This window comes from Dipodomys merriami, unplaced genomic scaffold (genome assembly GCF_024711535.1).
Source record: "Dipodomys merriami isolate MVZ:Mamm:240054 unplaced genomic scaffold, mDipMer1.0.p SCAF_16, whole genome shotgun sequence".
NCBI lineage: Eukaryota > Metazoa > Chordata > Mammalia > Rodentia > Heteromyidae > Dipodomys > Dipodomys merriami.
The window spans coordinates 12,835,537-12,979,715 of record NW_027202937.1 but is presented as its reverse complement, the minus strand read 5'-3'; the positions used below and the strand labels follow the sequence as shown (position 1 = coordinate 12,979,715).

General features: G+C 36.3%; 10 protein-coding genes and 7 pseudogenes across 10 annotated transcripts; 15 read left to right on the top strand and 2 right to left on the bottom strand.

The window, feature by feature from the left end:
• Positions 1-1,206: 1,206 nt before the first annotated feature.
• Positions 1,207-2,160, top strand: LOC138827793 (olfactory receptor 2B2-like). The gene has a single exon (XM_070023408.1). It carries the CDS (start codon positions 1,216-1,218, stop codon positions 2,158-2,160), a length of 945 nt encoding a protein of 314 aa, XP_069879509.1. The 5' UTR covers positions 1,207-1,215.
• Positions 2,161-10,753: 8,593 nt separating this feature from the next.
• LOC138827792 (olfactory receptor 14J1) lies at positions 10,754-11,719 on the top strand. The gene has a single exon (XM_070023407.1). It carries the CDS (start codon positions 10,754-10,756, stop codon positions 11,717-11,719), a length of 966 nt encoding a protein of 321 aa, XP_069879508.1.
• Positions 11,720-19,412: 7,693 nt separating this feature from the next.
• On the top strand, positions 19,413-21,379 carry LOC138827966 (olfactory receptor 14J1-like). Its single transcript, XM_070023539.1, has 2 exons — positions 19,413-20,346; positions 21,324-21,379. Exons 1-2 carry the CDS (start codon positions 19,413-19,415, stop codon positions 21,377-21,379), a joined length of 990 nt encoding a protein of 329 aa, XP_069879640.1.
• A 9,053-nt stretch (positions 21,380-30,432) lies between these two features.
• On the top strand, positions 30,433-31,345 carry LOC138827965 (olfactory receptor 14J1-like; annotated as a pseudogene).
• Positions 31,346-36,378: 5,033 nt separating this feature from the next.
• On the top strand, positions 36,379-37,320 carry LOC138827964 (olfactory receptor 14J1-like). The gene has a single exon (XM_070023537.1). The coding sequence runs from the start codon at positions 36,379-36,381 to the stop codon at positions 37,318-37,320; it is 942 nt and encodes a 313-aa protein (XP_069879638.1).
• Positions 37,321-43,988: 6,668 nt separating this feature from the next.
• Positions 43,989-44,878, top strand: LOC138827963 (olfactory receptor 14J1-like; annotated as a pseudogene).
• A 4,230-nt stretch (positions 44,879-49,108) lies between these two features.
• On the bottom strand, positions 49,109-49,468 carry LOC138827961 (10 kDa heat shock protein, mitochondrial pseudogene; annotated as a pseudogene).
• Positions 49,469-57,248: 7,780 nt separating this feature from the next.
• LOC138827960 (olfactory receptor 14J1-like) lies at positions 57,249-58,211 on the top strand. Its single transcript, XM_070023536.1, has one exon. The coding sequence runs from the start codon at positions 57,249-57,251 to the stop codon at positions 58,209-58,211; it is 963 nt and encodes a 320-aa protein (XP_069879637.1).
• A 9,127-nt stretch (positions 58,212-67,338) lies between these two features.
• Positions 67,339-68,379, top strand: LOC138827959 (olfactory receptor 14J1-like; annotated as a pseudogene).
• A 7,091-nt stretch (positions 68,380-75,470) lies between these two features.
• Positions 75,471-76,412, top strand: LOC138827791 (olfactory receptor 14J1-like). Its single transcript, XM_070023406.1, has one exon. It carries the CDS (start codon positions 75,471-75,473, stop codon positions 76,410-76,412), a length of 942 nt encoding a protein of 313 aa, XP_069879507.1.
• A 6,635-nt stretch (positions 76,413-83,047) lies between these two features.
• On the top strand, positions 83,048-83,980 carry LOC138827958 (olfactory receptor 14J1-like; annotated as a pseudogene).
• A 4,242-nt stretch (positions 83,981-88,222) lies between these two features.
• On the bottom strand, positions 88,223-88,582 carry LOC138827957 (10 kDa heat shock protein, mitochondrial pseudogene; annotated as a pseudogene).
• A 7,608-nt stretch (positions 88,583-96,190) lies between these two features.
• Positions 96,191-98,180, top strand: LOC138827956 (olfactory receptor 14J1-like). The gene is made up of 2 exons (XM_070023535.1): positions 96,191-97,124; positions 98,125-98,180. The coding sequence occupies exons 1-2, from the start codon at positions 96,191-96,193 to the stop codon at positions 98,178-98,180; spliced, it is 990 nt and encodes a 329-aa protein (XP_069879636.1).
• Positions 98,181-106,175: 7,995 nt separating this feature from the next.
• LOC138827955 (olfactory receptor 14J1-like) lies at positions 106,176-109,258 on the top strand. The gene is made up of 2 exons (XM_070023534.1): positions 106,176-107,089; positions 109,234-109,258. The coding sequence occupies exons 1-2, from the start codon at positions 106,176-106,178 to the stop codon at positions 109,256-109,258; spliced, it is 939 nt and encodes a 312-aa protein (XP_069879635.1).
• A 6,699-nt stretch (positions 109,259-115,957) lies between these two features.
• On the top strand, positions 115,958-116,899 carry LOC138827954 (olfactory receptor 14J1-like). Its single transcript, XM_070023532.1, has one exon. The coding sequence runs from the start codon at positions 115,958-115,960 to the stop codon at positions 116,897-116,899; it is 942 nt and encodes a 313-aa protein (XP_069879633.1).
• Positions 116,900-123,306: 6,407 nt separating this feature from the next.
• Positions 123,307-124,269, top strand: LOC138827953 (olfactory receptor 14J1-like; annotated as a pseudogene).
• A 10,131-nt stretch (positions 124,270-134,400) lies between these two features.
• On the top strand, positions 134,401-135,339 carry LOC138827952 (olfactory receptor 14J1-like). Its single transcript, XM_070023531.1, has one exon. It carries the CDS (start codon positions 134,401-134,403, stop codon positions 135,337-135,339), a length of 939 nt encoding a protein of 312 aa, XP_069879632.1.
• Positions 135,340-144,179: the final 8,840 nt, after the last annotated feature.

Below are 144,179 nucleotides of genomic sequence, written 5' to 3'. Positions count from 1 at the left end.
TGCATAAGACCCAAAAGAAATGAGTTAGGGAATATTTTCTTATGTGCTTATGAAAATTTTATGGGATTAGAAATTCAATACAGCTTTAGATTTCAAAGAAATACATATAGTTGGAACTCTATCCAGTGATTTATATCAGAGATTAAATTTTCATCAACTTTATCCAGATCTTTTTAAAAAGCTTTTTTTTAGCAAGCAAATTTCTAAAGCCTGACTGTTCTCTTATCCTGTTGGAATGTTTTGCTTTCTTTGCTTTGCTCTCTCCTTCTCTCCCTCTTCCTTCCCTTTCTCTCTATTTTAGTGTTATTTTAATGGTATTTTTATTATCTTTAATTAGTTGTACAAATGAATTGCCATTTAACAAAGCAGCTTATGAATACAATGTATCTTGATCAACCTCACCCCTTCGAACATTCTCACCCATCTCTTCCAACCCACCCCCCTTCCCTCACTTTTCTTAATTTTGTAGGCTATATATTGGATTCATGACTACATTCTCCCTGTTCCTTCTCCTCTTCTTTCATCTATCTTTCTCCTAGGTTTTTTTTGGACAACAACAAACATTAATGCTTGGAAGGGGTAAAAAAAATATCCTGACACACCATCTTCTCATCATGCAGGTTTTATGAAATTCTCCAGTTGTGTCCAGTTGTGTTTATGAAATTCTCCAATGTGTCTGGACAAGATCAGTGTGATAAAGATGAACATGTGTCTTGGCTGTGGCTCTTCTGCAGACTCCTCTGCCTTCTTCCTCCTATCCTTTCTTAAAGCTGTTTATAAGGAAGCTCTATCATTTCCCCATTGTTTTAATCCACACTGTGTTGTCAACCACTGACTACATATCCCGCACAGTACTGATACAGCACTACTGAAGTTTTATAGGAAAAAAATGGATACCAAAATCCAAAGAGAGGGAGTAGTTAACCAGAAGCCACGGTTAAATAAGCAACATTTCTGAGCTACATTGCTGGTGCTTTATTTGTTCTTTTCTCAGAAACCTTCCATACTTCATGGACAATACTAACCTCATTTTACCATAATCTGGAACAATAGCATTTTATCATTGAGATATAGGTACAAATGGCAGAGATAATGAGGATTTTATCTCAGCATCTCTGGGCTCGAATCCTCAGTGGCTTCTTCTTAGCACTAATACCCATCCCCAAAAGCAGATATTTAGAAGTCACAGCTGTAATTTCACCTACGAATGCCACCATGTGGACTAGTAATCAGAGCTCACAAGATGATTTTATCTTATTGGGATTTTCTGACCGCCCTTGGCTAGAGACACCACTTTTTGTAATCTTTCTGATAGCTTACATCTTTGCCCTATTTGGAAATATCTCTATTATCCTAGTTTCCCGCCTAGATCCTCAGCTTGACAGTCCCATGTACTTTTTTGTATCAAATCTATCCCTTTTGGACCTCTGTTATACAACCAGCACTGTCCCACAGATGCTGGTCAATCTTAAAGGACCAGAAAAGACCATCAGCTATGGGGGCTGTGTTGCCCAACTCTACATTTTTTTGGCCTTGGGTTCCACTGAATGCCTCCTTCTGGCGATCATGGCCTTCGATCGTTACGCAGCCATTTGCAAGCCCCTTCACTACCCAGTCATCATGAACCAGAGACGATGTGTCCACATGGCCTCTGGTACCTGGATTAGTGGTTTTGCTAACTCTCTTGTCCAGTCCACGCTCACAGTGATGGTCCCAAGATGTGGACAGAGGGTGATAGACCACTTCTTCTGTGAAGTTCCTGCCCTTTTGAAACTCGCATGTACGGATACGAGTGTGAATGAGGCTGAGCTCAATGTTCTTGGGGCTCTGTTACTCTTGGTACCACTCGCTCTCATCCTGGGCACTTACGTGTTTATTGCTCAGGCAGTGATGAAAATCCGCTCTGCTGAGAGCCGCTGGAAGGCCTTTAATACCTGTGCTTCACATTTACTTGTGGTCTTCCTGTTCTACTTTACAGCCATCAGTATGTATGTCCAGCCTCCCTCTAGCTATTCTCGTGACAGGGGTAAGATCATGGCTCTCTTCTACGGCATTGTCACACCTACCCTCAACCCATTTATCTACACATTGAGAAACAAAGATGTGAAGGCTGCCCTGAGAAGAGCACTGACCAAGGAGTTTTGGGTGAAGACACGATGACAACTGTAAAGATGGATGGATGCCTTCACCTTTCAAATAAAATGTTAGATATGGAACTGGTGTGGAAACGATGCATTCATTGGCACAAAATCCTAAAGGGACCAAGAAAGAAGCAAGCAACTCAGTGAATCCGAGACACCACTTTTCCACTTAAGAGAATGCCATATCCCTTCCTCCTCAGTGGAATGTTTTATAGCCCTTTGCCATAAACCAATGAAAAAATATCCATATTAGTCTGTTTCTAGACAAAAGAAAATCAGTTTAGTTAAAGTCAATATCATTGTCTGAAGCAAAATTTAAACATCAAACTCATCATAAATATCCCATCTACATAGAGTCCAGACTGATGTATAAGTTGTATGTCTTCATGGAATAATCATTTGTTACCTTTGATTATAGTTGTCTTGCTGCCAAATGTACATATTGATATTTGCCTTAATTAAAAGTTTGTGTGTATGTGTGTGTGTGTGTGTGTGTGTGTGTGTGTGAGAGAGAGAGAGAGAGAGAGAGAGAGAGAGAGAGAGAGAGAGAGAGAGAGAGGGTGGGGAGAAATTAGATTATATTTGAATGGGCTTTAGATTATTTCTCTGTTAGTAGTGAATTTAATAATTAAAACTGCACCTGTGTCCAAAAAGGAAAATATCAATAAAAATATTAGTTCTCAGTATAGTTCTTAATAATTTTTGATAGTTTATAAAACCACAAATAAGCACTAGCTATGAGTTATTGTCATACTTTAATATGCATCCCTAAGATTTCTTTTAGAAATATAACTTTCCAGAATTTAAATGGACTGTAACTATGTCTAATCAGTTTTATTTATTTTAGTTCCTTGTAGTTATTCCAAAATAATAGATTAAGATCTCTTTATAACATATGCCTGGAAGTCTTAAAAATTATCAAAATTTTGAATATCCTACAAGTGTCTTTTATTTGAATTTTTAACTTGGGGAAACAAATAAATATGTTAGTGGTGTGAATTCTGAGATCTAAATCTAATGAGTATGTCAGTGAAATATTGATTATCTACCTGAGTCCAACACTACCAAAACTTATGAAACATTGGGATTTTAAATATTGAACATATGATCTAGTGCAAAAGATGTATAAAATCTCTCCCCCAAGGAAGTACTTTATCAAATTGTAATTGATGTACAATGTATTTCAAATAAACTTCTCTGTTTCTCCCCAGATATAAATGGGACTTGTGCTTTTCCTTAAGGTTCACTCTTTTTCATGACGCTAATTAACCCAACCATGTGAGCTTTTATTTCCTCAAATAGATCCTGTTTTGAATATCTCGCCAGAATAACACTTCCTTCAAGCCATAGAGTATCTGTGTCTGTATCTTCTCAGTACTGAGTTGTGGACATGCTAAGTGTTTGATAAATAGGCCCAATATAACTGGACCTGGAGCTGCAAAAGTTTTTCCTAAAGGTTCTTGTAACAATTTCCTATCTGTCATCCAATAATTGCAAGGCTTACTTTCCATCAATGAAGTCCACAGAGTCTTAATACTTCTCTGGTGGCGGTGGCTCCAAATGGTAAAACAGATGTAGCTGAACTATCAAGAAAAGGCCTTTGGAAATACTTTTGTAAATCCTGGGTTATAAGGAGCCCCAGTATTGTGATTTTTTTAAATCACATTGTGTCTCCTAATACATGCCTCATTCTCTCTTGGAACTCATATCTATATGCAATAAAATGTATCTTAAATGCATGAATAAAAAAATTCTGTACCGATTTATTTTAGTCAAGCAGTGCAGTTCTCAATGGCCGTGTGTTTTAGATATTTGGCAACACTAAATAAAAATGCTGCATGTTCTTGTATTGACCTTATTTAGAAGCCTAGGCCAAATTCAAAGGAAGTGAATATTGAAACTATTTTTTATATTGGAATAAACATGGGATAAACATTAGTGGCATTTCACAGTCTTCTCAATTTGTATTTCTCTGGTTGATTTATTATCTCGAACATTTTTGTGTGTACTTGTTGACCATTTAATGTGGTCTTTCTGAATTGTCCATTCAGATCCTTTGACCGTTTCAAACTATAGTATTTATTTTTTGTTATTAAATTCTTCCCACTTCATTATACAATCTACATATTAGCCCTGTGTCCAGTGAAGTTTTCCGATAGGTTTCTGACTTTGTAGTTTATCTCTTCATTTTGCTGATTGCTTTCTCTGCTGTGCATAAGTTTTGAGTTTTATGTCCAAAAGTACTAGCTTTATGTAATATCATTTGCATATTTTTGCTTTCTTTACCAGTATGTCTTGTAATCTTATTAAAAAATTCCTTGCCCAAGTCAATGTGAGGAAACATTTCTACATGTAAATAAAAGAAAGGAGAAATAGAGCATTCAATTAGATAGAAGGAAGTCAAATTATACATGCTTGCTGATGAAATTGTCATATTTATTGTAAATCCTATACAATCCTCCAAAAACTGTTAGAACTGATGAATAATTCAATGAAGTTGCAAAGCTAACAAAATAATCAATAGCTTTCCTATTCAATATACAGCTGTTTTGAAAAGATAAAAAGTAACCCCATTCTTAATAGCATATATAGTGTATATAATAGTTATATAATATGTAATATATTTATAAATAAATAATTTTTTGTCAGTCATGAGGCTTGAACTCTGGGCCTGGGCACTGTCCCTGCACTCTTCATCTCAAGGCAAGTACTCTACCACTTGAGCCACAGCACCACTTCCAGTTTTCTAGTAGTTTATTGGAGATAAGAGTTTCATGGACTTTCCTGCCCAGGCTGGCTTTGAACCATGATCCTTAGATCACAGCCTTCTGAGTAACCAGGATTACAGGCATGAGCCACCCATGCCTGGCTTATAAATAAATAAAAATTTAATTAATATATAAATATATCTCAGAATAAACTTAACAAAAGGGATGTGAGAATTTCTCAATGAATACTACAAAATATTGGTCAAAGAAAATAAATATTGCTAAATGCCTATACTACCCAAAACAACCTATAGAGTCAATACAATTCCAGTCAAAATATCAGTAACATTCTCTACACAAAAAGAAAAAATACTAAAATTTATAATGAACCAAATAGAACCTTAAATAGCCAGAACAATCCTCAGCAAAAAGAATAAAGCTGAGGGCATTGCACTCCCTGACTTTCAAATATACTACAAAATAACAGTGACTAAAACTACATGACACTGGCTTTAAAAAAAAAAAAAAGGCTCAATGCTAGCCTTGAGCTGAAGAGCCAAGGGACAGTGCCCACACCCAGAGTTCAGGCCCCTCGACCGGACTCAAAAAAAAAATGGCTCAATGGAACAGAATTAAGGACCCAGAAAATCATTCCATGCCTTTATAATCCTCTGTCTCTGTCTCTGTCTCTGTCTCTCTCTCTCTTTCAAGGGATCAAACGCAGGACTCTTGCTGCAGGCATTCTCTACCACTGAGCCTTATTTTAAAAACTATTTTTAAACGTAAATGTTAACTAATGCATAAAAACAAAAATTTAGGTAATGTTTGATGTATGTACAGATTTTGATGTTTAAATAAATACCTTCTCAAATACTTACCATTTCTTTTGGTGGTAAGACTTAAGCTCGGGGTCTCAGGTTTATTAAGCAAGTATTCTACCACTTATGAACCCTACACTGCATTTTTTGTGGAAAAATAAGTTGTTACATATTTGCCTGTTACTAATGTCAGATTGAAATCCTCCTACCAGTGCTTCCCACCTATTTAGGATTACAAGCATACATCATGCTCAGCTTTGGGAATGGGAGGTTTGTGATCTCACTGACTTTTTTGCTAATTTGGCCTCAAATTATCATCTTCCCTACCTCTGCCTCTTGAGTAGCTGGGATTACAAATGTTACCATTTCTTTATGATGATAACTAATGTTCAGAATATTATAACTCCTGAGCTATACCGTAATTGTTATTTATAGTCACCCTACTGCGCAATAGCCTACAATGAATTCTTTCTTCCAACTATAACTTAGTACCCATTGGCTAATCTTTTCTCATCTACTCTTTGTACCCGCTAGCAACCAAAACTCTACTCCTCTCATCATCAGATAAGATTTTTGAGGTTCCACAAGTGTGAAACCATATGTGTCTTTCTGTATCTGGCTTACCTGACTTAACACTATGATCTGCAAATCTAGACTTGTCTCCCATTGCTTATAATAAAAACTCAAAATGGATTAAACCAAGTGTAAAGGCTGAAATATAAAGGGTCTATATATAATTTTTTATAATCAAGTGTCTAGATGATTTTTAACATTTTAATTGCTTTCATTACTAAGAGAGTTGATCTATTGAGGGTTTCTTTTTTTGTACTTTTTTTTAATTGTAAAAATACTGTACAGAGAGGTTACAGTTACATGAGCAAGGTAATGAGTACATTTCCTCTTGAGCATTGTTGTCTCCTCCTTTGTTTCTCCCATACCATCCCTTCCCTCCCACCTCCACAACTACCCCCCACCCCACCCCCACCCTGCAGAAGTTGTAAAGTTCATTTTCAACATAGTGGTTTGTATATCTCATTGTTACAATGGGTCAACCTGTATCTATAGAGTTCTTATTATAATATAATAATGCCTTTTCTGTAAGCATAGACTAAGCTTTGAATCCATCTGTCTTTTAATAATACTCATAAAGGGAATTTTCTTCCAACTTTAGGGTTTTTTAGAAGCACAGTGTTTCAATACAGCTTATATCCCTGTGTTTAATTCTAAGCTTCTTTGATTCTGTAATTGCATATGCATTCCAGTAAACAAATAATTTCATCAAATATCATCTCTTGTTACATAGGCATGCATTCTTTTATTTATGACCAATTAAACTGAAATGGCAAAGTGAAATAACACAGGCTGGATTATGACTCCAGTGGTAGAGTACTATTATGAAGCTTGCAACACCCTGGGTTCTATCAAAAAACTTTCCTCCACAGTAAACTTTAAAAAATACAACTCATTACAGAAATCTGTGAATTTATACTACAAAAACAAGTTATAAATAACATTCATTTTTCCGTACTTGAAACACATAACTGTAAGAATTTGTAAAACCAAGATGATAATTAGTTACTTTCCACTGAGGCCATTCCTTGAGGGAGAGCCCCATAAAATCACATGCTTAGAACTTACAATGTTTACCTGAAATACCAGCCTTGCTTAACAAGTTGTTCCCTAGTGCCTGGGCAGCACTGGCTTCACTGTAGGTGTCATGGGCTTAATAGGAAGTTAAAATGTCCCTGATCTATGCTCCCTGTGAAAACACCTTGGCCCTATTCTTACATGAAAATTTGACTGCTAGTTTCTAGGACAAACACACTCAATCTCAAGCATTGAGATCTGTTTCTGCTAAGATCACTATTGGTGAGTTAAACTTCTTCAGATTTTATGGATTTCACCTAATATTTAAATAGTGCCTGTTTAATGTCAGTGTCTATGCCAATCAGCATAGATAAAATTCTAAGTGAGATATGGAATTTCTCTTTATGAAATTAAGAATAGTTTAAGAAGGCTGGAAAGTATATGCAAAAATTGAGAATAATAAAGTTAAATAAATTATGAGGAATCTTAAGGATACAATCTGAGTCCAGTTCTATTTGAGTTGGCAGTTTACCATAGGAAAGTTTAAGTGAGAAGAAATCATATAACTGTTGAAAGACAATGAAATATTTGGCAAGAAAATGAGTAGGATATCTAATGGGAAAAATTCCAAGCAGAAAAAAATAGAATGATTTTCAAAATCAAATGACAAATTTATAATGTTATTTATTCATTGAGATTATTCTCAGTAATTCATCATTATTAAATATGACCTATCCCATACAATAGAAGTCACAATGAGAGTCCTGGAGAGATAGTTTTATAACTGCTTGTAGAAGATTCTGTTTGCTATCCTCAGATTTATTTTGGACATCATTTTCTATTTTTTTATTTTATTTTATTTTATTTTATTTGAAAACATACTGTACAGAGGGGTTACAATTACATGGGCAGGATAATGCATACATTTCTTACCAAGCATTGCAACCTCCTCCTTTGTTTACCCTTCACCTCCCTTCCCAGCCTCCCTAATAAAATCAACAGGAAGTTAAAAATAAAATAAATGGTTTTCTAAGATGTGACTTTTGTCATTAATCATTCTAGTATCAGCATGGAAGTTGGATTGGAGTTACATAAAGCTGAAGAATGAAATGTTGTCCGAGATGAGGGTTTGAGCTAATCTACAAGGATGATAAAAGGTAATAACAGTAAGACATAGTGAGCATTTAGAAGGTTGACATTTGATTGGGTAGACAGAAGAGAGACATATTGTGCTATCTTAGGAATAGATAACTGTGACACGGAGATGGTTGGGAGAAGAGATAAGTTATGATGAAACAAAAAACATTTCATGTGCCTACTGGCCATCTTCACTTCTGAAAAGCCTGTCTAAATCAGTAGCCAATTTATCAATTGAATTGTTGTTTCTTTAAGGATTTACTTTTTGAGATTTTAAATTTTTGAGCTATAAATATAACTGAAGTATACTAAGCTTTATGGAGATCTCAAACATATAACTGTTTAGAAAGACTAGGTTGAACCCCAACAAAATCAGGAATTGGTACAGCAATAGGGGAACCAAGGGGAGAGCTGTAGATGAATGAAGGGGGGAAGAGGAGCAGAATTCAGTCAAGATTCATTGTATAGTCCATAAAATTAAGAAAAGTAGGAGAAAAGAAAGCGTGATCTCTCTCTCAACACTGGTGCCATATTAAGTTAGCTGGAGACAAGGGCTGGAGGGTATGAATTTAGGCCTCATCTGGTCCTAACATTGTTCTTTGTGGTAAAATGTATCTCCTTAAATTTGTTTCAGTGATTTCTCAAATTATAGTCAAAATGATAAAATATCTGTTCAAGTGATTTTTTAAAACTTTTCTCTCTGCTTAAGGACTAGGAAATAAAATAGACTATAGTAGCTGATGGACTAACCCATGTAACTTGATCACTTAATTTCTGTCAGCATAGATTTGGAACCAAACTTATCAGTAACTATTATTTAGTTTCTATATGTTAGATTTCTTTCAAGATTGGAGAAAAGATGACGTTCTAGAAATGAAGAAATAGTCTTCACCAACTTTGAGAAAATTGGTGACAGTAATATTAATTTACCTCTCAAAAAGTCCACATATTGTTTTTTTCAAAAAATGCTGTAGACATGACTCAAGTAGTAGAGTACTTACCTGGAAAATAGGAGGTTCTGAGTTCAAACCTCAGTATCATCAACAAATAAATAAGCAAAAATCACCAGAATGATTCTAACACTCAGTTACACTAGCATTCAACAATAAACGCACATTTCAAAAATAATTTAACAATAAAGTTATATCTAATGTATAGGTTTGTTTTTATCTAGTAGGTAGTTATTTTTAAGAAATGGGATCACACTATTTAACGTATCTCAAAACCGTTGAGAAAGACACAGTGAGAGATAGCATTGCAAAGGCATATACTCTACCACCTTTCACTCTACCCATCCGAAAAGGTTTTTTTTATTGAAATGAATTTAATGAAAATGTAACTCTAAGCACCTCCTAAGGATTCTGAAAATTAAGAGGTATTTTCGAGATAATCTTACAAGATCTCTCAAAGATCACAGGTCAGGAGTAAGTGCTTGGTGTCATGTTATAATTTTTTAAATTTATTTGTATTTGATTTGTAACACACACCTAATAATTATACATCTTTGGGGAGTACAGTGTGATCTTACAATTTTCAGACATATTTCACTCTTCAAGGTTGCTCTGGAAAGTTCATCCCAACCAAACATAACATTTGTTTTAAAATTTCTATTGTAAAAGTGATGTACAGAGGGGTTAGAGTTATAGAAGTCAGGTAATGACAACATTGCCTTTGGAACAGTGTGACCCTCTCCTTCATTCTCTCTCAGTTTTCCCCTCCCCCACAAGTGCATAATTCATTTCCAAAATAATATCTACTGGGTTTCACTGTTGAATTGACTCACCCTGATCCCACCGTTTCTGTGCTTCCCCTTCTCTTCCTGAAATCTGATAAAATGATATACAAGACAAAGGGTACTAAAAAATGAGAAATATAACTGTGCTTCCATAAGATGACATCTCTTCTATATTGGCCTGTACGTTGTTCCTAAATCTACTTCTGAGATCATATGAGTAACTTCTTTTGAGACACTTAATGTATGAGGCTTGGCACATCATTCCAAGACTAAGGTATCTTATATATGATGATGACTATGTATCAGTATCATTTTCAGAGATTTATTGAAGGCAAAGTCACTTCTAGTATTACAATCAAGTTTTCTAGCTCTGACAACTATGCTTCAAAAAAAAAAAAGCTAAAGACTTGTTGGCTACATTTTAACTTTTGATTTCTGAAGTATTGCTAATACTTTTTTTCTAGAATTGAAGATTAACCACAATAGTGACAATTTTGTTCCAATTTCAGTAACTCTGTGCTAAGGAAACTGTGATAATTAACAAATAGTTATCAGAAATACCATACATTATTTTCTTGTTCTTCTTTGGCTTCTTACAGAGAAATAAGCTTTGAGTCTTCAATAACCATGATCAACTTGACCTCAGAGACTGGATTCCTCCTCATGGGGTTTTCTGATGATCGAAGGCTTCAGATTTTATATGCATTGCTCTTCTTGGTGATATACCTGCTGGCTTTAACAGGCAACCTCCTCATCATCACCATAATTACGTTGGATCACCGTTTGCATTCTCCCATGTATTACTTCCTGAAGCATCTTTCTCTTCTGGACCTCTGCTTCATCTCTGTCACAGTCCCCCAGTCCATTGCAAACTCATTTATGGGCAATGGTTATATTTCCCTTGGTCAATGTATTCTTCAGGTTTTCTTCTTCATTGCCCTGGCATCATCAGAAGTGGCCATCCTCACAGTGATGTCATACGACCGGTATGCAGCCATCTGCCAACCACTGCAATACGAGACCATTATGAACCCAAAGGCTTGCAGCCGGGCCGTGATAGCTGTATGGAGTGCTGGAGGGCTCTCGGGGCTAGCACATACCGCTGTGAACTTCTCTGTTCCTCTTTGTGGGGAGCGGGTGATCCACCAGTTCTTCTGTGATGTTCCTCAAATGTTGAAGCTAGCTTGTTCTTATGAATTCGTTCGCGAGCTTGCCATGGCTGCATTCACAACCTCCATGGCGTTTCTCTGTCTGATCTCCATCCTGCTCTCCTATGTTCGCATATTCTCAACCGTGCTGAAAATCCCATCGGCCGAGGGCCGCACCAAGGTCTTCGCCACTTGCCTGCCACACTTGTTTGTAGTCACCTTCTTCCTCTCAACGGCAGGCTTTGAGTTTCTCAGGCCCCCTTCTGACTCCCCATCCGCTATGGACCTCATGTTCTCCATATTCTACACTGTGATTCCTCCCACACTCAATCCAGTCATCTATAGTTTGCGAAACGAAGCTATGAAGGCAGCTCTGAGAAAGGTGCTGTCTAAAGAAGAATTTTCTCAGAGAATGGTGTATTTAAAATCCCTGTTTAAACTTTAAACAGCCATCCTGATCAAATGGCATTGTTACTATGTTCCAGATTGGAAAGCGTTTGAGTCTTATTTCTTTCCCGGACTCCAACCCAAGTTTACTATGATCTTTTTGAGTGGGGGAGGGGTGTCGGTTGTGAGGCTTGAATACAGTGCCTGGGCTTTTGTGCTCAAAGCTGGTGTGCTATCACTTGAGCCACAGCTCCACCTCAGATAAAAGTCTTGTGGACTTCCCTGTCCTGGCTGGCTTCGAATTGTGATCCTCAAATCTCAGCCTCCTGAGTAGCTACAATTACAGGTGTGAGCCACCAGTGTCCAGCTATCTTTTCTAAGTTTTATGTTCCCAAGATACAAGTTTTCAAAAATGTACGATACCTTGCGTCTAAAAATAATGGCTTTTTTCCTTTTCTTCAATCCAGGTGTTTTTTTGTTTTGTTTTTCTTTTTGGGGGGGGTCTGGTTGTGGGGCCTGAACTCTGGGCCTGGGCACTGTCCCTCAGCTCTTCAGCTCAAGGCTAGCGCTATACCACTTGAGCCACAATGCCACTTCTGGCTTTTTTCTTTTTGCTCATGTGGTGCTGAGGAATCGAACCCAGGGCCTCATACATGCAAAGCAAGTGCTCTACCACTGAGCCACCTTCCCAGCCCAAGCCAGGTGTTACTTTTTAAAAATGTTTGTGAAATAAAGGAAAGATAATTGGCTTGTGACATGGCCAACATAATTTATAGTTGATTTTAACAAATGAATCACAAACTGACATCAGTTAAGCCAACTTCATGCGATAGTATATCAGTAATATAAATATATCAAAGATTTTTATATATGGTAAATGTACATTATTTCTCCCTTCTTATTAAATATTATAATAGCTGCTTGCATAATGTATTCTGCCCATAATAAATGGACAGGTGCTTTATATTCATTATTTTCTAAAGCCCAGTAAACAAGTCTTTGGCTATATTGTCCCCTTTCTAATGAAGACACTAAATTAAGAGGAAATTGATTTTCATTAAGTTTTTTAAAAATAAAGTGGTTCTGGTTCAAAGTAGGTTTTCCCTACCCTTCTCTTCCTTCCTCCTCCTTCTTCCTTTTGAATGTAGTCTTTGACCTGTATTAAGGAAGTCCAGCAACTATTATACAGATGATAACAATAGCTAACTGTGAATGTTATGTCATGTTAATTTACTAATTACAGAGCTTTGATGCAAGTATTATAATCATTACTTTAGGAAATTAAGACTCTAGAAGAGTAAAAAGATTTCTACAGTTAGTAAAATTACATCAGAATTTACATCTATATTTAATTGCAGTTTTATCTCTTAAAGTAGTTGTACAATGAGGTTACCATTCAACAAATCAGTTTATAAGTATAATACATCTTCATTGATATCACTACTTTCATCATTATCCCTATTCCCCACAACCCAAACTTTTCCCCTTAATTTGCCTAGTTTTACAGGGTATTCATTAAATGTTATGACTGCATTCTCCCACCCTACTTCCTCTCTTCCTTCACCTAAACCCTTCCCCTGACCCAACCCCATACCTTTCAAGCACTAGTTTCTTGGTATTCATTTTGTTTAAGCGTTGGTTCATTTTTGAATTCTCCTTTGCAAATACCATACTTTGGTTAACATGTTTATGTATACTTCCATACAGTCCTGTATGTGTTTGCTTGATATTCATAAATTAGATCTAGCTGTCACATATGAGAGAAAATATTCATCCTTTGTATCTCTGGGCCTGACTTCATTTAATATTATTTTGAGCACTGAAATCAAACAATTGCTAATCGAGAATACTGTATCCAGTCAAGCTTTTATTCATAACCTAAGTGAAAATAACAACATTCCATGACAAACAACTAAAACTACAGAAGATAACTAAAGACATCCCTCATACAGAAAATCAACATGAACATGAATAGGTAGAGAAAATAAACCCTACAAGATAAGCAGATGAACATGGAGGAAAAGAAGAGACAAATCACCAAATCTAGGGGGGGTGGGTAATGTGATACCACATACTCTGAATCTTAACATCCAATATTAAGGGACTTGATTCTCCCATCAAAAGACATAGATTGGGTAGTTGGATCAAAAGACAACACTCAACCATCTGTTGTCTACATCAAACTAGTGGGTTGTTTGTTTGTTTGGTTTTTTCCTGAGTCACAGATCCTTTATATATCTCCCTTAGAAAATGCTTTGTCTCCAGAATCTGGAGTTTTATATATGTATATCAACTATAAAATAGTACTATTTTATTACTGGCTGAGATAACCATCCAGCATCTTCTTTCACCTTACTAAAAACGTTGTATTAGTTAATTCCACCCATTGATGTGTAAAGGCTTCTGGAAAGAATATATATAGTGGACATACCACTGAACTAAAAATTTGTGTTGCTCTACTAATTAATGAGTGTGATTCTTCTTTCATGGATTTTTTTATTCATTCATGTAATTTTACTTGTAAAGTGTTTGTTCAAAGATTCTGCTTTTTTTTTTTTTTTTTTTTTTAGTTTCTGGGGCTTGAACTCATGGCCTAGACACAGTCCCTGAGATTTTTTTTGCTCAAGGCTAGTGCTCTACCACTTTGAGCCATACCTTCACTTCCAGTTTAATTTAATTTTTAATTGGAGATAAGAGTCTCATACATTTTCCTACCCAGGATAGCTTTGTGTCATGATCCTCAGATCTCAGCCTCCTGAGCCACTAAGATTACAGGCATGAGCCACCAGCACCTGGTGATTTTGCTTATTGTTTTTTTTTTTGGAGGGGGGGGTCCAGTCGTGGGGCCTGAACTCTGGGCCTGGATGCTGTCCCTCAGCTCAAGGCTAGCACTCTACCACTTGAGCCACAGTGCCACTTCATGTTTTTTTTTGTCTGCTTATGTGGTGCTGAGGCTTCAAAGCCAGGGCCTCGTGCATGCAAGGCAAGCACTCTACCACTGAGCCACCTTCGCAGACCAGATTTTGCTTATTTTTTTTTATTGTGAAAATACTGTACAGAGGGGTTACAATTACATGGGCAAGATAATGAGTACATTTCTTATCAAGCATTGTAGCGTCCTCCTTTGTTTCCCCTTCCCATCCCATCCTATCTCCTACCCACTTAACCTTCCTCCCTCCCCCACCAAAGTTGTAAAGTTCATTTTTGACATAACGAAATGGAAAGACTTGGAAAAAATTATATTAAGTGAATTAAACCAGGCCCAAAGAAACATAGGTCCCAAGGTTGCTTATTTTTAAGTGAGGGTTTTATAGATATTCACTAATGCACATATATCATAATATTTGTGTAAGTATGTATAGTGGAATTGATTCATTAGTCTGATATTTATCAATCAAAATGACTTCCTTTTTGATGCACTCTAAATTATTGACTTTTTCTAATATGATTGTTTTAATGTCTACACACACACACACACACACACACACACACACACACACACACACACACACCCTTCCTTAAACTTACAAAGCTACTTTTACTCTTGCTTTAAAAAATTTGTAATTTCAACTTTTTATTCTTTCTAACCCCCTATTGAGTTAAGTTCCCTTTATACAATATCCACAATGAATTCACTTGTAATTGGTGAAAAATATTGAATTGTGTGCATCCACAGTGTGTTTGTCTATTCATTGTTTTGTGTGTCTCCATTTTGCTCCTGCGGTTTCTCTCTGAAGAGTGACCATAAACTCAAGCCTTATCCCATCAAGTCTGAGGTGATTGTAATGTGTGAGTGGTATTTTTTGTCTCGTTGGAAAGTCTTAGGACTACATACAAGTCCCAGCCTTTACTATCTGCTCCTTTCACTGGAAATGTATTTGTATTTGCAGACATTCTTATATCTGCAAATAAAAATAAAGGTTTATTCCTGTCAAGTTATCTTCTCTTTAGGAAAGCCTTAATGAGAAAGAAAACCAAGCTGGTCTATATCAGTCAAAGACTGAATTCTCGATTTAAAAAAAAAAAACCCTCTACCTCTGCAGCCTTCCATGCCAAGATCCATTTGTGTGGAAATTTTAATGGTTCCAAGTCCATAGAGAGGCAGAATATTTTCATCATTCAATTTAAAATCTTGCATCAGAGCCTTCTCTCTTAAAAAAAAAAAAAAAGAAACAGCTCTTCCTCAAGGGAAGCAGTGTGTTTAAAAAAAAAAACAAAAAATCCTGTGATTATAGAAAAGATACATCTGAAACTGGTATCAGCTTCTCACACGACTACCCAGACCTCAAGAACTCTATGGTATGTTTTCCAATTTGGGATCAAGGAAGAGCTAAAAGATTATGGCAATTCTGACTAAATATTATATCCTTCAAGTTGAATTAACAAAAGCAAAAGTATTCATTCCCACAAGAAAGAGCTGGCCTTAAGAAAATGTGGCCATGTCTACATGGTTAGTTCATACAAATAGATTACAATTAGGCACCCTTGGAGGAAAACCAGGAAATTGGAAAAGGTTAACATCTCTTGTTTTTCTGTAACTAAAGAGTAGCACTTCTGCAGACAATCACTGGTATCAGTAGGAAAGACGAAGTTTTACATAGATGTTTGTTAATGTTACTGTGGCTTTCCCCTAAAGTTCTAAAGTGCCCTTTGTGAGTGTTCATAGATTTTAGGAAAAAGGAAGTGGTATGAATTATTGAAGCCAAGGATTGGAATGTATGTCCCAATTTTGTATATAAATGTTCTGAAATTCATATTTCCTATGAAAAGAAGACTAAGGAGGCTTTACTTAAAGAAGAGTAAACTAGTTTTGTGAATTGAAGTCCATATTTTGATGAAATCTATCACACTGCCTATCACAAAAAATGGTCAAAATAGTCAATGTTCAATATTTTTATTTGTAATTTCTTGAAAACCATTTATATCAATTCTTCACATTCAAATATTAAGTGAATAAAAATTGATGACAATGATGCTTTGTATGATTGAAACATTTTAAAGAACAGTGTCACAAAAATTCAGAACATGGAAAGTAAGTTCTTGTATGCGGAAATATTGTCTCATGATACTCAAGTTAGATTCAACTTGTGATTCATATTTATGGAATAACTATCAAGAGGCTTTCAGATATGGCAGCTAAAGCAACATTTAGAAACTTCTGAAGTTAATTTAGGGGCAACATGCATTGCAATGTGAAACCACTGATGTATGACAGGCTGGATAATATAGAAAAGGAAAGTTTATATGTCAATGTCATTCTTCACAAAAGAGAAGTTGTGAGAAAGACAACAAGAGATGGGAAAGAGATGGCAAAAGTATCTCGAATACTGATAAGTAATGGGGAAGCACAGGAACTTCAATGTTTACAATTCTCCTATGTATCTTTCTCAGAATAAGATACGTTTTAACACACACACACACACACACACACACACACACACACACACACACACACACACACACACACACACACACGCTCAACCTAAAATCTCACTTATAGCATTTTACATCTCCTGGAAAGTTGGAAAGTTTCATGCTACTATCACAGCAGTTTTTTTTTTCAGTTGTTGACTTAATTCTTAGATGGCAGTAAAAATATACAACAATATGGGATTCATTATTAATGACTACACACATATACATGTCTACATTGCACTGAGGGATGATTTCTTCCAATTTCCATCCCACAATGGTCAAAATTCTGGATCATAAAGGGAAAAATATTTCCTCTCTTTGTCAGAAATATCAGTCAAGTATATCTGCAATCTCTTTCTGAAGTTATATAGTGGGTATGTGAATGCTTTTCTTACACTTGAACACCATTTCCAAGTAATTCATTGTATTTCTTTACTGTAGTAAGTGATCAAAATTATTTTATTATATCATTTGATAACAAATCATATTAAGATCTGTGAAATAAAGCAAAGAATCAAATGGAAGTTACTGTATACCAAAAATATTTCACACAATAAAATTAGACATCAAATGTTTTTAATTTTTTTGTAATGTTTTTGGTAGGGGGTTTCATCTGCATGTGTGTGTGTGTGTGTGACAGAGAGAGACAGAGACAGAGAGAGACAGAGACAGAGAGAAAGAGACAGAGAAAGAGAGTGAGTGCATGCACAAATACGTATATACTCATTTAATAATTCTGGGTCTCAAACTCAGTGCGTGGGTTGGAACTGAGCTCTGAGAATTTTTTTCAAGGCTGGTACTCTACCACTTGAGCCATAGTTCCACTTCTGCCTTTTTTTGTGTGTGTGTGAAAATGCTATACAGAGGGGCTACAATTACATGGGCAAAGTAATGAGTACATTTCTTATCAAGCATTGTTGCCTCCTCCTTTGTTTCCCCTTACCATCCTTTCCCATCTTCTCCCACCCTATCCCCCCTCCCCTGCCAAAGTTGTAAAGTTCGTTTTTTGACATAACAACTTGTACATCTCATGTTGCAATGGATCCACCTTCCCCTCCACAAATTATATCAATATCAAATACAACAAAAACAGGTGTTATACCATGGGGGAGGGACATACAAAGCAACAGATAAATAGCAAGAAAGAAAAAAAGCATTTGAGTCCTTATCTTGGGATTCATTTCACCTAACATCAACTTATCTCAACATTTCTGCTTTTCTCAGACATATACTAGTTATTGCAAAAAAGGGAAACCATGGGACTTATGTTTCTTTGGGCCTGGCTTACTTCACTTAATATAATTTTTTCCAAGTCTTTCCATTTCCTAAGAAAGAATGACATTGCCCCACTTCTGGCTTTTTTTGGTGGTTAACTGGAGTTAAGAATCTCACAGACTTTCCTGCCCAGGCTGGCTTCAAACCACAATTATCAGATCTTAGCCTCCTGAGTTGCTAGGATTACAGGCATAAGCCACAATGAGCACCTAGTTCTCAATGTAGTTGTAATGTTGATTTCAGTAGCACATCAATTAAATAAAATAGTAATAGGAACAGTATTGACTCTATATATTTGTACCCTGGATCTAAAATAAGCCTTTCAAAATGATGACCATAATCATAATAGCTTATTAGCTATGTACATATGACCTTATAAAATGATGCTAATCAAAATGAACTACAAGATATGGAAACAAGAGTTCTTTTTCTTTTTTCTTTTTTTAGTGTGCTGTGTGAAGTTATTTTTTTCTTTCATTTTCCAAACTTTGGTTTACCACCTGCTATCATTGTTTTTCGTTTTGGTACCATTGTTTTTTATGTAAGTTTATCTGAGTTGGAAATGGGAAGGGGAATCAGAAATGATGATACAAAGGACAAAGGGTGAACCAATGCAACAGTGATACTCACAAGAAACTGTGTTGGAAATTAACTTTACAACTTGGGGAAGAGAGGAGTTGATGGGGGAAAGAGGAAGAAAGCCAGGGAAGGGTTAACTATATTTGATGCAAATTGTATTCATTTCCTTTCTTATTTGACTGTAACTCCTCTGTATATCACCTTTACAATACAAAATAATAAATAAGCATGTTACCTCCACCCCCCAAAATGACAAATGTATTGCTGTCTAGGAAGGATTCAGGAATGAAGAATATTCAAACAACTCAAGCTTTAATACTAAATATCACAGTCTCTCAAAAATCTAGCTGAGAAATACCAATTCATTAACCATTAATTATTGAAATACATAATGATAAATAAATGAATAACTGTTTTTAGTGTTTTTTTTAATTTACCATAACCTTTTATTTTCCAGTTGCTGCCACATTTGTATTTTCAAAATGATTACAACAAATGAAACCAAAATGAATGGGTTCCTCCTCATGGGGTTTTCTGAGAATCACAATCTGCAGATTTTACAAGCTTGCCTGTTCTTGGTGATGTACCTTTTGGACTTGACAAGCAATTTCATCATCATCACCATCACAACCCTGGACGAGCATCTCCAGTCTCCCATGTATTACTTCCTGAAGCAACTTTCCCTCATGGACCTCTCCTTCATCTCTGTCACAGTCCCCCAGTCCATTCACAATTCCCTCACAGGCAATGGCTATATTTCCTATGCGCAGTGCATGCTCCAAGTGTTCTTCTTTACGTCTTTGGCCTGGGCTGAAATGGCCATTCTCACAGTGATGTCTTATGACCGCTATGTAGCCATTTGCTTCCCACTGCACTATGAACTCATCATGGATGCCAGAAAATGTAAGAGTGCTGTGACAGCTGTATGGGTAAGTGGCGGCATCTCAGGAATCTTGTATACAGCTGCTACATTTTCTATCACATTCTGTAGAGCCAAAATAATCCACCAGTTCTTCTGTGATATCCCCCAGTTGATCAAGCTCTCCTGCTCCAATGATTACCTTGCACTCATTGGAGTGGTTGCATTCGTGGCTGTGGTAGCTTTAGCCTGTTTTGTCTCCATTGCTCTCTCCTATATCCACATATTCTCCACGGTTCTAAGAATACCCTCTGCTGAAGGCCGGTCTAAGGTCTTCTCCACCTGCCTGCCCCACCTTTTTGTTGTCTCATTTTTCCTCTCCACAAGCATCTGTGCATATCTCAAACCAACTTCAGACTCTCCAACTGCTCTGGACCTTATGTTATCCATCTTTTACACAGTAATACCTCCAACATTCAACCCTATAATCTACAGCCTGAAGAATCAGTCCCTAAAGAAAGCTTTAGGGAAGTTACTGCTGGGTAGCTATTTCACTGGGGAAAAAGCTTATCTCCAGCGTTGTTAGTGTGTTTACAATGGTATGCATATGTGCTCCTTTAGTAACTGCAATTTCTTCATCATTTAATGACAATGGACAGCAGTAATGTCTCTTTTATAGATTAGTGATATAATATATGTGTGTGTTCATTATATAAACTCTCCATTCCATTTTTTAAGTCACTGAAGCAATTTTGTTCTTTTAAAATAAAAAAGTTAACAACTGTGACTTTATCATTTAGGTCCAATACTTTCTGATATCCCCAATGTAAAAACACCCAAATATCCACATGTGAACACAACAACAGCCAAGGTACATTGAGAAAACGCAAAATTACAATGACAACTAGAAAATAAAGTCATAATATCTACCAACATACCAACTCATAATTTTTACAAAAATCTTCTAATTTCAAATGGCCATTTAAAAACTATTGTGTTTTACAGATCACTTTTACATACCAGTACAAATATGTATTTTATTACTAAGTTCATCAGCAAAATTTACCTACTGTATTTCTCTTGAATCCATAAGATTCAATATAATTTATAAGAGAATAATTTAAGTCTTTAACAATTTGACATATAGTAGTTATTTTCAATAATTCATGGTAAAACTTAACAGCTTACCTCTTCTGAAGTCCAACAAACAATATAAATTCTCAAACTCTTCAACTTGACCATATTGTTTCCAAATCTGTGAAACCATTTATGTATATATCAGCAAAAGTATGGCCATGCCACTCTATAACTTACATGATTTTATCATTTTGTGATTCAAGTATTTCAAAATATTGTGCCTGAAACACAAATACTTGCACAAGCTAACATCAATAGAAAGTGGTCAGTATATTTTATAGTTACAATACTTTACCATTCCTAATATTTTCAAATGTTTAATGACTAACAAAAAATCATTTTCTAGATTATTTATCATAGTTTAAACATTTCATTTTTCATTTTATAGAAGTCTTCATAAAGATATTATGCCCAGTTTTGAATAACCAACAATTTTTTCATATTTCTTTTTAAAATTTTTACTGTGAAGATGATGTACAGAGGGTTACAATTACATAAGTCAGGTATTGAATACATTACTTTATGAACAATGTCACCTCTTCTCTTGTTTCCTCTCAGTTTTTTCCCTCCTGATCTGACACTCCCACACATTTCAAAGTTCATTTCCAAAGTAGTGTCTAGTGAATATCATTGCTAAGTTGATTTACTGTTTGTCCCATTTCTATGTTTCCCCTTACCCTCCCCAAATATTAGGTGGCTGTAGGTCCATGTGCTCATTTCTGGGTCTTCTATTCTATTCTTTTAGTCCTCAAGTCTATTCTTGTGCCAGTACTAAACAGTGTTTATTACCATGGCCTTGAAATAGAGTTTGAAGTTTGGTATTGATATTCCTCCAGCACTGTTCTTCCTGCTAAGGATTGTTTTTGCTAATCAAGGTCTTCTATTATTCCATATGTAATTTTGGATTGCTTCTTCTATATCATTGAAGAATATTGTTAGGATTTTTGATGAGTATTGTATTAAATTTATGGATAGCTATGCATAAATGGATATCCACAAATAGCTATTGCCAGTTTCATAATATTAATGTTTCCAGTCCAAGAGCATGGAAGATTTTTCTATTTCCTTTCTCAAGTTTTAAAGTTTTCATCATAGAGTCCTTCACATGTTTTGTTAATTCCTAAGTATTTTGGAGATTATTACAAATGTAGTTTGCTTTCCTGACTTCAATCTTGCTCTTTTCATTGTTGGCATACAGAAAAGCTGCTGAGTTTTTGTGGGTTAATTTTATACCCTGCTATTTTGGCAGTTTCAAATCAGCTCAAATAACTTGAGAGAGCAATCTATAGGATTCTTTTTCTTCTGTCAGCCATAGGGCTTGAACTCTGGGCCTGGGTGCTGACCCTGAACTCTTCAGCTCAAGGTGAGCACTCTACTACTTGAGCCACAGTGCCATTTCCAGTTTTCTGGTGATTAATGGAAATAAGATTTTCAAAGACTTTCCTGCCCAGGCTGGCTTTGAACTTCAGTACTCAGATCTCAGCTTCCTGAGTAGCTAGGATTACAGGCTTTAGCCACTGGCACCCAGTTTATACAGTTCTTGACAGAATCATGCATCTGCAAAGAGAGATAGTTTTACTTCTTCTTTCTCTATTTGGATCCCATTTATGTTTATTTCTTGCCTTATTGCTTTTGCTAGAAATTCCTGTACTGTGCTATGTTGAATAGCAATGGAGAGAATAGACTCATTGTTGATTTTAGAAGAAATGGTTTTAACTTTTCACCATTAAGGACAATGCTGGCTTTAAGTTTGCCATATACTGCCTTTATTATATTGAAGAATGTTCCATGGATTGCTAGCTTCTCCAGATTTTTAATCATAAAGTGGTCTTGCATCTTGTCATCTTTTCTGCATCTATTGAGATGGTTCTTGTCCTTGCTCATGTTGATATGTTGAATTACATCAATTGAACTGCATATATTTAATCCTGTTTGATCATAGTGTATGATTTTGTGGTTAGTTTTTGAATTCAGTTGGTCAGAACTTTATTGAGAAGTTTTGTATCTATGTTCAGCAAAGGGATGAGTCTATAGTCCTCTTCCTTTGATGAGTCCCTGTATGGTTTTGGAATGTGTATTATGCTGGCTTTCATAGAATGAGTTTGGTAGTGATCTTTCCCTTTCAATTTCATTTAAGAGTTGTAGGAGTATTGGAGTTCTCCTTTGAAGACCTTGTATAATTCAGCTGTGAATACATGTGGTCCTGGGCTTTTCTTGGATGGGAGGTCTTTCATTGCCATTTCTACTTCATTTCCATATCTCTTAATGTTGATTATTTTTATATCTTTTATTTTTATGCCAGCTCTATAAAATCAGTTGAGGGACTGGGAAAGTGGCTCAGTGGTAGAGTGCTTTCCTTGCATGCATGAGGCCCTGGGTTCAATTCCTCAGTGCTACATAAGCAGAAAACGCTGGAAGTGGTTCTGTGGTTCAAGGTGTAGAGGTCTAGCCTTGGGCTGAAGAGCTGAGGGACAGCACCCAGGCCCAGAGTTCAGGACCCAAAACCAAAAATAAATAAATAAATAAAGTCAGTTGAGCTGGCCTGGATCATGATCCTATTTTACACTCTCATAGCTGAAGTAACATACATGAACTACTGTGCTCAGGTTCTATTGGTTAAAGTAAGGTATGGAGAACTTTTGTCTGAGCTAGTAAAATAAGTCAGGTTAAGAAAAACAAAGGTGGATTAATTTCCCTCCTATGTGGACACTAAAGCTAAAATACAAACATATATGAACATATAGGACACAATGTATTTCAGAGAGAAGGCATGTTGGAATAAAAAAAAGAGGTGACAGGACATCAATCAAGCCAAGAGAAACAGAACAGTGAAAAGGAGGCTGAAAAATAATCCCAGATCCTTGATCAAGAGGGAGATGCAAACACAAAAGAGAAAAAAGAAAGAAAGGGCAGCACTTCTGGAAAAAGAACAGCAATCTTGCTACAAAATAAGCCAATATATCCCACACACTTTAAACTCATATTGGAGATTAGGTGTGATAATGACTTGTCCTATAAGACAAGCAGGACAAAGATAGTTTATGGCTTCTAATATCTCAGAGAGGTATAGAGTGAGGCACTGTAATGAAAGGTAGCATTTTGTTCCATATTGAATCACACTGGGGAATTACATTGGATTACAATTAGGACAAATTAGTAGGTCAGAGAGCATATGAACACATGGTCATAATGTCAGGGTTGGAGATGACCATAGAGAAAAGGGAGAGATCTGATGTATAACTACTGAGAAGATTAAACTGTGGATAACTTGTCCAGTGAAGGGCATGGTCCCACCTGATATGGACTCAGTCTATCCCTTAGATGTAACTGTGGGAATAGAGTACAGCTCACATGGCCTCAGAAAAGTAAACACTACAAGTGTTTCTGGTAGGTATGATTTACAGCTATCTAGATCTTTCAAATCATTCAAATTCCCTGGTCTCGGGCTGGGAAGGTGGCTCAGTGGTAGAGCACTTGCCTTGCATGCTCGAGGCCCTCAGTTCGATTCCTCAGCACCACATAAGCAAACAGAAAAAAGCCGGAAGTGGCGCTGTGGCTCAAGTGGTAGAGCACTAGCCTTGAGCTGAAGAACTGAGGGACAGTGCCCAGGCCCAGAGTTCAGGCCCCAAGACCGGACCCAAAAAAAAAAAAAAAAAAAGTCAAATTCCTTACTCTCTTCTTTCTGATAGAGTCTTGATGGATGTCTGGGCATGTTAGGAAAGTTTTTTTTTTTTTAATTTTATTTGTGAACATACTGTACAGAGGGTTTACAATTACATGGGCAGGATAATACATACATTTCTTCCCAAGAATTGCAGCCTCCTCCTTTGTTTACCCTTCACCTCCCTTCCCAGCCTCCCCCCTCCCCCCACCCAAACCTTCCCCCCTCACCCCTCCACCGATATTGTAAAGCTCGTTTTTGACATGACAATTTGTACTTCTCATTGTTGCAACAGGTCCACCTGAATCCTTAAAAGACTTGTTTTTCCCCATCTCCTCCACAAGTTATACTGACATCAAATATATTGAAAGCGGGGGTTATACTGTGGGGGAGGGACATACAAAGCAACAAAGAAATAATCTTATAAATGCGTTAGAAACACATGCATGAAAGAAAAAAAACATTAAAATACCTATCTAAGGGTTCATTTTCCTAATATTACATTATCTGACTTTTTCCGCTTGACTCATACATATACTAGATATTGCAAATAAGGGTAATCATGGGACCTGTGTTTCTTTGTGCCTGGTTTACTTCAATTAATATAATTTTTTCCAAGTTTTTCCATTTCCTGACAAATGGGACAATGTCATTCTTTCTGATGGAGGCATAGAATTCCATTGTGTACATATACCACATTTTCTTGATTCATTCATCTATTGAAGGGCATCTGGGTTGGTTCCATATCTTAGCTATGGTAAATAATGCTGCAATAAACATAGTTGTACTGGTAGCTTTAGTGTGGTCGTTAGGAAAGTCTTAAGAGCAGCTTTGTGGTAGATTCTTGTATTTATTTCCAGGCAGGAATAAGAGCTTCATACCTTAAGCTGAAGTAGATCTAAGTATATTATAAAATTTTTTAAAGTGCACTTGGTGATTGTATAGAAATACCATAAGTAACCATCACCACCCACATATTAAAAAAACATGCCAGTTCAAAAATAGAGTAATAAAATATTCACAAGTATTGTTTGCACCATTCCATGTATGTAAGAATAGTTCAAATTATACCAATTCAAAAATGTAACATGACACATAAATAGAACAAAAATCATATGATCAACTCAATAGATACAACCAAATCTTTAACAAAATTCAATATCCGTTTAGGATAAAATCCATTGAGAAACTAAGAACACAAAGAATGTCCCTTTAAATAACAAGGGTTATATATGCACAACCTAACCTTGTGCTAAATGAAAAAATTGAAATCATTGCCTCTGAAGTCTGAACGGAGACAAACATGTCTACCTCTGCATTCTTATTGAATAGTGTTTGAATTCTGAGCTAGATCAATAAAGCAAGAGAAAAAAAGAAGTGGGATACAAGCAAGAAATAAAGACATCAAGTTATTCCTATTTACGGATGATAGGATCTTGTACAGAAGAAAACAATGCCTATAAAAGTAGGAGGAGTACTCAGAAATCACCAAGAGAATGTGGAGTTACATTTATTTCCAATAACTTAGAAAGCTGCTGCAAATATTTTAGTAAATTTCAATGTATCTTCCCAGGTGTGATCTTCCCAGGTGACAATGTTCCTTTAACAGGATTTCACTATTCTTTTAATCACTATGTCACATATTTGCATTCACTATATCACATATCATTCCCTATCACATTTTCGCTATCCTTAGCCATCATAATGGATCACCAACCTAACCACTCCAAATCTCAGGTTCAACATATAAATCCAGTTTCATAGATGAATATAAGCATTAATTTCTAGTTTTACAAGAGGCCTGAAAATTCAGATTCATGTATGTAGGGGAAAATAAGTGTATTTATCTTTAGAAATACATGAGTTAATCATGTGTTCTCCACATGTGGTGCTCAGACCATTTACAGCAGCATCTAGGTTTCTGGCAGACATTGAACTTCCTGGGTGTCCCCAGAGACCTTTTGTGTCCAAATTTCTGAATATGGATCACGGATTCCTGAGTTTTAACAAGCTCTCCTGGCAATTTACATATCATGGGCACAGTGGGAGCCACTGAAGTGGGACAAATATTACAGCCTACCAAACCATTCCTCACTAGTGTGGAGACCTTAATCTCTCAGGTGATAGTGTTGCAGAATATTTTTGTCATTTAGTTCAAAGTCCCAGTTCCAAAAATATTCTAGTCCTCAAACAAAGAAAACTTGAACAAACTTTTTCTCTAGGGAAATAAAAACATGGTTTAAAATATGTGGGATTAGAGAGGAGAAATGTTAGAAGCTCATGATGATCTTGGATATCTACTAGCAGACTAAGGACACTTGTGAGTTTTTCCAGTTTGGGGCTAAGAAAAGAGGGAAAGGTTTTATGAAAAACCTAATATGCTTCATAGTGTATTTAGAAATAAGACCATAAATTTAAACAAGGAAAGAAGCTTACCTCCCTAATGAGCAGATTAATAAAGTCTGCATATTTTGTTCAAATAAATGTATTTAAAGTAATGGGCTACATATGAGAAACCTGTAAATGGGAAAAAGCTTATGATTATGTGTTTATATATGTAAAACATCTATAAAAACTTCTTTATCATCTCTAATGTTATTTGGAGGGCAAAACTTTAGATGTACATACATGGAAGTTAATTGTGGCTGTCCTGTGTTCTTTCATGCTTTTTATTAGTATTGATAAATTATACATATAAGTAATCAGTTAAATAAGCAAAGGCCAAGGCCTAGAGTTTACATCTCAATTCTTTTATGTAAGAATTCTGACACATAAATGTTTAACCTGTTAAAATACAGATTCAAATATTAAATGATGGGGTCTGTTTTGGGGGTTGAACTCAGTCTGGGCACTGTCCGTGAGCTTTATGTTTTTGTACTCAAGGCTAGCACTCTACCACTTGAGCCACTTCTCCACTTTCAGCTTTAACTGGAAATAAAAGTCTCATAGACATTCCTGCCCAGGCTGTCTTTGAACCATGGTCCTCAGATTTCAGCCTTCTGAGTAGCTAGAACTACTGGCATGAGCCACCAGCACCTCGGCATTCAAATACTGAATTTATATGGTAGCAATCAGATGAAAATACATTGTCATAGATTCAACCTGGCATGGTTACCTGACCTAGAAAAACAAACACTCAAATTTTCTGTTTAATTACTTCTTTATTGAGACTGCTTGTATAAATTTGGCAGCTTAAAATTCAAAATAAAACAAAATTACATATGAAAAAGAATTCTGTTTATCCTCTTATAAACTTGAAGGAAAGATGGTAGGAAAGAAGCAGAACATGGAGCAAGGTACAATGGTCCTTGATCTGTTTATCTACCTAGTTGGGTGGCAGAAACAGCAGGACTATCAGTTCTAGTCCATCCTGGGCAAAGTGAGCAAGATCTTGTTGCAAAACCAAAAACCAAAATGGAAAGGAAAGTGCTCAAAGTTAATCTCAACCATAGTGCCCTTGATTAAAAATCACATGAATCTGGGTTCAAGGCCCATTGTTATAACAAAAAATAAAATAAAGTTTAGAACCTAGAAACAAAACAGTTATGTTAAAATGCTAACCTGATCTCTAATGCTTCATATTTTCTCACATGGTTTGATATTTGAGTGGAAATCAGTAAATTTGAGAACACTCTAGGTAAAATAAATCTGTTTCATAGTCATAGGATAAGAGTCATGAGATCTTCAAGTGTGGCAGTTAAAACAAAAATTGAAATCTTTTAATAAACTTAACAACCAGCTGGGTGCAAGTGGCTCACGCCTGTAATCCTCAGGAGGCTGAGATCTGAGGATCACAGTTCAAAGCCAGCCCAGGCAGGTAAGTCCAAGAGACTCTTTCTCCAATTAATGACCAGGAAACAGGAAGTGGAGCTGTGGCTCAAGTGGTAGAGAGCTAGCCTTGAGTTGTAGAGCTCAGGGACAGTTTCCAGGCCCAGAGTTCAAGCCCCATGACAGACAACAACAACAACAACTTAACAACAATTTGTATTGCAATCTGAAGCTAGTGAAGTGTCTCAGTCAATAAAATCAAAATGCTAAGTTCATTCTCCAACAGAGCAAATATGAGGAGGAGCCACAATGATTCTGCACTGTTAATAGAAAAGGCAGGAATAAGATGACAAAAAAATGCTCTTTCAGTTTGGTCAGTAATCAAAGTAGAGTCTTCACCTTATAGTTTAATAGTCTGTAGATATCATTTCTAAAAGGATGATTTGTTGAGCCACAAAAAGCTATCAGGTGAGATTTGACATGGTTTAGAACAAACACTATTAAAGACTGATATAGAAAATTTTGCATTTGTTACTTAGAATGGAAGAGTATATAATAACATTAGATCAATTACTAATTAATCCTTAAATGCTAATATAGAAGCTAGTATTGGGTGGGGTGGGGGAGGATGGGAAGGGATGGGAAAGGGAAACAAAGGAGGAGGCTACAATGCTGGATAAGAAATATACTGATTATCTTGCCCATGTAATTGTAACCCTTCTTTACAGTATTTTCACAATAAAAATAAATAAAAATTAAATTAAAAAAATAAGTTAGTGACAGAAGAACAAATGGGTATTTCCATTCTATAAAGTACAAAATCCTGCCTAAGGAACTAGAAAGCCTCCCTTCTCTGAAATGTTGATTACTATCTATGTCTAGCCTCTTCCTAAAAATTTTTAGTAGATATATTTTCTGTTGACTTTAAAATTATACCAGAGCAAATGAGATAAAAGTTATATTTAAAGATAAAAAGAAATTTAAAGAAAGAACTGTCTTTTTGTAAAGGTCCTTCGTAGTATACAATGAACACCAATTTGATTGTCTCACCTGAAGTGTAAATAAAGAGCAGTTAAAGCAACTCAAGGACAGCGATGGGAGGGAGGGAATGAGAGGGAAAGAGGAAACAGCAAAGGGAAAGAAAAGGAAAAGGAAAGAAATGTACATATCACCCAATGTGGAAGAAATAGTGGTATTGTCAATGTTCATAGAATTCACAAACTTTATAGACCATGATAATGACAATTTGCCTTGTGAAGGTTAAAATGTGTTTGTGACTTTCAGTATTATTAACCCACAATTCTGTGAAATTTGTGAAATTTATGTAATCACTTAATCTCAATAAAAAATTATTTTAAAAAGTGTTGAAAGAGTGCTTACTAGATATGTCATACAATCAAATGAGATACCAAATTGAGAGTAGAATGCAGCTCTATTCTCTTGTTTTTTTTTCTAAATAAAATATCAAGCTAATTATAGTGTAATTAAAAGGGCAATTATATTACCTATTTTAGCCTTTGGTTCCAAAATAATGGAACCTCTCAAGGAAATGATCCTATTGTTATCCAGGAAGTAAAGAAGTATTAGTTAATCATAGCTAATACATAAGTAATACAAATAGTAAGTAATACAAAACAAATAAGCTAATAACACAAACATAACCCACCGAATGTTTAGAAATCTGTCACCAAGCACTCATAGAAGTATCTGTGTTGATCACTTTTGACCAAACCAATGGATTTCTTCTGTAAAGGGAGTACTGTTTCTCAAGTAGCACACACACACATTTTTCCCTTGAATGCAATTTACACCCATTTACACATCTACACACATTTACACTCAAAAGTTACTCCTTGTTTACGACTGTAAATTGAATACTCCACATAGACTAGAAATATATATTTTTCACCTTTGTATTATCAACATCAAATAAATAACAATCTAGTACATAACAAGTACTTACAACATTAATCACTGGAATAAAGAATAATGAATATATAATTTATTTTATTATAATTCTACCACATTTCTCTCTCTTTTGTTATTCCAGCTGCTGCCACAATTTTTTATTTTCAAAATGACAAAGACAAATGGAACCACAGTGCCTGGATTCCTCCTCGTGGGGTTTTCTGACCTTCGTGAACTGCAGCTCTTACATGCTTTCTTGTTCTTAGTGATGTACCTAATGGCATTAGTAGGTAACTTCATCATTGTCACCATCACCACACGGGACCCTCATCTCCAATCTCCAATGTATTTCTTTCTGAAGCAACTTTCCCTTCTGGACTTCTCTTTTATTTCTGTCACAGTCCCACAGTCCATTAGCAATTCCCTCACAGGCAATAACTATATTTCCTATGCTCAATGTGGACTGCAGGTTTTTTTCTTCACGTCTTTGGCCTGAGATGAAATGGCCATTCTCACAGTGATGTCTTATGACCGCTATGTAGCCATTTGCTTCCCACTGCACTATGAGCTCATCATGGATCCTAGAAACTGTACAAGAGCTGTGATAGCTGTATGGGTCAAGTACCACACTTTCTATCACATTCTGTAGAGACAAAGTAATTCACCAGTTCTTCTGTGATATCCCCCAACTGATCAAGCTCTCCTGCTCCAATGATTACCTTGCAGTCATTGGAGTGGTTGTGTTCATGTCTATGGTATCCTTAGTCTGTTTCATCTTCATTGCCCTCTCCTACTTCCACATATTCTCCACAGTTCTAAGAATACCCTCTGCTGAAGGCCGGTCTAAGGTCTTCTCCACCTGCCTGCCCCACCTTTGTGTTGTGTCATTTTTCCTCTCCACAGGCATCTGTGCATATCTCAAACCAACCTCAGACTCCTCAACTGACTTAGATATTTTACTTTCTATCGTTTACACATTAATTTCCCCAACACTCAACCCTGTTATCTACAGTCTGAGGAATGATGCCATGAAGAGAGCCATACAGAAGTTAGTGTTGGATAGAAAATTCACTGAGAAATAAATGTTTTGTGGTGCCATTAGTGGTTCTCCAATATCATGTATAAGAAAAAATCTTATCAGCTAAATTCCTACAACATGTAGTGTTACCAAAAAGCATTTGAGCGATTTTTTTTGTCCCTTCAGGATACAGGTGGACCCATTCCAACAATGAGATATACAAGTCATTATGTTGAAAATTGAACTTAACATCTTTGGGGGGGGGATGGGAAAGGGAAACAAACGAGGAGGCAACAATGCTGGATATGAAGTGTACTCAATACCTTGCCCATGTAATGTAACCCCTCTCTATGGTATTTTCACAATAAAAAAAAAATAGAATAGAATAAAAATAAAAAGCATTTGAAATACATTCTATTCATAAACTCTTCTGTTGAATGGCAACTCCTTTCTACAATTACTTAAAGACCAATAAAAAATATTTAATAAAGTAATATTTTGTAGTATATGCTCTTTCTTCCTAGTACAGGTATGGTTCTTCTTTTGTGTTAGAGATAGTTGTATGTAAAAATGAATATGAACATTCACCAGCCTAATACACCAGATATAAGCACAAATGACTTTATGTCATATCTTTTATCCAATCAGTTATTATCTAACCCATCTACAATAACATAAATATATCAGTTTCCTATCATATCTTTCCACATAATTTTTTGGTCCGTCGTGGGGCCTGAACTCTAGGCCTGGGACTCAGCTCTTCAGCTCAAGGCTAGTGCTCTACCACTTGAGCCATAGCACCACTTCCTGCTTTTTTCTGCTTATTTGGTGCTGATGAATCGAACCCAGGGCCTCATGCAAGGCAAGGCAAGCACTCTACCACTGAGCCACCTTCCCAGCCCTCTACATAATTTTTATTGTGCTAGTTCTAGGACTTGAACTCTGTCATAGCCTGGGAGTTCTCTTTGAGCTTTTTTGTTCAAGGCTAGTGCTCTATCACTTTGAGCCACAGCACCAGTTTTCTGGTGGTAAATGGAGATAAGAGTCTCATGGACTTTCTTGCCTGGGTTGGCTTTGAATCAGGATCCTCAGATTTCAGCCTCTTGAGCAACTAGGCAACCCAGCTGTACACAATTTTTGAAATATTGCTTTCATTGATCTGTTATTTTACTAGGTCTATTGAATTAGATAACAAACAAATTAATTCTTATACCTGTTTTTATTTTTATTATTTTTTATGTAGGTATTAATTTTTTGGTGATACTGAGGGTTTAAGTCAGGGATTCACACTTGCCAGAAAAGCTCCCTGCAACTTGAACTGCGCCCCAACTGGTTTTGCTTTAGTTAAATTTAAAACAGGGTCTGACATTTTAAATGAGTCCGTCTCAGATTGTGATCCTCCCAGCTAAGCCTCCTACATAATTAGGATTACAGTAGCATGCCATTACATCCATATCGAAGTGGGGTCCAATCTGTCCTTAACCCATGCAAATGTGTTTTTAACCTCCAAAATAACTAAAATTTCAGGGGAAAACCTCAAGGATTGGCTCTATTTAGACTGTTTTCTTCTTAAATAATATTATGTGGTTGATTCTTGCATGATTTAAGTAGAAGGCCAATCTTTGGTTCATAAAGTAACTTTCTTTTTTTATATTTTATTTTATTTTATCTTTTATTGTGAGAATACCGTACAAAGGAGTTACAATTACATGGACAAGATAACGAGTTCCATAAAGTAACTTTCTTAATCTTCTGTTACTCTCATAGATACAATTCAAATGTCCTCATTTGCTTTAATAAATATCAAATCATTCTTTGACATCAGTAAGCATTCAAAATTTAAAAGTCAGTGGAAATCTCAAAATGATTAGTTAGGGGGTTTTCTGCATGAGAAAAGCAGCTGAAGAAGCAGAAAAAAGTTTAAGCAAAACAAGGCAAGCCCAAAGAAATGTGGGTTGCATGGCTTCCCACATTTGTAATCACTAGAATATATATGTCCATGGTATTCTTAGCAGAGGATCACAATTGCCCAACTGCTAGGTGCATGTGACCATATATAAAGCAACATATGAAAATGAACTCGAAGAATCAGAAACAAGAGGCTTTTATTATATACTGTTTGCAGTTATTTGAATGTTTTTTTTCTTTTAGTTTTCTGAACCCTTTTTCTTGTGTGTATGTTTATCTGATCAGGGGAAGGGGAAGGGAATCACAGAAACAAGAGGACTAAGGATGAATTAATGCAATAAGGATACTCTCTAGACTCTGGGTTGGAAATGAACTTTACAACTTGAGGTGGGGAGTGGAGTTGGGAAAGTGGGAGAAAATGAGGGAGGGGTTAGCAATATTCAAAATGAAATGTACTCATTACCTTAATTATGTAACTGGAATCCCCCATACATCACCTTTACAACAAATAATTTTAAAAAAGAATGGACCTAATCCATCCATAGGTAGAAGCCTCCCTAGAATGTGTAACCCAAAATATGGAGCTCATGTATTCTCAATTTATTCTGGACACTTAACTGGCTTTTATCAATTAATTTTTAAAATATGCTGGCACTAGGCACACGTGGTTCTTGTTTGTAGCCCTAGCTACTCAGGAGACTGAGAACATCCAATCTGAAGCCAACAAGGGTAGAATAGTTAGTTAGTGAGGTCTTATCACCAATGAATCAGCAAAAATCTGGAAGTGGAAATGTGGTTGAAGAGGTACCAGAAAAAAACAAACTAAAACATACCGGCCTAAAGTTTCACAATGTATTTTGTTCATTGTTACCTGTACTTTTGATCTATTTGCATTCAAAAAATAAATAAATAAAACCTTAGAAACAAAGTATATGTCTGAGTCAAGCAGAAAAGTTCAGATAAGGTGATGTTAGGGAAATGAACCATAAGATATGTATTCAAATGTTTTTTTTTCTTTCATGTGATTGTTTCTAACACATTTATAAGATTATTTCTTTGTTGCTTTGTATGTCCCTCCCCCACACTATAACACCTGCTGTCACTGTAAAAAGAAATGGATGATGTATAGCTTTTTTAAGGCTATTGAAATATTTAAAATATTTTTAAATAGCTTTGTTGAGCTATGCCTCAAACATTTCCTGGGCAAGAACAAATGTTTTTGCCAAAATATAACCATCTATAGAACCAAGATTTAAACTTGGCAACGAGAGTTTAATGCCTTCATAATAAATACAAGTCCATGTACCTTCTGTAATTTAGTTTTTAATGATAACAAGTGAGAAATTCCTTATCTCTGTAACATTTTAACAAATAAGATTAACAGCAATAAAAGTATCATAGTATTTTAGAAAGAAATTTCTGAAAACTTGAAATCTGTCTCATTTTCCCTACTAATCATATCTCTTCTGATTATAAGCATTGTTTATTGTTATTGTTTTGTTTGTTTGGGAGATTTTTTGTTGGTCCTGAGGCTTGAACTCTGGGCCTGAGCACGGTTCATGAGCTCTTCAGCTTAAGGTTAGGGCTCTACTATTTGAGCCACAGTGCTAATTCTACATGATAAGTTTAATAGCCAGGAACATCCTTGTAAGTTTTTTAAGCAGTACTTTTACATGTTTTCTTAGGAACTCTGATGAAACATATTCACTACCTTCAAAATCATAATGAATGACTGAAATAGCTGACCAAAATCTGAGATTCAATATCGCAAAGTTATACATTAAGATGACAACTGGCATTTAAGTATCTAGGAAGCCCATTTAAAGGCTCAGTTACTTCAAAACTCATTTTAACTTTCCCGTGAGACTTTCAGAAGTACACGACTTAGCTAGCAAAGTGCTTCTTCCCAGGTGGAGCTCAGACCAGCAGCCCAGGCAGCACCTGAGAGCCTGGCAGGTGTTCAGCTACTTACCAAATCTCGCCTGAGACCTTCTGCATCAGAACTTTTCCATATAGAGCATGCGGCACCGAATTTTCATGATTCTCTGGACAATTCATATGTCCTTTAAATTTTCACAACCTTGAGCTACAGACAACAAAATCTTCTTTGAAAACACACTCTGTCTTATATGGAAACTTCAGTAATCCCAAATTTAAGTACCAGAGGGATAAAGAACAAGATTTATATTCCTCATTTGGAATGTAGTGTTTTCAAAGATGCCACACTATACCTCCTCCCAAAAGTCTCAACCAACCATGTTTTCTTAGGAAACAATGCTTTTAAAGTCTGCATGATTCTAGAAGAAATGCCAGATGTTGTGATGACCTTTAACGGCCACCTGCACACCTAGAAGATAAGCGGTGAGTTTTCAAATCTTGAATGAGGAAGAGGGAAAGACTATGGATATTCTGACAAGACTAAGTCTTCAAATTTGTTTGGGGAACCGACATTTTTAACTTTAAATAGAGAGGAAGTATAGCTCACTGTAAAATGAGCACATTTTACAACCTATTATGTAATTTATGAATACTTATTATACTTAAGGGTAACAAACTGGAAACCTTTGAATTAGGAACATTAGTATTTATGTGTTTCTCTAAGTAAAGAATCTTCCAAGCTCTTCAAAGAATCCTTGACCCAGATGGGTAATAGAGAAAAAACTTCTCTGAATACAAGTTCAGTTTAATTATAGCTTTTGTCAAAAGTACCTTTGTGTATTTTAAACTACATATTCAAAGCCAGGAAACTATGGCTCACATCGGTAATCCTAGCTACAAAGGGGCCTGAGATCTGAGGATCATGATTCCAAGCAAGCTCAGGCAGGAAATTCCATGAGATTCTTATCTCCAATTATACACCACAAAATTGGAAGTAGAACTGTGGCTTAAGTGGTAAAACACTGGTCTTGAGCATACTAGTTTTGTGGCAGTGCCTAGGTCTTGACTTCATGCCCAGAATGAACCCCCCAAAAAGAAAAACTAGTAGTAGTAGTAGCAATATATATATATATATATATATATATATATGTATATATATATATGTATACATGATTTCCAATATGGCCAGTTAATTATTAGGAACTGCAGAAATAAACAGTAATTAACACATGGGTAGCTTATTTACATTTGTTTGACTGAATTTCAAAATGATTTCATTTTCCAGGTGTTGATACAATTTCTATTTTCAGAATGATTACAACAAATGAAACCAAAATGAATGGATTCCTCCTCTTGGGGTTTTCTGAGAATCACAATCTACAGCTGTTACACGCTTGCCTGTTCTTGGTGATATACCTTTTGGCCTTGACAAGCAACTTCATCATCATCACCATCACAACCCTGGACCAGCATCTCCAGTCACCCATGTATTACTTCCTGAAGCAACTTTCCCTTCTGGACCTCTCCTTCATCTCTGTCACAGTCCCCCAGTCCATTGGCAATTCCCTCACAGGCAATGGCTATATTTCCTATGCTCAGTGCATGCTCCAAGTGTTCTTCTTCACATATTTGGCCTGGGCTGAGGTGGCCATTCTCACGGTGATGTCTTATGACCGCTATGTAGCCATTTGCTTCCCACTGCACTATGAGCTCATCATGGATGCCAGAAGATGTAACAGTGCTGTGACAGCTGTATGGGTAAGTGGAGGCATCACAGGAACTTTGTACATAGCGGTCATGTTTTCTATCACATTCTGTAGAGCCAAAGTAATTCACCACTTCTTCTGTGATGTCCCTCAAATAGTGAAGCTCTCCTGCTCCAATGATTATCTTGCAGTCATTGGAGTGGATAGTCTCATGGCTGTGGCAGCCTTACTCTGCTTCAGCTTCATTGCCGTCTCCTACTTCCACATAGTCTCCACAGTTCTAAGAATACCCTCTGCTGAGGGACGGTCTAAGGTCTTCTCTACCTGCCTGCCCCACCTTTTTGTTGTCTCAATTTTCTTCTCCACAGGCATCTGTGCATATCTGAAACCAACTTCAGACTCTCCAACTGCCTTTGATCTTTTTCTCTCTATCTTTTACACAGTAATTCCCCCAACACTCAACCCTGTTATCTACAGCCTAAGGAATGAGGCCATGAAGAGAGCTATACACAAGTTAATGTTGGACAGAGAATTCACTGAGAAATAAATGGTTTTATTCAGGCCTTTGATAGATCTCAATATTATACACCTGGAAATTTTTATTAGCAGGACTCCTTCAGTATGTGGTGTCAATAAAAAGCAACCAAGATGCACTGTGTTCATAAACTCCTTTGTTGAGTGTCAACTCCTCTATACAATTACGCAGATATTTTAAAATACATTTTTAAAAAACAATATTTTATGTTATATACTATCTCTTCCTAATGTATGTGTTCATCTCTTATGTTAGAGGAATTTTTCCTTAAGAATTAATATGAGTTTTAACAAGTGTGGTAAGTAATATTAACCAGCCTAATATACCAGACATAAGCACAAATGACTATCATATCTTTTACAGACTCAATTACTATTTAACCCATCTAGAGATACCTATAAATATATGTTTCCTTTTTGAATTGTGTACCAATGATAGCTTTCTACAGGATTTTTGTTGTTCCAGCACTGGGGCTTGAACTCAGATCCTGGGCACTGTCCCTGAGCTCCTTTGCTCATGACTAGTGCTCTATCACTTTGAGCCACAGCACCACTTCTGGTTTTCTCATGGTTATTTGGAGATAAGTCTCTCCTGGATTTCTTTGCCTAGGCTACCTTTAAGCTGCAGTCCTTAGATCTCAGTAAAGTAATTTTCTTCTGTTACTCTCCTAGATGTAATCTGAATGGCCTCACTCATTTTAGTAAATATCATATCATTCCTGGAGATTAATCATCACTGTAAATGTGTATGTAAATTGAAAGCTCCAAGGGATTAGTTAAGTGGTTTTCTGAGTAAAGAAGGAGCTGAAGAAGCAAAACCAGCAGAAAGGACGACATCCATACAGAGGTGGGAGCCTCCTGAGAATGTGTAACCCATAAAACAGAGCCGGTGTGTGCTCCATTTATTCTGGAAACTCACTGGGTTTTTTTATACATACGCTGGAACTGGGCTCTGGTGGCACATGCCTATAGTCCTAGCTACTCAGGAGGTTAAGAGGGGATCATTCAATCTGAAGACATCAATGTTAGAAAAGTTAGTTACTGAAGCTCTTATAGCTAATTAATCAGTAAAAAACTGGAAGTGGAGGTGTGGCTGCGTAGTACCAGGAACAAAAATAAAGCTGGCCAAACTTTCACACACTCTTAGGTGTACTTTTGATCCATTCACATTTACTGTGTCATTAATTTAGACAATTATTCATTGACAGTTTTAATTCCTTCTTTTGCATGATGTTTTTATACTGAATATAGTATGATAATATAATTTAAATTTTTTATCCCATGTGGAACATTTTACACCCCCTCTATTCTGCTTGGTTTTCACTTTCAATAACTTCTGCTCTTATCATATCTCAACATTTCTTTCATTTATGTAGAAATTTCCTAATTTGTTTCCTTATTTTATATTACCTATATGTCTTGGCAATACTTAAATCTTGTGTCTCTCATGCAATTTTAGCAGTATTGGTTATCATCAAAATATCAAATAGATCCTGCTCACACCTTGATATTCAAAATATACATTTGTGATTAAATTTATTTCATGCCAATCTCTATGCATTTAAAAATCCAAGAATTTGTAACTATTCCTTAGTTTACGTCATCCTTATTTGTGTCAATGTTTTATAAGATGGCCTAATGTAACCCATTTAAAGCTATTGAATAATAGTAGGTTATGTAAGGGGTAGTGGGCCTAGAAAGTAATAAAGCAGGTTAATCTTATTAAAATACAAGATATGAGAGTGTGGGATACTATGGTAAAAGCCCTGTGAGAACTTAACGTGAATAAGGAAGGTTATCTTATGAATGAACGATATGAATGAAAGATAGGTCTTCCTTAGGATGAGTACTATTGGGAAGGAAAAGTGAATGGAGGTGGTAAAAAGAAGGAAGTTGAACATGGTGCTAGTATTTTATGTACATGTATAGAATGGTGAAATCTGTTGCAATTGCTTTTTGAAGGAGGAAGTGGGGAAAGAGAGTGATGGAGAGAAGTCTGATCAAGCATGTTGTAAGCAAGTATGAAATGTCCCAATGAAAGCCCCTGTACTTTAATTAATCTGTGCTAATAAAATATTTTAAAGGAAACTTTTAAAATATTTAATGGAGCCAGGTCACCAGGGCTCACACCTGTAATCCGAACTAGTCAAGAAGCTGAGATCTGAGGATCACGGTTCAAAGCCAGCCAGAGCAGGAATAGCTACGAGACTCTTATCCAAATAACCACCCGAAAACTGAAAATGGCTCTGTGGCTCAAGGGGTAGAACACTAGGCTTGAGCTGAAGAGTTCAGGGACAGCACCCTGTCCCAGAAATCAGAGTTCAAGACCCATGACCAACAAAAAAAATTAAAAATATTTAATGGAAATCAATATTAATTTAGGAAAGATTTTACTGTTTTTGGCAGTACTGTGGTTTAAATTCTTGACTTTGTGCTTTTCAGGCAGACAATGTACTACTTGCGACAGACCCTCAGCACATTTTGCTCTGTTTATTTTTGAGATAGTTCTCAATGAGTTGTTTGGTTTTTTGTTTCTACTAGGGCTTGAACTCAGAACCTCGTGCTCTTGCTAAGCTTTTTTGTTCACAGATGGCTGTCTAGCACTTCAGTCCGGATCCACTGTCTGCTTTCTTCTGGTTAACTAGAGATTAGAGTCGTGGATTTGTCTGTCTAGCCTTACTTCTAACTGTGATTTTCAGATCTCAACCTTCGTGATAGATAAAATTACAGTCATGAGCCATCAGTACCCAGCTCAATAACTGTTTTCCCCCAGCCCAGTAGTTCTATAATTCAAAAAATATTCAAACTGTACTCAAAAATATACTCAAAATATATTCTAAAGTATTCAAAACTCAACAAATACTTTGAATCATAAAGATGTCAACTTTAATAAAATTTTATTCACTGATCTTCACCTCGCTAGTAATGTATTATTTCTCTAAACAAATCAATCTTTGCTTATTCTATAGTTATTCATGTGTTCATCTACATATTTTCAGGAAGTTTTATTATTGAACATTTCACACTTAGCTCTGAATATACCTGGAATCATTTGAATGAATAGTAGAAGGGAAAGAACAAGTCCCATATCAAAGAACTATTTTCCACAGTTCCAGAACATTTCACTGAAAGACCATGGGAGAGCACCACATTATTGCAGTGTCTCAATTATCATAAATCTCATGCTGGTGTACATATGTGTCTTAATTTACATACTCTGTTCTATGTCAATATCCTACTTAAGCATCAGAGATATTGGTGATGGATGCATTCTCTAGCTTTCTTCTTCAGGTTGTGACTTGTGGTCATATATATTTTGTATTATTATTCAATCATTTTAGCAATTCCACAACACCAAGACCTATTTGAATTTTAATAGCCATCAAATTGAATTTGCAGATCTATTTGAGGAGAATAGATGTTTTAAAAAATATCAAAACTGGGCCTGGGAAGGTGGCTCAGTGGTAGAGCACTTGCCTTGCATGCCTGAGGCCCTGGGTTTGATTCCTCAGCACCACATATGCAAAAACAAAAAGCCGGAAGAGGCGCTGTGGCTCAAGTGGTAGGGCAATAGCCTTGAGCTAAAGAGCTGAGGGGCAGCGCCTAGGGCCAGAGTTCAGGCCCCATGCACAACCATACCCCCTCCCAAAAAAAAATCAAAACTTCCATTCCATTCTATGTCTCGTGCAGTGATTTCAGATCTGTGGTCCTACCTGATTGGGATGTGGAAAAGAGGAAAACAGAAGTTCAAGTCCAGCCCAGGCAAAACATTCATAAAAATCACATCTCCATCAATAAAATCAAAACATAGTAGAGTGTACTTACCATTCAACTATGGAAAAATATAAATAGGCAACTCATGGTACAGTTCAAGCCAGGCATAAACATAAACATAAACTATATGTCAAAAAAAAAAACTAAAGCAAAAGGGTTGTGGATAAGTATCTGTCTAGAATGTACAAGACCTTGAGTTCAAACCTCGATACAACCAAAAATACATTAGCACTTCCAATTTATGAAAATGTTAAAACTCCCAAATTATTTAAGTGCATTGTTCATTTTACCAGCAAAAAATGCTGTGGATATCAATACAGTGATATTGAAAATATTTTATTACACTGTCTGAAGCATTAAGAGCCTTTTTCAGATGATAAAAATGTATGAACTCACATTTTCCCTTGTTTTAGGTAGTAGGCAGCTCAAACTGGGCAACTGTTTCCTTATTATACTTTTAAGTACAAAACTAGTTATACATTGTTTTGTCATGCATTTTCTAGAAAATGTTGTATGGTAGTATTTTAAATAAAACATCAATAATCATAACTTACTAGTAAGTATCTAATTTTATTAGTTGTTCTGTAAATCTATTTACTTGAATACTTCCATTTTTTCAGATAAATCAGAGATACCTAAGGATGATGTAAGTATTAAAATCTCTTCCATAACTGGGCACCAGTTTCCCACACCAGTAAGGCTAGCTATTTGGGAAGCTAAGATCTGAGAAACAGAGTTCAAAGCCATCTCAAGCAGGAAAGCCAGTCAGATTCTTATCTCCAATTAACCAGAAGTGAGGCTGTGTCTAACCCTCAGCAAAAAGGCTCAGAGACAGAGACCAGACCCTGAGTTCAAGCACCATGACTGGCACACATAGACCAAAAAAGTCCCTTCCAAAAAGACATTGGTGGTACATACCTCCAATCTAACCTACTTGGGAGGTTGAGGAAAAGTTTTGCAAGTCTTTTTCTCAACAACAAAAACAAACAAACAATAAAAAGAAAATGATTGAGGCACAGCTTTGTTGAGGCTATTGATATCTTAAAAATATTGTTTAGATACTTTTGCTGACGTATGCCTCAAACACTTTCTAGGCAGGAATCAAAGTTTTTACCAAAGAATAAAAAGTAAAATGTACAACCAGGATTCAAACTTTGGCCAACTGAGTTTGATGCCTACACAGTACCAATATACTACAAAATGATAACAGGTGAGACATCATTCTCTGTGTAACACTTTAACAAATAATATTCAGAGCAATAAAAAGTTCACAATAATTTTAAAAAGAAATGTGTGAAAACTTGAAATCAACAACATTTCCCCCTACTAATCCTATTTCTCCTGATTGCATTTAAGGAAAAACCCCAAGTATAGAAAATCCAAGATATAAGCATTGTTACAGAATATCAAGGTAAAATTTAATAATCAGGACTATCTTGTGAGTTGTTTAAGAGTACTGTTACATGTTTTCTTAGGAATAGCATACTGAATGACTGAAATAGCTGACCAAAATCTGAGATTCAATACCCAGGACTCAAGGTGAAACATGAAGATGACCACTAACATCTAAGTTTCTAGGAGGCCCACCCTTCAGCGACTTTAAAACTCCTTTTAACTTTCTTATGAGACTTTCAGAAGTACATGACTTAGCTAACAAAGTGCTTCTTCCCGTGTGGAGCTCAGACCAGCAGCCCAGGCAGCACCTGAGAGCCTGGCAGGTGTTCAGCTTCCTTCCCAGCTCTCACCTGAGACATTCTGAATCAGAACTTTTCCATATAGAGCATGCGCCCTGAATTTTCAAAATTCTCTAGGCAATCCATAAGTCCTTCAAAGTTGGCAATCATGAAACCACAGGCAACAAAATCTTATATTTGCCACCACACTCTGTCTTTTTATGGAAATCCTAATGATCCCAAATCCAGGTGCCAGAGGGAGAAAGAAAATGCTTTATTTTCCTTCTTTGGAATGTATGTGTTTTCAAAGACACAACTCCATACCTCTGACCAAAAGCTTCAACCAATCCTGTTCTCCAGGAAAGCAATGGTGTTAAAATCTGTGTGATTCTAGAAGAAATGTCAGATATTGTGATATACTTTCATAGCTACCTGTACACCTAGAAGATAAGTGGTAGGTTTTCAAATCTTGAATGAGGAAGAGGGAAAGACTATGAATATGCTGATAAAACTAAGTCTACAAATTAGTTTGGGAAATCAAGATTTTTAATTTTGAAAAAAAAAAGGAAACATAGCTCTCTGAAAAATGAGCACATTTTGCAGCTCACTCTTTATGTGTATTTATTATACTAATGAGCAATGAATTTAAAACCTTTAAATTCAGTTTATTGATATGTTGTCATTTAAATAAAGAATTTCCAAGCTCTTCAAAGAATCTCTGACACAGGTAGGTAATAAAGAAAAACCTTCATGAGCATTAGTTTGATTTAATTACAGTTTTTTGCCAATTGACCCTTTCTGTCTTTTTAAATATATATTCAAGGCCAGGAAACTATGGCTCAAGCCTGGAATCCTAGCTACTCAGAAGCCTGAGATTTGAGGATCATGGTTACAAGCTAGCTCAGGCAGGAATTTCCATGAGATTCTTATCTCCAATTAAACACCACAAAGTTGGAAATGGAACTGTGGCTCAAGTGGTTAAACATTAGTCTTGAATACAGTAACAGTGACAGTGCCCAGGAATTGAGTTCATGGACATACATACACGCACATACACACATACACACACAATAAGTTCATAGTAGTAGTATTAATATATATTATAGTTTTGATATCACAGGTTTATTATCAGCAACTGCAGAAATGAACAGTGCTTAACACATAGGTAGCTTATTTAAGCTTCTTTCACATATGATTTCATTTTCCAGGTGCTAATACAATTTGTATTCTCAGAATGATTTTAGAAAATGAAACTAAAATGAATGGCTTCCTCCTCATGGGGTTTTCAGAGAATCACAATCTGCAGATTTTACAAGCTTGCCTGTTCTTGGTGATGTACCTTTTGGCCTTGACAAGCAACTCCATCATTATCACCATCACAACCCTGGATGAGCACCTCCAGTCTCCCATGTATTACTTCCTGAAGCAACTTTCCCTTCTGGACCTCTCCTTCATCTCTGTCACAGTCCCCCAGTCCATTGGCAATTCCCTCACAGGCAATGGCTATATTTCCTATGCAAAGTGCATGCTCCAGGTGTTCTTCTTCACATCTTTGGCCTGGGCTGAGGTGGCCATTCTCATGGTGATGTCTTATGACCGCTATGTAGCCATTTGCTTCCCACTGCACTATGAGCTCATCATGGATGCCAGAAGATGTAACAGTGCTGTGACAGCTGTATGGGTAAGTGGAGAGCCAAAGTAATTCACCACTTCTTCTGTGATGTCCCTCAAATAGTGAAGCTCTCCTGCTCCAATGATTACCTTGCAGTCATTGGAGTGGATAGTCTCATAGCTGTGGCAGCTATAGCCTGTTTCATCTCCATTGCTCTCTCCTACATCCACATAGTCTCCACAGTTCTAAGAATACCCTCTGCTGAGGGCCGGTCTAAGGTCTTTTCTACCTGTCTGCCCCACCTTTTTGTTGTCTCATTTTTCCTCTCCACAGGCATGTGTGCATATCTCAAACCAACTTCAGACTCTCCAACTGCCTTAGATCTTTTTCTCTCTATCTTTTACACAGTAATTCCCCCAACACTCAACCCTGTTATCTACAGTCTGAGGAATGAGGCCATGAAGAGAGCTGTACAGAAGTTAGTGTTGGACAGACAATGCACTAAGAAATAAATGTTTTTTTTCATGTAATTGATCCATCTTTGATCTTGTACACCAGGAAATTTTTATTAGCAGAATTCCTTAAACATGTAGTGTCAGTGAAAAGCAAGTATTCATAAAGTCCTTTGTGGAATGGCAATTCCTTTGAACACTTACTTAGAGATTATAAAAATATATTTTTAAAAAGTGATATTTTGCCAGGCACCAGTGGCTCATGCCCATAATCCTAGCTACTCAGGAGGCTGACCTCTGACTATTGCACTTCAAAGCCAGCCCAGGCAGGAAAGCTGTGAGACTTTTAATTCCATGAAGCCACCAGAAAATCAGAAGTGGTGCTGAGGCTTAAGTGTTAGCCTTGTGGTGATGAGCTGAGGGACAGCACCCAGACCTAGAGTTCAAGCCCATGACCAACAAAAAAAGTGATTTTTTTCTAGTATATACTATCTCTTCCTAATACATTTGTCTCTTAGAGTGAGTATTCCAGTTTTCCTTAAGAATGAAGATGAGTTTTAACAATCATGGCAAGAAACATTGACCATAAATAAATTTATATCATACCTTTAATCCACTAGCTCATTAACTATTTAACCCCTTTACAATAACATATGAACACATTATTTACTCTTTGAATTGTGTACCAATGATAGCTTTCTAAACAATTTTTATGTATCAGGCCTTGGGCTTGAACTTAGAGCCTAGGAGCTGTGCCTGAGCTTTTTTGATCAATGGTTAAAACTCCATCACTGTGAGTCACCAGTTTTCTGGTGGTTAATTGGAGATAACAGTTTCAGGGACTTTCTTTTGAGCCATAATCCTCAGATCTCAATCTCCTGAGCAGCTACCATCTCAGGATTAAGAGAATGGCACCCGCTCTACCCAATTTTTGAAATATTGTTTTCATTGATTTATTGGGGTTTTTTATCCTACTGAATTACATGGAAGGTACATTAACTCCTATGCCTGTTTTTATTTTGAATATTTTATGTAGCTATTAATAATTTTTTGGTGATACTGAGGTTTTAACTCATGGATTCTTATTTGCAAGGAAAGATCTCTACAACTTGAACTGTGCCCCAACTGGTTAAATTTACAACAGGGTCTGCCATATGACTGTGATCCTCGTACCTATACTGCCTATATACTTAGGATGACAGTAGCATGCTGCCAGACCATGATGAAACGGGGAAGCTCTCACTAGCTCTGTCCTTAAAACATTTTTTAAAAATCTGGTATTTACCTGCAAAGTAGCTGGAATGCAGGGGTACACCTTCTTCATTAGATCTAGGTGGTTTTTTTCTAATTAAATAATATGATGTTGATTCTTGCATGATTTACATTAAAGGTCCATAACGTAATTTTCTCATCTTCTGTTACTCTCCTGCATGCTATTTGAATGTCCTCACTCATTTTGGTAAATATCAGTTCATTCCTGAGATCAATAATCATTCAAAATATATAAGTAATTGGAAAGCTCAAAAGGATTAGCTAGAAGGTTTTCTGAGTAAGAAAAGGAACAGAAGAAACAGAAGAAGCAGGTCATAGAGCCTCCTGAGAGTGTGTAACCCGTAATGCAGAGCCAATGTTTTCTCTATCTATTCTGGAAGCATATTGGGTTTTATCAATTGACTTTTAAAAAGTACCAGGCACTGGTGTCTCATGTCCATAGTCCTAGCTACTCAGGAGAGAGGGGGACCATGCAGTCTGAAGCCAACAAGGGTAGAAAAGTTAGTTAGTGCGGCTCTTATCACCAATTAATCAGCAAAAAGCTGGAAGTAAAGAAGGGGTTGAAGTGATATCAGCAAAAAGTAAATAAAGCTGGCCAAACTTGCACACTTAATTGGGTTCACTCTTAGTTGTACATTTGCATTCCCAATGTCATTAATTTACACAATGATGCACTGACAGCTTTAATTCATTTTTTCCTAGAAATGATACTTTTATAATAAATGAACATTTAAAATTTTTATCCTATGAGGAAGATTTTAAATTCCCTCTGTTGTTCTTAGTGTCACTTTCAACAACTTCTGCTCTTATCATATCTCAATACTTTTTTCACTTATTTTGAAATTTCCTATTTTAAATTACCTATATGGCTTGTCTATACTTAAATTTTGTTTCTTATACAATTATTTAACAGTATTTATCATCATCAAAGTAACAAATTGATCTTGCTCACACTTTCATTTTAAAAATATACATTTGTAATTAAATTTCCTATATTTCATGTCGATCTCTATGCATTTAAAATATCCCAAGAATGAGTAACTGTAACTTAGTTGAAGTTATTCCTGGTTGTGTCAATATTTTATAAGGCAGCCTAAGGAAATTCATTGAAAGCTATTGAATTATAGTAGAGTAAGTAAAGGGTCTAGAGAGTAATAAAGGGGGTTAATAGTAACATACAAGATATAAGAGTATTGAGAACTTAACATAAAATAATGAAAGATATTTTATGAATGAATGATATCAATGGAATATAGGTCTTCCTTAAGGCGACTAATATTGAGAGTGAACAGTGAATAGAGGGGGTAAAAGAAGGAAGTAGAATACAGTGCTAGTACTTATGTACATATATTAACAGTGAAATCTATTGCAATTGCTTTGTGAAGGAGGAAATGGGGATAGAGTGAGTGATAAAGAGAATTCTGATCAAGCATTCTTTTTTTATTGGGGGTAGAGAATCCAGTCGTGGGGCCTGAACTCTGAGCCAGGGCATTGTCCCTCAGCTCTTCAGCTCAGGGCTAGTGCTCTACCATTTGAGCCACAGCACCACTTCTGGCTTTTTTCTTTTTGCATATGTGCTGCTGAGGAATCGAACCCAGGGCCTCATGCGTGCAAGGCAAGCTCTCTACCACTGAGCCACCTTCCCAGCCCATGATCCAGTACTCTTAAGCATGTGTAGAACTGTCACAATGAAACACCCTGTATTACTAATCTGCGCTAATAAAATATATAAAATGAACCTTTTATAATATTTCATGGAAATCAATATTTACTTTAGAAAAGTTGAGGAGGGTTGGCAGTACTGAGGTTTAAACTCATGACTTTGGGCTTGTCAGGCATATGGTGCACTATTTGACCCAGGCCCTCAGCACATATTACTCTGGGTTTTCTGAGATGGGTCTCAATCAGTTGTTTACTTATTTGTTTATATTAGAATTTGAACTCAGGAAAACTTTTTGTTCACAGCTGGCTGTCTACCACTTGAGCCATGTTCCATTGCCTGTTTCTTCTGATTAACTGGAAATAGATTTCTCTGCTTAGGCTGGCTTCAAACTTTGATCTTCAGAGCTCAACCTTCTATCTAGATAAAATTATAGTCATGAGCCATCAGTGCCAAGCTCAATAATTTTTTTCCACCAGGTCAGTAGTTTTATAATTCAAAAAATAGTCAAAATACTCTCAAAGATATTTAAAATTCAACAAATACATTGAATCATAAAGATGTCAACTTTACTAAAATGTTAGTCACTGATCTTCATCTCTTTGGTAATGCATTCTTGCCCTAAACAAACCAAATATAATAAACAAATATAACAAAACAAATCTAGTGTATTGTTTCCCTAAACAAATCAAATACAATAAAAAATTCAAATGTAATACACACATTGTTTATTACATTGTAAAGGTGGTGTTTTCCAATAACTTTTAAGGAAGTTTTGTTATTGAGCATTACACACTCAGTTCTAAATACACCTGAATCACTTTCATGAATAATAACAGAGAACAAGATCCAAACCAAAGAACTTTCAACAGTTCTAAACCAATTCACTGAAAGACTATGTTGAGAGCAACACATCATTGCAGTATCTCATTTATTGTAAATCCAGTGCGGTGTGTCTTAGTCTAAATAATCTCCTCTATGCCAATATCCTACCTAATCATCATAGATATTGGAGATATTGGTGATGGATGCTTGCTCTAGGTTTCTTCTTCAGGTTGTGTTATTATACAATTACTTGTATCAATTCTACAATACCAAGATCTGTTGGATTTTAATAGCCATCAGACTGAATTTACAGCTAAATTTGAGGAGAATTCATATCTTTTGTTTTCATTTACATGTTTTACTTGGAAATGTTTATACCAGAACCATGAAGTTAAACTTTAGAGACAATGGATAGCATTAGTTTAGTTACCAACAAATTATAAAAGGGAAATATGGAAATTATTTATGTGATGAAAGATCTCAGAACTCCCATGGAATGGGCAGCTTCACAGGATGCCATTTTAGTGATGGATTCACTCTACATACTTCCCAAGAATGTCACCATCCCTCAATAAGAAATAATCCTTATCATCTAGAACTACTTTGGTGCCTCCATATTCTGGGAGAAGAACTTTACCACCCACTTTCACATTAACTGGCTGAATGTCCCCACCCTTTCCTTTACAGCCTGATCCCACAGCCACTACTGTGGCTTGCAATACTTTTCCTTGAGATTTTTCTGGAAACATAATGTCTCCTTTGGTTACAGTTTCAGCTGCACTCCTTTCTACCAACACTAGGCCAAAAACAGGAAGGAACTTCCTAAATGCTGTATGGTCATGACTCTTCGCAGTCACTACTTGGACTCCCCAGATTTCATCTCTTAAAAACATCAAATCTGCAGAGCACTGGTGGCTTACGCCTGTAATCCTAGCTACTCATGAGGGTGAGATCTGAATATCACAGTTCAAAGCCAGGCCAGCAAGAAAGTCTACGAGATTCATCTCCAATTAACCACCAGAAAACAGGAAGAGGTGCTGTGGCTTCAGTGGTAGAGCAATACCTTTGAGCTGAAGAGCTCAGGGACAGCATCCAGGCCCAGAATTCAAGCCCAATAACCGAAAATAAAACAAAACATCAAATTTTCCATTCTATTACTCATGCAGTGAGTTCACATCTGTGATCCTAGCTATTTGGGATGTGGAAAAGAGGAGACGGGAAGTTCAAGGCCAGTCCAGGCAAAACATTTTCAAAACCACATCTCCGTCAACAAAAACCTGAACATAAAGGCGTATACTTATTGCTCAGTTTGGGGAAAATTTAAATAGGAGGATCACAGTACAGGCTAGACCAGGCATAAACATAGACTATATCTCAAAAGATACTAAAGGGAAAAGGTTGTGGTTAAGCACCTATCCGGAAAGTGCAAGATACTGAGTCCAAACCACAATACAACAAAAAAAATACATTAACAATCCCAATTCATGAAAATATAAAACCCCCAAATTATTTAAATGTACTTTAGTTTTACCAGCAAAATATACTGTGAATGTCAACTCAGAGATATGGAAAATATTTTATTATATTCATTGAAGTATTTACAGCTTTTCTCAGATACTAAAAATGTTATGAATTCATATTATTCCTAATTAATTTGCCTTAGGTAGTAGGCAATTCACACTGTGCTACTATTTCCTTATACTTTAAAATACAAAACTAGTTACAAATTGTTGTCTTTTGCATTTGCTAGTATTGTGTGCTAGTATTTGAAGTGAAATTTGATAAAATGATATACAAGACAAAGGGTACTAAAAAATGAGAAATATAACTGTGCTTCCACAAGATGACATCTCTTCTATATTGGCCTGTAGGTTGTTCTTAAATCTACTTCTGAGGTCATATGAGTAACTTCTTTGGAGATACTTAATGTATGAGGCTTGGCACATCATTCCAAGACTAAGGTATCTTATATATGATGATGACTATGTATCATTTTTGGCGATTTATTGAAGACAAAGTCACTTCTAGTATTACAATCAAATTTTCCAGCTCTGACAACTGTATTTCAAAAAACAAAAAAAAAAGCTAAAGACTTATTGGCTACATTTTAACTTTTGATTTCTGAAGTATTGCTAATACTTTTTTCTAGAATTGAAGATTAACCACAATAGTGACAAGTTTGTTCCCATTTCAGTAACTCTGTGCTAAGGAAACTGTGATAATTAACAAAGAGTTACCAGAAATACCACACATTATTTTCTTGTTCTTCTTTGGCTTCTTACAGAGCAATAAGTTTTGAGTCTTCAGTAACCATGATCAACTTGACCTCAGAGAGTGGATTCTTCCTCATGAGGTTTTCTGATTTTCAGAATTTACATGTATTTTTAATTGCATTTTTATTCTCTTAAAGTAGTTGTACAATGAGGTTACCATTCAACAAACCAGTTTATAAGTATAATACATCTTCATTGATATCACTACTTTCATCATTATCCCTATTCCACACAACCCAAACCTTTCCCCTTAATTTGCCTAGTTTTATAGCTTATTCATTGAATGTTATGACTGCATTCTCCCACCCTCCGTCCTCTCTTTGTTCACCTAACCCTTCCCCTGACCCAACCCCATACCTTTCAAGCACTAGTTTCTTGGTATTCATGTTGTTTAACTGTTGGTTCATTTTTTAATTCTCCTTTGCAAATACCATACTTTGGTTAATATGTTTGTGTATACTTCCATACAGACCTGTATGTGTTGGCTTGATATTTATAAATTAGATCTAGCTTTCACATATGAAAGAAAACATGCATCCTTTGTATCTCTGGGCCTGACTTCAGTTAACATTATTTTGAGCACTGAAAGCAAACAATTGCTAATGGAGAATACTGTATCCAGCCAAGCTTTTATTCATAACCTAAGTGAAAATAACAACATTCCATGACAAACAACTAAAACTACAGAAGATAACTAAAGACATCCCTCATACAGAAAATCAACATGAACATAAATAGGTAGAGAAAATAAACCCTACGTGATAAGCAGATGAACATGGAGGAAAAGAAGAGACAAATCACCAAATCTAGGGGGGTGGGTAATGTGATACCATATACTATGAATCTTAACATCCAATATTAAAGGACTTGATTCTCCCATCAAAAGACATAGATTGGTAAGTTGGATCAAAAGACAACACTCAACCATCTGTTGTCTACATCAAACCAGTGGGTTGTTTGTTTTTCTTTTCCTGAGTCACAGATCATTATATATCTCGCTTTGAAAATACTTTGTCTCCAGAATCTGGAGTTATATATATATATATATATATATATATATATATATATATCTCAACTATAAAATAGTACTATTTCATTGCTAGCTGAGATAACCATCCAGAATCTTCTTTCACCTTACTAAAAACATTGTATTAGTTAATTCCACCCATTGATGTGTAAAGGCTTCTGGAAAGAATATATATAGTGGACATATCACTGAACTAAAAATTTGTGTTGCTCTACTAATTAATGAGTGTGATTCTTTTATCATGGATTTTTTTATTCATTCATGTAATTTTACTTCTAAAGTGTTTGTTCAAAGATTCTGCTTTTTTTTTAGCTTCTCGGGCTTGAACTCATGGCCTAGACATTATCCCTGAGATTTTTTTTTGCTCAAGGCTAGTGCTCTACCACTTTGAGCCACAGCTTCACTTCCAGTTTGAGGGGTATTTAATTGGAGATGAGAGTCTCATACATTTTCCTACCCAGGATAGCTTTGTACCCTGATCCTCAGATCTCAGCCTCCTGAGCAACTAAGATTACAGGCATGAGCCACCAGCACCTGGTGATTTTGCTTACTTTGGGGGCGAGGGAGTCCAGTCGTGGTGCCTGAACTCTGGGCCTGGGTGCTGTCCCTCAGCTCAAGGCTAGCGCTCTACCATTTGAGCCAGAGTGCCACTTCCTGCTATTTTTGTCTGCTTATGTGGTGCTGAGGAATCAAAGCCAGGGCCTTGTGCATGCAAGGCAAGCACTCTACCACTGAGCCACCTTCTCAGCCCCGATTTTGATTATTTTTTTTATTGTGAAAATATTGTACAGAGGGGTTACAAATACATGGGCAAGATAATGAGTATATTTCTTATCAAGCATTGTAGCATCCTCCTTTGTTTCCCCTTCCCATCCCATCCTTCCCCCACCCACACACCCAACCCTCCTCCCCCTCCCACCAAAGTTGTAAAGTTCATTTTTGATATAACTAAATGGAAAGACATGGAAAAAATTATATTTAGAGAAGTAAGCCAGGCCCAAAGAAACATAGTCACATGGTTGCTTATTTTCAAGTGAGGATTTTATAGATATTCACTTATGCACATATATCATAATATGTCTGCAAGTATATATAGGGGAATTGATTCATTTGTCTGATATTTATCAATCAAAATGACTTCCTTTTTGATGCACTCTAGATTATTGACTTTTTCTTTTATGATTGTTTTAATATCTACACACATACACACACACACACACACACACACACACACACACACACACACACACCTCCTCAAACTTAACAAAGCAACTTTTACTCTTGCTTTAAAAAATTTGTAATTTCAACTTTTTATTCTCTCTAATCGCGTATTGAGTTAAGTTCCCTTTATACAATGTCCATAATGAATTCACTTGTAATTGGTGAAAAATATTGAATTGTGTGCATCCACAGTGTGTTTGTCTATTCATTGTTTTGTGTTTCACCAATTTGCTCCTGCGGATTCTGTCTGAAGAGTGACCATAAACTCAAGCCTTATCCCATCAAAACTGTGGCTGAGGTGATCATAATGTGTGAGTGGTATTTTTTGTCTCGCTGGAAAGTCTTAGGACTACATACATGTCCCAGGCTTTACTATCTGCTCCTTTCACTGGAAATGGATTTGTATTTGCAGACATTCTTACATCTACAAATAAAAATAAATGTTTATTCCTGTCAAGTTAGCTTCTCTTTAGGAAATCCTTAATGAGAAAGAAAACCAAGCTGGTCTATATCAGTCAAAGACTGAATTCTCGATTTAAAAAAAAAAAAAAAAAAAAACCTCTACCATGCCAAGATCCATTTGTGTGGAAATTTTAATGGTTCCAAGTCTATAGAGAGGCAGAATATTTCATCATTCAATTTAAAATCATGCATCATAGCCTTCTCTCTTAAAAAAAAAAAAAAGAAAGAGCTCTTCCTCAAGGGAAGCAGTGTGTTTTTAAAAACCCCTGTAATTATAGAGAAGATACATCTGAAGCTGGTATCAGCTCCTCACACGACTACCCAGACATCAAGAACTCTATGGTATGTTTTCCAAGCTGGGATCAAGGAAAAGGTAAAAGATTATGGCAATTCTGACTGAATATTATATTCTTCAAGTTGAATTAACAAAAGCAAAAGTATTCATTCCCACAAGAAAGAGCTGGCCTTAAGAAAATGTGGCCGTGTCTACAAGGTTAGTTCATACAAATAGATTACAATTAGGCACCCTTAGAGGAAAACCAGGAAATTGGAAAAGGTTAACATCTCTTGTTTTTCTGTTACTAAAGAGTAGCACTTCTGCAGACAATCACTGGTATCAGTAGGAAAGACAAAGCTTTACATGGATGTTTGCTAATGTTATTGTGGCTTTCCCCTAAAGTTCTAAAATGCCCTTTGTGAGTGTTCATAGATTTTAGGTAAAAGGAAGTGGTATGAATTATTGAAGCCAAGGATTGGAATGCATGTCCCCATTGTGTATATAAATGTTCTGAAATTTATATTTCCTATGAAAAGGAGACTAAGGAGGCTTTACTTAAAGAAGAGTAAACTAGTTTTGTGAATTGAAGTCCATATTTTGATGAAATCTATCGTACTGCCTATCACAAAAATGGTCAAAATAGTCAAGGTTCAATTTTTTATTTATAATTTCTTGAAAACCATTTATATCAAGTCTTCACATTCAAATATTAAGTGAATAAAAATTGATGACAATGATGCTTTGTATGATTGAAACATTTTAAAGAACAGTGTCACAAAAATTCAGAACATGGAAAGTAAGTTTTTGTATGCGGAAATAATGTCTCATGATACTCAAGTTAGATTCAACTTGTGACTCATATTTATGGAATAACTATCAAGAGGCTTTCAGATATGGCAGCTAAAGCAACATTTAGAAACTTTTGAAGTTAATTTAGGGGCCATATGCATTGCAATGTGAAGCCACTGATGTCTGACAGGCTGGAGAATATAGAAAAGGAAAGTTTATATGTCAATGTCATTCTTCACAAAAGAGAAGTTGTGAGAAAGACAAAAAGAGATGGGAAAGAGATGGCAAAAGTACCTCGTATACTGATAAGTAATGGGGAAGCACAAGAACTTCAATGTTTACAATTCTCCTACGTATCGTTCTCATTATAAGATATGTTTTAACACACACACACACACACACACACACACACACACACACACACACACACACACACACACACACACACACACAACCTAAAATCTCACTTATAGCATTTCACATCACCTGGAAAGTGGGTAAGTTTCAAGCTACTATCACAGCAGTTTTTTTTCAGTTGTTGACTTAATTCTTAGATGGCAGTAAAAATACACAAAAGTATGTGAGTCATTATTAATGACTACACACATATACATATCCACATTGCACTGAGGGATGAGTTCTTCCAATTTCCATCCTACAATGGTCAAAATTCTGGATCATAAATGAAATAATGTTTCTACTGTTGGTCAGAAATATCAATCAAGTATATCTGCAATCTCTTTCTGAAATTATACAGTGGGTATTTGAATGCTTTCCTTACATTTGAACACCATTTCAAAGTAATTCACTGTATTTCTTTACTGTATCAAGTGGTCAAAATTATTTGATTATGTCATCTGATAACAAATCATATTAAGATCTGTGAAATAAAGCAAAGAATCAAATGGAAGTTACTGTATACCAAAAATATTTCACACAATAAAATTAGACATCAAATGTTTTTAAATTTTTTGTAATATTTTGGTTTGGGGGTTTCATCTGCATGTGTGTGTGTGTGTGTGTGTGTGTGTGTGTGAGAGAGAGAGAGAGAGAGAGAGAGAGAGAGAGAGAGAGAGAGAGAGAGAGACAGAGAGACAGAGAGACAGAGAGAGAGACAGAGAGACAGAGAGACAGAGAGACAGAGAAACAGAGAGACAGAGTGAGTACATGCACACAGACATATACACTCATTCTGGGTCTCAAACTCAGTGCTTGGGTTTAAACTGAGCTCTCAGAATTTTTTCAAGGCTGGTACTCTACCACTTGAGCCATAGTTCCACTTCTGCCTTTTTTTGTGTGTGTGTGAAAATGCCATACAGAGGGGCTACAATTACGTGGGCAAAGTAATGAGTACATTTTTTATCAAGCATTGTTGCCTCCTCCTTTGTTTCCGCTTACCATTCTTCTCCCCTGCCAAAGTTGTAAAGTTCGTTTTTCAACATAACGACTTGTACATCTCATGTTGCAATGGATCCACCTTCCCCTCCACAAATTATATCAACATCAAATACAGCAAAAACAGGTTTTAAACCGTGGGGGATGGACATACAAAGCAACAAAGAAATAGCATGAAGGAAAAAAACATTTGAGTCCTTATCTTGGGGTTCATTTCACCTAACATCAACTTATCTCAACATTGCTTGTCTCAGACATATACTAGTTATTGCAAATAAGGGAAAACATGGGACTTACGTTTCTTTGGGCCTGGCTTACTTCACTTAATATAATTTTTTCCAAGTCTTTCCATTTCCTAAGAAAGAATGACATTTCCCCACTTCTGGCTTTTTTGATGGTTAACTGGAGTTAAGAGTCTCACAGACTTTCCTGCCCAGGCTGGCTTCAAACCACAATTATCAGATCTTAGCCTCCTGAGTTGCTAGGATTACAGGCGTAAGCCACAATAAGCACCTAGTTCTCAATGTAGTTGTAATGTTGATTTCAGTAGCAAATCAATTAAATAAAATAGTAATAGGAACAGCATTGACTCTATTCATTTGGACCCTGGATCCAAAATAAGCCTTTCAAAATGATGACCATAATCATAATAGCTTATTAGCTATGTACATATGACCTTATAAATTGATGCTAATCAAAATGAACTACAAGATATGGAAAAAAGAGGTCTTTTCCTTTTTTCTTTTTTTAGTGTGCTGTGTTAAGTTATTTTGTTTCTTTCATTCTCCACACTTTGGTTTACCACCTGCTATCACTGTTTTTCATTTTGGTACCATTGTTTTTTATGTAAGTTTATCTGAGTTGGAAATGGGAAGGGGAATCAGAAATATTTGACGCAAATTGTATTCATTTCCTTTCTTATTTGACTGTAACTCCTCTGTACATGACCTTTACAATACAAAATGATAAATAAACATGTGACCTCCACCCCCCAAAATGACAACTGTATTGTTGGCTAGGAAGGATTCAGGAATGAAGAATATTCAAACAACTCAAGCTTTAATGATAAATATCACAGTTTCTCAAAAATCTAGCTGAGGAATACCAATTCATTAACCATTAATTATTGAAATAAATAATGATAAATAAATGAATAACAGTTTTTAGTGTTTTATTTAATTTACCAAACCTTTTGTTTTCCAGGTGCTGCCACAATTTGTATTTTCAAAATGATTACAGCAAATGAAACCAAAATGAATGGGTTCCTCCTCATGGGGTTTTCTGAGAATCACAAGCTGCAGCTGTTGCAAGCTTGCCTGTTCTTGGTGATGTACCTTTTGGACTTGACAAGCAACTTCATCATTATCACCATCACAACCCTGGACAAGCATCTCCAGTCTCCCATGTATTACTTCCTGAAGCAACTTTCCCTTATGGACCTCTCCTTCATCTCTGTCACAGTCCCCCAGTCCATTCATAATTCCCTCACAGGCAATGGCTATATTTCCTATGCGCAGTGCATGCTCCAAGTGTTCTTCTTCACGTCTTTGGCCTGGGCTGAAATTGCCATTCTCACAGTGATGTCTTATGACCGCTATGTAGCCATTTGCTTCCCACTGCACTATGAACTCATTATGGATGCCAGAAAATGTAAGAGTGCTGTGATAGCTGTATGGGTAAGTGGAGGCATCTCAGGAATCTTGTATACAGCTGCCACATTTTCTATCACATTCTGTAGAGCCAAAATAATCCACCAGTTCTTCTGTGATATCCCCCAGTTGATCAAGCTCTCCTGCTCCAATGATTACCTTGCACTCATTGGAGTGGTTGTATTCGTGGTTGTGGTAGCCTTAGCCTGTTTTGTCTCCATTGCTCTCTCCTATATCCACATATTCTCCACGGTTCTAAGAATACCCTCTGCTGAAGGCCGGTCTAAGGTCTTCTCCACCTGCCTGCCCCACCTTTTTGTTGTCTCATTTTTCTTCTCCACAGGCATCTGTGCATATCTCAAACCAACTTCAGACTCTCCAACTGCTCTGGACCTTATGTTATCCATCTTTTACGCAGTATTACCTCCAACACTCAACCCTATAATCTACAGCCTGAAGAATCAGTCACTAAAGAAAGCTTTAGGGAAGTTACTGCTGGGTAGCTATTTCACTGGGGAAAAAGCTTATCTCCAGCGTTGTTAGTGTGTTTACAATAGTACCCATATGTGCTCCTTTAGTAACTGCAATTTCTTCATCGTTTAATGATAGTGGACAGTAGTAATGTCTCCTCTATAGATTAGTGATATAATATATGTGTGTTTATTATATAAATTCTCCATTCCATATTTAATTCTCTGAAGCCATTTTGTTGTTTTAAAATAAAAAAAGTTAACAACTGTGACTTTATCACTTAGGTCCAATACTTTCTAATATCCCAATATAAAAACACCCAAATATGCACACATGAACACAACAACAGCCAAGGTACATTGAGATAAACCAGGAGTGTGCAAAATTACAATGACAACTAGAAAATAAAGTCATAATATCTACCAACAACCCAATTCATAATTTTTACAAAAATCTTCTAATTTCAAATGGCCATTTAAAAACTATTGTGTTTTACAGATCACTTTTACATACAGTACAAATATGTATTTTATTACTAAGTTCATCAGCAAAATTTACCTACTGTATTTCTCTTGAATCCTTAAGATTCAATATAATTTAAGAAAATAATTTAAGTCTTTAACAACTTGACATGAAGTAGTTATTTGTGTATTTTCTTATAATTCATGGTAAAACTTAACAGCTTACCTCTTCTGAAGTCCAACAAATAATGCCATAAATTCTCAAACTCTTCAACTTGACCATATTGTTTCCAAATCTGTGAAACCATTTATGTATATATCAGCAAAAGTATGGCCATGCCACTCTATAACTTACATCATTTGATTATTTCATGATTCAAATATTTAAAAATATTGTGCCTAAAACACAAATACTTGCAGTAGCTAAGGTATATACATCATTAGGAAGTGTTCAGTATATTTTATAGTTGCAATACTTTACCATTCCTAATATTTTCAAATGTTTAATGACTAAGAAAAAATCATTTTCTAGATTATTTATCATAGTTTAAACATTTAATTTTTATTTTATATGTCTTTATAAAATATTATGCCCAGTTTTGAATAACCAACAATTTTTTCATATTTCTTTTTAAAATTTTTACTGTGAAGATCATGTACAGAGGGTTACAATTACATAAGTCAGGTATTGAATACATTACTTTATGAACAATGTCACCCCTTCTCTTTTTTCCTCCCAGTTTTTTGCCTCCTCACCTGCCACTCCCACACATTTCAAAGTGCATTTCCAAAGTAGTGTCTAGTGAGTATCATTGCTAAGTTGATTTACCGTTTGTCCCATTTCTATGTTTCCCCTACACTCCCCAAATATTAGGTGGCTGTAGGTCTGTGTGTTCAATTCTATTCTATTGGTCCTCGGGCCTATTCTTGTGCCAGTACTAAACTCTGTTTATTACCATGGCCTTGTAATGGAGTTTGAAGTTTGGTATTGATATTCCTCCAGCACTGTTCTTCCTGCTAAGGATTGTTTTTGCTAATCAAGGTCTTCTGTTATTCCATAAGTATTTTTGGATTGCTTCTTCTATATCATTGAAGAATATTGTTAGGATTTTTGATGAGTATTGTATTAAATTTATGGATAGCTATGCATAAATGGATATCCACAAATGGCTATTGCCAGTTTCATGATATTAATGTTTCCAGTCCAAAAGCATGGAAGTATTTCTCTTTCCTTTCTCAAGTTTTAAAGTTTTCATCATAGAGTCCTTCACATGTTTTGTTAATTCCTAAGTATTTTGGAGACTATTACAAATGTAGTTTGCTTTCCTGACTTCAATCTTGCTCTTTTCATCGTTGGCATACAGAAAAGCTGCTGAGTTTTTGTGGGTTAATTATATACCCTGCTATTTTGGCAGTTTCAAATCAGCTCAAGTAACTTGAGAGAGGAATCTACAGGGTTCTTTTTTTTTGTCAGTCATACGGCTTGAACTCAGGGCCTGGGTGCTGACCCTGAACTCTTCAGCTCAAGGTGAGCACTCTACTACTTGAGCCACAGTGCAATTTCCAGTTTTCTGGTGATTAATTGGAAATAAGATTTTCACAGACTTTCCTGCCCAGGCTGGCTTTGAACTTCAGTACTCAGATCTCAGCTTCCTGAGTAGCTAGGATTACAGGCTTTAGCCACTGGCACCCAGTGTATAGAGTTCTTTACAGAATCATGCATCTGCAAAGAGGGATAGTTTTACTTCTTCTTTCCCTATTTGGATCCCATTTATGTTTATTTCTTGCCTTATTTCTCTTGCTAGAAATTCCTATACTGGGCATTATTGAAGAGCAATGGAGAGAATAGACTCATTGTTGATTTTAGAAGAAATGGTTTTAACTTTTCACCATTAAGGACAATGCTGGCTTTAAGTTTGCCATATACTGCCTTTATTACATTGAAGAATGTTCCATGGATTGCTAGCTTCTCCAGACTTTTATCATAAAGGGGTGTTGCATCTTGTCAACTTTTTTGCATCTATTGAGATGGTTCTTGTCCTTGCTCCTGTTGATGTGTTGAATTATATCAACTGAATTGCATATATTTAATCCTGTTTGATCATAGTGTATGATTTTGTGGTTAGTTTTTGAATTCGGTTGTCCAGAACTTTATTGAGAAGTTTTGCATCTATGTTCAGCAAAGGGATGAGTCTATAGTTCTCTTCCTTTGATGAGTCCCTGTCTGGTTTTGGAATGTGGACTATGCTGGCTTTCATAGAATGAGTTTGGTAGTGATCTTTCCCTTTCAATTTCATTGAAGAGTTGGAGGAGTATTGGAGTTCTCCTTTGAAGACCTTGTATAATTCAGCTGTGAATACATGTGGTCCTGGGCTTTTCTTGGATGGAAGTTCTTTTATTGCCATTTCTATTTCATTTCCATATCTCCTAATGTCGATTTTTTCATGTCTTTTATTTTTATGCCAGCTCTATAAAATCAGTTGAGGGACTGGGAAGGTGGCTCAGTGGTAGTGCGCTTGCCTTACATGCATGAGGCCCTGGGCTCGATTCCTCAGCGCTACATAAGCATAAAAAGCTGGAAGTGGTGCAGTGGTTCAAGATGTAGAGCTCTAGCCTTGGGCTGAAGAGCTGAGGGACAGCACCCAGGCCCAGAGTTCAGGCACAGCAACCAAAAAAAATAAATATATTAAGTCAATTGAGCTGGCCTGGTCCATGATCCTAATTTACACTCTCATAGCTGAAGTAACTGACATGCACTATTGTGCTCAGCTTCTATTGGTTAAAGTAAGGTCTGAAGAACATTTGTCTGAGCTAGTAAAATAAGTCAGGTTAAGAAAAACAAAGGTGGATTATTTTCCCTCCTATGTGGACACTAAAGCTAAACTACAAACATATATGAACATGTAGGATACAATGTATTTCAGAGAGGAGGCATGTTGGAATAAAAAAAAAAGAAGTGACAGGACATCAATCAAGCCAAGAGAAACAGAACAGTGAAAAGGAGGCTGAAAAATAATGCCAGAATCTTGATCAAGAAGGAGATGCATATACAAAATAGAAAAAAAAAAAGAAAGGGCAGCAGTTCTGGAAACAGAACCGCAATCTTACTACAAAATAAGCCAATATATCCCACACACTTTAAACTCCTGTTGGGGATTAGGTGTGATAGTGACTTGTCCTGTAAGACAAGCAGGAGAAAGATAGTTTATGGCTTCTAATATCTCAGAGAGGTATAGAGTGAGGCACTGTCATGAAAGGTAGCATGTTGTTCCATATTGAATCACACTGGGGAATTGTATTGTATTACAATTAGGACAAAATAGAAGGTCAGAAAGCATAATGAACACATAGTCATGATGTCAGGCTTGGAGATGACCATAGAGAAAAGGGAGAAATCTGATATATACCTACTAAGAAGTTTAAAAAGTAGATAACTTGTCCAGTGAAGGGCATCGTCCCACCCTGATATGGAATCAGTCTATCCCTTAGATGTCACTGTGGAAATAGAGTACAGATCACAGGGCCTCAGAAAAGTAAACACTATATGTGTTTCTGCTAGGTATGATTTACAGCTATCTAGATCTTTCAAATCATTCAAATTCCCTGGTCGCTTCTTTCTGACAGGGTCTTGATGGATGTCTGGGCATGTGAGGAAAGTCTTAAGAGCAGCTTTGTCCTAGATTCTTGTATTTATTTCCAGGCAGGACTAAGAGCTTCATACCTTAAGCTGAAGTAGATCTAAGTACATTATAAAATTTTTAAAGTGCACTTGGTAATTGTATAGAAATACCATAAGTAACCATCACCACCCCCATATTACAAAAACATTCCAGTTCAAAAATAGAGTAATAAAATATCATCCACAAATATTGTTTGCACCATTCCATGTATGTAAGAATAGTTCAAATTATACCAATTCAAAAATGTAACATAACACATAAATAGAACAAAAATCATATGATCAACTCAATAGATACAACCAAATCTTTAATAAAATTCAATATCCGTTTAGGATGAAATCTGTTGAGAAACTAAGAACACAAAGAATGTCCCTTTAAATAACAAGGGTTATATATGCACAACTGAACATTGTGCTAAATGAAAAAATTGAAATCATTGCCTCTGAAGTCTGAACGGAGACAAACATGTCTACCTCTGCATTCTTATTGAATAGTGTTTGAATTCTGAGCTAGATCAAATAAAGCAATTGAAAGAAAGAAGTGGGATACAAGCAGGAAATAAAGACATCAAGTTATTCCTATTTACGGATGATAGGATCTTGTACAGAGAAAAACAATGCCTATAAAAGTAGGAGGAGTACTCAGAAATCACCCAGAGAATGTGGATTTACATTTATTTCCAATAACTTAAAAAGCTGCTGCAAATATTTTAGTAAATTTCAATGTATCTTCCCAGGTGTGATCTTCCCAGGTGACAATGCTCCTTTAACAGGATTTCACTATTCTTTCAATCACTCTGTCACATATTTGCATTCGCTATATCACATATCATTCACTATCATATTTTCACTATCCTTAGCCTTCATAATAGATCACCAACTTAACCGCTAAAATCTGAGATTCAACATATAAATCCAGTTTCATAGATGAATATAGCATTAATTTCTAGTTTTACAACAGGCCTGAAATTTCAGATTCATGTATGTAGGGGAAAATAAGTATATTTATCTTTAGAAATACATGAGTTAACCTTGTGTTCTCCGCATGTGGTGCTCAGACCATTTACAGCAGCATCTAGGTTTCTGGCAGACATTCAACTTCCTGGCTGTCCCCTGAGACCTTTTGCATCCAAATTTCTGAATGTGGATCGCTGATTCCTGAGTTTTAACAAGCTCTCCTGGCAATTTACATATCATGGGCACACTGGGAGCCCCTGAAGTAGGACAAATATTACAGCCTACCAAACCATTCCTCACTAGTGTGGAGACCTTAATCTCTCAGGTGATAGTGTTGCAGAATATTTTTGTCATTTAGTTCAAAGTTCCAGTTCCAAAAATATTCTAGTCCTCAAACAAAGAAAACTTGAACAAACTTTTTCTCTAGGGAAATAAAAACATGGTTTAAAAATATGTGGGATTAGAGAGGAGAAATTTTAGAAGCTCATGATGATCTTGGATATCTACTAGCAGACTAAGGACACTTGTGGTGAGTTTTTCCAGTTTGGAGGTAAGAAAAGAGGGAAAGGTTTTATGAAAAACCTAATATGCTTCATAGTGTATTTAGAAAATAAGACCATAAATTTAAACAAGGAAAAACCTAATATGCTTCATAGTGTATTTAGAAAATAGGACCATAAATTTAAACAAGGAAAGAAGCTTACCTCCCTAATGAGCAGATTAATGAAGTCTTTATATTTTGTTCAAATAAATGTATTTAAAGTATTGGGCTACATATGAGAAACCTGTAAATGGGAAAAAGCTTATGATTATGTGTTTATATATGTAAAACATCTATAAAAACTTCTTTAACATCTCTGATGTTATTTGGGGAACAAAACTTTAGATGTACATACATGGAAGTTAATTGTGGCTGTCCTGTGTTCTTTCATGCTTTTTATTAGTATTGATAAATTGTACATATAAGTAATCAGTTAAATAAGCAAAGGTCAAGGCCAAGAGTTCACATCTCAATTCGTTTATGTAAGAATTCTGACACATAAATGTTTAACCTGTTAAAATACAGATTCAAATATTAAATGGTGTGGTCTGATTTGGGGTTTGAACTCAGTCTGGGCACTGTCCGTGAGCTTTAAGTTTTTGTACTCAAGGCTAGCACTCTACCACTTGAGCCACTTCTCCACTTTCAGCTTTTTGGTATTTAACTGGAAGTCAAAGTCTCATAGACTTTCCTGCCCAGGCTGTCTTTGAACCATGGTCCTCAGATTTCAGCCTTCTGAGTAGCTAGAACTACTGGCATGAGCCACCAGCACCTAGGCATTCAAATACTGAATTTATATGGTAGCAATCAGATGAAAATACATTGTGATAGATTCAACCTGGCATGGTTCGCTGACCTATAAAAACAAAAACTCAAAATTTCTGTTTAATTACTTCTATTGAGACTGCTTGCATAAATTTGACAGCTTAAAATTCAAAATAAAACAAAATTACATATGGAGAAGAATTCTGTTTATCATCTTATAAACTTGAAGAAAAGATGGTAGGAAAAAAGCAGAACATGGAGCAAGGTACAATGGTCCTTGATCTGTTTATCTACCTAGTTGGGTGGCAGAAACAGCATGACTATCAGTTCTAGTCCATCCTGGGCAAAGTGATCAAGATCTTGTTGCAAAACCAAAATGGAAAGGAAAGTGCTCAAAGTTAATCTCAACCATAGGGCCCCTGATTAAAAATTACATGAATATGGTTGAAGGCCCATTGTTATAACAAAAAATAAAATAAAATATAGAACCTAGAAACAAAAAAGTTATGTTAAAATGCTAACCTGATCTCTAATGCTTCATATTTTCTCACATGGTTTGATATTTGAGTGGAAATCAGTAAATTTGAGAACACTCTAGGTAAAGTAAATCTGTTTCACGGTCATAGGATAAGAGTCATGAGATCTTCAAGTGTTTCAGTTAAAACAAAAATTGAAATCTTTTAATAAACTTAACAACCAGGTCGGTGCCAGTGGCTCACGCCTGTAATCCTCAGGAGGCTGAGATCTGAGGATCACAGTTCAAAGCCAGCCCAGGCAGGTAATTCAGAGAGACTCCTATCTCCAATTAACGACCAGAAGACAGGAAGTGGAGCTGTGGCTCAAGTGGTAGAGTGCTAGCCTTGAGCTGTAGAGCTCACGGACAGTTTCCAGGCCCAGAGTTCAAGCCCCATGACAGACAAAAAACAACAACATCAACAATAAACAAAAACAACTTAACAACAATTTGTATTGCAATCTGAAGCTAGTGAAGTGTCCCAGTCAATAAAATCAAGATGCTAAGTTCATTCTCCAACAGAGCAAAGATGAGGAGGAGCCACAATGATTCTGCACTGTTAATAGAAAAGGCAGGAATAAGATGACAACAAGTGCTCTTTCAGTTTGGTCAGTAATCAAAGTAGAGTCTTCACCTTTAGTTTAATAGTCTGTAGATATCATTTCTAAAAGGATGATTTGTTGAGCCACAAAAAGCTATCAGGTGAGATTTTACATGGTTTAGAACAAACACTATTGAAGACTGATTTCGAAAATTTTGCGTTTGTTACTTAGAATGGAAGAGTATATGATAACATTAGATCAATTGCTAATTATCCTTAAATGCTAATATAGAAGCTAGTATTGGGTGGAGGGGCGGGGGGAGGAAGGAAAGGGATGGGAAGGGGAAATAAAGGAGGAGGCTACAATGCTTGATAAGAAATGTAATTGTAACCCCTCTGTACAGTATTTTCACAATAAAAATAAATAAAAATTGTATTAAAAAAGAAGTTAGTGACAGAAGAACAAATGGGTATTTCCATTCTATAAAGTACAAAATCCTGCCTAAGGAACTAGAAAGCCTCCCTTCTCTGAAATGGTGATTACTATATATGTCTAGACTCTTACTAAAAATGTTTAGTGGATATATTTTCTGTTGACTTTAAAACTACCCAGGGCAACTGAAATAAAAGTTAGATGTAAAGATAAAAAGAAATTTAAAGAAAGAACTGTCTTTTTGTAAAGGTCCTTCGTAGTATACAATGAACACCAATTTGATTGTCTCACCTGAAGTGTAAATAAAGAGCAGTTAAAGCAACTCAAGGACAGCGATGGGAGGGAGGGAATGAGAGGGAAAGAGGAAACAGCAAAGAGAAAGAAAAGAAAAAAAAAGAAATGTACATATCACCCAATGTGGAAGAAATAGTTGTATTGTCAATATTCATAGAATTCACAAACTTTATAGACCATGATAATGACAATTTGCCTTGTGAAGGTTAAAATGTGTTTGTGACTTTCACTATTATTAACCCACAATTCTGTGAAATTAGTGAAATTTATGTAATCACTTAATCTCAATAAATAATTATTTTAAAAAGTGTTGAAAGAGAGCTTACTAGATATGTCATAAAATCAAATGAGATACCAAATTGAGAGTAGAATGTAACTCCTTTCTCTTGTTTTTTTAAATAAACTGTCAAGCTAAATAAACTGTAATTAAAAGACCAATTATATTACCTATTTTAGCCTTTGGTTCCAAAATAATGGAACCTCTCAGGAAATGATCGTATTGTTATCTAGGAAGTAAAGAAGTATTACTTATTCATAGTTATACATAAGTAATACAAATAATAAGTAATACAAAACAAATATGCTAATAACACAAACATAATCCACCCAATGTTTAGAAATCTGTCACCAAGCACTCATTGAAGTATTTGTGTTGATTACTTTTGACCAAATCAATGGATTTCCTCTGTAAAGGGAGTACTGTTTCTCAAGTAGCAAACACACACATTTTTGCCTTGAATGCAAATTTACACCCATTTACACAACGACACACATTTACACTCAAAAATTACTCCTTGTTTACGACTGTAAATTGAATATTCCACATAGACTAGAAATATATATTTTTCACCTTTGGATTATCAACATCAAATAAGAAACAATCTAATACATAACAAGTACTTACAACATTAATCACTGGAATAAAGAATAATAAAAATATAATTTATTTTATTATAATTCCACATTTCCCTAACTTTTACTATTCCAGCTGCTGCCACAATTTACATTTTCAAAATGAGGAAGACAAATGGAACCACAGTGCCTGGATTCCTCCTCGTGGGGTTTTCTGACCGTCGTGAACTGCAGCTCTTACATGCTTTCTTGTTCTTAGTGATGTACCTAATGGCCTTAGTAGGTAACTTCATCATTGTCACCATCACCACACTGGACCCTCATCTCCAATCTCCAATGTATTTCTTTCTGAAGCAACTTTCCCTTCTGGACTTCTCTTTTATTTCTGTCACAGTCCCACAGTCCATTAGCAATTCCCTCACAGGCAACAGCTATATTTCCTACGCTCAATGTGAACTGCAGGTTTTCTTCTTCACGTCTTTGGGCTGGGATGAATTGGCCATTCTCACGGTGATGTCTTATGACCGCTATGTAGCCATTTGCTTTCCACTGCACTATGAGCTCATCATGGATCCCAGAAACTGTACAAGAGCTGTGATAACTTCATGGGTCAGCGGAGTTATCACGGGAACTTTGTACACAGCTACCACACTTTCTATCACATTCTGTAGAGACAAAGTAATTCACCAGTTCTTCTGTGATATCCCCCAACTGATCAAGCTCTCCTGCTCCAATGATTATCCTTCAGTCATTGGAGTGGTTGTGTTCATATCTCTGGCAGCCTCAGCTTGTTTCATCTCCATTGCCCTCTCCTACTTCCACATATTCTTCACAGTTCTAAGAATACCCTCTGCTGAAGGCCGGTCTAAAGTCTTCTCCACTTGCCTGCCCCACCTTTGTGTTGTGTCATTTTTCCTCTCCACAGGCATGTGTGCATATCTCAAACCAACTTCAGACTACTCAACTGACTTAGATATTTTACTTTCTATCTTTTACACAGTAATTCCCCCAACACTCAACCCTGTTATCTACAGTCTGAGGAATGATGCCATGAAGAGAGCCATACAGAAGTTAGTGTGGGATAGAAAATTCACTGAGAAATAAATGTTTTGTGGTGCCATTAATGGTTCTCCAATATCATGTATAAGGAAAATTTTATCAGCTGAATTCCTGCAACATTTAGTGTTACTAAAAAGCATTTGAACAATTTTTTTTGTCACTTCAGGATACAGGTGGACCCATTCCAACAATGGGATATACAAGTCATTATGTTGAAAAATGAACTTTACAAATTTGGGAGGGGAGGAGATGGGAAGTGGAAACAAAGGAGGAGGCAACAATGCTTCATAAGAAATGTATTCTGTACCTTGCCCATGTAATTGTAATCCCTCTGTACGGTAATTTCCCAAAAAAATAAATAAATAAATACAAAGCATTTGAAATACATTCTATTCATAAACTCTTTTGTTGAATGGCAACTCCTTTCTACAATAACTTAAAGATAATAAAAATATTTAATAAAGTAATATTTTGTAGTATATGCTCTTTCTTTCTAGTATATGTATGGTTCTTCTTTTGTGTTAGAGATAGTTGTATGTAAAAATGAATATGAACATTCACCAGCCTAATACACCAGATATAAGCACAAATGACTTTATGTCATATCTTTTATCCACTCAGTTCTTATCTAACCCATCTACAATAACATAAATATATCAGTTTCCTATGATATATTTCTACATAATTTTTTTTTGTCGCTCGTGGGCCTGGGCCTCAGCTCTTCAGCTCAAAGCTAGCGCTCTACCACTTGAGCCATAGCACCACTTCCTGCTTTTTTCTGCTTATGTGGTGCTGAGGAATCGAACCCAGGGCCTCATGCAAGGCAAGGCAAGCACTCTACCACTGAGACACCTTCCCAGTCCTCTACATAATTTTTATTGTGCTAGTTTGAGGACTTGAACTGTGTCATAGCCTGGGAGTTCTCTTTGAGCTTTTTTTGTTCAAGGCTAGTGCTCTATCACTTTGAGCCACAGCATCACTTCCAGTTTTCTGGTGGTAAATGGAGATAAGAGTCTTATGGACTTTCTTGCCCGGGTTGGCTTTGAATCAGGATCCTCAAATTTCAGCCACCTGAGCAACTAGGCAAACCAGCTGTACACAATTTTTGAAATACTGTTTTCATTGATCTGTTACTTTACTAGGTCTATTGAATTAGATAACAAATAAATTAATTCCTATGCCTGTTTTTATTTTTATTATTTATTATGTAGGTATTAATTTTGTGGTGATACTGAGGTTTTAGTCAGGGATTCACACTTGCCAGAAAAGCTCCCTGCAACTTGAACTGCGCCCCAACTGGTTTTGCTTTAGTTAAATTTAAAACAGGGTCTGACATTTTAAATGAGTCCATCTCAGATTGTGATCCTCCCATCTAAGCCTCCTACATAATTAGGATTACAGTAGCATGCCACTACATCCATATTGAAATGGGGTCCAATCTGTCCTTAAACCATGCAAATGTGTTTTTAACCTCCAAAATAAATAAAATTTCAGGGGAACACCTCAAGGATTGGGTCTATTTAGACTGTTTTCTTCTTAAATAATATTATGTGGTTGATTCTTGCATGATTTAAGTAGAAGGCCAATCTTTGGTTCATAAAGTAACTTTCTTTTTTTTTATTGTGAGAATACCATACAGAGGAGTTACAATTACATGGACAAGATAACGAGTAACATAAAGTAACTATCTTAATCTTCTGTTACTCTCATAGATACAATTCTTATGTCCTCATTTGCTTTAATAAATATCAAATAATTCCTTGACATCAGTAATCATTCAAAATTTAAAAGTAAGTGGAAATCTCAAAATGATTAGATAGGGGGTTTTCTGCATGAGAAAAGGAGCTGAAGAAGCAGAAAAACTTTAAGCAAAACAAGGCAGGCCCAAAGAAATGGAGGTTGCATGGCTTCCCACATTTGTAATCACTAGAATATATATGTCCATGGTATTCTTAGCAGAGGATCACAATTGCCCAATTGCTAGGTGCATGTGACCATATATAAAGCAACATATCAAAATGAACTCGAAGAATCAGAAACAAGAGGCTTTTATTATATACTGTTTGCAGTTATTTGAATGTTTTTTTCTTTCACTTTTCTGCACCCTTTGTCTTGTGTGTATGTTTATCTGATCAGGGGAAGGGGAAGGGAATCACAGAAACAAGAGGACTAAGGATGAATTAATGCAATAAGGGTACTAGCTAGACTCTGGGTTGGAAATGAACTTTACAACTTGAGGTGGGGAGTGGAGTTGGGAAAGTGGGAGAAAATGAGGGAGGGGTTAGCAATATTCAAAATGAAATGTACTCATTACCTTAATTATGTAACTGGAATCCCCATTCATCACCTTAACAACAAATAATTTTAAAAAAGAATGGACCAAATCCATCCATAGGTAGAAGCCTCCTGAGAATGTGTAACCCAAAATATGGAGCCCATGTATTCTCAATTTATTCTGGACACTTAACTGGCTTTTATCAATTAATTTTTTAAAATATGCTGGCACCAGGCACATGTGGTTCTTGTTCGTAGCCCTAGCTACTAAGTAGACTGAGAACATCCAATCTGAAGCCAACAAGGGTAGAATAGTTAGTTAGTGAGGTCTTATCGCCAATTAATTGGCAAAAATCTGGAAGTGGAAATGTAGTTGAAGAGGTACCAGAAAAAAACAAAACTAAAACATACCGGCCTAAAGTTTCACAATGTATTTTGTTCACTGTTACCTGTACTTTTGATCTATTTGCTTTCAAAATATCATTAATTTTCACAATTATGCATTGATAGCATTAACTCTTTGGATAGAAATGTTTTTGTGCGATAATGAGCATTTAAAATTTTTGTCCAATGAACACTTTAAATCCCCTCTATTTTTTTTAAATTTTGCTTTCAATGACTCTTATCATATCCTAATATTTCTTTCACATATTTAGAGATTTCCTATTTTATTTCTAAATTTTAAGTTACCTATATGGCTTGTCAACTTTGAAATTGTGTTTCTTATGCAATTATTTGACAGTATTTCTAATCATCAAAGTACCAAGAAGGTCCTGCTCACACTTTCATTTTAAAAATTCCATTTGTGATTAAAATTCCTATATTTCCTGACAATATCTATGCATTTAAAATATCTCCAGGATTAGTAACTATTGTTTGGTTGAAGTTATTCCTTGTTTTGTTAGTGTTTTATAAGGTGGCCTAATGAAACTCACTGAAAGCTATTAAATAATAGCAGGGTAAGGAGTAGTAGAAACTAGGAGTCAATCATATTGAAGTACATGATATGAGAGTGTAGGATAATATCGTAAAAGCCTTTTGAGAACTTAACATGAAATAAAGAAGGATAACTTGAGAATGAATGATATGAATGGAAGACAGATCTTCCCTGGGATGAGTAACATTGGGAGCTAAAGTGAATGAAGGTGGTAAAAGAAGGAAGGAGAATATGATGCTAGTACTTTATATGCATGCATAGAACAGTCAAATCCATTGCAATTGCTTTGTGAAGGAGGAAAAGCAAAAGGGTTATGGTTATGCTGTAACGTGCTAAAGCACCAGTCTGGAATGTACAGACCCTGAGTTCCAACCCCAAGGCAACCAAAAATACATTAACACTTCCAATCGATGAAAATGCTAAACTTCCCAAATTATTTCAGGGCTCTGTCAGTTTTACTCACAAGAGATGCTGTGGATGTCCACATATAGATTTTGAAAATATTTTATTGCATTATCTGAAGTATTTGGAGCTTTTCTCCGGTACTGAAAATGTTATGAATTCATATATTTCCTACTTAATTTGCTTTAGGTACTAGTTACAAATTACATTGTCATTTTCAATTTCTAGAAAATTACATGTGGTAGAATTTTTTTTTTTTTTTTTTTTTTTTGGGTCCGGTCGTGGGGCCTGAACTCTGGGCCTGGGCGCTGTCCCTCAGCTCTTCAGCTCAAGGCTAGCGCTCTACCACTTGAGCCACAGCGCCACTTTCGGCTTTTTTCTTTTTGCTTATGTGGTGCTGAGGAATCGAACCCAGGGCCTCATGCATGCAAGGCAAGCGCTGTACCACTGAGCCACCTTCCCAGCCCCCATGTGGTAGAATTTTTAATGAGACATCAGTGATCATAACTTACTAGTATCTAATTTTTGTAGTTATTCTGTAAATTTATTTACTTGAATACTTTCATTTTTCAGATAAATCAAAGATACATATGATGATATAAAGAAATTTCTTTGAATGGGTGAGGAGGGGAGGATGGAAGGGATGGGAAGGGGAAACAAAGGAGGAGGCTACAATGCTTCATAAGAAATGTACTCATTGGGGCTGGGAAGGTGGCTCAGTGGTAGAGCACTTGCCTTGCATGCCTGAGGCCCTGAGTTCGATTCCTCAGCACCACATAAGCAAAAAGAAAAAAGCCGGAAGTGGTGCTGTGTCTCAAGTGGTAGAGCGCTAGCCTTGAGCTAAAGAGTGGTAGAGTGCTAGCCTTGAGCTGAAGAGCTGAGGGAAAGCTCCCAGGCCGAGTTTGGGCCCCACAACCGGACCCAAAAAAAAAAAAAAAGAAAAAGAAATGTACTCATTATCTTGCCCATATAATTGTATCCCCTCTGTACAGTATTTTCACAATAAAAAAAGAAATAAAAAAGAATAATAAAGGGGTATAAATATGAAAAAAGAAAATAAATAAAACAATGAAACCTGAAAAAAAAATTCTCTGAAATTTGGGTGCCAGTTGTTTACACCTGTATTTCTAACTACTCGGAAGGCTGAGATCTGAGAACCATTGTTGAAACCATTGTTGAAAATAAAGTCATTAAGACTTTTATCTCCAAGAAAGAGAAGACTCTTATCTCCAGAAGTAGGGTAGTGGCTCAATTGATAGAGGGCTAGCCCAGAGCAAAAACACTCAAAGACATAAGCATGGAGACAGAGACCAAGCCCTGAGTTCAAGCCCTAGGATTTGCACACTCACAAAAAAGTCTCTTCCAAAAAGAGAAAAGAGAATCATGGCAAGGTCGTGTACACCTCTATCCCAACCTACTTGGGAGATTAAGGCAGGATTATCAAGAGTTCAATCCAGTCTAGGGAAAGTTTAGCAAGCAACTATCTCAAAAAAAAAAATAATAAAACATTAGAAATAAAATGGATGATGCATAGCTTTTCTGAGGCTATTGAAACATTTAAAATATTTTTTAAATAGCTTTATTGAGCTATGCCTCAAATATTTCCTGGGCAAGAACAAATGTTTTTGCCAAAATATAACCAACTATAGAACCAAGATTCAAACTTGGGCAACTAGAGTTTAATGATGCCTTCATAATAAACAAATGTCCATGTACCTTCTGTAATTTACTTTTTAATGATAACAACTGAGAGATTCCTTATCTCTGTAACACTTTAACAAATAAGATTAACAGCAATAAAAGTTTCATAGTATTTTAGAAAGAAATTTCTGAAAACTTGAAATCTGTATCATCTTCCCTACTAATCTTATCTCTCCTGATTATAAGCATTGTTTATTGTTTATTGTTTTGTTTGTTTGGGAGATTTTTTGTTGGTCCTGAGGCTTGAACTCTGGGCCTGGGCACTGTCCATGAGCTCTTCAGCTCAAAGCTAGTGCTCTACTATTTGAGCCACAGTGCTAATTCTACATGATAAGTTTAATAGCCAGGGCCATCCTTGTAAGTTTTTTAAGCAGTACTATTACATGTTTTCTTAGGAATTCTGATGAAACATATTCATTACCTTCAAAATCATAATGAATGACTGAAATAGCTGACCAAAATCTGAGATTCAATATCTCAAAGTTATACATTAAAATGACAACTGGCATCTAAGTATCTAGGAAGCCCAATTAAAAGCTCAGTTACTTTAAAACTCATTTAACTTTCCTGTGAGACTTTCAGAAGTACACGACTTAGCTAGCAAAGTGCTTCTTCCCACGTGGAGCTCAGACCAGCAGCCCAGGCAGCACCTGACAACCTGGCAGGTGTTCAGCTTCCTACCAGCTCTCACCTGAGACCTTCTGAATCAGAACTTTTCCATATAGAGCATGCGCCCCTGAATTTTCATGATTCCCTGGACAATTCATATGTCCTTTAAAATTTTGCAACCTTGAGCTACAGACAACAAAATCTTCTATTTGAAAACACACACTGTCTTTATATGGAAACTTCAGTGATCCCAAATTTAAGTACCAGAGGGATAAAGAACAAGATTTATATTCCTCATTTGGAATGTAGTGTTTTCAAAGATGCCACACTATACCTCCTCCCAAAAGTCTCAACCAACCCTGTTTTCTTAGAAAACAATGCTTTTAAAGTCTGCATGATTCTAGAAGAAATGCCAGATGTTGTGATGACCTTTAACGGCCACCTGCACACCTAGAAGATAAGCGGTGAGTTTTCAAATCTTGAATGAGGAAGAGGGAAAGACTATGGATATTCTGACAAGACTAAGTCTTCAAATTTGTTTGGGGAACCGACATTTTTAACTTTAAATAGAGAGGAAGTATAGCTCACTGAAAACTGAGCACATTTTACAACCAATTATTTAATTTATGGATATTTATTATACTTAAGGGCAACAAACTGGAAACCTTCGAATTAGGAACATTAGTATTTATGTGTTTGTCTAAGTAAAGAATCTTCCAAGCTCTTCAAAGAATCCTTGACCCAGATAGGTAATAGAGAAAAACCTTTACTGAATAAAAGTTCAGTTTAATTATAGTTTTTGTCAAAAGTACCTTTGTGTATTTTAAACTACATATTCAAAGCCAGGAAACTATGGCTCACATCGGTAATCCTAGCTACAAAGGGGCCTGAGATCTGAGGATCATGATTCCAAGCAAGCTCAGGCAGGAAATTCCATGAGATTCTTATCTCCAATTATACACCACAAAATTGGAAGTAGAACTGTGGCTTAAGTGGTAAAACACTGGTCTTGAGCATACTAGTTTAGTGGCAGTGCCCAGGTCTTGACTTCATGCCCAGAATGAACACCAAAAAAAGAAAAACTAGTAGTAGAAGTAGCAATATATATATATATATATATATATATATATATATACATATATTTATATATAGTATATTATATATATATATATGATTGCCAATATGGCCAGTTAATTATTAGGAACTGCAGAAATAAACAGTGATTAACACATGGGTAGCTTATTTAAATTTGTTTGACTGAATTTCAAAATGATTTTATTTTCCAGGTGTTAATACAATTTGGATTTTCAGAATGATTACAACAAATGAAACCAAAATGAATGGATTCCTCCTCATGGGGTTTTCTGAGAATCACAATCTGCAGCTGTTACAAGCTTGCCTGTTCTTTGTGATGTACCTTTTGGCCTTGACAAGCAACTTCATCATCATCACCATCACAACCCTTGATGAGCATCTCCAGTCTCCCATGTATTACTTCCTGAAGCAACTTTCCCTTCTGGACCTCTCCTTCATCTCTGTCACAGTCCCCCAGTCCCTTGGCAATTCCCTCACAGGCAATGGCTATATTTCCTATGCTCAGTGCATGCTCCAAGTGTTCTTCTTCACATCTTTGGCCTGGGCTGAGGTGGCCATTCTCACGGTGATGTCTTATGACCGCTATGTAGCCATTTGCTTCCCACTGCACTATGAGCTCATCATGGATGCCAGAAGATGTAACAGTGCTGCGACAGCTGTGTGGGTAAGTGGAGGCATCACAGGAACTTTGTACATAGCTGTCATGTGTTCTATCACATTCTGTAGAGCCAAAGTAATTCACCACTTCTTCTGTGATGTCCCTCAAATAGTGAAGCTCTCCTGCTCCAATGATTATCTTGCAGTGATTGGAGTGGATATTGTCTTGTCTATGGCAGCCTTACTCTGTTTCAGCTCCATTGCCCTCTCCTACTTCCACATATTCTCCACAGTTCTAAGAATACCCTCTACTGAGGGCCAGTCTAAAGTCTTCTCTACCTGCCTGCCCCACCTCTTCGTTGTCTCATTTTTCCTCTCTACATCCATGTGTGAATATTTCAAACCAACTTCAGACTCTCCAACTGCCTTCGATCTTTTTCTATCTATCTTTTACACAGTAATTCCCCCAACACTCAACCCTGTTATCTACAGTCTGAGGAATGAGGCCATGAAGAGAGCTATACAGAAGTTAATGTTGGACAGAGAATTCACTGACAAATAAATGGTTTTATTCAGGCCTTTGATAGATCTCAATATTATACACCTGGAAATTTTTATTAGCAGGACTCCTTCAGTATGTGGTGTCAATAAAAAGCAACCAAGATGCACTGTGTTCATAAACTCCTTTGTTGAGTGCCAACTCTTCTATACACTTACGCAGATATTTTAAAATACATTTTTAAAAAGCAATATTTTATGTTATGTACTATCTCTTCCTAATGTATGTGTTCATCTTTTGTGTTAGAGGAATTTTTCCTTAAGAATTAATATGAGTTTTAACAAGTGTGGTAAGTAATATTAACCAGCCTAATATACCAGACATAAGCACAAATGACTATCATATTTTTTACAGACTCAATTACTATTTAACCCATCTACAGATACATATAAATATAGTTTCCTTTTTGAATTGTATACCAATGATAGCTTTCTACAGGATTTTTGTTGTGCCAGCACTGGGGCTTGAACTCAGATCTGGGTACTGTCCCTGAGCTCCTTTGCTCACGACTAGTGCTCTATCACTTTGAGCCACAGCACCACTTCTGGTTTTCTAATGGTTATTTGGAGATAAGTCTCTCCTGGACTTCTTTCCCTAGGCTATCTTTAAGCTGCAGTCCTTAGATCTCAGTAATTTTCTTCTGTTACTCTCCTAGATGTAATCTGAATGGCCTCACTCATTTTAGTAAATATCAGATCATTCCTTGAGATTAATCATCACTGTTAATGTGTATGTAAATTGAAAGCTCCAAGGGATTAGTTAAGTGGTTTTCTGAGTAAAGAAGGAGCTGAAGAAGCAAAACCAGCAGAAAGGACGACATCCATACAGAGGTGGGAGCCTCCTGAGAATGTGTAACCCATAAAACAGAGTCAGTGTGTGCTTCATTTATTCTGGAAACTCACTGGGTTTTTTTATACACACGCTGGAACCAGGCACTGGTGGCACATGCCTATAGTCCTAGCTACTCAGGTTAAGAGGGGATCATTCAATCTGAAGACATCAAGGGTAGAAAAGTTAGTTAGTGAAGATCTCATAGCTAATTAATCAGTGAAAAACTGGAAGTGGAGGTGTGGCTGCGTAGTACCAGGAACAAAAATAAAGCTGGCCAAACTTTCACACACTCTTAGGTGTACTTTTGATCCATTCACATTTACTGTGTCATTAATTTAGACAATTATTCATTGACAGTTTTAATTCCTTCTTTTGCATGATGTTTTTATACTAAATATAGTATGATAATATAATTTAAATTTTTTATCCCATGTGGAACATTTTACACCCCCTCTATTGTGCTTAGTTTTCACTTAAAACAACTTCTGCTCTTATCATATCTCAACATTTCTTTCATTTATGTAGAAATTTCCTAATTTGTTTCCTTATTTTATATTACCTATATGTCTTGACAATACTTAAATCTTGTGTCTCTCATGCAATTTTAGCAGTATTGGTTATCATCAAAATATCAAATAGATCCTGCTCACACTTTGATTTTCAAAATATACATTTGTGATTAAATTTCTTTATTTCATGCCAATCTCTATGCATTTAAAAATCCAAGAATTTGTAACTATTCCTTAGTTTACGTCATTCTTATTTGTGCCAATGTTTTATAAGATGACCTAATGTAATCCATTTAAAGCTATTGAATAATAGCAGGTTCAGTAAGGGGTAGTGGGCCTAGAAAGTAATAAAGCAGGTTAATCTTATTAAAATACAAGAGATGAGAGTGTAGGATATTATGGTAAAAGCCCTGTGAGAACTTAACGTGAATAAGGAAGGTTATCTTATAAATGAACGATATGAATGGAAGATAGGTCTTCCTTAGGATGAGTACTATTGGGAAGGAAAAGTGAATGGAGGTGGTAAAAAGAAGGAAGTTGAACATGGTGCTAGTATTTTATGTACATGTATAGAAGGTTGAAATCTGTTGCAATTGCTTTATGAAGGAGGAAGTGGGGAAAGAGAGTGATGGAGAGAAGTCTAATCAAGCATGTTGTAAGCAAGTATGAAATATCCCAATGAAAGCCCCTGTACTTTAATTAATCTGTGCTAATAAAATATTGTAAAGCAAACTTTTAAAATATTTAATGGAGCTGGGTCACCAGGGCTCACACCTGTAATCCAAACTAGTCAAGAGGCTGAGATCTGAGGATCACGGTTCAAAGCCAGCCAGAGCTGGCTTTGTGGCTCAAGTGGTAGAACACTAGGCTTGAGCTGAAGAGTTCAGGGACAGCACCCTGTCCCAGAAATCAGAGTTCAAGACCCATGACCAACAAAAAAAATTAAAAATATTTAATGGAAATCAATATTAATTAAGGAAAGATTTTACTGTTTTTGGCAGTACTATGGTTTAAATTCTTGACTTTGTGCTTTTCAGGCAGACAATGTACTACTTGCGACAGACCCTCAGCACATTTTGCTCTGTTTATTTTTGAGATCGATCTCAATGAGTTGTTTGTTTTTTTGTTTCTACTAGGGCTTGAACTCAGAACCTCGTGCTCTTGCTAAGCTTTTTTGTTCACAGATGGCTGTCTAGCACTTCAGTCCGGATCCACTGTCTGCTTTCTTCTGGTTAACTAGAGATTAGAGTCGTGGATTTGTCTGTCTAGCCTTACTTCTAACTGTGATTTTCAGATCTCAACCTTCGTGATAGATAAAATTACAGTCATGAGCCATCAGTACCCAGCTCAATAACTGTTTTCCCCCAGCCCAGTAGTTCTATAATTCAAAAAATATTCAAACTGTACTCAAAAATATACTCAAAATATATTCTAAAGTATTCAAAACTCAACAAATACTTTGAATCATAAAGATGTCAACTTTAATAAAATTTTATTCACTGATCTTCACTCGCTGGTAATGTACTATTTCTTTAAACATATCAATCTTTGCTTATTCTATAGTTATTCGTGTGTTCATCTACATATTTTCAGGAAGTTTTATTATTGAACATTTCACACTTAGCTCTGAATATACCTGGAATCATTTGAATGAATAGTAGAAGGGAAAGAACAAGTCCCATATCAAAGAACTATTTTCCACAGTTCCAGAACATTTCACTGAAAGACCATGGGAGAGCACCACATTATTTCAGTGTCTCAATTATCATAAATCTCATGCAGGTGTACATGTGTCTTAATTTACATACTCTGTTCTATGTCAATATCCTACTTAAGCATCATAGATATTGGTGATGGATGCATTCTCTAGCTTTCTTCTTCAGGTTGTGAATTTTGGTCACATATATTTTGTATTGTTATTCAATCACTTTACCAATTCCACAACACCAAGACCTATTTGAATTTTAATAGCCATCAAATTGAATTTGCAGATCTATTTGAGGAGAATAGATGTTTTAAAAAATATCAAAACTGGGCCTGGGAAGGTGGCTCAGTGGTAGAGCGCTTGCCTTGCATGCCTGAGGCCATGGGTTTGATTCCTCAGCACCACATATGCAAAAACAAAAAGCCAGAAGTGGCGCTGTGGCTCAAGTGGTAGGGCAATAGCCTTGAGCTAAAGAGCTGAGGGACAGCACCCAGGCCCAGAGTTCAGGCCCCATGCACAACCATTACCCCCCCCCCAAAAAATCAAAACTTCCATTCCATTCTATGGCTCGTGCAGTGAGTTCAAATCTGTGGTCCTAGCTGATTGGGATGTGGAAAAGAGGAAAACAGAAATTCAAGTCCAGCCCAGGCAAAACATTCATAAAAATCACATCTCCATCAATAAAATCTAAACATAGTAGAGTGTACTTACCATTTAACTATGGAAAAATATGAATAGGCAGCTCATGGTACAGGTCAGGCAAGGCATAAACATAAACATAAACTATATCTCAAAAAAAAAAAACTAAAGCAAAAGGGTTGTGGATAAGTATCTGTCTAGAATGTACAAGACCTTGAGTTCAAACCTCCGTACAACCAAAAATACATTAGCACTTTCAATTTATGAAAATGTTAAAATTCCCAAATTATTTAACTGCATTGTTCATTTCACCAGCAAAATATCCTGTGGATATCAATACAGTGATATTGAAAATATTTTATTACACTGTCTGAAGCATTAAGAGCCTTTTTCAGATGATAAAAATGTATGAACTCATATTTTCCCTTCTTTTAGGTAGTAGGCAGCTCAAACTGGGCAACTGTTTCCTTATTATACTTTTAAGTACAAAACTAGTTATACATTGTTTTGTCTTGCATTTTCTAGAAAATGTTGTATGGTAGTATTTTAAATAAAACATCAATAATCATAACTTACTAGTAAGTATCTAATTTTATTAGTTGTTCTGTAAACCTATTTACTTGAATACTTCCATTATATCAGATAAATCAGAGATACCTAAGGAAGATGTAAGTTTTAAAATCTCTTCCATAACTGGGCACCAGTTTCCCACACCAGTAAGGCTAGCTATTTGGGAAGCTAAGATCTGAGAACCAGAGTTCAAAGCCATCTCAAGCAGGAAAGCCAGTCAGATTCTTATCTCCAATTAACCAGAAGTGAGGCTGTGTCTGACCTTGAGCAAAAAGGATCAAAGACAGACGCTCAGAGACAGAGAACAGACCATGAGTTCAAACGCCATGACTGGCACACATAGACCAAAAAAAGTCCCTTCCAAAAAGACATTGGTGGTACATACCTCCAATCTAACCTACTTGGGAGGTTAAGGAAAAATTTTGCAAGTCTTTTTCTCAACAACAAAAACAAAAAAACAATAAAAAGGACATGATTGAGGCACAGCTTTGTTGAGGCTATTGATATCTTAAAAATATTGTTTAGATACCTTTGCTGACCTATGCCTCAAACACTTTCTAGGCAGGAATCAAAGTTTTTGCCAAAAAATAAAAAGTAAATTGTACAACCAGGATTCAAACTTTGGCCACCTGAGTTTGATGCCTACACAATACCACAGAAGCCAATATAGTACCAAATGATAACAGGTGAGACATCATTATCTGAGTAACACTTTAACAAATAATATGAAGAGCAATAAAAAGTTCACAATAATTTTAAAAAGAAATGTGTGAAAACTTGAAATCAATAACATTTTCCTCTACTAACCCTATTTCTCCTGATTGGCATTTAAGGAAAAACCCCAAGTATAGAAAATCCAAAATATAAGCATTGTTACAGAATATCAAGGTAAAGTTTAATAATCAGGACTATCTGGTGAGTTGTTTAAGAGTACTGTTACATGTTTTCTTAGGAATAGCATACTGAATGACTGAAATAGCTGAACAAAATCTGAGATTCAATACCCAGGACTCAAGGTAAAACATGAAGATGACCACTAACATCTAAGTTTGTAGGAGGCCCACCCTTCAGCAACTTTAAAACTCATTTTAACTTTCTTATGAGACTTTCAGAAGTACATGACTTAGCTAACAAAGTGCTTCTTCCCGTGTGGAGCTCAGACCAGTAGCCCAGGCAGCACCTGAGAGCCTGGCAGGTGTTCAGCTTCCTTCCCAGCTCTCACCTGAGACATTCTGAATCAGAACTTTTCCATATAGAGCATGAGCCCTGAATTTTCAAAATTCTCTAGGCAATCCATAAGTCCTTCAAAGTTGGCAATCATGAAACCACAGGCAACAAAATCTTATATTTGCCACCACACTCTGTCTTTTTATGGAAATCCTAATGATCCCAAATCCAGGTGCCAGAGGGAGAAAGAAAATGCTTTATTTTCCTTCTTTGGAATGTATGTGTTTTCAAAGACACAACTCCATACCTCTGACCAAAAGCTTCAACCAATCCTGTTCTCCAGGAAAGCAATGGTGTTAAAATCTGTGTGATTCTAGAAGAAATGTCAGATATTGTGATGTACTTTCATAGCTACCTGTACACCTAGAAGATAAGTGGTAGGTTTTCAAATCTTGAATGAGGAAGAGGGAAAGACTATGAATATGCTGATAAAACTAAGTCTACAAATTAGTTTGGGAAATCAAGATTTTTAATTTTGAAAAAAAAAAGGAAACATAGCTCTCTGAAAAATGAGCACATTTTGCAGCTCACGCTTTATGTGTATTTATTATACTAATGAGCAATGTATTTAAAACCTTTAAATTCAGTTTATTGATATGTTGTCATTTAAATAAAGAATTTCCAAGCTCTTCAAAGAATCTCTGACACACGTAGGTAATAAAGAAAAACCTTCATGAGCATTAGTTTGATTTAATTATAGTTTTTTGCCAATTGACCCTTTCTGTCTTTTTAAATACATATTCAAGGCCAGGAAACTATGGCTCAAGCCTGGAATCCTAGCTACTCAGAAGCCTGAGATCTGAGGATCATGGTTACAAGCTAGCTCAGGAAGGAATTTCCATGAGATTCTTATCTCCAATTAAACACCACAAAGTTGGAAATGGAACTGTGGCTCAAGTGGTTAAACATTAGTCTTGAATACAGTAACAGTGACAGTGCCCAGGAATTGAGTTCATGGACATACATACACGCACATACACACATACACACACAATAAGTTCATAGTAGTAGTATTAATATATATTATAGTTTTGATATCACAGGTTTATAATCAGCAACTGCAGAAATGAACAGTGCTTAACACATAGGTAGCTTATTTAAGCTTCTTTCACATATGATTTCATTTTCCAGGTGCTAATACAATTTGTATTCTCAGAATGATTTTAGAAAATGAAACTAAAATGAATGGCTTCCTCCTCATGGGGTTTTCAGAGAATCACAATCTGCAGATTTTACAAGCTTGCCTGTTCTTGGTGATGTACCTTTTGGCCTTGACAAGCAACTCCATCATTATCACCATCACAACCCTGGATGAGCACCTCCAGTCTCCCATGTATTACTTCCTGAAGCAACTTTCCCTTCTGGACCTCTCCTTCATCTCTGTCACAGTCCCCCAGTCCATTGGCAATTCCCTCACAGGCAATGGCTATATTTCCTATGCAAAGTGCATGCTCCAGGTGTTCTTCTTCACATCTTTGGCCTGGGCTGAGGTGGCCATTCTCACGGTGATGTCTTATGACCACTATGTAGCCATTTGCTTCCCAATGCTCATCATGGATGCCAGAAGATGTAACAGTGCTATGACAGCTGTATGGGTAAGTGGAGGCATCACAGGAATTTTGTATATGGCTGCCACATGTACTATCACATTCTGTAGAGCCAAAGTAATTCACCACTTCTTCTGTGATGTCCCTCAAATAGTGAAGCTCTCCTGCTCCAATGATTACCTTGCAGTCATTGGAGTGGATAGTCTCATAGCTGTGGCAGCTTAAGCCTGTTTCATCTCCATTGCCCTCTCCTACATCCACATAGTCTCCACAGTTCTAAGAATACCCTCTGCTGAGGGCCGGTCTAAGGTCTTCTCTACCTGTCTGCCCCACCTCTTTGTTGTCTCATTTTTCCTCTCCACAGGCATCTGTGCATATCTCAAACCAACTTCAGATTCTCCAACTGCCTTAGATCTTTTTCTCTCTATCTTTTACACAGTAATTCCCCCAACACTCAACCCTGTTATCTACAGTCTGAGGAATGAGGCCATGAAGAGAGCTGTACAGAAGTTAGTGTTGGACAGACAATGCACTAAGAAATAAATGTTTTTTTTCATGTAATTGATCCATCTTTGATCTTGTACACCAGGAAATTTTTATTAGCAGAATTCCTTAAACATGTAGTGTCAGTGAAAAGCAAGTATTCATAAAGTCCTTTGTGGAATGGCAATTCCTTTGAACACTTACTTAGAGATTATAAAAATATATTTTTAAAAAGTGATATTTTGCCAGGCACCAGTGGCTCATGCCCATAATCCTAGCTACTCGGGAGGCTGACCTCTGACTATTGCACTTCAAAGCCAGCCCAGGCAGGAAAGCTGTGAGACTTTTAATTCCATGAAGCCACCAGAAAATCAGAAGTGGTGCTGAGGCTTAAGTGTTAGCCTTGTGGTGATGAGCTGAGGGACAGCACCCAGACCTAGAGTTCAAGCCCATGACCAACAAAAAAAGTGATTTTTTTCTAGTATATACTATCTCTTCCTAATACATTTGTCTCTTAGAGTGAGTATTCCAGTTTTCCTTAAGAATGAAGATGAGTTTTAACAATCATGGCAAGAAACATTTTCCATAAATAAATTTATATCATACCTTTAATCCACTAGCTCATTAACTATTTAACCCCTTTACAATAACATATGAACACATTATTTACTCTTTGAATTGTGTACCAATGATAGCTTTCTAAACAATTTTTATGTATCAGGCCTTGGGCTTGAACTTAGAGCCTAGGAGCTGTGCCTGAGCTTTTTTGATCAATGGTTAAAACTCCATCACTGTGAGTCACAGAACCACTTCCAGTTTTCTGGTGGTTAATTGGAGATAACAGTTTCAGGGACTTTCTTTTGAGCCATAATCCTCAGATCTCAATCTCCTGAGCAGCTACCATCTCAGGATTAAGAGAATGGCACCCGCTCTACCCAATTTTTGAAATATTGTTTTCATTGATTTGTTGGGGTTTTTTATCCTACTGAATTACATGGAAAGTACATTAACTCCTATGCCTGTTTTTATTTTGAATATTTTATGTAGCTATTAATAATTTTTTGGTGATACTGAGGTTTTAACTCATGGATTCTTATTTGCAAGGAAAGATCTCTACAACTTGAACTGTGCCCCAACTGGTTAAATTTACAACATATGACTGCCATATGACTGTGATCCTCGTACCTATACTGCCTATATACTTAGGATGACAGTAGCATGCTGCCAGACCATGATGAAACGGGGAAGCTCTCACTAGCTCTGTCCTTAAAACATTTTTAAAAAATCTGGTATTTACCTGCAAAGTAGCTGGAATGCAGGGGTACACCTTCTTCATTAGATCTAGGTGGTTTTTTTCTAATTAAATAATATGATGTTGATTCTTGCATGATTTACATTAAAGGTCCATAACGTAATTTTCTCATCTTCTGTTACTCTCCTGGATGCTATTTGAATGTCCTCACTCATTTTGGTAAATATCAGTTCATTCCTGAGATCAATAATCATTCAAAATATATAAGTAATTGGAAAGCTCAAAAGGATTAGCTAGAAGGTTTTCTGAGTAAGAAAAGGAACAGAAGAAACAGAAGAAGCAGGTCATAGAGCCTCCTGAGAGTGTGTAACCCGTAATGCAGAGCCAATGTTTTCTCTATCTATTCTGGAAGCATATTGGGTTTTATCAATTGACTTTTAAAAAGTACCAGGCACTGGTGTCTCATGTCCATAGTCCTAGCTACTCAGGAGAGAGGGGGACCATGCAGTCTGAAGCCAACAAGGGTAGAAAAGTTAGTTAGTGCGGCTCTTATCACCAATTAATCAGCAAAAAGCTGGAAGTAAAGAAGGGGTTGAAGTGATATCAGCAAAAAGTAAATAAAGCTGGCCAAACTTGCACACTTAATTGGGTTCACTCTTAGTTGTACATTTGCATTCCCAATGTCATTAATTTACACAATGATGCACTGACAGCTTTAATTCATTTTTTCCTAGAAATGATACTTTTATAATAAATGAACATTTAAAATTTTTATCCTATGAGGAAGATTTTAAATTCCCTCTGTTGTTCTTAGTGTCACTTTCAACAACTTCTGCTCTTATCATATCTCAATACTTTTTTCACTTATTTTGAAATTTCCTATTTTAAATTACCTATATGGCTTGTCTATACTTAAATTTTGTTTCTTATACAATTATTTAACAGTATTTATCATCATCAAAGTAACAAATTGATCTTGCTCACACTTTCATTTTAAAAATATACATTTGTAATTAAATTTCCTATATTTCATGTCGATCTCTATGCATTTAAAATATCCCAAGAATGAGTAACTGTAACTTAGTTGAAGTTATTCCTGGTTGTGTCAATATTTTATAAGGCAGCCTAAGGAAATTCATTGAAAGCTATTGAATTATAGTAGAGTAAGTAAAGGGTCTAGAGAGTAATAAAGGGGGTTAATAGTAACATACAAGATATAAGAGTATTGAGAACTTAACATAAAATAATGAAAGATATTTTATGAATGAATGATATCAATGGAATATAGGTCTTCCTTAAGGCGACTAATATTGAGAGTGAACAGTGAATAGAGGGGGTAAAAGAAGGAAGTAGAATACAGTGCTAGTACTTATGTACATATATTAACAGTGAAATCTATTGCAATTGCTTTGTGAAGGAGGAAATGGGGATAGAGTGAGTGATAAAGAGAATTCTGATCAAGCATTCTTTTTTTATTGGGGGTAGAGAATCCAGTCGTGGGGCCTGAACTCTGAGCCAGGGCATTGTCCCTCAGCTCTTCAGCTCAGGGCTAGTGCTCTACCATTTGAGCCACAGCACCACTTCTGGCTTTTTTCTTTTTGCATATGTGCTGCTGAGGAATCGAACCCAGGGCCTCATGCGTGCAAGGCAAGCTCTCTACCACTGAGCCACCTTCCCAGCCCATGATCCAGTACTCTTAAGCATGTGTAGAACTGTCACAATGAAACACCCTGTATTACTAATCTGCGCTAATAAAATATATAAAATGAACCTTTTATAATATTTCATGGAAATCAATATTTACTTTAGAAAAGTTGAGGAGGGTTGGCAGTACTGAGGTTTAAACTCATGACTTTGGGCTTGTCAGGCATATGGTGCACTATTTGACCCAGGCCCTCAGCACATATTACTCTGGGTTTTCTGAGATGGGTCTCAATCAGTTGTTTACTTATTTGTTTATATTAGAATTTGAACTCAGGAAAACTTTTTGTTCACAGCTGGCTGTCTACCACTTGAGCCATGTTCCATTGCCTGTTTCTTCTGATTAACTGGAAATAGATTTCTCTGCTTAGGCTGGCTTCAAACTTTGATCTTCAGAGCTCAACCTTCTATCTAGATAAAATTATAGTCATGAGCCATCAGTGCCAAGCTCAATAATTTTTTTCCACCAGGTCAGTAGTTTTATAATTCAAAAAATAGTCAAAATACTCTCAAAGATATTTAAAATTCAACAAATACATTGAATCATAAAGATGTCAACTTTACTAAAATGTTAGTCACTGATCTTCATCTCTTTGGTAATGCATTCTTGCCCTAAACAAACCAAATATAATAAACAAATATAACAAAACAAATCTAGTGTATTGTTTCCCTAAACAAATCAAATACAATAAAAAATTCAAATGTAATACACACATTGTTTATTACATTGTAAAGGTGGTGTTTTCCAATAACTTTTAAGGAAGTTTTGTTATTGAGCATTACACACTCAGTTCTAAATACACCTGAATCACTTTCATGAATAATAACAGAGAACAAGATCCAAACCAAAGAACTTTCAACAGTTCTAAACCAATTCACTGAAAGACTATGTTGAGAGCAACACATCATTGCAGTATCTCATTTATTGTAAATCCAGTGCGGTGTGTCTTAGTCTAAATAATCTCCTCTATGCCAATATCCTACCTAATCATCATAGATATTGGAGATATTGGTGATGGATGCTTGCTCTAGGTTTCTTCTTCAGGTTGTGTTATTATACAATTACTTGTATCAATTCTACAATACCAAGATCTGTTGGATTTTAATAGCCATCAGACTGAATTTACAGCTAAATTTGAGGAGAATTCATATCTTTTGTTTTCATTTACATGTTTTACTTGGAAATGTTTATACCAGAACCATGAAGTTAAACTTTAGAGACAATGGATAGCATTAGTTTAGTTACCAACAAATTATAAAAGGGAAATATGGAAATTATTTATGTGATGAAAGATCTCAGAACTCCCATGGAATGGGCAGCTTCACAGGATGCCATTTTAGTGATGGATTCACTCTACATACTTCCCAAGAATGTCACCATCCCTCAATAAGAAATAATCCTTATCATCTAGAACTACTTTGGTGCCTCCATATTCTGGGAGAAGAACTTTACCACCCACTTTCACATTAACTGGCTGAATGTCCCCACCCTTTCCTTTACAGCCTGATCCCACAGCCACTACTGTGGCTTGCAATACTTTTCCTTGAGATTTTTCTGGAAACATAATGTCTCCTTTGGTTACAGTTTCAGCTGCACTCCTTTCTACCAACACTAGGCCAAAAACAGGAAGGAACTTCCTAAATGCTGTATGGTCATGACTCTTCGCAGTCACTACTTGGACTCCCCAGATTTCATCTCTTAAAAACATCAAATCTGCAGAGCACTGGTGGCTTACGCCTGTAATCCTAGCTACTCATGAGGGTGAGATCTGAATATCACAGTTCAAAGCCAGGCCAGCAAGAAAGTCTACGAGATTCATCTCCAATTAACCACCAGAAAACAGGAAGAGGTGCTGTGGCTTCAGTGGTAGAGCAATACCTTTGAGCTGAAGAGCTCAGGGACAGCATCCAGGCCCAGAATTCAAGCCCAATAACCGAAAATAAAACAAAACATCAAATTTTCCATTCTATTACTCATGCAGTGAGTTCACATCTGTGATCCTAGCTATTTGGGATGTGGAAAAGAGGAGACGGGAAGTTCAAGGCCAGTCCAGGCAAAACATTTTCAAAACCACATCTCCGTCAACAAAAACCTGAACATAAAGGCGTATACTTATTGCTCAGTTTGGGGAAAATTTAAATAGGAGGATCACAGTACAGGCTAGACCAGGCATAAACATAGACTATATCTCAAAAGATACTAAAGGGAAAAGGTTGTGGTTAAGCACCTATCCGGAAAGTGCAAGATACTGAGTCCAAACCACAATACAACAAAAAAAATACATTAACAATCCCAATTCATGAAAATATAAAACCCCCAAATTATTTAAATGTACTTTAGTTTTACCAGCAAAATATACTGTGAATGTCAACTCAGAGATATGGAAAATATTTTATTATATTCATTGAAGTATTTACAGCTTTTCTCAGATACTAAAAATGTTATGAATTCATATTATTCCTAATTAATTTGCCTTAGGTAGTAGGCAATTCACACTGTGCTACTATTTCCTTATACTTTAAAATACAAAACTAGTTACAAATTGTTGTCTTTTGCATTTGCTAGTATTGTGTGCTAGTATTTGAAGTGAAATTTGATAAAATGATATACAAGACAAAGGGTACTAAAAAATGAGAAATATAACTGTGCTTCCACAAGATGACATCTCTTCTATATTGGCCTGTAGGTTGTTCTTAAATCTACTTCTGAGGTCATATGAGTAACTTCCTTGGAGATACTTAATGTATGAGGCTTGGCACATCATTCCAAGACTAAGGTATCTTATATATGATGATGACTATGTATCATTTTTGGCGATTTATTGAAGACAAAGTCACTTCTAGTATTACAATCAAATTTTCCAGCTCTGACAACTGTATTTCAAAAAACAAAAAAAAAAGCTAAAGACTTATTGGCTACATTTTAACTTTTGATTTCTGAAGTATTGCTAATACTTTTTTCTAGAATTGAAGATTAACCACAATAGTGACAAGTTGGTTCCAATTTCAGTAACTCTGTGCTAAGGAAACTGTGATAATTAACAAAGAGTTACCAGAAATACCACACATTATTTTCTTGTTCTTCTTTGGCTTCTTACAGAGCAATAAGCTTTGAGTCTTCAGTAACCATGATCAACTTGACCTCAGAGAGTGGATTCTTCCTCATGAGGTTTTCTGATTTTCAGAATTTACATGTATTTTTAATTGCATTTTTATTCTCTTAAAGTAGTTGTACAATGAGGTTACCATTCAACAAATCAGTTTATAAGTATAATACATCTTCATTGATATCACTACTTTCATCATTATCCCTATTCCACACAACCCAAACCTTTCCCCTTAATTTGCCTAGTTTTATAGCTTATTCATTGAATGTTATGACTGCATTCTCCCACCCTCCGTTCTCTCTTTGTTCACCTAACCCTTCCCCTGACCCAACCCCATACCTTTCAAGCACTAGTTTCTTGGTATTCATGTTGTTTAACTGTTGGTTCATTTTTTAATTCTCCTTTGCAAATACCATACTTTGGTTAATATGTTTGTGTATACTTCCATACAGACCTGTATGTGTTTGCTTGATATTTATAAATTAGATCTAGCTTTCACATATGAAAGAAAGCATGCATCCTTTGTATCTCTGGGCCTGACTTCATTTAACATTATTTTGAGCACTGAAAGCAAACAATTTTAATCGAGAATACTGTATCCAGCCAAGCTTTTATTCATAACCTAAGTGAAAATAACAACATTCCATGACAAACAACTAAAACTACAGAAGATAACTAAAGACATCCCTCATACAGAAAATCAACATGAACATAAATAGGTAGAGAAAATAAACCCTATGTGATAAGCAGATGAACATGGAGGAAAAGAAGAGACAAATCACCAAATCTAGGGGGGTGGGTAATGTGATACCATATACTATGAATCTTAACATCCAATATTAAAGGGCTTGATTCTCCCATCAAAAGACATAGATTGGTAAGTTGGATCAAAAGACAACACTCAACCATCTGTTGTCTACATCAAACCAGTGGGTTGTTTGTTTTTCTTTTCCTGAGTCACAGATCATTATATATCTCGCTTTGAAAATGCTTTGTCTCCAGAATCTGGAGTTTTATATATATATATATATCAACTATAAAATAGTACTATTTCATTGCTAGCTGAGATAACCATCCAGAATCTTCTTTCACCTTACTAAAAACATTGTATTAGTTAATTCCACCCACTGATGTGTAAAGGCTTCTGGAAAGAATATATATAGTGGACATATCACTGAACTAAAAATTTGTGTTGCTCTACTAATTAATGAGTGTGATTCTTTTATCATGGATTTTTTTATTCATTCATGTAATTTTACTTCTAAAGTGTTTGTTCAAAGATTCTGCTTTTTTTTTTAGCTTCTCGGGCTTGAACTCATGGCCTAGACATTATCCCTGAGATTTTTTTTTTGTTCAAGGCTAGTGCTCTACCACTTTGAGCCACAGCTTCACTTCCAGTTTGAGGGGTATTTAATTGGAGATGAGAGTCTCATACATTTTCCTACCCAGGATAGCTTTGTACCCTGATCCTCAGATCTCAGCCTCCTGAGCAACTAAGATTACAGGCATGAGCCACCAGCACCTGGTGATTTTGCTTACTTTGGGGGCGAGGGAGTCCAGTCGTGGTGCCTGAACTCTGGGCCTGGGTGCTGTCCCTCAGCTCAAGGCTAGCGCTCTACCATTTGAGCCAGAGTGCCACTTCCTGCTATTTTTGTCTGCTTATGTGGTGCTGAGGAATCAAAGCCAGGGCCTTGTGCATGCAAGGCAAGCACTCTACCACTGAGCCACCTTCTCAGCCCCAATTTTGATTATTTTTTTTATTGTGAAAATATTGTACAGAGGGGTTACAAATACATGGGCAAGATAATGAGTATATTTCTTATCAAGCATTGTAGCATCCTCCTTTGTTTCCCCTTCCCATCCCATCCTCCCCCCACCCACACACCCAACCCTCCTCCCCCTCCCACCAAAGTTGTAAAGTTCATTTTTGATATAACTAAACGGAAAGACATGGAAAAAATTATATTTAGAGAAGTAAGCCAGGCCCAAAGAAACATAGTCATATGGTTGCTTATTTTCAAGTGAGGATTTTATAGATATTCACTTATGCACATATATCATAATATGTCTGCAAGTATATATAGGGGAATTGATTCATTTGTCTGATATTTATCAATCAAAATGACTTCCTTTTTGATGCACTCTAGATTATTGACTTTTTCTTTTATGATTGTTTTAATGTCTGCACACATACACACACACACACACACACACACACACACACACACACACACACACACACACCTCCTCAAACTTAACAAAGCAACTTTTACTCTTGCTTTAAAAAATTTGTAATTTCAACTTTTTATTCTCTCTAATCGCGTATTGAGTTAAGTTCCCTTTATACAATGTCCATAATGAATTCACTTGTAATTGGTGAAAAATATTGAATTGTGTGCATCCACAGTGTGTTTGTCTATTCATTGTTTTGTGTTTCACCAATTTGCTCCTGCGGATTCTGTCTGAAGAGTGACCATAAACTCAAGCCTTATCCCATCAAAACTGTGGCTGAGGTGATCATAATGTGTGAGTGGTATTTTTTGTCTCGCTGGAAAGTCTTAGGACTACATACATGTCCCAGGCTTTACTATCTGCTCCTTTCACTGGAAATGGATTTGTATTTGCAGACATTCTTACATCTACAAAAAAAAAAAAAAACCTCTACCATGCCAAGATCCATTTGTGTGGAAATTTTAATGGTTCCAAGTCTATAGAGAGGCAGAATATTTCATCATTCAATTTAAAATCATGCATCATAGCCTTCTCTCTTAAAAAAAAAAAAAAAGAAACAGCTCTTCCTCAAGGGAAGCAGTGTGTTTTTAAAAACCCCTGTAATTATAGAGAAGATACATCTGAAGCTGGTATCAGCTTCTCACACGACTACCCAGACATCAAGAACTCTATGGTATGTTTTCCAAGCTGGGATCAAGGAAAAGGTAAAAGATTATGGCAATTCTGACTGAATATTATATTCTTCAAGTTGAATTAACAAAAGCAAAAGTATTCATTCCCACAAGAAAGAGCTGGCCTTAAGAAAATGTGGCCGTGTCTACAAGGTTAGTTCATACAAATAGATTACAATTAGGCACCCTTAGAGGAAAACCAGGAAATTGGAAAAGTTAACATCTCTTGTTTTTCTGTTACTAAAGAGTAGCACTTCTGCAGACAATCACTGGTATCAGTAGGAAAGACAAAGCTTTACATAGATGTTTGCTAATGTTATTGTGGCTTTCCCCTAAAGTTCTAAAGTGCCCTTTGTGAGTGTTCATAGATTTAAAAGGAAGTGGTATGAATTATTGAAGCCAAGGATTGGAATGCATGTCCCCATTGTGTATATAAATGTTCTGAAATTTATATTTCCTATGAAAAGGAGACTAAGGAGGCTTTACTTAAAGAAGAGTAAACTAGTTTTGTGAATTGAAGTCCATATTTTGATGAAATCTATCGTATTGCCCATCACAAAAATGGTCAAAATAGTCAAGGTTCAATTTTTTATTTATAATTTCTTGAAAACCATTTATATCAAGTCTTCACATTCAAATATTAAGTGAATAAAAATTGATGACAATGATGCTTTGTATGATTGAAACATTTTAAAGAACAGTGTCACAAAAATTCAGAACATGGAAAGTAAGTTTTTGTATGCGGAAATAATGTCTCATGATACTCAAGTTAGATTCAACTTGTGACTCATATTTATGGAATAACTATCAAGAGGCTTTCAGATATGGCAGCTAAAGCAACATTTAGAAACTTTTGAAGTTAATTTAGGGGCCATATGCATTGCAATGTGAAGCCACTGATGTCTGACAGGCTGGAGAATATAGAAAAGGAAAGTTTATATGTCAATGTCATTCTTCACAAAAGAGAAGTTGTGAGAAAGACAAAAAGAGATGGGAAAGAGATGGCAAAAGTACCTCGTATACTGATAAGTAATGGGGAAGCACAAGAACTTCAATGTTTGCAATTCTCCTATGTATCTTTCTCAGAATAAGATATGTTTTAACACACACACACACACACACACACACACACACACACACACACACACACACACACACACACACACAACCTAAAATCTCACTTATAGCATTTCACATCGCCTGGAAAGTGGGTAAGTTTCAAGCTACTATCACAGCAGTTTTTTTTCAGTTGTTGACTTAATTCTTAGATGGCAGTAAAAATACACAAAAGTATGTGAGTCATTATTAATGACTACACACATATACATATCCACATTGCACTGAGGGATGAGTTCTTCCAATTTCCATCCTACAATGGTCAAAATTCTGGATCATAAACGAAATAATGTTTCTACTGTTGGTCAGAAATATCAATCAAGTATATCTGCAATCTCTTTCTGAAATTATACAGTGGGTATTTGAATGCTTTCCTTACACTTGAACACCATTTCAAAGTAATTCACTGTATTTCTTTACTGTATCAAGTGGTCAAAATTATTTGATTATGTCATCTGATAACAAATCATATTAAGATCTGTGAAATAAAGCAAAGAATCAAATGGAAGTTACTGTATACCAAAAATATTTCACACAATAAAATTAGACATCAAATGTTTTTAAATTTTTTGTAATATTTTGGTTTGGGGGTTTCATCTGCATGTGTGTGTGTGTGTGTGTGAGAGAGAGAGAGAGAGAGAGAGAGAGAGAGACAGAGAGACAGAGAGACAGAGAGAGACAGAGAGAGAGACAGAGAGACAGAGAGACAGAAACAGAGAGACAGAGTGAGTACATGCACACAGACATATACACTCATTCTGGGTCTCAAACTCAGTGCTTGGGTTTAAACTGAGCTCTCAGAATTTTTTCAAGGCTGGTACTCTACCACTTGAGCCATAGTTCCACTTCTGCCTTTTTTTGTGTGTGTGTGAAAATGCCGTACAGAGGGGCTACAATTACGTGGGCAAAGTAATGAGTACATTTTTTATCAAGCATTGTTGCCTCCTCCTTTGTTTCCGCTTACCATTCTTCTCCCCTGCCAAAGTTGTAAAGTTCGTTTTTCAACATAACGACTTGTACATCTCATGTTGCAATGGATCCACCTTCCCCTCCACAAATTATATCAACATCAAATACAGCAAAAACAGGTTTTAAACCGTGGGGGATGGACATACAAAGCAACAAAGAAATAGCATGAAGGAAAAAAACATTTGAGTCCTTATCTTGGGGTTCATTTCACCTAACATCAACTTATCTCAACATTGCTTGTCTCAGACACATACTAGTTATTGCAAATAAGGGAAAACATGGGACTTATGTTTCTTTGGGCCTGGCTTACTTCACTTAATATAATTTTTTCCAAGTCTTTCCATTTCCTAAGAAAGAATGACATTTCCCCACTTCTGGCTTTTTTGATGGTTAACTGGAATTAAGAGTCTCACAGACTTTCCTGCCCAGGCTGGCTTCAAACCACAATTATCAGATCTTAGCCTCCTGAGTTGCTAGGATTACAGGCGTAAGCCACAATAAGCACCTAGTTCTCAATGTAGTTGTAATGTTGATTTCAGTAGCAAATCAATTAAATAAAATAGTAATAGGAACAGCATTGACTCTATTCATTTGGACCCTGGATCCAAAATAAGCCTTTCAAAATGATGACCATAATCATAATAGCTTATTAGCTATGTACATATGACCTTATAAATTGATGCTAATCAAAATGAACTACAAGATATGGAAAAAAGAGGTCTTTTCCTTTTTTCTTTTTTTAGTGTGCTGTGTGAAGTTATTTTGTTTCTTTCATTCTCCACACTTTGGTTTACCACCTGCTATCACTGTTTTTCGTTTTGGTACCATTGTTTTTTAATGTAAGTTTATCTGAGTTGGAAATGGGAAGGGGAATCAGAAATATTTGACGCAAATTGTATTCATTTCCTTTCTTATTTGACTGTAACTCCTCTGTACATGACCTTTACAATACAAAATGATAAATAAACATGTGACCTCCACCCCCCAAAATGACAACTGTATTGTTGGCTAGGAAGGATTCAGGAATGAAGAATATTCAAACAACTCAAGCTTTAATGATAAATATCACAGTTTCTCAAAAATCTAGCTGAGGAATACCAATTCATTAACCATTAATTATTGAAATACATAATGATAAATAAATGAATAACAGTTTTTAGTGTTTTATTTAATTTACCAAACCTTTTGTTTTCCAGGTGCTGCCACAATTTGTATTTTCAAAATGATTACAGCAAATGAAACCAAAATGAATGGGTTCCTCCTCATGGGGTTTTCTGAGAATCACAAGCTGCAGATTTTACAAGCTTGCCTGTTCTTGGTGATGTACCTTTTGGACTTGACAAGCAACTTCATCATCATCACCATCACAACCCTGGACGAGCATCTCCAGTCTCCCATGTATTACTTCCTGAAGCAACTTTCCCTCATGGACCTCTCCTTCATCTCTGTCACAGTCCCCCAGTCCATTCATAATTCCCTCACAGGCAATGGCTATATTTCCTATGCTCAGTGCATGCTCCAAGTGTTCTTCTTCACGTCTTTGGCCTGGGCTGAGGTGGCCATTCTCACAGTGATGTCTTATGACCGCTATGTAGCCATTTGCTTCCCACTGCACTATGAACTCATCATGGATGCCAGAAGATGTAAGAGTGCTGTGATAGCTGTATGGGTAAGTGGCGGCATCTCAGGAATCTTGTATACAGCTGCCACATTTTCTATCACAATCTGTGGAGCCAAAATAATCCACCAGTTCTTCTGTGATATCCCCCAGTTGATCAAGCTCTCCTGCTCCAATGATTACCTTGCACTCATTGGAGTGGTTGCATTCATGGCTGTGGTAGCTTTAGCCTGTTTCATCTCCATTGTTCTCTCCTATATCCACATATTCTCCACGGTTCTAAGAATACCCTCTGCTGAAGGCCGGTCTAAGGTCTTCTCCACTTGCCTGCCCCACCTTTTTGTTGTCTCATTTTTCCTCTCCACAGGCATCTGTGCATATCTCAAACCAACTTCAGACTCTCCAACTGCTCTGGACCTTACGTTATCCATCTTTTACGCAATAATACCTCCAACATTCAACCCTATAATCTACAGCCTGAAGAATCAATCCCTAAAGAAAGCTTTAGGGAAGTTACTGCTGGGTAGCTATTTCACTGGGGAAATAGCTTATCTCCAGCATTGTTAGTGTGTTTACAATAGTACCCATATGTGCTCCTTTAGTAACTGCAATTTCTTCATCATTTAATGACAATGGACAGCAGTAATGTCTCTTCTATAGATTAGTGATATAATATATGTGTGTGTTCATTATATAAACTCTCCATTCCATTTTTTAAGTCACTGAAGCAATTTTGTTCTTTTAAAATAAAAAAGTTAACAACTGTGACTTTATCATTTAGGTCCAATACTTTCTAATATCCCCAATATAAAAACACCCAAATATCCACACGTGAACACAACAACAGCCAAGGTACATTGAGATAAACCAGGAGTGTGCAAAATTACAATGACAACTAGAAAATAAAGTCATAATATCTACCAACAACCCAACTCATAATTTTTACAAAAATCTTCTAATTTCAAATGGCCATTTAAAAACTATTGTGTTTTACAGATCACTTTTACATACCAGTACAATTATGTATTTCATTACTAAATTCATCAGCAAAATTTACCTACTGTATTTCTCTTGAATCCATAAGATTCAATATAATTTATAAGAAAATAATTTGTCTTTAACAATTTGACATATAGTAGTTATTTTCAGTGTATTATCTTATAATTCATGGTAAAAACTTAACAGCTTACCTCTTCTCAAGTCCAACAAACAATACCATAAATTCTCAAACTCTTCAACTTGACCATATTGTTTCCAAATCTGTGAAACCATTTATGTATATATCAGCAAAAGTATGGCCATGTCACTCTATAACTTACATGATTTTATCATTTTGTGATTCAAGTATTTCAAAATATTGTGCCTGAAACACAAATACTTGCACTAGCTAACATCAATAGAAAGTGGTCAGTATATTTTATATTTACAATACTTTACCATTCCTAATATTTTCAAATGTTTAATGACTAAGAAAAAATTATTTTCTAGATTATTTATCATAGTTTAAACATTTCATTTTTCTTTTATGGAAGTCTTCATAAAGATATTATGCCCAGTTTTGAATAACCAACAATTTTTTCATATTTCTTTTTAAAATTTTTACTGTGAAGATCATGTACAGAGGGTTACAATTACATAAGTCAGGTATTGAATACATTACTTTATGAACAATGTCACCTCTTCTCTTGTTTCCTCCCAGTTTTTTCCCTCTTGACCTGCCACTCCCACACATTTCAAAGTTCATTTCCAAAGTAGTGTCTAGTAAGTATCATTGCTAAGTTGATTTACTGTTTGTCCCATTTCTATGTTTCTCCTTACCCTCCCCAAATATTAGGTGGTGCCAAGTTGATTTACTGTTTGTCCCATTTCTATGTTTCCCCGTACCCTCCCCAAATATTAGGTGGATGTAGGTCTGTGTGTTCATTTCTGGGTCTTCTATTCTTTTAGTCCTCAGGTCTATTCTTGTGCCAGTACTAAACTGTGTTTATTACCATGGCCTTGAAATAGAGTTTGAAGTTTGGTATTGATATTCCTCCAGCACTGTTCTTCCTGCTAAGGATTGTTTTTGCTAATCAAGGTCTTCTGTTATTCCATATGTATTTTTGCATTGCTTCTTCTATATTATTGAAGAATATTGTTAAGATTTTTGATGAGTATTGTATTAAATTTATGGATAGCTATGCATAAATGGATATCCACAAATGGCTATTGCCAGTTTCATGATATTAATGTTTCCAGTCCAAAAGCATGGAAGTCTTTCTATTTCCTTTCTCAAGTTTTAAAGTTTTCATCATAGAGTCCTTCACATGTTTTGTTAATTCCTAAGTATTTTGGAGACTATTACAAATGTAGTTTGCTTTCCTGACTTCAATCTTGCTCTTTTCATTGTTGGCATACAGAAAAGCTGCTGAGTTTTTGTGGGTTAATTATATACCCTGCTATTTTGGCAGTTTCAAATCAGCTCAAGGAACTTGAGAGAGGAATCTACAGGGTTCTTTTTTTTTGTCAGTCATACAGCTTGAACTCTGGGCCTGGGTGCTGACCCTGAACTCTTCAGCTCAAGGTGAGCACTCTACTACTTGAGCCACAGTGCAATTTCCAGTTTTCTGGTGATTAATTGGAAATAAGATTTTCACAGACTTTCCTGCCCAGGCTGGCTTTGAACTTCAGTCCTCAGATCTCAGCTTCCTGAGTAGCTAGGATTACAGGCTTTAGCCACTGGCATCCAGTTTATAGAGTTCTTTACAGAATCATGCCATCTGCAAAGAGGGATAGTTTTACCTCTTCTTTCCCTATTTGCATCCCATTTTTGTTTATTTCTTGCGTTATTGCTCTTGCTAGAAATTCCTGTACTGTGCTATATTGAAGAACAATAGAGAGATTAGACTCATTCTTGATTTTGGAAGAAATTGTTTCAACTTTGCACCATTAAAGATAATGCTGGCTTTAAGTTTGCCATATAGTACCTTTATTATATTGAAGAATGTTCCATGGATTACTAGCTTCTCCAGATTTTTATCATAAAGGGGTGTTGCATCTTGTCACCTTTTCTGCATCTGTTGAGATGGTTTTGTTCTTGCTCCTGTTGATGTGTTGAATTACGTTAATAGAATTGCACATATTTAATCCTGTTTGATCATAGTGTATGATTTTTTGGTTAGTTTTTGAATTCGGTTGGCCACAACTTTATTATGTTCAGCAAAGGGATGAGTCTATAGTTCTCTTCCTTTGATGAGTTCCTGTCTGGTTTTGGAACGTGGACTATGCTGGCTTTCATAGAATGAGTTTGGTAGTGATCTTTCCCTTTCAATTTCATTGAAGAGTTGGAGGAGTATTGGAGTTCTCTTTTGAAGACTTTGTATAATTCAGCTGTGAATACATGTGGTCCTGGGCTTTTCTTGGATAGGAGGTCTTTTATTGCCATTTCTATTTAATTTCCATATCTCTTAATGTCGATTATTTTCATGTCTTTTATTTTTAAGCCAGCTCCATAAAATCAGTTGAGGGACTCAGAAGGTGGCTCAGTGGTAGAGTGCTTGCCTTGCATGCATGAGGCCCTGGGCTCAATCCCTCAGCGCTACATAAGCAGAAAAAGCTGGAAGTGGTGCTGTAGCTCAAGGTGTAGAGCTCTAGCCTTGGGCTGAGCTGAGGGACAGCGCCTAGGCTCAAAGTTCAGGCACAACAAACAAAAATAAATAAATAAATAAATAAATAAATAAAGTCAGTTGAGCTGGACCATGATCATAATTTACACTCTCATAGCTGAAGTAACAGACATGCACTACTGTGCTCATCTCCTATTGGTTAAAGTAAGGTCTGGAGAACTTTTGTCTGAGCTAGTAAAATAAGTCAGGTTAAGAAAAACAAAGGTGGGTTATTTTCCCTCCTATGTGGACACTAAAGCTAAAATACAAACATATATGAACATATAGGATACAATGTATTTCAGAGAGAAGGCATGTTGGAATAAAAAAAAAGAAAAAAAAAGAGGTGACAGGACATCAGTCAAGCCAAGAGAAACAGAAGAGTGAAAAGGAGGCTGAAAAATAATCCCAGATCCTTCATCAAGAGGGAGATGTAAATAAAAAACAGAAAAAAAAAAAAAAGAAAGGGCAGCACTTCTGGAAACAGAACAGCAATCTTCCTACAAAATAAACCAATATATCCCACACACTTTAAACTCATAATTGAGATTAGGTGTGATAATGACTTGTCCTATAAGACAAGCAGGACAAACATAGTTTATGGCTTCTAATATCGCAGAAAGGTATAGAGTGAGGCATTATCATGAAAGGTAGCATCTTGTTCCATATTGAATCACACTGGGGAATTACATTGGACTACAATTAGGACAAAACAGTAGGTCAGAGAGCATATGAACACATGGTCATAATGTCAGGGTTGGAGATGACCATAGAGAAAAGGGAGAGATCTGATATCTACCTACTGAGAAGTTTAAACCGTGGATAACTTGTCCAGTGAAGGGCATGGTCCCACCTGATATGGAATCAGTCTATCCCTTAGATGTCACTGTGGAAATAGAGTACAGCTCACATGGCCTCAGAAAAGTAAACACTACATGTGTTTCTGCTAGGTATGATTGACAGCTATCTAGATCTTTCAAATCATTCAAATTCCCTGGTCTCTTCTTTCTGACAGGTCTTGAAGGATGTCTGGTCATGTTAGGAAAGTCTTAAGAGCAGCTTTGTCCTAGATTCTTGTATTTATTTCCAGGCAGGACTAAGAGCTTCGTACCTTAAACTGAAGTAGATCTAAGTAAAGTATAATTTTTTTTAAAGTGCACTGTGTGATTTTATAGAAATACCACAAGTAACCATCACCACACCCATATTACAAAAACATGCCAGTTCAAAAATAGAGTAATAAAATATCATCCACAAATATTGTTTGCACCATTCCATGTATGTAAGAATAGTTCAAATTATACCAATTCAAAAATGTGACATGACACATAAATAGAACAAAAATCATATGATCAACTCAATAGATACAACCAAATCTGTAACAAAATTCAATATCCGTTTGGGATAAAATCCGTTGAGAAACTAAGAACACAAAGAATGTCCCTTTAAATAACAAGGGTTATTTATGCACAACCTAACCTTGTGCTAAATGAAAAAATTGAAATCATTGCCTCTGAAGCTCGAAAGGAGGCAAACATGTCTACCTCTGCATTCTTATTGAATAGTGTTTGAATTCTGAGCTAGATCAATAAAGCAAGAGAAAGAAAGAACTGGGATACAAGCAGGAAATAAAGACATCAAGTTATTCCTATTTACGGATGATAGGCTCTTGTACAGAAAAAACCCAATACCTTCAAAGGTAGGAGGAATACTCAGAAATCACCGAGAGAATGTGGTTTTACATTTATTTCCAATAACTTAGAAAGCTGCTGCAAATATTTTAGTAAATTTCAATGTATCTTCCCAAGTGTGATCTTGCCAGGTGACAATGCTCCTTTAAGAGGATTTCACAATTCTTTTAATCACTCTGTCACATATTTGCATTCGCTATATCACATATCATTCACTATCACATTTTCATATCCTTAGCCATCATAACGGATCACCAACCTAAGGGCTCCAAATCTGAGATAAATCCATATAAATCCATATAAATCCAGTTTCATAGATGAATATAAGCATTAATTTCTAGTTTTACAACAGGCCTGAAATTTCAGATTCATGTATGTAGGGAAAAATAAGTATATTTATTTTTAGAAATACATGGCGTTAACCAAGTGTTCTCCACATGTGGTGCTCAGACCATTTACAGCAGCATCTAGGTTTCTGGCAGACATTCAACTTCCTGGGTGTCCCCTGAGACCATTTGCATCCAAATTTCTGAGTGTGGATCGCGGTTTCCTGAGTTTTAACAAGCTCTCCTGGCAATTTACATATCATGGGCACACTGGGAGCCACCGAAGTGGGACAAATATTACAGCCTACCAAACCATTCCTCACTAGTGTGGAGACCTTAATCTCTCAGGTGATAGTGTTGCAGAATATTTTTGTCATTTAGTTCAAAGTTCCAGTTCCAAAAATATTCTAGCACTCAAACAAAGAAAACTTGAACAAACTTTTTCTCTAGGGAAATAAAAACATGGTTTAAAAAATATGTGGGATTAGAGAGGAGAAATGTTAGAAGCTCATGATCATCTTCGATATCTACTAGCAGACTAAGGACACTGGTGGTGAGTTTTTCCATTTTGGGGGTAAGAAAAGAGGGAAAGGTTTTATGACAAACCTAATATGCTTCATAGTGTATTTAGAAAATAAGACCATAAATTTAAACAAAGAAAGAAGCTTACCTCCCTAATGAGCAGATTAATGAAGTCTGCATATTTTGTTCTCATAAATGTATTTAAATTAATGGGCTACATATGAGAAACCTGTAAAGGGAAAAAGAGCTTATGATTATGTGTTTATGTATGTAAAACATCTATAAAAACTTCTTTAACATCTCTGATGTTATTTGGGGGACAAAACTTTAGATGTATATACATGGAAGGTAATTGTGGCTGTTCTGTGTTCTTTCATGCTTTTTATTAGTATTGATAAATTTTACATGTAAGTAATCAGTTAAATAAGCAAAGGCCAAGGCCTAGAGTTTACATCTCAATTCGTTTATGTAAGAATTCTGACACATAATGTTTAACCTGTTAAAATACAGATTCAAATATTAAATGGTGTGGTCTGTTTTGGGGGTTGAATTCAGTCTGGGCACTGTCCGTGAGCTTTCAGTTTAGTACGCAAGGCTAGCACTCTAACACTTGAGCCACTTCTCCACTTTCATTTAACTGGAAATAAAAGTCTCATAGACTTTCCTGCCCAGGCTGTCTTTGAACCAGGATCCTCAGATTTCAGCCTTCTGAGTAACTAGAACTACTGGCATGAGCCACCAGCACCTAGGCATTCAAATACTGAATTTATATGGTAGCAATCACATGAAAATACTTTGTGAAATTTATATTATGATAGATTCACCCTGGCATGGTTACCTGACCTATAAAAACAAACACTCAAAATTTCTGTTTAATTACTTCTGTATTGAGACTGCTTGTATAAATTTGGCAGCTTAAAATACAAAATAAAACAAAATTAAATATGGAAAAGAAATCTGTTTATCATCTTATAAACTTGAAGAAAAGATGGTAGGAAAAAAGCAGAACATGGAGCAAGGTACAATGGTCCTTGATCTGTTTATCTACCTAGTTGGCTGGCAGAAACAGCAGGACTACCAGTTCTAGTCCATCCTGGGCAAAGTGAGTAAGATTTTGTTGCAAAACCAAAATGGAAAGGAAAGTGCTCAAATTTAATCTCAACCATAGTGCCCTTGATTAAAAATCACATGAATTTGGGGTCAAGGCCCATTGTTATAACAAAAAATAAAATAAAATTTAGAACCTAGAAACAAAAAAGTTATGTCAAAATGCTAATCTGATCTCTAATGCTTCATATTTTCTCACATTGTTTGATATTTGAGTAAATTTGAGAACACTCTAGGTAAAATAAATCTGTTTCATAGTTACAAGATAAGAGTCATGAGATCTTCAAGTGTGGCAGTTAAAACAAAAATTGAAATCTTTTAATATACTTAACAACCAGCTAGGTGCCAGTGGCTCTCGCCTGTAATCCTCAGGAGACTGAGATCTGAGGATCACAGTTCAAAGCCAGCCCAGGGAGGTAAGTCCGAGAGACTTTTATCTCCAATTAACGACCAGAAAACAAGAAGTGGAGTTGTGGCTCAAGTGGTAGAGTGCTAGCCTTGAGCTGTAGAGACCAGGTACAGTTTCCAGGCCCAGAGTTCAAGCCCCATGACAGACAAAAAACAACAACAACAACAATAACAACAACAACTTAACAACAATTTGTATTGCAATCTGAAGCTAGTGAAGTGTCCCAGTCAATAAAATCAAAATGCTAAATTCATTCTCCAACAGAGCAAAGATGAGGAGGAGCCACAATGATTCTGCACTGTTAATAGAAAAAGCAGGAATAAGATGATAAAAAGTGCTCTTTCAGTTTGGTCAGTAATCAAAGTAGAGTCTTCACCTCATAGTTTAATAGTCTCTAAATGTCATTTCTAAAAGGATGATTTGTTGAGCCACAAAAAGCTATCAGGTGAGATTTTATATGGTTTAGAACAAACACTATTAAAGACTGATATAGAAAATTTTGCATTTGTTACTTAGAATGGAAGAGTATATGATAACATTAGCTCAATTACTAATTAATCCTTAAATGCTAATATAGAAGTTAGTGACAGAAGAACAAATGGGTATTTCCATTCTATAAAGTACAAAATCCTGCCTAAGGAACTAGAAAGCCTCCCTTCTCTGAAATGTTGATTACTATCTATCTCTAGCCTCTTCCTAAATATGTTTAGTGGATATATTTTCTGTTGACTTTAAAACTATACCAGAGCAACTGAGATAAAAGTTAGATGTAAAGATAAAAAGAAATTTAAAGAAAGAACTGTCTTTTTGTAAAGGTCCTTTGTAGTATACAATGAACACCAATTTGATTGTCTCACCTGAAGTGTAAATAAAGAGCAGTTAAAGCAACTCAAGGACAGCGATGGGAGGGAGGGAATGAGAGGGAAAGAGGAAAAAGCAAAGGGAAAGAAAAGGAAAAGGAAAGAAATTACATATCACCCAATGTGGAAGAAATAGTTGTACTGTCAATGCTCATAGAATTCACAAACTTTATAGACCATGATGAGGACAATTTGCCTTGTGAAGGTTAAAATGTGTTTGTGACTTTCAGTATTATTAACCCACAATACTGTGAAATTTGTGAAATTTATGTAATCACTTAATCTCAATAAAAAATTATTTTAAAAAGTGTTGAAAGAGAGCTTACTAGATATGTCATACAATCAAATGAGATACCAAAATGAGAGTAGAATGTAGCTCCTTTCTCTTGTTTGTTTTTTAAATAACATATCAACCTAATTAACTGTAATTAAAAGGGCAATTATATTACCTATTTCAGCCTTTGGTTCCAAAATAATGGAACCTCTCAAGGAAATGATCATATTGTTATCTAGCAAGTAAAGAGGTATTAGTTAATCATAGCTAATACATAATATGTAATATGTAATAAGTAACACAAATAATAAGTAATACAAAATATGCTAATAACACAAATATAACCCACCCAATGTTTACAAATCTGTCACCAAGCACTCATTGAAGTATTTGTGTTGATTACTTTTGATCAAATCAATGGATTTCCTCTGTAAAGGGAGTACTGTTTCTCAAGTAGCAAACACACACATTTTTCCCTTGAATGCAATTTACACCCATTTACACATCTACACACATTTATACTCAAAAGTTACTCCTTGTTTACAACTGTAAATTGAATATTCCACATAGACTAAAAATATATATTTTTTTCACCTTTGGATTATCAACATCAAATAAATAACAATCTAGTACATAACAAATAGTTACAACATTAATCACTGGACTAAAGAATAATAAATATATAATTTATTATAATTCTACCAGATTTCCCTATCTTTTACTATTCCAGCTGCTGCCACAATTTATATTTTCAAAATGACGAAAACAAATGGAACCACTGTGCCTGGATTCCTCCTCGTGGGGTTTTCTGACCGTCGTGAACTGCAGCTCTTACATGCTTTCTTGTTCTTAGTGATGTACCTAATGGCCTTAGTAGGTAACTTCATCATTGTCACCATCACCACACTGGACCCTCATCTCCAATCTCCAATGTATTTCTTTCTGAAGCAACTTTCCCTTCTGGACTTCTCTTTTATTTCTGTCACAGTCCCCCAGTCCATTAGCAATTCCCTCACAGGCAACAGCTATATTTCCTACGCTCAATGTGAACTGCAGGTTTTTTTCTTCACGTCTTTGGGCTGGGCTGAATTGGCCATTCTCACAGTGATGTCCTATGACCGCTATGTAGCCATTTGCTTCCCACTGCACTATGAGCACATCATGGATCCTAGAAACTGTACAAGAGCTGTGACAGCTGTATGGGTCAGCGGAGGTATCACGGGAACTTTGTACACAGCTACCACACTTTCTATCACATTCTGTAGAGACAAAATAATTCACCAGTTCTTCTGTGATATCCCCCAACTGATCAAGCTCTCCTGCTCCAGTGATTATCTTACAGTCATTGGAGTGGCTGCATTCATGTCTATGGCATGCTTAGTCTGTTTCATCTCCATTGCCCTCTCCTACATCCACATATTCTCCACAGTTCTAAGAATACCTTCTGCTGAAGGCCGGTCTAAAGTCTTCTCCACTTGCCTGCCCCACCTTTTTGTTGTGTCATTTTTTCTCTCCACAGGCATGTGTGCATATCTCAAACCAACCTCAGACTCCTCAACTGACTTAGATATTTTACTTTCTATCTTTTACACAGTAATTCCCCCAACACTCAACCCTGTTATCTACAGTTTGAGGAATGAAGCCATGAAGAGAGCCATACAGAAGTTAGTGTGGGATAGAAAATTCACTGAGAAATAAATGTTTTGTGGTGCCATTAATGGTTCTCCAATATCATGTATAAGGAAAAATTTTATCAGCTGAATTCCTACAACATGTCCTGTTACTAAACAGCATTTGAACAATTTGTTTTGTCCCTTCAGGATACAGGTGGACCCATTCCAACAATGAGATATACAGGTCATTAGGTTGAAAAATGAACTTTACAACTTTCGGCGGGGAAGAGATGGGAAGGGGAAACAAAGGAAGAGGCAACAATGCTTGATAAGAAATGTACTCAATATCTTGCCCATGTAATGTAACCACTCTGTACGGTATTGTCACAATAAACAAATAAAATAAAATAATAAAAAGCATTTGAAATACATTCTATTCATAAACTTTTGTTGAATGACAACTCCTTTCTACAATTACTTAAAGATAATAAAATATTTAATAAAGTAATATTTTGTAGTATATGCTGTTTCTTCCTAGTACACGTATGGTTCTTCTTTTGTGTTAGAGATAGTTGTATGTAAAAATGAATATGAACATTCACCAGATATAAGCACAAATGACTTTATGTCATATCTTTTATCCAATCAGTTATTATCTAACCCATCTACAATAACATAAATATATCAGTTTCCTATCATATCTTTCCACATAATTTTTTTTGGTCCGTCGTGGGGCCTGAACTCTAGGCCTGGGCCTCAGCTCTTCAGCTCAAGGCTAGCGCTCTACCACTTGAGCCATAGCACCACTTCCTGCTTTTTTTTGCGTATGTGGTGCTGAGGAATCGAACCAAGGGCCTCATGCAAGGCAAGGCAAGCCACCTTCCCAGCCCTTTACATAATTTTTATTGTGCTAGTTCTAGGACTTGAACTCTGTCACAGCCTGGGAGTTCTCTTTGAGCTTTTTTGTTCAAGGCAAGTGCTCTAACACCTTGAGCCACAGCACCACTTCCAGTTTTCTGGTGGTAAATGGAGATAAGAGTCTCATGGACTTTCTTGCCTGGGTTGGCTTTGAATCAGGATCCTCAGATTTCAGCCTCCTGGGCAACTAGGCAACCCAGCTGTACACAATTTTTGAAATACTGCTTTCATTGATCTGTTGTTTTACTAGGCCTATTGAATTAGAAAACAAATAAATTAATTCCTATACCTGTTTTTATTTTTATTATTTTTTATTTAGGTATTAAGTTTTTGGTGATACTGAGGGTTTAAGTCAGGGATTCACACTTGCCAGAAAAGCTCCCTGCAACTTGAACTGCGCCCCAACTGGTTTTGCTTTAGTTAAATTTAAAACAGGGTCTGAAATTTTAAATGAGTCCATCTCAGATTGTGATCCTCCCATCTAAGCCTTCTACATAATTAGGATTACAGTAGCATGCCACTACATCCATATTGAAATGGGGTCCAATCTGTCCTTAAACCATGCAAATGTGTTTTTAACTCCAAAATAAATAAAATTTCAGGGGAACACCTCAAGGTTTGGCTCTATTTAGACTTTTTTCTTCTTAAATAATATTATGTGGTTGATTCTTGCATGATTTAAGTAGAAGGCCAATCTTTGGTTCATAAAATAACTTTCTTTTTTATTTTATTTTTTATTGTGAGAATACCATACAGAGGAGTTACAATAACCTGGACAAGATAACGAGTTCCATAAAGTAACTTTCTTAATCTTCTGTTACTCTCATAGATACAATTCAAATGTCCTCATTTGCTTTAATAAATATCAAATCATTCTTTGACATCAGTAATCATTCAAAATTTAAAAGTCAGTGGAAATCTCAAAATGATTAGTTAGGGGGTTTTCTGCATGAGAAAAGGAGCTGAAGAAGCAGAAAAAGTTTAAGCAAAACAAGGCAGGCCCAAAGAAATGTAGGTTGCATGGCTTCCCACATTTGTAATCACTAGAATATATATGTCCATGGTATTCTTAGCAGAGGATCACAATTGCCCAACTGCTAGGTGCATGTGACCATATATAAAGCAACATATGAAAATGAACTCGAAGAATCGGAAACAAGAGGCTTTTATTATATACTGTTTGCAGTTATTTGAATGTTTTTTCTTTTAGTTTTCTGCACCCTTTGTCTTGTGTGTGTGTTTATCTGATCAGGGGAAAGGGAAGGAAATCACAGAAACAACAGGGCTAAGGATGAATTAATGCAATAAGGATACTCTCTAGACTCTGGGTTGGAAATGAATTTTACAACTTGAGGTGGGGAGTGGAGTTGGGAAAATGGGAGAAAATGAGGGAGGGGTTAGCAATATTCAAAATGAAATGTACTCATTACCTTAATTATGTAACTGTAATCCCCCATTCATCACCTTTACAACAAATAATTTCAAAAAAGAATGGACCAAATCCATCCATAGGTAGAAGCCTCCTGAGAATGTGTAACCCAAAATATGGAGCCCATGTATTCTCAATTTATTCTGGACACTTAACTGGCTTTTATCAATTAATTTTTTTAAATATGCTTGGCACCAGGCACATGTGGTTCTTGTTCGTAACCCTAGCTACTCAGGAGACTGACAACATCCAAACTGAAGCCAGCAAGGGTAGAAAAGTTAGTTAGTGAGGTCTTATCGCTAATTAATCAGCAAAAATCTGGAAGTGGAAATGTGGTTGAAGAGGTACAAAAAAAACAACAACTATAGTTTCACAATGTATTTTGTTCACTGTTACCTATACTTTTCATCTATTTGCATTCAAAATGTCATTAATTTTCACAATTATGCATTGACAGCATTAACTCTTTGGATAGAAATGTTTTTGTGCGATAATGAACATTTAAAATTTTTGTCCTATGAACACTTTAAGTCCCCTCTATTTTTCTTAAATTTTGCTTTCAATGACTCTTATCATATCCTAATATTAATTCCACATATTAGAGATTTCTTATTTTTTTCTAAATTTTAAGTTACCTATATGGCTTGTCAACTTTGAAATTGTGTGTCTCATGCATTATTTGACAGTATTTCTCATCATCAAAGTACCAAATCGGTCCTGCTCACACTTTCATTTTAAAAATTCCATTTGTGATTAAAATTCCTGTATTTCATGACAATATCTATGCATTTAAAATATCTCCAGGATTAGAAACATTGTTTGGTTGAAGTTATTCCTAGTTTTGTCAGTGTTTTATAAGGTGGCCTAATGAAACTCACTGAAAGCTATTAAATAATAGCAGGGTAAGGAGAAGTAGAAACTAGGGATTCAATCATATTAAAGTACAAGATATGAGAGTGTAGGATAATATTGTAAAAGCCTTTTGAGAACTTAACATGAAATAAAGGATAACGTGAGAATGAATGATATGAATGGAAGACAGCTCTTCCCTGGGATGAGTAACATTGGGAGCTAAAGTGAATGAAGGTGGTAAAAGAAGGAAGGAGAATATGATGCTAGTACTTTATATGCATGCATAGAACAGTCAAATCCATTGCAATTGCTTTGTGAAGGAGGAAAAGCAAAAGGGTTATGGTTATGCTGTAACGTGCTAAAGCACCAGTCTGGAATGTACAGACCCTGAGTTCCAACCCCAAGGCAACCAAAAATACATTAACACTTCCAATCGATGAAAATGCTAAACTTCCCAAATTATTTCAGGGCTCTGTCAGTTTTACTCACAAGCGATGTTGTGGATTTCCACATATAGATTTTGAAAATAGTTTATTGCATTATCTGAAGTATTTGGAGCTTTTCTCAGGTACTGAAAATGTTATGAATTCATACATTTCCTACTTAATTTGCTTTAGGTACTAGTTACAAATTACATTGTCATTTTCAATTTCTAGAAAATTACATGTGGTAGAATTTTTAATGAGACATCAGTGATCATAACTTACTAGTATCTAATTTTTGTAGTTATTCTGTAAATTTATTTACTTGAATACTTTCATTTTTCAGATAAATCAAAGATACATATGATGATATAAAGAAATTTCTTTGATTGGGTGAGGGGGGGAGGATGGAAGGGATGGGAAGGGGAAACAAAGGAGGAGGCTACAATGCTTCATAAGAAATGTACTCATTGGGGCTGGGAAGGTGGCTCAGTGGTAGAGCACTTGCCTTGCATGCCTGAGGCCTTGAGTTCGATTCCTCAGCACCACATAAGCAAAAAGAAAAAAGCCGGAAGTGGTGCTGTGTCTCAAGTGGTAGAGCACTAGCCTTGAGCTAAAGAGTGGTAGAGTGCTAGCCTTGAGCTGAAGAGCTGAGGGCCAGCTCCCAGGCCGAGTTTGGGCCCCACAACCGGACCCCAAAAAAAAAAAAAAGAAAAAGAAATGTACTCATTATCTTGCCCATATAATTGTATCCCCTCTGTACAGTATTTTCACAATAAAAAAAGAAATAAAAAAGAATAATAAAGGGGTATATATATGAAAAAAAGAAAATAAATAAAACAATGAAACTTGAAAAAAAAATTCTCTGAAATTTGGGTGCCAGTTGTTTACACCTGTATTTCTAACTACTCAGAAGGCTGAGATCTGAGAACCATTGTTGAAAACATTGTTGAAACCATTGTTGAAAATAAAGTCATTAAGACTTTTATCTCCAAGAAAGAGAAGACTCTTATCTCCAGAAGTAGGGTAGTGGCTCAATTGATAGAGGGCTAGCCCAGAGCAAAAACACTCAAAGACATAAGCATGGAGACAGAGACCAAGCCCTGAGTTCAAGCCCTAGGATTTGCACACTCACAAAAAAGTCTCTTCCAAAAAGAGAAAAGAGAATCATGGCATGGTGGTGCACACCTCTATCCCAAGCTACTTGGGAGATTAAGGCAGGATTATCAAGAGTTCAATCCAGTCCAGGGAAAGTTTAGCAAGCAACTATCTCAAAAAAAAAAATAATAAAACATTAGAAATAAAATGGATGATGCATAGCTTTTTTGAGGCTATTGAAACATTTAAAATATTTTTTAAATAGCTTTATTGAGCTATGCCTCAAATATTTCCTGGGCAAGAACAAATGTTTTGGCCAAAATATAACCATCTATAGAACCAAGATTTAAACTTGGCAACGAGAGTTTAATGCCTTCATAATAAATACAAGTCCATGTACCTTCTGTAATTTAGTTTTTAATGATAACAAGTGAGAAATTCCTTATCTCTGTAACACTTTAACAAATAAGATTAACAGCAATAAAAGTATCATAGTATTTTAGAAAGAAATATCTGAAAACTTGGAATCTGTCTCATTTTCCCTACTAATCATATCTCTTCTGATTATAAGCATTGTTTATTGTTTATTGTTTTGTTTGTTTGGGAGATTTTTTGTTGGTCCTGAGGCTTGAACTCTGGGCCTGGGCACTGTCCATGAGCTCTTCAGCTCAAGGCTAGTGCTCTACTATTTGAGCCACAGTGCTAATTCTACATGATAAGTTTAATAGCCAGGGCCATCCTTGTAAGTTTTTTAATTAGTACTATTACATGTTTTCTTAGGAATTCTGATGAAACATATTCATTACCTTCAAAATCATAATGAATGACTGAAATAGCTGACCAAAATCTGAGATTCAATATCTCAAAGTTATACATTAAGATGACAACTGGCATCTAAGTATCTAGGAAGCCCAATTAAAAGCTCAGTTACTTTAAAACTCATTTAACTTTCCTGTGAGACTTTCAGAAGTACACGACTTAGCTAGCAAAGTGCTTCTTCCCACGTGGAGCTCAGACCAGCAGCCCAGGCAGCACCTGACAACCTGGCAGGTGTTCAGCTTCCTACCAGCTCTCACCTGAGACCTTCTGAATCAGAACTTTTCCATATAGAGCATGCGCCCCTGAATTTTCATGATTCTCTGGACAATTCATATGTCCTTTAAAATTTTGCAACCTTGAGCTACAGACAACAAAATCTTCTATTTGAAAACACACACTGTCTTTATATGGAAACTTCAGTGATCCCAAATTTAAGTACCAGAGGGATAAAGAACAAGATTTATATTCCTCATTTGGAATGTAGTGTTTTCAAAGATGCCACACTATACCTCCTCCCAAAAGTCTCAACCAACCCTGTTTTCTTAGAAAACAATGCTTTTAAAATCTGCATGATTCTAGAAGAAATGCCAGATGTTGTGATAACTTTAACGGCCACCTGCACACCTAGAAGATAAGCGGTGAGTTTTCAAATCTTGAATGAGGAAGAGGGAAAGACTATGGATATTCTGACAAGACTGTCTTCAAATTGGTTTGGTGAATCGACATTTTTAATTTTAAATAGAGAGGAAGTATAGCTCACTGAAAACTGAGCACATTTTACAACCAATTATTTAATTTATGAATATTTATTATACTTAAGGGCAACGAACTGGAAATCTTTGAATTAGGAACATTAGTATTTATGTGTTTGTCTAAGTAAAGAATCTTCCAAGCTCTTCAAAGAATCCTTGACCCAGATGGGTAATAGAGAAAAACCTTTACTGAACACAAGTCAGTTTAATTATAGTTTTTGTCAAAAGTAACTTTGTGTATTTTAAACTACATATTCAAAGCCAGGAAACTATGGCTCAAATCTGTAATCCTAGCTACAAAGGGCCTGAGATCTGAAGATCATGATTCCATGCAAGCTCAGGCAAGAAATTCCATGAGATTCTTTTTTTTTTTTCTCATTATCAGGTGACATAGACCTGTATGTGTTTTTTTTTTATTGTGAAAATACTGTACAGAGGGGTTACAATTACATGGGCAAGATAATGAGTACATTTTTTATCAAGCATTGTAGCCTCCTCCTTTGTTTCCCCTTCCCATCCCTTCCCATCCTCCCCCTGTCCCCTCACCCAATCCTCCCTGCCTCCCCCACCAAAGTTGTAAAGTTCGTTTTCGACATAATGACTTGTACATCTCATTGTTACAATGGGTATGTGTTTTAGGGAATGTTCTAGTTTTGATTTTTTAATATATATATTTTATTGTAAAGATACTGTAAAGAGGGGTTACCGTTACATAGTAAAGTAATTAATACATTTCCTATCGAGCATTGTTACCTCCTCCCTTGTTTTTCCCCTACCATCCCTTCCCCCCTACCTCTCCAATTCCTTCCTCCCCCCACAAAATTATAAAGTTTGTTTTCAACATGGTGTCTTGTACATCTCATTGTTACAGTGGATCAACCTGTATCCTTATTTCAGCATTTTGTTATTTCCCTTTCCATCCCCAAATTAGGAAAATGTATATAGCAGAATGGAATACAATGACAACATGGCTATACCATAGGTGAAGAACATATAAAAGAAACAAAAAAATCACATAGTACATTAAAGACAACAATGTCAAAGATAAAACCTCTTGTGTCCCTATCTTGGGGTTCATTTCATTTAGCATCATCTAAATGAAATGTTCATTTCCAAAGTTCAACCACTTTGGAAAGCAGTATGGAGGTTCCTCAAAAGGCCACACATAGAGCTCTCCTATGACCCAGCTATTCTGCTTTTGGGCATTTACCCAAACGATCACAAACAAAGCTATACTAAAGCTACCAGCACAACCATGTTTATCACAGCATTATCCATCATAGATAAGTTATGGAACCAAGCCAGATGCCCCTCAGTACATGAATGGATCAAGAAAATGTGGTATATGTATATATATATATATATATATATATATATATATATGTATCTATATGTATATGTATATGTATCTATATATGTATATATAGATACATCTCTCTCTATCTATCTCTCTATCTCTCTATCTATCTATCTATCTATCTATCTATCTATCTATCTATCTATCTAATGGGATTCTATGCCACCATCAGAAAGAATGACACTGCCACATTTATTAGGAAATGGAAAGATTTGGAAAAAGTTATTTGAAGTGAATAAGCAAATAGCCAGACCTAAAGAAACATAGGTCCCATGGTTTCCCTTATTTGCAATAACTAGTTATGATTTTGAACAAAGTTAGCAGTGAACTATTTTGCTCATCATCCATCTCCTGTTCTGCATGCTGACCTTCACTATTCTAAGGACAAGGTTTAGTCCCCAGTGCAGCAGAAACTTTGTTTTCCATAGCAAATTAAAAATAATCATGATACTTGCTAGTGATTTTTTTTAAAAGATAGAACAATTTAACTTAAATTCTCCATAGAGAAAATCTCTTCAAGGTGCAGAATGTATGTCTCATCATCCACATTATGATTTTCAGTTCCGTTTTGGCGAAGTCCTGCTAGACTAGATTATGAGGTTCAGTACTAAAGTGGAATTTCAACACAATTCATAGATGACAAGGTAGAAGGCCTAGTCTTTGGTCTTATTCCATAGTCATGTCAATTTGTACTACTAGAACACTTTTTCCCACCAAAGAAATTCTCCCATGTGCATCAGTTGGCAGAATCTATTACTACTATATCTGACATAATTATGTGGTTATACATAGAGTAAAATCAGGTTAACTGTAAGTAGGAAATCTACCTGTTTCAGCTAGTTTTCCATCACCGTAACAAAATATGTAGATAAATCAACTTAAAAATGAGGAAAGGTGCTAGGTGGCTCATGCCTGTAATCCTCACTACTAAGGGGGTTAAGATCTGAGGACTGTGGTTCAAAGCCAGCCCGAGCAGGTATCTCCAATAAATGACCTGAAAACCAAAAGTTTATATATATATATATATATATATATATATATATATATATATATATATATATATATATATATATACACACACACACACACACACACATACACACACACACATACACATATAAAGATACATATATATATATGATTACCAATATGGCCAGTTCATTATTAGGAACTGAAGAAATAAGCAGTGATTAACACATGGGTACCTATTTAACTTTGTTTGACTGAATTTCAAAATGATTTCATTTTCCAGGTGTTAATACAATTTGTATTTTCAGAATGATTACAACAAATGAAACAAAAATGAATGGATTCCTCCTCATAGGGTTTTCTGAGAATCACAATCTGCAGCTGTTACAAGCTTGCCTGTTCTTGGTGATGTACCTTTTGGCCTTGACAAGCAACTTCATCATCATCACCATCACAACCCTGGACGAGCATCTCCAGTCTCCCATGTATTACTTCCTGAAGCAACTTTCCCTTCTGGACCTCTCCTTCATCTCTGTCACAGTCCCCCAGTCCATTCACAATTCCCTCATAGGCAATGGCCATATTTCCTATGCTCAGTGCATGCTCCAAGTGTTCTTCTTCACGTCTTTGGCCTGGGCTGAAATGGCCATTCTCACGGTGATGTCTTATGACCGCTATGTAGCCATTTGCTTCCCACTGCACTATGAGCTCATCATGGATGCCAGAAGATGTAACAGTGCTGTGACAGCTGTATGGGTAAGTGGAGGCATCACAGGAATTTTGTATATGGCTGCCACATGTACTATGACTTTCTGTAGAGCCAAAGTAATTCACCACTTCTTCTGTGATGTCCCTCAAATAGTGAAGCTCTCCTGCTCCAATGATTACCTTGCAGTCATTGGAGTGGATAGTCTCATGGCTGTGGCAGCTTTAGCCTGTTTCATCTCCATTGCTCTCTCCTACATCCACATATTCTCAACGGTTCTAAGAATACCCTCTGCTGAAGGCCGGTCCAAGGTCTTCTCTACCTGCCTGCCCCACCTCTTTGTTGTCTCATTTTTCTTCTCCACAGGAACGTGTGCATATTTCAAACCAACTTCAGACTCTCCAACTGCCTTAGATCTTTTTCTCTCTATCTTTTACACAGTAATTCCCCCAACACTCAACCCTGTTATCTACAGCCTGAGGAATGAGGCCATGAAGAGAGCTATACAGAAGTTAATGTTGGACAGAGAATTCACTGAGAAATAAATGGCTTTATTCAGGCCTTTGATAGATCTCAATGTTATACACCTGGAAATTTTTATTAGCAGGATTCCTCAGTATGTAGTGTCAATAAGAAGCAACTAAGGTGCATTGTGTTCAAAAACTCCTTTGTTGAGTGGCAACTCCTCTAAACATTTATGCAGATATTATAAAATACATATTTAAAAAGCAATATTTTATGTTATATACTATCTCGTCCTAATGTATGCGTTCATCTCTTGTGTTAGAGGAATTTTTCCTTAAGAATTAATATGAGTTTTAACAAGTGTGGTAAGTAATATTAACCAGCCTAATATACCAGACATAAACACAAATGACTATCATATCTTTTACAGACTCAATTACTATTTAACCCATCTACAGATACCTATAAATATATGCTTCCTTTTGGAATTGTGTACCAATGACAGCTTTCTACAGAATTTTTGTTGTGCCAGCACTGGGGCTTGAACTCAGATCCTGGGCACTGTCCCTGAGCTCCTTTGCTCATGACTAGTGCTCTATCACTTTGAGCCACAGCACCACTTCTGGTTTTCTAATGGTTATTTGGAGATAAGTCTCTCCTGGACTTCTTTGCCTAGGCTACCTTTAAGCTGTAGTCCTTAGATCTCAGTAAAGATTTTTCTTCTGTTACTCTCCTAGATGTAATCTGAATACCCTCACTCATTTTAGTAAATATCAGATCATTCCTTGAGATTAATGATCACTGTAAATGAGTAAGTAAATTGAAAGCTCCAAGGGATTAGTTAAGTGGTTTTCTGAGTAAAGAAGGAGCTGAAGAAGCAAAACCAGCAGAAAGAATTACATCCATACAGAGATGGGCGCCTCCTGAGAATGTGTAACCCATAAAACAGATCCAGTGTGTGCTCCATTTATTCTGGAAACTCACTGGTTTTTTTATACACACGCTGGAACCGGGCACTGGTGGCACATGTCTATAGTCCTAGCTATACAGGAGGTTAAGAGGGGATCATCCAGCCTTAAGACATCAAGGGTAGAAAAGTTAGTTAGTGAATCTATTATAGCTAATTAGTCAGTAAAAAAACTTGAAGTAGGGGTGTGGCTGCAGTAGTACCAGGAACAAAAATAAAGCTGGCCAAACTTTCACACACTCTTAGGTGTACTTTTGATCCATTCACATTCACTGTGTCATTAATTTAGACAATTATTCATTGACAGTTTTAATTCATCCTTTTGCAGGATGTTTTTATACTAAATATAGTATGATAATATAATTTAAATTTTTTATCCCATGTGGAACATTTTACACCCCCTCTATTGTGCTTAGTTTTCACTTTCAATAACTTCTGCTCTTATCATATCTCAATATTTCTTTCATTTATGTAGAAATTTCCTAATTTGTCTCTTTATTTTATATTACCTATATGTCTTGGCAATACTTAAATCTTGTGTCTCTCATGCAATTTTAGCAGTATTGGTTATCATCAAAATATCAAATAGATCCTGCTCACACTTTGATTTTCAAAATATACATTTGTGATTAAATTTCTTTATTTCATGCCAATCTCTATGCATTTAAAAATCCAAGAATTTGTAACTATTTCTTAGTTTAAGTCATTCCTATATGTGTCAATATTTTATAAGATGGCCTAATGCAACCCATTTAAAGCTATTGAATAATAGTAGGTTAAGTAAGGGGTAGTGGGCCTAGAAAGTAATAAAGCAGGTTAATCTTATTAAAATACAAGAGATGAGATTGTAGGATACTATGGTAAAAGCCCTTTGAGAACTTAACGTGAATAAGGAAGGATATCTTATGAATGAATGATATGAATGGAAGATAGATCTTCTTTAGGATGAGTACTATTGGGAAGGAAAAGTGAATGGAGGTGGTAAAAAGAAGGAAGTTGAACATGGTGCTAGTATTTTATGTACATATATAGAATGGTGAAATCTGTTGCAATTGCTTTATGAAGGAGGAAGTGGTGATAGAGAGTGATGGAGAGAAGTCTGATCAAGCATGTTGTAAGCAAGTATGGAAATGTCACAATGAAAGCCCCTGTACTTTAATTAATCTGTGCTAATAAAATATTTTAAGGCAAACTTTAAAAATATTTAATGGAGCCAGGTCACCAGAGCTCACACCTGAAATCCTAACTACTCAAGAGGCTGAGATCTGAGGATCACGGATCAAAGCCAGCCAGAACAGGAATATCCATGAGACTCTTATCTCCAAATAACCACCCGAAAACTGAAAATGGCTCTGTGGCTCAAGTGGTAGAGCACTAGGCTTGAGCTGAAGAGCTCAGGGACAGCTTCCGCATCCACTGTCTGCTTTCTTCTGGTTAACTAGAGATTAGAGTCATGGATTTGTCTGTCTAGCCTAACTTCTAACTGTGATCTTCAGATCTCAACCTTCTAGGTAGATAAAATTATAGTCATGAGCCATCAGTACCTAGCTCAGTAACTGTTTTCCCCAGCTCAGTAGTTCTATAATTCAAAAAATATTAAAATGTACTCAAAAATATACTCAAAATATATTCTAAAGTATTCAAAACTCAACAAATACTTTGAATCATAAAGATGTCAACTTTAATAAAATTTTATTCACTGATCTTCACCTCGCTGGTAATGTATTATTTCTCTAAACAAATCAGTCTTTTCTTATTCTATAGTTATGCATGTGTTCATCTACATATTTTCAGGAAGTTTTATTATTGAGCATTTCACACTTAGCTCTGAATATACCTGGAATCATTTGAATGAATAGTACAAGGGAGAGAACAAATCCCATATCAAAGAACTATTTTCCACAGTTCCAGAACACTTCACGAAAGACCATGGGAAAGCACCACATTATTGCAGTGTCTCAATTATCATAAATCTCATGTCGGTGTACATATGTGTCTTAATTTACATACTCTATTCTATGTCAATATCCTACTTAAGCATCATAAATATTGGTGATGGATACATTCTCTAGCTTTCTTCTTCAGGTTGTGACTTGTGGTCATATATGTTTTGTATCATTATTCAAAAAATTTTATCAATTCCACAACACCAAGACCTATTTGAATTTTAATAGCCATCAAACTGAATTTGCAGATCTATTTGAGGAGAATTGATGTTTTAAAAAAATATCAAAACTTCCATTCCATTCTACCGCTCGTGCAGTGAGTTCACATCTGTGGGCCTAGCTGATTGGGATGTGGAAAAGAGGAAAACAGAAGTTCAAGTCCAGCCCAGGCAAAACATTCATAAAAATCACATCTCCATCAATAAAATCTAAACATAGTGGAGTGTACTTACCATTAAACTGTGGAAAAATATAAATAGGAAGCTCATGGTACAGTTCAGGCCAGGCATAAACATAAACATGAACTATATCTAAAAAAAACTAAAGCAAAAATACAACCAAAAATACATTAGCACTTCCAATTTATGAAAAAACTCCCAAATTATTTAAGTGCACTGTTCATTTTACCAGCAAAATATGTTGTGAATATCAATACAGTGATAATGAAAATATTTTATTACACTGTCTGAAGCATTAAGAGCCTTTTTCAGATGATAAAAATGTATGAACTCATATTTTCCCTTGCTTTAGGTAGTAGGCAGCTCAAACTGGGCAACTGTTTCCTTATTATACTTTTTTTTAAATTGTGAAAATACTGTATAGAGGGGTTACAATTATATAGGCAAGATAATGAGTACATTTCTTATCAAGCATTGTAGCCTCCTCCTTTGTTTCCCCTTCCCATCTCATCCTCCCTCCCATCCTTCTCAACCCTTCTCCCACCACCACAACAAAGTTGTAAAGTTCGTTTTCGACATACGACTTGTATGTCTCATTGTTGCAATGGGTCCACTTGTATTCCTATTTAAACGATTTGTTTTTTCCCTTCCCCTCCACAAATTATAACACCACCAAATACAGTGAAAGCAGTAAATTATGATTATTGATGTTTTATTTAAAATACTACCACACAACAATTTCTAGAAAATTCAAGTTATATCAATAATCATAACTTACTAGTAAGTATCTAATATTTTTTAGTTGTTCTGTAAATCTATTTACTTGAATACTTCCATTTTTTCAGATAAATCAGAGATACCTAAGGGTGATGTAAGTATTAAAATCTCTTCCATAACTGGGCACCAGTTTCCCACAACAGTAAGGCTAGCTATTTGGGAAGCTAAGATCTGAGAACCAGAGTTCAAAGCCATCTCAAGCAGGAAAGCCAGTCAGATTCTTATCTCCAATTAACCAGAAGTGAGGCTGTGTCAGACCTTGAGCAAAAAGGCTCAAAGACAGACGCTCAGAGACAGAGACCAGACCCTGAGTTCAAGCATCATGACTGGTACACATAGACCAAAAAAGTCCCTTCCAAAAAGACATTGGTGGTACATACCTCCAATCTAACCTACTTGGAAGGCTGAGGAAAAGTTTTGCAAGTCTCTATCTCAACAACAACAACAACAACAAACAATAAAAAGAAAATGATTGAGGCACAGCTTTGTTGAAGCTATTGATATCTTAAAAATATTGTTTAGATACCTTTGCTGACCTATGCCTCAAACACTTTCTAGGCAGGAATCAAAGTTTTTGCCAAAAAATAAAAAGTAAATTGTACAACCAGGATTCAAACTTTGGCCACCTGAGTTTGATGCCTACACAATACCACAGAAACCAATATAGTACAAAATGATAACAAGTGAGACATCATTATCTGTGTAACACTTTAACAAATAATATGAAGAGCAATAAAAAGTTCACAATAATTTTAAAAAGAAATGTGTGAAAACTTGAAATCAATAACATTTTTCCCTACTAATCTTATTTCTCTTGATTGGCGTTTAAGGAAAAACACAAGTATAGAAAATCCAAGATATAAGCATTGTTACAGAATATCAAGGTAAAGTTTAATAATCAGGACTATCTGGTGAGTTGTTTAAGAGTACTGTTACATGTTTTCTTAGGAATAGCATACTGAATGACTGAAATAGCTGACCAAAATCTGAGATTCAATACCCAGGACTCAAGGTGAAACATGAAGATGACCACTGACCTCTCAGTTTCTAGGAGGCCCACCCTTACAGGTTCAGTGACTTTAAAACTCCGTTTAACTTTCTTATGAGACTTTCAGAAGGACACGACTTAGCTAACAAAGTGCTTCTTCCCAGGTGGAGCTCAGACCAGCAGCCCAGGCAGCACCTGAGAGCCTGGCAGGTGTTCCGCTTCCTTCCCAGCTCTCACCTGAGACATTCTGAATCAGAACTTTTCCATATAGAGCATGCGCCCTGAATTTTCACAATTCTCTAGGCAATCCATAAGTCCTTCAAAGTTGGCAATCATGAAACCACAGGCAAGAAAATCTTGTATTTGCCAACACATTCTGTCTTTATATGGAAATCCTAATGATCCCAAATCCAGGTGCCAGAGGGAGAAAGAAAATGCTTTATTTTCTTTCTTTGGAATGTATGTGTTTTCAAAGACACAACTCCATACCTCTGACCAAAAGCTTCAACCAATCCTGTTCTCCAGGAAAGCAATGGTGTTAAAATCTGTGTGATTCTAGAAGAAATGTCAGATATTGTGATGTCCTTTCATAGCTGCCTGTACACCTAGAAGACAAGTGGTGAGTTTTCAAATCTTGAATGAGGAAGAGGGAAAGACTATGAATATTCTGATAAAACTAAGTCTTCAAAGTAGTTTGGGAAATCAAGATTTTTAATTTTGAAAAGAGAGGAAGCATAGCTCACTGAAAAATGAGCACATTTTGCAGCTCACTATTTATGTGTATTTATTATACTAAAGAGCAATGAATTTAAAACCTTTTAATTAAGTTTATTGATATGTTTTCATTTAAGTAAAGAATATTCCAAGCTCTTCAAAGAATCTCTGACACTGGTAGGTAATAAAGAAAAACCTTTACTGAGCATTAGTTTGATTTAATTACAGTTTTTTGCCAATTGACCCTTTGTGTCTTTTAAAATACAAATTCAAAGCCAGGAAACTATGGCTCAAACCTGTAATCCTAGCTACTCAGAAGCCTGAGATCTGAGGATCATGTTTACAAGCTAGCTCAGGCAGGAAATTCCATGAGATTTTTATCTCCAATTAAACACCACAAAGTTGGAAATGGAACCGTGGCTCAAGTGGTTAAACATTAGTCATGAGTACAATGGTTTAGTGACAGTGCCCAGGAATTGAGTTCATGGACATACATACACGCATATACACACATACACACACAATAAGTTCATAGTAGTAGTATTAATATATATTATAGTTTTGATATCACAGGTTAATTATCAGCAACTGCAGAAATAAATAGTGTTTAACACATAGGTAGCTTATTTAAGCTTCTTTCACTGGATTTCATATATGATTTCATTTTCCAGGTGCTATTACAATTTGAATTCTCAGAATGATTTCAGAAAATGAAACTAAAATGAATGTATTCCTCCTCATGGGGTTTTCAGAGAATCACAACCTGCAGATTTTACAAGCTTCCTTGTTCTTGGTGATGTACCTTTTGGCCTTGACAAGCAACTTCATCATCATCACCATCACAATCCTGGACGAGCATCTCCAGTCTCCCATGTATTACTTCCTGAAGCAACTTTCCCTTCTGGACCTCTCCTTCATCTCTGTCACAGTCCCCCAGTCCATTCACAATTCCCTCACAGGCAATGGCTGTATTTCCTATGCTCAGTGCATGCTCCAGGTGTTCTTCTTCACATCTTTGGCCTGGGCTGAGGTGGCCATTCTCACAGTGATGTCTTATGACCACTATGTAGCCATTTGCTTCCCACTGCACTATGAGCTCATCATGGAGGCCAGAAGATGTAACAGTGTTGTGACAGCTGTATGGGTAAGTGGAGGCATCACAGGAATTTTGTATATGGCTACCACATGTACTATGACTTTCTGTAGAGCCAAAGTAATTCACCACTTCTTCTGTGATGTCCCTCAAATAGTGAAGCTCTCCTGCTCCAATGATTACCTTGCAGTCATTGGAGTGGATAGTCTCATAGCTGTGGCAGCTTTATCCTGTTTCATCTCCATTGCCCTCTCCTAAATCCACATAGTCTCCACAGTTCTAAGAATACCCTCTGCTGAGGGCCGGTCTAAGGTCTTTTCTACCTGCCTGCCCCACCTTTTTGTTGTCTCATTTTTCCTCTTCACAGCCCTGTGTGCATATTTCAAACCAACTTCAGATTCTCCAACTGCCTTAGATCTTTTTCTCTCTATCTTTTACACAGTAATTCCCCCAACACTCAACCCTGTTATCTACAGTCTGAGGAATGAGGCCATGAAGAGAGCTGTACAAAAGTTAGTGTTGGATAGACAATACACTAAGAAATAAATGTTTTTTTCATGCAATTGATCCATCTTTGATCTTGTACACCAGGAAATTTTTATTAGCAGAATTCCTTAAACATGTAGTGTCAGTGAAAAGCAAGTATTCATAAAGTCCTTTGTTGAATGGCTATTCCTTTGAACACTTACTTAGAGATTATAAAAATATATTTTTAAAATTGGTATTTTGCCAGGCACCAGTGGCTCATGCTTATAATCCTAGCTACTCGGGAGGCTGACCTCTGATAATTGCAGTTCAAAGCCAGCCCAGGCAGGAAAGCTGTGAGACTTTTATTTCCACTAAGCCACCAGAAAATCAGAAGTGGTGCTGAGGCTTAAGTGTTAGCCTTGTGGTGATGAGCTGAGGGACAGCACCCAGACCTAGAGTTCAAGCCCATGACCAACAAAAAAAAGTGATCTTTTCTAGTATATACTATCTCTTCCTAATACATTTGTCTCTTAGAGTTAGTTTTCCAGTTTTCCTTAAGAATGAATATGAGTTTTAACAATCATGGCAAGAAACATTGACCACAAATAAATTTATATCATACATTTAATCCACTAGCTCATTAACTATTTAACCCCTTTACAATAACATATGAACACATTGTTTCCTCTTTGAGTTGTGTACCAATGATAGCTTTCTAAACAATTTTTATGTGTAAGGCCTTGGGCTTGAACTTAGAGCCTAGGAGCTGTGCCTGAGCTTTTTTGATCAATGGTTAAAACTCTATCACTGTGAGTCACAGAACCACTTCCAGTTTTCTGGTGGTTAATTGGAGATAGTTTCAGGGACTTTCTGGCCTGGGATGGCATTGAGCCATAATCCTCAGATCTCAATCTTCTGAGCAGCTAACATCTCAGGATTAAGAGAATGGCACCCAGCTCTACCGAATTTTTAAATACTGCTTTCATTGATTAGTTAGAGGTTTTTAGCCTACTGAATTACATGGAAAGTATATTAACTCCTATGTCTGTTTTTATTTTGAATATTTTATGTAGCTATTAATAATTTTTTGGTGGTACTGAGGTTTTAAGTCATGGATTCTTATTTGCTAAGCAAGCTCTCTACAGCTTGAACTGTGCCCCAACTGGTTTTGCTTTAGTTAAATTTACAACAGGGTCTGCCATATGACTGTGATCTTCTTACCTATACTGCCTATATACTTAGGATGACAGTAGCATGCTGCCAGACCATGATGAAACAGGGAAGGTCTCACTAGCTCTGTCCTTAAAATATTTTTTAAAAACTGTCGGTGTGGGGGGGGGGGAGGGGGATATGATTGGGTTGGGGGGAGGGGGGGACTGGGAAGGGAGGTGAAGGGTAAACAAAGGAGGAGGCTGCAATGCTTGGTAAGAAATGTATGCATTATCCTGCCAATGTAATTGTAACCCCTCTGTACAGTATGTTCTCAAATAAAATAAAATAAAATTTTAAAAAAAACTGTTTTTTACCTGCAAAGTAGCTGGAATGCAGGGGTACACCTTCTTCATTAGATCTAGGGGGATTTTTTTCTAATTAAATAATATGATGTTGATTCTTGCATGATTTACATTAAAGGTCCATAACGTAATTTTCTCATCTTCTGTTACTCTCCTGGATGCTATTTGAGTGTCCTCATTCATTTTGGTAAATATCAGATCATTCCTGAGATCAATAATCATTCAAAATATATAAGGAAGTGGAAAGCTCAAAAGGATTAGCTAGAAGGTTTTCTGAGTAAGAAAAGGAACAGAAGAAACAGAAGAAGCAGGTCATAGAGCCTCCTGAGAGTGTGTAACCCGTAATGCAGAGCCAATGTTTTCTCTATCTATTCTGGAAGCATATTGGGTTTTATCAATTGACTTTTAAAAAGTACCAGGCACTGGTGTCTCATGTCCATAGTCCTACCTACTCAGGAGAGAGGGGGACCATGCAGTCTGAAGCCAACAAGGGTAGAAAAGTTAGTTAGTGAGGCTCTTATCACCAATTAATCAGCAAAAAGCTGGAAGTAAAGAAGGGGTTGAAGTGATATCATCAAAAAGTAAATAAAGCTGGCCAAACTTGCACACTTAATTGGATTCACTCTTAGCTGTACATTTGCATTCCCAATGTCATTAATTTATACAATTATGCACTGACCGCTTTAATTATTTTTTGCTAGAAATGATACTTTTATAATAAATGAACATTTAAAATTTTTATCCTATGAGGAAGATTTTAAATTCCCTCTGTTGTTCTTAGTGTCACTTTCAACAACTTCTGCTCTTATCATATCTCAATACTTTTTTCACTTATTTTGAAATTTCCTATTTTAAATTACCTATATGGCTTGTCTATACTTAAATTTTGTTTCTTATACAATTATTTAACAGTATTTATCATCATCAAAGTAACAAATTGATCTTGATCACACTTTCATTTTAAAAATATACATTTGTAATTAAATTTCCTATATATCATGTTGGTCTCTATGCATTTAAAATATCCCAAGAATGAGTAACTGTAACTTAGTTGAAGTTATTCCTGGTTGTGTCAATATTTTATAAGGCAGCCTAAGGAAATTCATTGAAAGCTATTGAATTATAGTAGAATAAGTAAAGAGTCTAGAAAGTAATAAAGGGGGTTAATATTAACATACAAGATATAAGAGTATTGAGAACATAAAATAATGAAGGATATTTTGTAAATGAATGATATGAATGGAAGATAGGTCTTCCTTAAGGCGACTAATATTGAGAGTAAAAAGTGAATGGAGGTGGTAAAAGAAGGAAGTAGAATACAGTGCTAGTACTGTATGTACATGTATAACAGTGAAATCTATTACAATTGCTTTGTGAAGGAAGAAATGGGGATTGAGTGAGTGAGAAAGAGAATTCTGATCAAGTATTCTTAAGCATGTGTGGAACTGTCACAATGAAACACCCTGTACTATTAATCTGTGCTAATAAAATATATTAAAGAAAACTTTTAAAATATTTAATGGAAATCAATATTTACTTTAGAAAAGTTGAGGAGGGTTGGCAGTACTAAGTTTTAAACTCATAAGTTTGGGCTTGTCAGGCAGATGGTGAACTATTTGATCCAGGCCCTCAGCACATTTTACTCTGGGTTTTTGGGATGGGTCTCAATCAGTTGTTTACTTGTTTATTTGTTTATACTAGAATTTGAAATCAGGACCTCTTGGTAAACTTTTATTTCACAGCTGGCTGACTACCACTTGAGCCATGTTCCATTGCCTGTTTCTTCTGTTTAACTGGAGATAAATTTCTCTGTCTAGGCTGGCTTCAAACTTTGATCTTCAGAGCTCAACCTTCTGTCTAGATAAAATCATAGTCATGAGCTATCAGTTCCCAGCTCAATAATTTTTTTCACCAGGTCAATAGTTTTATAATTCAAAAAATAGTGAAAATATTCTCAAAGATATTTAAAATTCAACAAATACATTGAATCATAAAGATGTCAACTTTAATAAAATGTTAGTCACTGATCTTCACCTCTTTGGTAATGTATTCTTGCACTAAACAAACAAAATATAATAAACAACTATAACAAATCAAATGTATTGTTTCCCTAAACAAATATAAAAACAAATCAAATGTAATAAACAAGTTGTTTATTACATTGTAAAGTTGGTGGTTTCCAATATCTTTTCAGGAAGTTTTGTTATTGAGGATTACACACTCAGTTCTAAATACACCTAGAATCATTTTCATGAATAATAATAGAGAACAACATCCAAACCAAAGAACTTTCACTGAAAGACCATGCGGAGAGCAATACATCATTGCAGTATCTCATTTATTGTAAATCCAGTGCGGTGTGTCTTAGTCTAGATAATCTACTCCATGCCTATATCCTACCTAATCATCATAGATATTGGAGATTTTGGTGATGGATACTTGCTCTAGGTTTCTTCTTCAGGTTGTGACTTGTGGTTGCATGTACTTTTGTGTTATTATACAATTATTTGTATCAATTTGTATCAATTCTACAATAGATTTTAATAGCCATCAGACTGAATTTACAGATCAACTTGAGGAGAATTAAGGTCTTTTTTTTTCATTCACATGTTTTTGTTTTTTTTTTAATTGTATTTTATTTTATTTGAGAACATACTGTACAGAGGGGCTACAATTACATGGGCAGGATAATGCATACATTTCTTACCAAGCATTGCAGCCTCCTCCTTTGTTTACCCTTCACTTCCCTTCCCCGCCTCCCCCCTTCCCCCACCCAATTTTACCCCCCTCCCCCCACCCAATTATACCCCCCTCCCCCCCCACACCGACATTGTAAAGCTGGTTTTGACATGACATTTTGTACTTCTCATTGTTGCAACAGGTCCACCTGAATCCTTAAACGACTTGTTTGTCCCCATCTCCTCCACATGTTATACTGACATCAAATATAGTGAAAGCGGGGGTTACACTGTGGGGGAGGGACATACAAAGCAACAAAAAAATAATCTTATAAATGCGTTAGAAACACATGCATGAAAGAAACGAAAACATTAAAATACATATTTAAGGGTTCATTTTCCTAACATCACATTATCTGACCTTTTCCCCTTGACTCATACCTATACTAGATATTGCAAATAAGGGAAACCATGGGACCTATGCTTCTTTGGGCCTGGCTTACTTCACTTAATATAATTTTTTCCAAACCTTTCCATTTCCTAACAAATGGGGAAATGTCGTTCTTTCTGATGGAGGCATAGAATTCCATTGTGTATATATACCACATTTTCTTGATCCATTCATCTACTGAGGGGCATCTGGGTTGGTTCCATATCTTAGCTATGGTAAATTCATTCACATGTTTTATTTGGCAATGTTTATACCAGAACCATGAAACTAAACTTTAGAGACAATGGATAGCATTAGTTTAGTTACCATCAGTTTATCATAAAAGGGAGATATGGAAATTATTTACATGATGAAAGATCTCAGAACCCCCATGGAATGGGCAGCTTCACATGATGCCATTTTTTAGTGATGGATTCACTCCACATACTTCCCAAGAATGTCACCATCCCTCAATAAGAAATAACCCTTATCATCTAGAACTACTTTGGTGCCTCCATATTCTGGGAGACGAACTTTATCATCCACTTTCACACTAACTGGCTGAATGTCTCCACCCTTTCCTTTACAGCCCGATCCCACAGCCACTACTGTGGCTTGCAATTCTTTTCCTTGAGATTTTTCTGGAAGCATAATGTCTCCTTTGGTTACAGTTTCAGTTGCACTCCTTTTGACCAACACTCGGTCAAAAAGAGGAAGGACTTCCTAAATGCTTGTCTGGCCATAATTCTTCACGGCACTACTCGGACTCTCGAGAATTCATATCTTAAAAACATCAAATCTGCAGAGCACTGGTGGCTTACGCCTGCAATCCTAGCTACTCATGAGGGTGAGATCTGAATATCACAGTTCAAAACCAGGCCGGCAAGAAAGTCTATGAGATTCATCTCCAATTAACCACCAGAAAACAGGAAGAGGTGCTTTGGCTTCAGTGGTAGAGCAATAACCTTGAGCTGAAGAGCTTAGGGACAGCATCCAGGCCCAGAGTTCAAGCCCCATAACTGAAAATAAAACAAAACATCAAATTTTCCATTCTATTACTCATGCAGTGAGTTCACATCTGTGATCCTAGCCAATTGGGATGTGGAAAAGGGGAGACTGGAAGTTCAAGACCAGTCCAGGCAAAACATTCTCAAAACCACATCTCCATCAATAAAAACCTGAACATAATGACAAATACTTATCACTCAGCTTGGGGAAAATTTAAATAAGAGGATCATAGTACAGGCTAGGCCAGGCATAAACATAGACTATATCTCAAAAGATACTAAAGGGAAAAAGGTTGTGGTTAAGCATCTGTCTGGAAAGTACAAGACTTTGAGTCCAAACCACAATACAACCAGAAACACATTAACAATCCCAATTCATGAAAATATAAAACTCCCAACTTATTTAAACGTACTTTAGTTTTACCAGCAAAATATACTGTGAACGTCAACACAGAGGTATAGGAAATATTTTATTATATTCATTGAAGTATTTGGAGCTTTTCTCAGATACTAAAAATGTTATGAATTCATATTATTCCTAATTAATTTGCTTTAGGTAGTAGGCAATTCACACTGTGCAACTATTTCTTTATTATACTTTTAAATACAAAACTAGTTATGAATTGTTATATGTCTTTTGCATTTGCTAGTATTGTGTGCTAGTATTTTAAATGAAACATCAAATTTTTAAATTATTCTATAAATCCATTTACATGAATGTTTTCATTTTTTTAGAAGAATCTAAGACATGTGAGGATGATATAACCATTAAAGTCTCTTTGAAAGCTGAGCACCAATTGCTCACACCTTTAAGCCTAGCTACTCAGGGGTCTGAAACCTGAGAATATAGTTCAAAGCTAGACCAAGCAAGAAAGTCAGTGAGACTCTTATCCCCAATTAACCACTAAAAAGCCACAAGTGGGGCTGTGGCTCAAGTGGTAGAATGCTAGCAAAAAATGAAACTCAGTCACAGAGACCAGGCCCTGAGTTCAAGCCCCAGGACACTTGCTCTCTCTCTGTCTCTCTCTGTCTCTGTCTCTGTCTCTGTCTCTGTCTCTCTCTATCTATCTATCTATCTATCTATCTCTCTGTCTCTCTCAGTCTCTCTGTCTCTCTCTCTCTTTCTCTCCCTCTCTGTCTCTCTCTGTCTCTGTCTCTGTCTCTCTCTCTCTCACACACACACACACACATAAAAATTCTCTTGTAAAAAAGAGTAAAGAAAGGCATGGCATAGTAATCAAAACAGCTTGGTACTGGCACAAGAACAAACCTCAGGACCAATGGAATAGAATTGAAAACCCAGAAATGAACCTACAGACTTACAGCCATCTAATCTTTGATAAGGGAGCTAAAAAAATAGAATGGGTGGGCTGGGAAGGTGGCTCAGTGGTAGAGCACTTGCCTTGCATGCATGAGGCCGGTGGTTTAATTCCTCAGCACCATGTAAGCAAAAAGCCGGAAGTGGCGCTGTGGCTCAAGTGGTAGAATGCTAGTCTTGAGCTGAAGAGCTGAGGGACAGCGCTCAGGGCCAGAGTTCAGGCCCCACAACCAGACCCCCCCCCCAAAAAAATAGAATGGAAGAAAGATAGCCTCTTCAGTAAGTGGTGCTGGAAAAATTGGTTAACTACTTGTAGAAGACTAAAGCTAGATCCTTATATATCACCCTGCACCAGAATCAACTCCAAATGGATCAAAGTCTTCGGAGTCAAAGCAGACACTCAGAAAACATTACACAATGGAATAGGAGAAACCCTAAGTCTCCTTGGCACAGGTCGAAATTTTCTTAATAGAGACCCAGTAACACAACAAATCAAAGAAAGGTTGGACAAATGGGATTGCATGAAATTACAGAGTTCCTGCATGGCAAAGGACATAGCTAGCAAGATCAATAGAAAGCCCACGAATTGGGAGAAGATCTTCACTATCCATACAACAGATAAGGGTTTCATATCTAAAATATACCTGGAACTCAAAAAATTAAATCCCCCTACAACAAATCTTCAAAGAAACAACTGCCCAATAAATAAGTGGGCTAGACTTAAAGAGAAACTTCTCTGAAGAGGAAAGAAGGATGGCCAATAGACACAAGAAGAAATGCTCAACCTCTCTAGCCAAGAAAGAAATGCAAATCAAAACAACATTGAGATACCACCTCACCCCAGTTGGAATGGCTATAATCAATCCAGGAAAAGTTTTCACAAGTTTCTATCTCAAAAAAAAAAAAAAAGACAGAAATGAAATGTTTGAGGCACTGTTTTGTTAAGGCTGTCGAGATCTTAAAATCTTAGAAACTTTTTAAAAAATACCTTTGTTGGATTATGCCTCAACCATTTTCAAGGCTTTTTAGCCAAAAAAAAAAAAGTAAAAAGTAAATTGTAGAATCAGGATTCAAATTTGGGCCACCTGAGTTTAATGCCATCATAATAAATATATAAATCCTTGAGGCTTCCCATAATTTAGTACAGAGCAATGAAAAGTGAAGTTTTTATATGTCTAACAATTTAACAAATGTTAAGGGAAATGAATAATTCACAATAATTTTAGAAAGAAATTCCTGAAAACTTGAAATCAATAACATTTTTCCTAACAATTGTGTCTCTCCGATTAGAGTTTAAGGAAAAACCCCAAGTACAGAAAATTCAGAGTTTATAAGCATTGCTACAGAGATATCATAAGTTCTAATAGCCAGTACCACTTACCACCTTGTGAGTTTTTCAAGCAGTACTATAAATGATTTTTAGGAACTCTCAGAAAACATATTCAATATCATAATTACTTCAGTAGCTGACCAAAATCTGAGATGCAATACTCAGGCGTCAAAGTTAAACATGAAGATGACCATTGACATCTAAATTTCTAGGAGGCCTACCCTTAGAAGCTCAGTTACCTTAAAACTTATTTAAACTTTCTTGTGAGACTTTCAGAAGTACATGACTTAGCTAGCAACATTCTTCTTCCCATGTGGAACTCAGACCAGCAGCCCAGGAAGCAGCTGAGAGCCTGGCAGGCGTTCAGTTTCCTACCAGCTCTCACCGGGAATCCCTGAATTCTCTAGACACTTCATATGTCCTTTATAGTTTGCAACCATGAAAATACAGGCCACAAAATCTTATATTTGCCAACCTATTCAGTCTTTATATGGAAATTTCAGTGATCCCAAATCCAGTTGGCAAAGGGAGAGAGGAAAGGATTTATTTTCCTCATTTGGCATGTATGTGTTTTCAGACACCACCCCCAAAAAGCTTCAACGGACCCTGTTCTCCTGGAAAACAACATTGGTAAAGTCTTGGTATTCTAGAAGAATGTCAGATTGTGATGACCTTTAATGGCCACCTGCACACATAGAAAACCAGTGGTGAGTTTTCAAATCTTGAATAATGAAGATGGAAAGACTATGGACATTCTGACAAGATTTATAATCTTGGAATTGGTTTGGGGAATCACAATTTTTAATTTTCAGGGGCGGGGGGCGGTCATGGGGCCTGAATTCTGGGCCTGGGCGCTGTCCCTCAGCTCTTTAACTCAAGGCTAGCGCTCTACCACTTGAGCCACAGTGCCACTTCCAGCTGTTTTCTTTTTGCTTATGTGGTGCTGAGGAATCGAACCCAGGCCTCATGCATGCAAGGCAAGCGCTCTACCACTGAGCCACCTTCCCAGCCCACAATTTTTAATTTTAAAGAGAGAGGAAGCATAGCTCACTGAAAGTGAGCAAATTTTACTACTCATTATTTAATTTATGCATAGTTATTCCATGTACAGGCAATGAACTGAAAATCTTTAGATTAGGAAATATTGATATTTATGTGTTTATCTAAGAATCTTCCAAGCTCTTCAGAGAATCTTTAAAATCAGTAGGTAGCAGAGAACAACCTTTACTGACTATAAATTGAACTAAATTATAGGTTTATTTGCCAAGAGTTCATTTGTGTCTTTTTAAATATATGTACAAAGCAAGGTGGTGGAGGCTCATACTCAGGAGCCTGAGATCTGGGGCTCATGGTTCCAAGCTAGCTCAGATCTGAAAGTCCATGAGACTCTTTTTTGGGGGAAAGGTCCAGTTATGGGGCCTGAACTCTGGGCCTGGGCACTGTCCCTGAGCTCTTCAGCTCAAGGCTAGTGCTCTACCACTTGAGCCACAGAGCCACTTCTGGCTTTTTTTTTCTTTTTGCTTATGTGGTGCTGAGGAATCGAACCCAGGGCCTCATGCATGCAAGGCAAGGGCTCTACCACTGAGCCACCATCCCAGCCCTCCATGAGACTCTTATCTCCAATTAAAAATCACAAATCTGTTGGCTCAAGGGGTAAAACGCTACTCTTGAGCACAGTGGTGTAGTGACAGTATCCAGACCTTCAATTCGAGTTCAAAATGAACATACAAACCCACACAAAAAATTAATTATAGTAGTAATAATAACAGTAGTAGTAGTAATATATATGAGACTTAAAAATTTGCAGGTAAATTATTACAAACCAGAAATAATTAGTGATTATCAAATGGGTACATGATTTAAGCTTCTTTCACTGGATTTCATATATGATTTCATTTTCCAGGTGCTAATACAATTTGTACTTTCTAAATGGTTATGAAAAATGAAACCGATATGAATGGATTCCTCCTCATGGGGTTTTCTGAAAATCATGACCTGCAGTTGTTACAAGCTTGCCTGTTCTTGGTGATTTACCTTTTGGCCTTGACAAGCAACTTCTTCATCATCACCATCACAACCCTGGACGAGCATCTCCAGTCTCCCATGTATTACTTCCTGAAGCAACTTTCCCTTCTGGACCTCTCCTTCATCTCTGTCACAGTCCCCCAGTCCATTGGCAATTCCCTCACAGGCAATGGCTATATTTCCTATGTTCAGTGCATGCTCCAAGTGTTCTTCTTCACGTCTTTGGCCTGGGCTGAGGTGGCCATTCTCACGGTGATGTCTTATGACCGCTATGTAGCCATTTGCTTCCCACTGCACTATGAACTCATCATGGATGCCAGAAGATGTAACAGTGCTGTGACAGCTGTATGGGTAAGTGGAGGCATCACAGGAACCCTGCACATGGCTGCCATATGTTCTATCACATTCTGTAGAGCCAAAGTAATTCACCACTTCTTCTGTGATGTCCCTCAAATAGTGAAGCTCTCCTGCTCTAATGATTCCCTTGCAGTCATTGGAGTGGATACTGTCTTGTGTATGGCAGCCTTACTCTGTTTCATCTCCATTGCCCTCTCCTACTTCCACATAGTCTCCACAGTTCTAAGAATACCCTCTGCTGAAGGCCGGTCCAAGGTCTTCTCTACCTGCCTGCCCCACCTCTTTGTTGTCTCATTTTTCTTCTCCACAGGCATCTGTGCATATCTCAAACCAACTTCAGACTCTCCAACTGCCTTCGATCTTTTTCTCTCTATCTTTTACACAGTAATTCCCCCAACACTCAACCCTGTTATCTACAGTCTGAGGAATGAGGCCATGAAGAGAGCTGTCCAGAAGTTAATGTTGGCTACAGAATTCACTAAAAAAAAATTTGTTTTTTCATGTCATTGATAGATCTCTGATATTATAGACCTGTAAATTTCTATAGCAGAGTTCCTTCAATTTGTAGTGTCAATAAAATCAACCAAGATGCATTGTGTTCATGAACTCCTTTGTTGAATGACAACTCCTCTCTATAATTACTTAGATATTATAAAAAATATATTTTTGAAAAGCAATATTTTATGCTAAATAGTATCTCTTCCTAAGGCATATGTGCTCTTATCTTGTGTTAGAGGAATTTTTCCTTAAGAATGAATATGAGTTTTAACAACTGTGGCCAGAAACATTAACCAGACTAATATATCAGACAGAAGCACAAATAACTATTTATCATATCTTTTGTCCACTCAAGTTATTAACTATTTAAACCATCTATAATAATTTACAAGTTTCCTTTTTGAATTATGTACCAATGATAGCTTTCCACACAATTTTTATTATGCCATTTCTGGGGCTTAAACTCAGAGCCTGCACACTGTCTCTGAGCTCCTTTGTTCAAGGCTAGAGCTCTATCACATTGAACCACAGCACCACTTCCAGTTTTCTGGTGGTTAATTAGAGATAAGAGTCTCATGGATGTCCTTGCCTAGGCTGCCTTTGAACTATACTCCTCAGATCTCAGCCTGCTGAGCAGCTAAGACCTCAGGATTAAGCCACTGGCACCCAGCTACACCCAATTTTTGAAATATTGCTGTCCTTGATCTGTTGTTTTATTTAGCTGACTGAATTAGATAACAAGAACATCAATTCCTAAACCTGCTTTTATTATGTATTAACTTTGAGTGGTACTGTGGTTTTTAACTTAGGGATTCACACTTGCTAGAAAAGATCTCTAGGACAAATCACACATGGTCTCCCTGATATGTGGATGTTAAATCCAAAATGCAAGGAGATGCAACAAAGTAGACAGGACTCAAGAAATGATGGATCTCCACGCAATTTGTCATATCATTTCTAAATGACTCCATGTTTTTGACCACACATGTGTGTGTGTGTGTGTGTGTGTGTGTGTGTGTGTGTGTGTGTGTGTGCAAATCTGAGGGAAGCTAGCAAGATGGCACAGAATCAGAGGGAAACAGGAAAATATACACCAGAGGGGCCCATCAGCTGCACTGGACATTGAAAAGAGCCAAGTAAACAACTCAAGGGCAACGATGGGAGGGAGGGAATGAGAGGGAAAGAGGAACAGCTAACACTAAGCAAAAGGAAAGAAATGCACATATCACCTGATGTGGAAGAAATATTTGTATTGCCACAACTCATAGAATTCACCAACATTATAGACCATGATAATGACAATTTGCCTTGTGAAGGTTAAAATGTGTTTGTGACTTTAACTAAGTATCACTATCTCACAACACTGTGAAATTTATGTAATCACTTGATCAACCGGTCTGCCATTGTAAATGAGTCAACTTCAGACTGCAATCCTCCTACCTATACTTCCTTTATAATTAGCATGACAGTAGCATCCTGTCCCATCCATGTTGAAATGGGAAATGTGTCACTAGCTTTTACCAGGCTGTCTTTACACCATGATAAACATGTTCTTTACCTCCCAAGTAACTAGAATTGCCAGGTTATGCCTCCATGACTAGGTCTATTTGGATATTTTTTCCTAATTAAATAATATGATGTTGTTCATTCTTCTTGCATGATTTAAGTAGAAGCTCAATCTTTGGTCCATAATTTTCTTATCTTCTGTTACTCTCATGGATGCAATTTAAATGTCCTCATTCATCTTAGTAAATATAAGATCATTCCCTGAGATCAATAATCATCCAAAATGTGTAAGCAAGTGAAAAGCTCCAAGGGATTAGCTAAGAAGTTTTCTGTGTAAGAAAAGGAGCTGATGAAGCAGAAGAAGCAGAAAGGACTAAGTCCATACATAGCTGGGAGCCAACTGAGAATGTGTAACCCATAATACAGAGCCAGTGCATTCTCTATTCATTCTGGAAACTTACTGAAATTTATCAATTGATTTTGATAAACATACTGGGACCAGGCACAGGTTGCTCATGCTTATAGTCCTAGCTACTCATAAGCTCAAGTGGGAGCATCAGAGTCTTTAGCCAACAAGGGCAGAATAATTAGTTTAGTGAGGGTCTCATACCCAATTAATCAGCAAAAAGCTGGAAGTGGACACGTGGCTGAAGTGCTACCAGGAAGAATAATATAGCAGGCCAAACTTTCACACTTTATTGTGCTCACTATTAGCTGTACTTTTGATCCAGTCACATTCACATTGACAGCTTCACTTCATTCTTTTGCTTGAAATATATTTTATACTAATTATGGTAAAAAAATAGAATATATTTTATATTATTTTGAACATTTTATATTTGAAATTGTTATCCCATGCGGAACATTTTAAATCCCCTCTATTATTCTTCATTTTCACTTTCAATAATGTCTGCTTTTGTCATATATCAATATTTCTTTCACTTGTTTAGAAATTTCCTATTTTTATTTCCTTATTTCAAATTGCCTATGTGGCCTGTTAATACTTAATTTTTGTGTTTCTTATGCAATTATTTAACAGTATTTGTCATCATCAAAGTACCAAATAGGTCTTGCTCACACTTTGATTTTAAAAATATACATTTGTTTAACATCATCTTATCTGGACATATATACATAGCTTTTGACCCTTTCTGCTTGTCCCAGACATATACTAGTTATTGCAAATAAGGGTAACCTATGTTTCTTTGTCCCTGGCTTATTTCACTTAGCATAATTTTTTCTAAGTCTTTCCATTTCCTAACAAATGGGGCCATGTCATTCTTTCGGATGGATACATAGAATTCCATTGTACATCTATACCACATTTTCTTGATCCATTCATCTCCTGACAGGCACAATGTTTTTTTCTTTCTTGCTATTGTTGCTATGTATTTATAATGTACCATGTGATTTTTTTCTTTCTTTGTATGTTCCTCCCCCACAGTATAACTCCTGTTTTCACTGTATTTGATGTCAGTGCCCTGCATCTTGTACATATACTTCTCTAATTTGGAGAGGGAAAGGGAAAAACAAAATGCTTAAATAGGGATACAGGTTGGCCCATTGTAAAAATGAGATGTACAAGACACTATGTTTAAAAACGAACTTTACAACTTAGGGAGGAAGGATAGCTGTGGAGGTGGGAGGGAAGGGATGGTAGGGGAAAAACAAAGGAAGAGGCAACAATGTTTGATAGGAAATGTACTCATTACATTGCTTGTGTAACTGTAACCCCTATGTACACTATTTTTACAATAAAAACATATTAAAATATATATTTGTGATTAAATTTTCTATATTTCATGTCATGCTCTATGCATTTAAAACATCCCAAGAATTAGTAACTATTCCTTAATTTAAGTCATTCCTAGTTGTGCCAATATTTTATAAAGTGGCCTAATCAAACTCATTGAAAACTATTGAATAATAGTAGGGTAAGAAGGGCAGTGGAAACTACAAAGTAGTGAAGGGGGTTGATCTTATTAAAGTACAAGATATGAGAGTGTGGGATACTATGGTAAAAAGCCTTTGAGAACTTAACTTGAAGTAAGAAAGGATATGAATGAATGATATGAATGGAAGATAGGTCTTCTGCAGGGTAAGTAATGTGGAAAAGGAAAAGAGAATGGAGGTGCTACAAAGACGGACGTGGAATATGGTGCTAGTATTTATGGACATGCATAGAATGGTGAAATCTGTTGCAATTGCTTCGTGAAGAAGGAAATGGGGATAGAGAAGAGTGATGGAGACAAGTCCGATCAAGCTTTCTGTAAGCATGTATGGAACTGTCACAATGAAAGCCCTCTGTACTACTAATACGTGCTAATCAAATATTTTAAAAGAAACGTTTTTAAATATTTAATAGAAATCAATATGAATTTAGAAAAGCTTTTTTGTTGTTTTGGCAGTAGTGTGGTTTAAAGTCATGAAGTTGTTCTTTTTAGGCAGACAATATACTACTTGAGGCAGGCTCTCAGCATGTTTTGCTCTATTTGTTTTTGTGATAGATCTCAATAAATTGTTTGTTTTTCCGTTTCTACTAAGGCTTGAAGTCAGGACCTCATGGTCTTGTAAAGCTTATTCTTCACAGCTGACTGTCTACCACTTGAGCCATGTTCCAGTGCTTGCTTTCTTCTGGTTAACTGGAGATTTGAGTCACAGATTTGTCTGTCTAGGATGGCTTCTAACAGTCATCTTCAGATCTCAACCGCTGGGCAGATAAAATTAGAATCATGAGCCATCTGTACCCAGCTTAATAGTTTTCTTCCCCCAGCTCAGTAGTTTTATAATTCAAAAAATATTCAAACTGAAGTCAATCAATATATTCAAAAATATTCAAAAGCATTTGAAATGCAACGAATACTTTCTATCATAAAGATGTAATCTTTAATAAAATTTTATTCACTGATCTTCAACTACCTGGTAATATATTTTCTCTAAACAAATCAGTCTTTGTTTACTCCATAGTAATGTACATGTTCTCTTCTGTGGGTAGTGGGGCCTGAACTCTGGGCCTGGGCACTGTCCCTCAGCTCTTCAGCTCAAGGCGAGCGCTCTACCACTTGAGCCACTGCTCCACTTCCAGCTTTTTCTGCTTATGTGGTGCTGAGGACTCGAACCCAGGGCCTCAGGCATGCAAGGCAAGCACTCTACCACTGAGCCACCTTCCCAGCCCTGTACATGTTCTCTTACACATTTTCAGGAAGTTTTTTTTTTCTTTTATAACTTTTTTTATTGTGAAAATACTGTACAGAGGGGTTACAATTACTTGGGCAAGATAATGAGTACATTTTTTATCAAGCATTGTAGCCTCCTCCTTTGTTTCCCCTTCCCATCCCTTCCCATCCTCCTCCCCCCACCCCCCCAATCCTCCCCGTACCCCCCTCACTCCCTTTCAGGAGGTTTTATTATTGAGCATTTCACACTTAGGTCTGAATATACCTGGAATCATATGAATGAGTAGTAGAAGAGAGAGAGAGCAAGTCCTATACCAAAGAACTATTCAACAGTTCCAGAATATTTCACTAAAAGACCGTGGGGAGAACACCACCTTATTGCAACTTCTCAAGTATGGTAAATCCCATGCAGAGCACATATGTGTCTTAGTCTAGATCATCTGTTTTATGTCAATATCCTACTTAAGCATTATAGATATTGGTGCTGGATACATGCTCTAGCTTTCTGCTTCAGGTTGTGACTTGTGGTCAATATATTTTTGTATTCAAGCATTTTATCAAGTCCACAAAACAAACACAAACTTGAACTTTAATAGCCATCAAACTGAATTACAGATCCATTTGAGGAGAGTTGATGTTTTAAAAATATTGAGACTTCCATTCCATTCTATGGTTCATGCTAAGAGTTCACATCTGTGATCCTAGACAATTGGGATGTGGAAAAGAGGAGAATGGAAGATCAGGCCAGCCTAGGCAAAACATTCACAAAACGGCATCTTCCTCAATAAAAACCTGAACATAGTGGAGTGTACTTATCATTCAACTGCGGAAAAATGTAAATAAGAAGATCATGGTACAGGGGCTGGGAAGGTGGCTCAGTGGTAGAGCGCTGCCTTGCATGCCTGAGGCCCTAGGTTCCATTCCTCAGCACCACATAAGCAAAAAGAAAAAAGCCGGAAGTGGCGCTGTGGCTCAAGTGGTAGAGTGCTAGCCTTGAGCTGAAGAGCTGAGGGACAGCGCCCAGGCCGAGTTCAGGCCCACGACTGGACCCCCCCAACCCCCCCCCAAAAAGAAAAGAAGATCATGGTACAGCCTAGGCCAGGCATAAACATAAACTATATCTCAAAAAACTAAAGCAAAAGCTAGGTGCAGGTGGCTCACACCTGTAATCCTAGCTACTCAGGAGGCTGAGATCTGAGGCGGAGACTTTCCCGGAAGGAAAGTCCGAGAGACTCTTATCTCCAATAAACCAGTAGAAAACCGGAAGTGATGCTGGGCTCAAGTGGTAGAGCACTTGCCTTGAGCTGAAGAGCCAGGGACAGTGCCCAAGCCCAGGGTTCAAGCCCCACAACCAAAAAACAAAAACAAAAACTAAAGCAAAATGGTTGTGGCTAAGTACTTGTCAGGAAAGTACAAGACCCTGAGTTCAAACCCCAGTACAACCAAAAATACATTAACACTTCCAATTCATGAAAATGTGAAAACTCTCAAGTTATTTAAGTGAACTGTTCATTTTACCAATAAAATATGTTGTGGATGTCAACACAGAGATACTGAAAATATTTTATTCCACTGTCTGAAGTATTAGGAGCTTTTTTCAGATGATAAAAATGTTATGAACTCATAGTTCCTTATTTAATTTGCTTTAGGTAGTAAGCAATTCAAACTGGGCAACTGTTTCCTTACTATATTTTAAGTAGAAAACTAGCTACAAATTGTTTTGTCTTGCACTTTGTAGAAAATGCTGTGTGGTAGTATTTTAAATAAAACATGAACAATCATAACTTACTAGTAAATATCTAATATTTTAGTTATTTGAGAAATCTATTTACATGAAAATTTCATTTTTCAAATAAATCAAAGATACCTAAGGATGATATAAGTATTAAAAATCTCTTCCAAATCTGGACACCGGTTGCTTAACACCTATAATCCTAGATACTCAGGAGGCTAAGATCTAAGAATCATAGTTCAAAGCTACCTCAAGCATGAAAGTCAGTCAGGCTCTTATCTCCAGTTGACCACTAAAAAGCCAGAAGTTTTGCTGTGGTTGGCCTTGAGCAAAAAAACTCAAGGACAGGAGCTCAGAGACAGAGACCAAGCTCTGAGTTCAAATCCCACAACTGGCGCGCACACACGCGAGCGCACACACACACACACACACACACACACACACAAGTCTCTTCCAAAAAGAGTAAAGAAAAGCATGGCATTGGTGGTATGTACATTTAATCCAAGCTATTGGGAGGTGGAGGGAGGAGGATGGTAAATTCAGTCCAATCCAGGAAAAGTTTTGTAAAACTCTATCTTAACAATTAAAAAAATACATAAAGAAAATGGTTGAGGCACAGCTTTGTTGAGGCAATTAACATCTTAAAATATGTTTTTAACTAGTTTTGTGGAGCTATGCATCAAATACTTGCTAGGCAGGAATCAAAGCTTTTGACAAAACATGAAAAGTAGATTGTAGAAGCCAGATTCAAACTTAGGCCACCTGAGTCTAATTCCTTCAAAATACCACAAAAGTCCATGTGCTTTCTTAATATAGTACAAAATGATAACAAGTGAGAAATCATTATCTGTGCAACACTTTAACAATATTAAGTGCAATAAAAAAATTCACAGAAACTGTAAAAAGAAATTTGTGAAACTTGATGGGCTGGGAAGGTGGCTCAGTGGTAGAGCGCTTGCCTTGCATGCCTGAGGCCCTGGGCTCGATTCCTCAGCACCACATAAGCAAAAAGAAAAAAGCCGGAAGTGGCGCTGTGGCTCAAGTGGTAGAGCGCTAGCCTTGAGTTGAAGAGCTGAGGGATAGCGCCCAGGCCCAGAGTTCAGGCCCCACGACTGGACCCAAAAAAAAAAAAAAGAAAAAGAAATTTGTGAAACTTGAAATCAGTAACATTTTTTCCTACTAATCCTATTTCTCCTGATTGGAATTTAAAGGAAAAAACCCAAGGAGAGAAAATGCAGAGTTTATAAGCATTGTTATAGACATATCACAGTACAGTTTAATAGCCAGGACCACCTTGTGAGTTTTTCAGGCAGTACCATTACATGGTTTTTAGGAACTCTGAAAAAATATATTCATTACCTTCAATATTATAATGAATGACTGAAATAGCTGGTCAAAATCTGAGATTCAATATCCAGGTCTCAAGGTTAGATATAAAGATGACCACTGGCATCGAAGTATCTAGGAAACCCGTTTAGAGGCTCAGTGACTTTACAACTCAGTTAAACTTTGCTGTGAGACTTAGCTAGCAAAGTGCTTCTTCCCATGTGGAGCTCAGACCAGCAGCCCAGGCAGCACCTGAGAGCCTGGCAGGTGTTCAGCTTCCTTCCCAGCTCTCACCTGAGACCTTCTGAATCACAACTTTTCCATATAGAGCATGCGCCCTGAATTTTCACAATTCTCTAGGCAATTCATAAGTCCTTTAAAGTTTGCAAGCATGAAACTACAGGCAACAAAATCTTATATTTGCCAACACACTCTGTCTTTATATGGAAATCCTAATGATTCCCAAATCCAGGTGCCAGAGGAGAAAGAAAATGCTTTATTTTCCTCATTTGTCATGCATGTGTTTTGAAAGACACCATCCTATACCTCCCCCAAGTCTCAACCGACCCTGTTCTCCAGGAAAATAAGGTTGGTAAAGTCTGCATGATTCCAGAAGAAATGTCAGAGCTACCTGGTCACCTTGAAGACAAGCAGTGAGTTTTCAAATCTTGAATGAGCAAGAGGGAAAAACTATGAATATTCTGACAAGGCTAAGTCTTCAAATCAGTTTGGGAAATCAACATTTTTAATTTTAAAAAGAGAGGAAGCATAGCTCCAAGAAAATGAGCACATTTTGCAACTCTATTTAATTTATGTATATTTAATATACTAATGAGCAGTGAAATGAAAACCTTTAAATTAGGAAATATTGATATGTATGTTTTTGTTTGAGTAAAGAAATATTCCAAGCTCTTCAAAGAATCTCTGACAAAGGTAGGTAATAGAGAAAAACCTTTACTGAACATTAGTTCAATTTAATTACAGTTTTTTGCTAAAAATCCCTTTGTGTCTTTTAAAATATATATTCAAAGTCAGGAAAGTGGCTCAAACCTGTAATCTTAGCCACTCAGGAGCCTAAGAACTGAGAATCATTGCAAGATAGTCCATGAGGA

What these genes read in the sequence shown, in the direction of transcription:
- LOC138827793 (XM_070023408.1), top strand. Translation starts at nt 1,216, where the DNA reads ATGTGGACTAGTAATCAGAGCTCACAAGATGATTTTATCTTATTGGGA.
- LOC138827792 (XM_070023407.1), top strand. Translation starts at nt 10,754, where the DNA reads ATGATCAACTTGACCTCAGAGACTGGATTCCTCCTCATGGGGTTTTCT.
- LOC138827966 (XM_070023539.1), top strand. Translation starts at nt 19,413, where the DNA reads ATGATTACAACAAATGAAACCAAAATGAATGGGTTCCTCCTCATGGGG. An exon ending in GCTGGGTAGCTATTTCACTG is followed by an intron (nt 20,347 to 21,323) that starts GGGAAAAAGCTT and finishes TAGAAGTCTTCA; the next exon opens with TAAAGATATTATGCCCAGTT.
- LOC138827964 (XM_070023537.1), top strand. Translation starts at nt 36,379, where the DNA reads ATGATTACAACAAATGAAACCAAAATGAATGGATTCCTCCTCTTGGGG.
- LOC138827960 (XM_070023536.1), top strand. Translation starts at nt 57,249, where the DNA reads ATGATTACAGCAAATGAAACCAAAATGAATGGGTTCCTCCTCATGGGG.
- LOC138827791 (XM_070023406.1), top strand. Translation starts at nt 75,471, where the DNA reads ATGATTACAACAAATGAAACCAAAATGAATGGATTCCTCCTCATGGGG.
- LOC138827956 (XM_070023535.1), top strand. Translation starts at nt 96,191, where the DNA reads ATGATTACAGCAAATGAAACCAAAATGAATGGGTTCCTCCTCATGGGG. An exon ending in GCTGGGTAGCTATTTCACTG is followed by an intron (nt 97,125 to 98,124) that starts GGGAAATAGCTT and finishes TGGAAGTCTTCA; the next exon opens with TAAAGATATTATGCCCAGTT.
- LOC138827955 (XM_070023534.1), top strand. Translation starts at nt 106,176, where the DNA reads ATGACGAAAACAAATGGAACCACTGTGCCTGGATTCCTCCTCGTGGGG. An exon ending in AGAGCCATACAGAAGTTAGT is followed by an intron (nt 107,090 to 109,233) that starts GTGGGATAGAAA and finishes CAGAAACAACAG; the next exon opens with GGCTAAGGATGAATTAATGC.
- LOC138827954 (XM_070023532.1), top strand. Translation starts at nt 115,958, where the DNA reads ATGATTACAACAAATGAAACAAAAATGAATGGATTCCTCCTCATAGGG.
- LOC138827952 (XM_070023531.1), top strand. Translation starts at nt 134,401, where the DNA reads ATGAATGGATTCCTCCTCATGGGGTTTTCTGAAAATCATGACCTGCAG.